The 144,179-nt window shown below is 46.3% G+C and overlaps 1 protein-coding gene across 2 annotated transcripts; it reads right to left on the bottom strand.

Moving 5' to 3' along the window:
- Positions 1–29,843: 29,843 nt before the first annotated feature.
- Positions 29,844–108,782, bottom strand: FRMD5 (FERM domain containing 5). 2 transcript variants are annotated; one of them, XM_066592980.1, is made up of 14 exons: positions 108,651–108,782; positions 71,143–71,247; positions 61,649–61,691; positions 60,012–60,090; positions 52,353–52,450; positions 48,574–48,697; positions 47,284–47,371; positions 47,088–47,176; positions 41,367–41,430; positions 38,702–38,793; positions 38,500–38,574; positions 38,009–38,077; positions 33,525–33,631; positions 29,844–30,523 (listed from the first exon to the last, which is right to left on the bottom strand). In XM_066592980.1, the coding sequence occupies exons 1-14, from the start codon at positions 108,753–108,755 to the stop codon at positions 29,976–29,978; spliced, it is 1,686 nt and encodes a 561-aa protein (XP_066449077.1). In that variant the 5' UTR covers positions 108,756–108,782; the 3' UTR covers positions 29,844–29,975. The 2 variants fall into 2 exon arrangements, with proteins under 2 accessions (XP_066449077.1, XP_066449078.1); XM_066592981.1 differs by lacking the exons at positions 41,367–41,430; positions 47,088–47,176.
- Positions 108,783–144,179: the final 35,397 nt, after the last annotated feature.

Genomic DNA, 144,179 nt, shown 5'->3' with positions numbered 1-144,179 from the left:
GGACTGCCTCGAAGGCCGCTACCATCAGCCCTAGCACCCTCATACAGTAACGGATAGTCACTGTGCGGCAGGCGCGCAAGGAGCGAACCTGCTTCTGAAGTAGGCGCTGCTTCGGAGCTGGAAGCAGCACCCGGTTCTTGACCGTGTTGAAGTGCTCTGAGCCGGTGATGGTGACGATTTCTGACGGTTGACGATCCACCCGAACCTGTTCAGCGTGTCCATCGTAATGCGGAGGCTCTCCATGTTGTCCCTCTATGACGGGGCCTTTATCATTATGTCGTCCAGATATGGAATCGCGACGATTCCCCTGGCATGGAGAAGAGATACCACTGCCGCCAAGATCTTTGTGAACACCCTGGGTGCCGTTGCCAGGCCGAATGGAAGCGCGGTGAATTGGAAATGTTCGGCTTGGACCGTGAACCGGAGGAATCTTTGATGAACCGGTCGGATGGGGATGTGGAAGTAGGCATCCTTTATGTCGATCGATGACAAGTACTCTCCCGGTTCCATGGACGCGATTACTGTTCGAATGGATTCCATGCGAAAGCGACGCACTTTCACATATTGGTTCAACCTCTTCAGGTCTAGGACCGGTCTCACGGATCCGTCTTTCTTCGGTACAACGAATAGGTTTGAATAAAAACCTGTGAATCGTTGGGAACTTGGTACCGGCACTATGACTCCTTGATCTAGAAGAACTTGGACTGCTTGAAGCAATGCAGCGTTCTTCCGTGAGGATCCCGGAGTCCTGGAGCTGAAGAAGCGGTCGGGAGGGTATTTGGCGAATTCTATTGTGTAGCCCTCCGTGACTACTTCCCGTACCCAGGCGTCCGATATCTGTGCCAGCCAGACCGCGGCGAATCGGGAAAGCCGTCCCCCCACCCTGGGTGGGGGCTGGTTTTCATGCGGATGACTTTGTACGAGGGCCATCCCTCCTGGTCTTTGGGGGCTGGACCTTGGTACGCCATGATGGCCTGGGCTTGAATGATGGTCCTCTCTTCTGGGCCTGGTCCTGGGTACTTCTTTTAGTTTCCGGTGCGCGCGGGCTACTCCGGCGAAAGGAACGGAATTGAAAACTGGAGCGTCGTGGGGGCGGTGGTTGTCTCCGCCGGTTTTGAGGAAGATGCGTGCTCTTGCCCCCCGTGGCTTCTGAGATGATCTCATCTAGCCTGGCTCCAAACAGTCGTAGTCCTACAAAGGGGATGTTCGTCAGGGATCCCTTGGAGGATGCGTCCGCGTCCCACGACTTCAGCCACAGGATGCGCCGTGTGGCCACCGACGTCGCTGATGCTCGAGCCATAAACCTTGCTGCATCTAAGGAAGCTTCACAGATGAATCTGCCCGCCTGCTCTATTTGGCGAGCAATGTCCGCCATTTCTTCTGGGGCAGACCCGTCTAGTATGCCTCTGCGCAGTTGTTTAGACCATTCGGCGATAGCCCTGCTAACCCAAGTGGAGGCGAAAGTAGGACTAAGAGCAGACCCCACTGCCTCAAAAGCCGATTTAGCTAGCGCGTCGATCTTCCTGTCACGTGTATCCCGTAGGGATGAAGCATCCGCCATGGGTAGGGTAGTGTGCTTCGCCAGGCGGGAGACTGGCGGGTCAACTGTAGGCGGCGTCGCCCACCTTTTAGTCAGATTCTCTGAGAAGGGATAGAGGACGTCCCTTTACGAAACGTCTGTCCGGGCACTTCCATTCCTTATCCAGCACCGCCTCAAAGTCGTCATGGGGCGGGAACGTCTTGGGCAAGCGCTTGGGTCGCCGGAAAGAAAGGGACGGCGCTGGCGCAGAGGAGGGTTGCTCCTGGAGCTGGAAAGTGTCCCGCACCGCCACTATCAGACTGTCTACCGTCTCGGAGAGGCTAGGCAACTGCTCATCCTCGACGTCGAGATCCAAGAGGTAGTCTGAGAATTCGGCCTCGGCTTCACTGTTCTCCCTAGAGGGCGGGAGAGAAGTCGCCCCGGGAGAGTCGGCACGGTTCGGTGATGCCGGAGATCCCGAGGAGTCCCGAGATCCTGGTCGTCTAATACGCTTCCGTGGTCTAGCGCGAGACGAGTCTCTTCTGACAGTGTCATCTTCGCCGCGCACGTCTGGCCCGGGGGGAACCGCGCGGTCCAGCCTATCCAATATTGCGGTAGACGCAAGCGTAAGGTTAGAGACTGCCTGCGCCAGGGAGCGGGCCCACTCAGGTTCTGCTGAGGGTGAGGGCTGCATGGTCAGGGGGCCTGTATTAGGTTGTACGGGCGCCTGCCTAGGAGCGATAGTCATTACAGTACGGCTCTACCTGCCCGCAAGGAAATTTAGCGTTACAGCGAGAGCAAGCGTAGTGCGTCGCTCTGGCTGTCCCCTGTCCGGACTCTTGGGTTCTGGAGTCGGACATAGTGCAGCGCGTGGTTTGCGCAACCTGACTCTGCTGAGAAAAAAATTGCAGGAGGAATAGTGCAGGGGAGATGTGCAGGAGAGCTGCCGCTAGGGCAGAGCCTACCCGCTCCAACAGGGGTTCTGGCTGTCCAGGCTGTGTCCACCCACGCTGCTGTGGCACCACAAGTCCCAGGAGAGAAGATGGCCGCTCTGGGTAGGGAAGTGGGGGCGGGGCTTGTCCTCTTGGCGCGCAGCTCGCTGATTGGGCGAGAGAGCCCGCGCTGATGAAGCTCCGCCCCCGGAGGCGTGCCTGTGTAGGCCTGAGCCGGGAGCTGGATTAATCGGCTCCCCCGGATCCACCGCCGATAGCCTTGCGGGGAACCCCACAGAGGGTGACAGGGAGCCCCAGGAGTCGCCACGGGCGTGCCGCGGGCCGCCGATGTGAGAGCGCGGCCCGCCGATGTGAGAGCGCGGCCCGCGCGAAGTAACTGCCGCACCGCCGGTAGTCTCCGCCCCGCGTCGTACCGCGGAGTAGTGCTGGGAGCCGCTAGAGGCAAGGGCCTTAGCTCCGGTGAGAAGCCGGGCCACGGCCCGGTGGAATGCAAGGCTGCGGCCGGAGGAACGCAAGACCGCGGGGCACGGCCGCGGACCGCGGGGCAGGCAAAGCAGCGGACCGCGGGGCAGGCCGGTGATCAAAGGGGTGCATGGTGGGGAGCCGCCAGCCTGCCGCGGGGCACGGAGGTGGCCTGCTAAGTTAGGAGGAGAGGAGAAGGGGTTGCCAGGGCCGGGATGCACGGGAGGGAAAAAAATAAGAAAACTGCATACTTACCTCCCGATGTGCGAGTGGTGGTAGCCTGGCTCCAGCAGAGCATCCTCCCCGCCATCGCCTTCCCTTTGTGGGGAGGGGATGTTGGACCGTGGATATCGGGGGGCTCTATGGCTGGCAAGTCACACTCAGTTTGGTGGCCGAGTGTGCCTCCTTGTCTTCTGAGGGGACCCGGCAGACAACAGAGGGTTGCATATCACCTCTGTTCGCCGCCCTTGGTGGGTTAACGGGGAGAGTCCTGCCTCCCCGTTATGCCCTGGTCATTCCGCGAGGAAAAAAATCAAAAAGAAAAAGTAAAAAGTTAAAAAAGAGAAGTCCGCAGACAAAGACGTCTGCCTCCTACGACACTAAGCTAAAAACTGATTAGCTTCAGGTCGGCAGGAGGGGGTATAGCCTGCAGGAGGAGTTAACACTTTTTTGTGCTTAGTGTCGCCTCCTAGTGGCAGTAGCTATACCCACGGTCTTGGTTGTGTCCCCCAATGCAACGAGCGAGAAAAAAACTACAGCTCAATACAATAACAAAAGTTCATGTGCAGCTCCATTAACAGAAAATAAAGTTATGGAGTTAGCTTTTCGAAGCTACGTTCTTCTTTTTTTTTTTTTCTCTTTTTACTTTTATATAAAGCAGTGAAACCTAATAAAAACTATGTAAATGGATTATTGCCATAATCATACTGACTTGCGGAATGAAGTTATCTTATCTTTACTATAACTTGCACACTACCCCACCCCCGCCAAAAAGGTCACTATTGCATTTTCTCCATTTCACCCCACTTAATTTTATTGAAAAAATGTCAAATACATTACATGGAACATTAAATAATAGTTTTGGGTTTTATTTTTTTTAATTATTTGCTGTCGCCGTCTTCTGCACGCTATAACTTTTTAATTTTTTTCCATAGACATAGTTGTGCAAGGGCCAACTTTTTGCGGGACAACCTGTTTTGCGTTGGTACCATTTTTGGAATACTTATGACTTTGGACTTTTATCTCTGCAGCCTTTTAAAGTTCCAAGTGTATTTGGGGGAAAAACATGCAATATGGACCACCTGAAACTACACATCCCATCACCTGCAGTTCTTTAGCGTGATCAAATGTTTAACTCTGTGCATTGGGCAGAATGGTGGATATATCAAATGCGTCATGTAAAGCACTTTGTTAAAACTTGGCCCTCACTTAATTCCTAAACAGGTAAAAATAACCCTTCCAATGTGTTTGAGTAAATTCTAGCCAAGACTGATATATCACATGACCAACTCTCATTTTAAAAACCTAAGCTTAATTCAATATGGCGGAGTTCAAAATGGCTGCCGAAAACATCTCATTCCTACAGCTGTCAATCAATAGGAAGCCTTATCAGGGAGTGGCAAAGAAACTAAACTTTAGTAAAGCAAAATTTGATGAGCTTAGAACTACTATCGGTAACATTAATTGGGACAACATCCTCAAAAATATCAGTACGGAGGAAAAATGGGAAAAGTTCAAAAGGATCCTAATCGCCTCATGTGAGCAGTTCATTCCCTTTAAAAATAAAAGAAACTCAGCTATAAGGAAACCAATGTGGCTCGACAAGACGGTACGAGGGGCAATAAACGAAAAGAAGAAAGCGTTCAAACTACTAAAGCAACAAGGCAGCGAAGAAGCGCTAAAATCATACAGGGGAAAAAAACAAAATATGCAAAGATACGATCAAAACTGCCAAGGAGGAAGCAGAAAGACGGATCGCAAAAGAGAGCAGAAACAACCCGAAGCTATTTTTCAACTACATAAACAGCAAAAGGATTTGCAGGGAGAGCGCTGGCCCTTTAAAAAACAATGCAGGAGAAATCATTGATGATGACGAAGGGAAAACAAATCTACTAAACAGTTTCTTCTCAAGTGTGTTCACCAAAGAAAAGGAAATGCCACACGAGATGCAGGGGAATAAAACGAACCCCTCACAAAATATCTCATACCTAACGCAGGAGGAGGTGCGGAAGCGTCTAAAGAAAACTAAAATTGATAAATCACCGGGCCCAGATGGATTACACCCAAGGATACTAAAGGAACTAAGTGACGAGATAGCTAGGCCGCTATACCTAATATTTCTAGACACTATCAAGACCGGAGTAGTACCATTGGACTGGCGCATTGCCAACGTGGTTCCAATTTACAAAAAAGGGAGCAAAAGTGAGCCTGGTAACTACAGGCCAGTAAGTCTCACTTCAGTAACGGGAAAAATTTTCGAGAGGATTCTGAGACTCCATCGATGAGCACCTCAAGGAGAACAAGGGAATAACTCCTCACCAGCATGGATTCATGAAGGGTCGCTCATGTCAGACAAATCTGATCAGTTTCTACGATGAAGTAAGCTCTGAGCTGGACCAGGGAGAATCTATTGATCTTGTATATCTGGACTTCTCTAAAGCCTTTGACACCGTGCCACATAATAGGCTAATATACAAAATGAGGCAGCTCGGACTGGGCGAAAACGTGTGTAAGTGGGTAAAAAATTGGCTCAACGATAGAAAGCAGAGGGTGGTAATAAATGGTTCGTACTCTGATTGAACCACAGTCGCTAGCGGGGTGCCACAAGGTTCAGTATTAGGCCCCACTCTGTTCAACATATTTATCAATGACCTGATAGAGGGGCTGCACAGCAAAATATCAATATTTGCAGATGACACAAAATTATACAATATAATTAATGCAACGGAGGACAATGTATGGCTACAAACGGACCTGGATAAGATGGGGGCTTGGGCAGAAAAATGGCAAATGAAGTTCAATGTTGAAAAATGTAAGACCATGCACATGGGCAGGAGGAACGGATGTCACAAATATTCACTTAATGGGGTACCACTAGGGAAAAGTGATATGGAAAAGGATCTGGGGGTATTAGTGGATAATAGACTAAACTGGAGTAACCAGTGCCAGTCCGCTGCTGCAAAGGCAAATAAAGTCTTGGGGTGCATCAAAAGAGGTATAGGGGCGAAGGACGAGAACATTATCCTTCCATTATATAAGGCACTTGTCAGACCTCACATGGAATACTGCGTACAATTCTGGACACCGGTGCTCAGGAAAGATGTCACAGTGCTTGAGGGGGTTCAAAGAAGGGCAACTAAACTAATACATGGAATGACGGGACTGGAATACCCCGAGAGGTTATCAATATTGGGACTATTTACTCTAGAAAAAAGAAGGTTAAGAGGCGACCAAATAACCATGTATAAGTACATGAGGGGACAACACATGGATCTCTCCCGCGATCTGTTTACACCCAGGACCACGACGGTAACAAGAGGACATCCGCTACGATTAGAGGAAAGTAGGTTTCATCACCAACACAGAAAGGGGTTCTTTACTGTAAGAGCAGTTAGACTGTGGAACTCTCTACCGGAGGAAGTGGTGATGGCAAAATCCATAGAGGAGTTTAAAAGGGGACTTGATGTCTTTCTGGAGAAGGATATTACAGGATATAAATATTAGGTTAAGTGTCAATCCTGGTATATAGGCAGGTAGGAACTATTAGGGGTTGATCCAGGGAACAGTCTGATTGCCATTAGGGAGTCGGGAAGGAATTTTTCCCCCAAAAGGGCTAATTGGCTTCTGGCCTTGGGGTTTTTTGCCTTCCTCTGGATCAACACAGTAGGATAGACAGGCTGGACTAGATGGACAATGTCTTCATTCGGCCTTACATACTATGTTACTATGTTACCTGTTAAACACTATCGTCCTTTTGCTCACTCTGTATACTGGATAATGAATAAAGAAAATCACCAGCGCTATACAGACAGGCAACTCCCTACCTCAGTCTGCCATGAAAGTGTCGGCATACAGAGGATATCCACCTTTCCAGAAGCCAACCACAGTATGTAAACGGAGCTGCAATATCTGTCCAATGGTTAGTCTGGCAGCGCATACTAGTCTAGGCTGTCTAACTCGTTCTTTCAAGCCCCTCCCATTATGATTGATGGCTACAGCTCCATTCATAAGGGCAGGGGCTGTGAAGGAATCGGCAGCAAACGGCTAAGGCCCAATGTCCACGGCACACGTGGATTTTCAATCTCGATATCCGCAGCGGATGCACTGCTGATCATCTTAAAAATTACTTTTTAATGGCTTGTGGGTGATCAGGGATTGTGATTTCCCCCCCCCCCCCCCCCCTTCAATCTCCCATAGAGATGAATGGAGCCGCATCTGCGATAAAATGGAGCATGCAGCGATGTTAGATCTGCAAAGCACCTACAAATCAAATCCGCAGGGTTTGATTAAATTGCGGATGTCCCATTGTTTCCTATGGGCAGCTAGAGCTGCAGATTTAATAAATCAAATCCACACATGGACATTGTACCTAGGACCAGTATAAGCTGCAGGATTAGCTATTAGATGGATTGCAGCTACTTTAAATACAGCACTTGGCTTCTGCCCGTGTGGCGCACAGTGCTAAGACAGCAGAAATGCAGTCCTAAGCCTTCACTCACGACCTGAAGGTTGCGAGTTCACTCCCCATATGGGTCGGGTAGCCGGCTCAAGGTTGACCCAGCCTTCCATCCTTCTGAGTTCGGTAAAATTAGTACCCAGCTTGGTGGGGGGTAATAAATTAATTACTTGAAAGCGCTGCGGAATAAGTTGGTGTTGTACAAATAAGATTTTTGGGGCAGGAATCTTGGGGATACATGATATAATGGGTAGTGGCTGCCACTAGGAGGCGACATAAAGCTTTAACAAAGTTGGCTTCTCCTGTCAGCTATACCCCTTCCCGTCTGCTGGGGGAAGTCAGTTTTCGCTTTATGTACAAGGAGGTCAGACAAGGAATGTCTGCGAGAAGAATTTTTTATTTTACCAAGACAAACAGGATTTGTGGGTCTAGATCCTGCTATCATTCCCACAGGGGAGTGGTAACCAAGCAGCCTCGTAGCTCCCTTTTTCTTTTTTCCCACTCCTGAAGATGATTGCGGCACTGCTGTTCAGGCAAGCTGCCCTCCGGCCACCATGCAGGCTGCTGCTCCACACCCTGGTTCACAGAAGATGCACAGCCCCAAATGCCTCGTACAGTGGGACCTACACAGGAGTCCCAGGCTCCATTCGCCCGCTCAAAGTGGAAGCTGCAGGAGCCCATCAGGATATAGAGGCTACAGGGGCTCCAGCCAGGTTAGTGCAGGTTACTGCACCTCCCCAGCCCCCTTGGTCGCAGTTTCTCCCTGCTGGCTGCTCTTGCAGCAGCTTCAATCACAGCTCAGGACTCCCATCTGCCTTCTGTGACATGCCCTGTCTCCGCCTGCCCTCAGCCGCTTGGTTTTAACACGGGGGATGCTTGGAGGCCTCCAACCTCGCTTAAAATAGAGCCCCTCCCTTTCCCAGGTGGGAGGCGTGGCCTAGTGTGTTGGGAAAAGGTGAGGGCTGCTTGCTGCTCTTTCCTCTCACCTCGTGGTGCTGCTACTCTACCGGCCTAATTTTCAGGGGACTCCAGCTGATGGTCTGCAGTGGGTAAGTTAACCCCTTATTGTTCTCAGCCAGTGGTAGTTGTTTCTAGACTTCCTACTACCATCATGTCACTGAGGTCTGAGGGAGCCAAGCCTATGCCTGGTCTCCCCACTTATTATGCATGCGAATACTGTCAATAGCAGTTCTCCTGTGGTCATGTAACTCCACTCTGCAAAGTTTGCATCCCACCGTAACAGCCGCCCCCTGCGACCCCTCGCTCAGAATCAGATTCTGCCAGTGGAGTTTCTCATCCGCAATCCACCTCTGAACTGGAATGGCTAAGAGCACTAACACAGTCGGTTCTTTCCATGCTGGAAAGGTTATACCGTGGCATACCCTCTCGCCGTAGACCACGCAAACGCTCCAGGCATTTCACTTTCCAGTTGCCGCAATGTCTCTCCAGAGTCCACTTCACCGTCCTTCGCCTCCCTTAATCCAACGGCAGATCTGAAACTTTCAGAAAAAGAACTCTGAGGATCGTTCCGTACCGGAATTGGAGGCAGAGCGATCATCGATCAGTCGTTCGCATGATTGCAGCCGTAAAAGTTAACTGATATATCTGAGATGGGCTCCTCTGTCGATCAGGAGATGCATTCCTTCAGACTCCATAGGCAGGCTCCTAAGCTCTTTCTCAGGCATTAGGAGTTTGAGGAGGCGCTTTCCTTGGAATGGCAAAAGCTTGACAGACGTCCTGCTAATTTGATGTTTTATACCCTTTTCCGCAGGATTTGTTCCAGAAGTGGTCTGTTTCCCATACGGTGGTCCCACCATCTGCCCACTTATCCAAGCATACCGCCAGTCTGGTGGGAGAGGCATGTCATTCTCTGACCTGCGTAATAGGCATATGGAATCCCTCTACAAGGTGATTTTTGAATCCATGGTTTCTGATCTGCGACCAGTGTTCACAGCAACATGGGTATGTCATAACATTGTCAGGTAGGCCAAACAACTTAGAGGTCCTCCCTGCGGATGTCTCTCCACAAGCGGAAACTCTTCTCGCACAACTAGAGGGAAGTGGAATTTTTTGCCTGTGAGACCACCCTAGATGCCGCGCGGCTGTTAGGACTTCGCATCCTCTGGCTAAAGGCATGGGATGCAGACACCGCTTCTAAGAAAAAGTTAACTAATAGAGATGAGCGAGTATACTCGCTAAAGGCAATTGCTCGAGCGAGCATTGCCCTTAGCGAGTACCTGCCCACTCGAGACAAAAGGTTCAGGTGCCGGCGGCGGGCAGGGAGCTGCGGGGGAGAGCGGGGCGGAATGGAGATCTCTCTCTCCCTCTCTCCCCCCCGCTCCCTCCTGCTGACTGCCGCTACTCACCGCTCCCCTGCGCCGGCACCTGAACCTTTCGTCTCAAGCGGGCAGGTACTCGATAAAGGCAATGCTCGCTCAAGCAATTGCCTTTAGCGAGTATACTCGCTCATCTCTATTAACGAACCTTCCCTTCTTGGACTCCTGCTTGTTTGGGAACAATCTGGACAAGGTTATTTCAGAGGCCACGGGGGGAAGGGGGGGGGGGGCAAAAGCACTCTGTTACCTCAAAACAGGCCAACACGCACTAGCTCGCACCCAAAGGCAACACGTCTTTTCGTTCCTTTCGTCGCTCTAGCCTGTAATCGGCGGACTGAGCTATAGGGAGCTCAGGAGCGAAGGAAACATCCCTCCTACAAACCACACCCTGCATGGCAGTAGCAACCTCATCCCGCTTAGCCCTCTTCCTCCAAGCCCTTTGCATGAAGGTCGACCGCAGCTGATCCTCGCGGTAGAGGGTTGGTTGGAAAAGTTCCAGTAAGATCGTCGCCTCCGATTTATGCCATTGAGTTCATTAGCACTCCACCGCCTTTTTCGAATCCCCGGTTCCCAGATGTCCCACCAAGGCCAGAAAGCTCCTGGGCGCCATCGACCATCTATTGGCGTAGCAGGTCATAGTGACAGTCCCGCAAGGCCAGCGCTTTACGGTGTTTTACTGGAACCTGTTCATCGTGCCAAAAAAAAGGATGACTCAGTTTGTCCAGTACTGGACCTCAAGCGACTCAGGTACGGCATTTTCACATGGAGTCCATCCGCTCGGTCATAGCGTCCCTGGGCCGCGACGAATTCTTGTCGTATCCTGGATGTCAATGGACATATCTACCGGTCCCCCCCCTCAGGTGCATCAACGGTCCCTGCAGTTTGCTATTCAAGGCAGGCATTATCAGTTCCAGGCCTTCCCTTTCGATTGGCAACGGCTCCCAGGGTCTTCACAAAAGGTACTGGCAGTCATATTGGAACTCCTTCAATCCAAAGGAATCCTAGCCATTCCTTATCTGGACTATATCTTCATCAAGGGTCCATCGCGGATGGCCAGCCTGGAGAGTTTGCACATCTCCTTACTCTGGAATGATTCGGCTGGAAGGTGAATTATGCCAAGTCATCGCTCATTCCCTTACATCTGGAATTCCTGGGGATGACCCTGGATACTGTGCAAGCACGCGTGTTTCTACCAGTCGCAAAGCGTCAGGTGCTTCAGTGTCAGATTCTGGACTTTCATCAACGGTGCTCTGGCATGCGATGAGAGTCTTGGATTTCATGGTGGCATCCTTTCCAGCTATACCCTTCACTCAGTTCCACTCGCGGGACTTGCAACAAATCTTGTTTTCTCTTTGGAACAAGTACGCAATGAGCCTGGACTAGCGGATGCACATATCCCAATCAATGTCTTGGAGCTTTGGGCAATTTATCAGACAATTTTCAACTTTGTGCCTCAATTATGAGGCCACCCAGTCTGGGTCCAGACGGACAACGTAATGTCTGTCACATATATCAACCAACAAAGCGGAACCCGCAGCATTCTGTGGCCCTTATTCAAATATGGATGGAGGTCAATATGCCAGAGATAACAGCAGTATACATACCTGGAGTGGACGATTGAGCAGAACGCCGGTGGATCCAGGCGAGTAGGGACTTCATCCAGACATTTTTCAGCAACTTTTTCATAATTGTGGATGACCAGACATAGACTTCATGGCCTCCAGGCTCAACTGCAAGATCTCGTGGCTTGTATCAAGGTCCCAGGACCCTCAGGCCTTAGCAGTGGACGCCCTCGTTGTCCTGTAGTCTGGCTTCTAGTTCCCATACCTATTCACACTGTTACACAGGGTCATCAAGAAGATCTATAGGGAACGCATTCCGGTGCTGCTCATCACTCCAGATTGGCCGCATCGGGCATGGTATACTGAATTAATGGATCTGCTTGTCAAAGTGCTGTGGCGTCCTCCGCTCCTTGAAGATCTCCTCTTGCAGGGGCCCCTCTTCCACCAGCATTTACCAACGTTGAGTTTGACGGCGTGGAAGTTGAATCCGCGGTGTTGAGAGCTTGAGGATTTACAGATCCGGTTATCCGTACCATGATTAGGGCACGGAAACAGTCGTCTTTGAAGATTTACCATTGTATCTGGAGGTGTTTCTTCGCCTGGTGTGAATGTCAATTCGTGCATCCCATGCAGTTCTCCCTTCGAAGGATCCTCGCCTTCTTGCAGGATGGGTTACAGTTGGGACCCAATCTTAGCTCTCTTAAAGGAGATGTCTCGAGGAAGCAGTTAATTTTTTTTTTTGCCCAGTCCCCCCCATTAAACACACATTACTAAGCCCCCCTGTAAATGACATTTCTAGCTGGTTCGTACTTACCGTTCCAGCGTTTCAGCAAGTTATAAAAGTTTCCTCAAGATGGCCGCCGGCTCTTTCCCAGTCGCTCGCTGCAGCCCGACGTGCGCGCTCCCGAGACGCCGCCAGCTGTGTCTCCATGGCAACCGGACGCATCGCAGCCGCCGACCAGACGCCCCGCAGCCGCCGACCAGACAGCAGGTAACCGGCGCTAGCCCCCGGCTCCCCAGCGCTAGCTCCCCCGGCGCAGCGACAGCCCCCCCGGCCTAGCGCTAGCTCCCCCGGCCTAGCGACAGCCCCCCCGGCCTAGCGACAGCCCCCCCCATCGCAGCGACAGCCCCCCCGGCCTAGCGACAGCCCCCCCCATCGCAGCGACAGCCCCCCCGGCCTAGCGACAGCCCCCCCCATCGCAGCGACAGCCCCCCCGGCCTAGCGCTAGCTCCCCCGGCGCAGCGACAGCCCCCCCGGCCTAGCGACAGCCCCCCCCATCGCAGCGACAGCCCCCCCGGCCTAGCGCTAGCTCCCCCGGCCTAGCGCTAGCTCCCCCGGCCTAGCGACAGCCCCCCCATCGCAGCGACAGCCCCCCCGGCCTAGCGACAGCCCCCCCCATCGCAGCGACAGCCCCCCCGGCCTAGCGACAGCCCCCCCCCATCGCAGCGACAGCCCCCCCGGCCTAGCGACAGCCCCCCCCCATCGCAGCGACAGCCCCCCCGGCCTAGCGCTAGCTCCCCCGGCGCAGCGACAGCCCCCCCGGCCTAGCGACAGCCCCCCCGGCCTAGCGACAGCCCCCCCCATCGCAGCGACAGCCCCCCCGGCCTAGCGCTAGCTCCCCCGGCCTAGCGCTAGCTCCCCCGGCCTAGCGACAGCCCCCCCGGCCTAGCGACAGCCCCCCCCATCGCAGCGACAGCCCCCCCGGCCTAGCGACAGCCCCCCCCATCGCAGCGACAGCCCCCCCGGCCTAGCGCTAGCTCCCCCGGCGCAGCGACAGCCCCCCCGGCCTAGCGCTAGCTCCCCCGGCGCAGCGGCAGCCCCCCCGGCGCAGCCCGGCGCAGCGGCAGCCCCCCCCGACCCATCACTTACCTGGGAGGCTTCTCGGGGCGGCTGGGCTGGTCTTCTCCGCTGGGCAGCTCCAGTTTCTGCACCTTCCTCTAACAGAGGATGGTGCAGAATGGCCGCTTCAGCGCGCTCCCGAGCAGTGACAGCTCGTCTGCGCATGCGCAGAAGAGCTGTAGCGGGGAGCACACTGAAGCGGCTCGTGCTGAATGGAGAAGACCGGACTGCGCAAGCGCGTCTAAAAAAGCAAGCTGCCAGCGAATTTAGACGGAACCATGGAGACGAGGACGCTAGCAACGGAGCAGGTAAGTGAATAACTTCTGTATGGCTCATATTTAATGCACAATGTACATTACAAAGTGCATTAATATGGCCATACGGAAGTGTATAACCCAACTTGGTTTCGCGAGACCACCCCTTTAAGGGCCAAGCGTCGGCACTTACCATCTTGTTCAAGAGACGGCTGGCTTCTCTTCCATCAGTTTGCACCTTCATACAGGGGTGGCGCATATTGCTCCGCCATACCGTTCACCTCTTCCGACGTGGGATCTCAATTTGGTATTGGATGCTCGATAGCGACATCTCCTTGAACCTTTTGCAGAAGTATTGCCTTGCATGATTAACGTCAAGGTGGCCATCACCTCCATTCGGAGGGTGTCGGAAGTGGTGGTACTCTCAGCAGTACCACCGTTCATGGTTTTTCATCAAGACAAAGTGGTCCTGCGTCCCAATCCTTCTTTGCCAAAGGTGGTTTCGGCCTCCCACCTCAATAAGGACATTGTGTTGCACTCCTACTGTCTGCATGCAGTGCATCGCACAGAGAGGGCCCTTTTTACAAGCTTGATCTCATCCGAGCTCTGAGAATTTACTTGGTGCAGGCAGTCTTGTGCCGGTGTTCTGATGCCCTTTTTGTGCACCCTGAGGGACCACGTTGTGGTCAAGTCGCCTCTAAGGACACGTTTTTACTCTGGATTCTTTAGGCGGTGGCTGAGGCCAGTCGGACAAAAGGCCTGACTACTCCCTTACAGAGTGATGGCTCACTCAACCAGGGCTCTGTGAGCATCATGGGCAGTGTGCCATGGGGCATCTGCCGCACTAGTGTGTAATACCGCTCCATGGTTCTCTATGCACACCTTCAGCAAATTTTGCAGAGTCCATGTGACTGCATTGGTTGATGCCGTCATTGGCCCAAGGTTCTACAATCAGCTGTGGTCTGACAGCGGCCGCTTATTTTAATACCCACCCAAGGGGACTGCTCGTGTACATTCCACTGTATCCCCGATATTCTTGACAAGAAAACCGGATTTTTTTTCTTAACCGTAAAATTCTTTTCCCCAGTCGTCTCCACGACAGCACCACCGGAGATGGCCTCCTCCTGGTTGGACAGGAACACATCGAGAGGTTAAAAAGCTCCCCCCTCTCCCGCCTTCCTCAGTGTTTTCCTGTCCTGCCAGGAGGCAGGATCCCCGAGAGGTTCTGGTGGAGACGCCAGCATAAAAATACTTTACAGAGGATCGGAGGGCAGTGGGTCAGCCTGTCCTCCCTTCCAGACGAGTGGCTGCTGGGACGCCACATGGGGTGGTTCCCCCGGGCCAGGTTCCTCCCGCAATGGCCCATGGGGGGTGCAAAGCGGGGGCCTCAGCTCTCCTCCTCCATCGGCTGTACATAGGACCGAGCGCGTCACTCTCGGAGTCCCTTTGACACGCGTCGCAGGGGGCGTGTCGTGTGACTGACGCGATGACGTCATCGTGTAGGCGTCGCTGGGCGTGAGGGGGCGGGGCTTGGCGCGGAAGCGCCAAATTTGAAAAGATTTATAAAAGGAACCTGAGAGAAGATCATCTCGAACAGGTAAGCCATTGCTTTTAGGCTGACTTGTATTGCTCCAAGATGTCTGCAGCACTGGTTGATAGATAATTGCTCCAGCACTGGACATCGCTGAATCTTCAGCTACAGCAGGAGCCGTAAGTAGCCAGTAGGGCAAAAAAGTTTATGCAAAAATCCAATGTATAATGTTTGGAATGTTGCATCCTTATCCGCAAAAAACTCTGTTTGTCTGCCAGGGGGATAAAAAAAGACGCCCCTCCCATAACAAAACCCAAAAAGCGGGGGCATCCAGGGCTAAGCGTCAGAAAAGGGCGTATAGCCCGGAAGAATATTCAGACTCCGAAAGAAGCTTGATCGGGACGGAGCTGAAAGAACCAGCGCCCGAAGAGTCCTCAGATGAAGATTACAAGAAATATCTATTTCATCAGGAAGACTTAGCACAGCTCATTAAGTCGATCAGGGCTACACTCAAAATGGAGGAACCCAGAGAGCCGCGTACTATACAGGACGAGATTTTCTCTTCGGCCCAGATCTCGACAAAATTCTCGAGAAGGCGCCCGACAGGAAGAAGGGGTTCCCAGAGGAGAAGCAACAGAAGGGGAAGACCTTTTTCGGGCCCCAGTGCAACAGCCCGAATCATATAGGGGCAAGGGCAAGACAGGCCGCTGGAGTTACCCCAAGGGGGGTAGAGGGAGAAATTTCTGCTTCAACCCCCACCAGGGGGATCCAACAAAACAGAAACCCTGATGCCATCCCAGTGGGGGCGAGGCTGGGGAACTTTGTGGATCGGTGGGCCGCGATTTGCAAAGGCACATGGATCCCAGGGGTCCTACAGCAGGGATACTAAATAGAACTGGTGTCCTTCCCCAGAAGGAAATACGTTACCACAGGAGGCTCAGCACAACAACTACACCTACTCCAACAGAGCGTTCAGGACCTACTACATTCAAACGCAGTATCCTTTGTACCTCAGAACGAAGAGACCCGGGGCCACTACTTCAGACTCTTCCTGACAAGGAAACCATGTGGGAAGTCACGCATGATAATAAACTTAAAACCCCTGAACGCCTTTATCAGATATCGAAAATTCAAGATGGAGTCAATCTCCTCAACAGTGAAGCTGGTACCAAAGGGAGCCTATATGACGTCTATAGATCTAAAGGACGCGTACTTTCATGTGCCAATCCACAGGGATTCTCAGAAATACCTGAGATTTGCACTAGATATGGGCAGAAGAGCAAGTCATCTTCAATTTAGTTGCCTTCCCTTCGGGATTTCCTCAGCGCCCCAAATTTTTACAAAAATCATGGCAGAAGTAGCAGCCAACCTAAGGCAAAGATCAATCCTGATAATACCTTATCTGGACCGACATCCTAATTGTAGCAGGGTCCAGAGAGCTCTTAGCGGAACACCTGGCAACGGTGCTCAGTCTGCTCAAATTCCTAGGATGGATAATAAACTGGGAGAAATCCAGCTTAGATACCAGCAGAGAAAAGGTATTTCTGGGCATAACGCTCGACTCGGAGACTCAATGCTCCTTTCTTCCCGAGATAAAAATAGATAAGATCCGTCAGCTAGTCAAGACCTTTCTGCGGAGGCGGTCATGTACAGTCCGGGAGGCCATGTCCCTCCTAGGAAGCCTGACATCGTGCATATCTGGGGTAGCATGGGCCCAAGCGCATACCAGACCCCTTCAGATCGCAGTCCTTTCAGCCAGGGACAAAGGACAGTCCTCACTAGGAACAAAGATGTGCATCAAAAACTCAGTGAAAATATCTCTGCGTTGGTGGACATACCCAGCGAACCTGTGAAGGGGAGTCCACTGAATACAGAACCCAGCCACACAAGTCACGACAGATGCAAGTGCCTGTGGGTGAGGGGCGCACGTGGGAGACACACTTCTACAGGGTCCCTGGCCGCAGGAGATGAGATCAATCCTCAAACTACAGAGAACTCCAGGCGGTTTGGAACAGCTGGGGGACTAGGTAAGAAATCAGCACATAAAAATCCTGTCTGACAACACCATGGCGGTTGCCCACATTCGGCGCCAAGGGGGCACAAGGTCACCAGCCCTACAGAGCATCTCGCAAAAAATCTTCCGCTGGGCAGAGGGCCGACTCCTCTCAATTTCGGCAACACCTTTAAAAGGAGCGCTGAACTAGAGGGCAGATTTCCTTAGCAGAAGACGTATAGACCCAGGAGAGTGGTCTCTATCTCAGGAGGCGTTCAGAATCCTGACAGACAGGCGGGGACCCCCATAACTAGATCTATTTGCAACCAGGGAGAACGCCAAGGTGAAGAACTTCTTCTCCCTCAGACCAGGGGACCAGCCAACAGGGGTAGACGCCCTGAGCCAGGAAAAAATTGGGAAAAAAAGCTTGTGTATGCCTTTCCTCCAATACCGTTTATTCCAAGAGTGATGCAATACTTCAGATCACAGATATGCACACTGATTCTGGTGGCCCCCTTCTGGCCAAGGAGGAGCTGGTTTGGTCTTCTAAAAACTCTGAGCATCCAGGACCCAGTCATCTTCCCTGCCCAGGTGGATCTACTGATGCAGGGACCTCTGAGCTACCCGAATATAGACAAACTCCACCTAACAGCCTGGATCTTGAGGAATCCACACTGAGAGGAAGAGGGTTCTCTGAGAAAGTAATCGGGACCCTAATGTCCAGTAGGGAAAAAACAACCAACCTTATCTATCAAAAAGTCTGGAAGAGGTTTATCTCATGGAGGCAGGGAAGAGATTCCCCGGGCTCCTTTTCGGGCATCCCCTTAATCCTGGAGTTCTTGCAGGAGGGCCTGGATATGGGCCTCTCCCCAAGCACCCTAAGAGTTCTGGTCGCAGCCCTTCATGCTCTATTTGACACCAAGTTATCAGAGAGCAGGTGGATTAGCAGATTCCTGACAGCAGCAGATAGGTTACGAGTCGACCCAGGCCCACAAATATATTTCTGGACTGGAATCTAAATTGGGTCCTGAAGGCGATGTCAGCAGAACCCTTCGAACCGATCGAAGCACTATCAAAAAAATGCTCACTATTAAAACACTCTTCCTGGTGGCCATTACCTCAGCAAGACGGGTTAGTGAACTACAGGCTCTGTCTATCCACCACTCGTTCCTTAAAATCACCAACACAAAGTTAGTGTTCAAAACAGACCCACCCTTTATGCCAAAGATAGTGTCACCCTTCCATAGAGCTCAGAATGTAGTAATCCCCTCATTCTTCAATAAACCTGAGGACGAGGGAGAAAAAACCCTAAGCTGCCTGGATGTCAAGAGAGCGGTCCTGAGTTACATTAACACCACAAGTCACTGGAGACAAGATGACAACCTGTTCGTCCAGTTCTTTGGCCCAAACAAAGGGAACAAAGCGGCAAAAAGCTCCATAGCCAGGTGGATCCGCCTGGCCATTACAGAATCCTATAGGGCCCTGGTGAAAGAAGTCCCCTCGTTTCTTAAAGCCCACTCCACAAGGGCAGTAGCGTCTTCATGGGCTGAGCATAGTTCAGTGTCTGTTGAACAGATATGTAAGGCCACAGTTTGGAAGAAGCCGAACACTTTTGTTAAGCATTATAGGGTAAAGGTGCAGCAAGACAAGGACATGGCCTTTGGCCGCAAGGTCCTCTCGGCGGCAATCCCTCCCTAGATAATTTTTAGTTGGTACGTCTCAGGTGGTGCTGTCGTGGAGACGACTGGGGAAATAGGTGATTATACCTACCCCATAATCGGGTTTCCAGGAGTCTCCACGACAGCACCCCTACATTCCCCTCCCCCCCAAAAATAAAATAAAATAATAAAGAAGTACTAAGAAAAATTTACGGAATATAATTTTCCTTAGGAAAAATATAGGTTAAAATACCAGTTAGGTAAAGATTTAGGTTAAGCTCCTACCCCGAGAATTCGCTAGAAACCACTGAGGAAGGTGGGAGAGGGGGGAGCTTTTTAACCTCTCGATGTGTTCCTGTCCAACCAAGAGGAGGCTATCTCCGGTGGTGCTGTCGTGGAGACTCCTGGAAACCCGATTTATCGGGTAGGTATAATCACCTATTTCTTGACCAGGATATCAGGGATACAGCACCCTCCCTTTATTGTGATACCAGGTTATGTGGGTCCCTGTTGAGTGCTCGGTTCTCAGAATCCACATGATGTTACTAGTACTGTATCATGCTATTCTGTACTGTGTCATGTTTCACGTTTATGTGTTTTCACTGTTTTTGGCTGTGCTTCTCTGCTAGGACTTCTACCACTGCTTGCTGACAAACTGACTTCCCCCAGCAGGTAGGAAAGGGTATAGCTGACAGGAGGAGCCAACTTTGTTCAAGCTTTATGTCGCCTCCTAGTGGCAGATACTAACCACTGTATCCTTTAGCCCCGATATCCTGGTCAATAAAAGGATTTTACGGTAAATAAAAAATCCTGTTACTTGTATTCTGCAAATGCTGATATGCCCATATGCCTGCACTTTCAGGTCAAAACGAAGTAGAGTCTTGCCCATCTGCACAGCGCTTGCCTACTGTTAGCATATGTAGGCCATTGTTTTCTGGGACTGTATATAGTATTGGCCTAGTTTTAGGATAGACAGTCAGTTAGTGGAGCTGACTCTTGCCTTCCTGCTGATCACCTGATTGAAGGGTCTAGAGCTCCGTTAAGTGCCACATCCCATCCATTGTTAATCAGGAACAGTGCCATACACTTTGTAGTGGCTGTCCCTAGTATTGCAGCTCATAAGTGCTCAGTCCCATTCACGCAAACTAAAGTACTGTATGTTAAGTGGAAAGAGAACCTGTAACCACATTCTTCTTTGCTACCAGGTTAAATAATGCTTGAAGTTTACAGCAAAGTAGGACTTAAAAAAAAAACACACAGTCTGGGCAGCTTAAAATTTTTTTAATTTAAAAATACAGTCCCCCATCAGGACTATTATGCATGTCACTCCTCCATACCCCATTGGAGGCGCTGTGGAGAGCATGACTTGGTATTGGCACAAGGACATCATTTTTAGTTTATGAAGCCTAAAGATTCACAGTTGCAGTATGTTTCCTCGGCAAATACATCATGCGGTCTATCGACTCATGCTCGACCGCACTATATGTGCGCAGAACAGGAAACGGGCAAATATGAGGAAAACACATGATGATTTCTCTATGCCAAAAAAACAGCCATGAGAGATGCTGGGTATGGCAGCTTTTTATAATACTCGATACAGTCACAAAGCAACTCAGCACCAGAATCGTAATCAGATGTTTCTAGATCTTGTTCTAGAGGAAAACTGCATAGAAGAATAACAGACCACGGATGTGACTCGTCTACCACTAGAGAACTGGAGCTAGTAGTCATGTTTGTCAGCTGGTTCAGTAATGGCACAAGACCAAAACGGGATTGCTTGGTTTGGATAGTGCATAGAGACCAGCTATGCACGAGGAAGAGGACAGGCAATATGGAATGTTAAATAAGCACAAGGAATAGAAATGGCTCCTTTCATCGATGTGGCTTTATTTCCTAAGTCACGTAAAGGCCTCTTTTGAGAAAGTAATGTGCTGGTTTGTTACTAATGCTGTTTTTACTGTTCTTTAAAAGGGAACACACCAGGACAGGCACATTTCAATCGTGGTATCTGTATAATGTCCACTTAGACCAGTGGTACTTAACCTTGTTTGGGCCAAGTTATACTCAATAATTGTTTCCCCGAGTGGCAATCAGTGAGCCTACATGAATGAATTATTTTAATGTCTGCAATATGACGAAAAACCCCAAACAGACACCGCTGTGTAGTGATCCAAGTTTGGTTCCGCACAATATGAAGCCTCGAATGCCCTACAGTATGAAACCGAATGTAAGCCTAATGTTGTAGTCCTACCCAATCTCTAAATTGTTCAGACTTGTAAATCTCTACCCAGGGGCAAGTAGGGCATTACTGTACCTCCATTACCCTCTGATCTTATACATAGAATTTAGCTGTCAACTTCTGTATCAATATAATAGTAGGCTGAAGTGAGAAGTGAATGACCAGCTGTCAGAAGTGAGTGCTGCAACCTCTTTACTGCATACCAGGGACACAGTTGTAGATTTCATAGTGACTTTGCTCACTATATCAGCTTAATCCCATTCACTTAAATAGGACTGAGCTGTTCTTAGGCCATGTGACCAAGTACATAGCCTTACTGGTCTGAGAAGAGGCTACAGCTATCACCCCAGCGTCATGGCCTCTTCAACCAGCTAATCGACCTGAGCGGTGGACCCCCACTGATCTAATTTTTATGACCTATGCACACAGGCGGATTTGAAATGCGGAATCCGAAGTGGGCAACCGCCTTCGGATTCCACAGCAAATACCGCCGATAGCATGCTATGTAAAAGGGATTCCTCAAGCACACGCACGGAAACCAATTGCGGTTTCTGCTCGCGGATCAAAAACCGCAGCATGCTCCATTTTTCAATCAATAGAAGCCGTCCAACCCGCAGCCGGTCCACAACTGACAATGCGGACGGACTGCAGAGTTAAAAAAAAAAATCTGTACAGTGCATGTCCGACTGCGAGCTATGTGAACCATCTGCAGTACAGAGAAGCCAGCAAAGAAGACAACAGGTACGCAGGGTCACTCGCTGCTATTAGGGCTGGATTCCGTGTGGGAGTCCGAAGCCGGAATATGGACGTGCCATGTGAGTCCGGCCTTAGGATAAATAATCTATATGTTAGTGTTGGAAACCCCTTTAAACTATTTTCTGGCCCCTATGGTCAGCAAGAGATGCTTGACTTTGGCATTATAAGGAGATCCTAATATAAAGGTGCCTATCCTGGTGACAGATTCCATTTAAGGAACAGTTCCGAACCGCAGTACACACAGAACATCTGACTGCACCACAATTTCATCAGAACATGGCACATTAATTTGCTAAATTATCTGTGCAGCGGTGAAAGAACTGTGCGTGTTGCCTGCGGTCCTGACTTGTTTTGCATAGTCCAAGGTTGGCCACATCAGTGTGGAGGGCAGGAAACCTTGCAGCTTTACTGTATGAAACATGCAAAGATGCCTGCCGCTAGAGGAAATGGCTCAGGATGGCCTCTCACATTGGCTAAAGTCTGTTCGCTACAAAAGTCTACTATAGGGAACATTATTAGCCTATGCACTGTAATGGGAGGCTGGTTTTGTACATCTCAATCTGTGCCTTTCCACTGTGATCCTAAAGAAGAGCTCCAGTCACACGTTTCCACTAATCGCTCACCAGTGATAATATGGCTTGAAGTTGATAAAATGTAACATCAGCATAAAGCTTGCAGTTGACACGTGTACACTGATACATTAGTGCAGAGGAAAGTTTGGGCCATGGAGATAAAAAGCCACAAACTGCTACAGACATAGGACCTACACTAGTTGACCACTTTATTTAGAGGCCTATTCACAAGTGTAGCTTCCCTGTATGGATATTAGACCTGTGACCCCTAAAGTGCAGCATAACATTAAGTGAGCAAGTTTTCTGTGGATCGGTGTCAGTGGGAATCCGCATTAGAATGAGAAAATCGCAGGCCTGAGCGACTTTAAATGAAACCAGGTTATCAGTGCTAGACTAGCCGGGGCCAGAATTTCACTTCCAACCTTGTGGGGTTTTCTTGTACAACTGTGTTGACAATTCCAGAATGGTGTAAATGAGGAAAAACTTCCAGCGAAGGGGAAGCCCATGATCACTGACAAAAGGGGTCATAGGAGGATGTCAAGACTCAATCTGGTGAGTGAATACAAAGCTGGTACTCCAACTAATGTGTCCAAGCGCACAACTTGCCACCCTTACCATAGATGGGCTATGAGCAGTTCTTGTGTCATTGCTGGTTAATAGAAACAAAAAGACAAGACTCCAGTGGGCTAAAGAGCACAAAAATTGCATCACTGAGCAATGGAACAACATCAGCTGGTCAGATGAATCCAGATTACTACCTCCTCATGCTGATGGGAGGTCAGAATTTGGCACAAGCGGCATACATCGATGACCCCTTCCTGTCAGCTGAACAGAATATGTCAGTATCTCCTTCTAATTTGGAGCAACTGCAAGAAGCTTCCCGTCCGCATGGGCCGATATTCCTCAGAAACGTTTTCAACACCCAGTGGAATCTAAGTCCAAGGCGCTACTAGAGGGGGGGTCACTAGTAACGTGGTCAGTGTATGCTGGGAGTATCAACATTATGTGATGGTGATTTTTTAAAATATTGGACTGGAGATTTCCTTTCGTTCCACCGACTAGCAGGGAATATGAGCTCATCTCCTCCTCCTTTGTGCATTCCTTTAATCCGTAGCCCCCTACACCCCCCACCCCAGGGGTCTTGTCCTGCCTTGTGCATTTTAAGGTTCTTGTGTTTCTGGGCTGCCTGGACGTTTTGGGTTCCATCAAGTTGCTCTGTGACTATAACTTACTACAATTCTACTTTTCGGTTATTTTTACACATAGCACGCCAACAAAACAAAGTCTAAAAAGCAATTAAAAAAAGTAAAGGTAATTCTGATAACAAAATAATACTATTTTCTTAAAATATAACCTTGAAACAGTCTCTGCGATACAAAAGTAAGGTACAATAATATGTTTGGAGGCAAATCGATCCCCACGTCTGCAGGGAATGGGTAGAAGGTCCATTGATGACGATACAGGCATTTAGCTACAAAGCACAATGTAACAACTAGGAGGGGGGGGGGGGGGGGACACAACAGTCATTCCTTAATGGACAGACCCCAGGCGTGTGCACCTGTTAACACTAAATGGGTTAGTATGCAGCTATACACAATAGTTCTTCCAGCCCGGCCATATACACGACCACTGTACATTTCTATAGTCCTTGGTACCCTTTACCTTAGCATCTAATGCAGCACTTAGGGACATACTTCTTAGGGCCAGGGACGGAAATGATAAAACATGGGGCAGGGACAGACAGAGCATATACCCCACTCTTCCAATATGCAGCTGTCACTCTGCAAGTGCGTACAGTTAACCCGCTACTCAAAAGATATAAAGAATACACACACTATATATATAATATTCATACTCTCTGGAAGTCTGGAAACACACCATGGAGGTCTACTATTGAGAAAAGAAATATATACAGGGCTGATGGGGAATAAGCCGCACCAGATTACACACAGATAACAGCGGATTGTGATGTAGAATTGCCAGCAGGATTCTCCTATTTTCAATTCCGTTCCAAAAACCACAAGTTAGTAGTACAGATTTTGGGGCTGAATATTCCACAATAGGGCATATTCCATCACACTATTGCCTAATATTCCGCCCCGTGTGAAAGGTCCCTTCTGCTCTTCAGTGTCCACCTTTTTCCTGTATAACATTTAACATTCTTTCCAGATTCCAAGACTCAGTGTGTAGATGGAGTTGTTTGTGTTCTGCTTTTAGGCCAATATATACAATTCCAAAACATCAAGATTTCTGACTATTTCTTCCCAATTTTACATTTTTAATGGGCGTTTCCAAACTTCTAGAGGCTACGAATTTATATATGTAGTCCAACTGCCGCAGGTGTATGCGTCACGCTCTAAGGCACACGTGAACACGTTCCCATTCAAGTATCCAACATACAAGCTCACCAGAACAGTTCAGTGTGGCGTTTTCACCTCTTAATATGCTGAAATGAGGCCGCTGACCCGTCCGCTCCTCCAGGACACAGAGCTCTCACCTCCTGCTTCACTCGGCCGTAAGTGGATTTCTGCACGCACTTGCACTATGGATTTGCACGATGGCCGTTGCATCTTTGCATGAGTGTGCATTTTACTATATTTTTTGCATGCATGCTCCCATTGATTTCAATTGGCAATTAAGTTGAATTAGTTTAATATGTGATATTTTTTTGTGCAGTACAAAATGTGTGCGCAAAATGGGTTCTGCTTCTATTCACTGCGTATTGCGCACACATCATACACAGCGCAAATGTATTTGTGTGGTCAGATTCGCACGGACGTATTTGCACACAAAAAATGTTATTTCAATGGGTTCGTTCACATGCATGTACGTGGCGGGCAAAATTCGGTCACGTAAAAAAAAAATATCTGCAGCGTGCTCTATTTTTTTGCGAGGGGAAAGAACACATCTTGAACTCGTAAAGTGAGCGCAAAAACACACTGATGTAGTATACACTCACCGGTACGGAGCGTAGCTGCGCCTGAATGAAATGTCTTCTCCTTCGCCGGCTGTTCAAACTCCACACCAGAGTTTGAAAAAATCAGCGGGAAGATAGGAGCTGCCCGATCTTTCCCGTACGATGTGGTTACTACGTGCGGCGAAGGTAGGGCAAGTCCTATTCGCGGCCGAGAAATCTCCGCTGTGAAAACGAAACCACTGACATTCTATTGAGATCAGTGGTAATTATCGCACACACGTTCATGTGTTTTTGCCCTAATTGGTCATTGTAATGGCTGAGATAATCGGTGCATGTTTTTTTACGTGCCTTATTGCGCAAAACTTACGCACGCAAAAAGTGCATTAAGAAGCGCTGCTGCGCATGCAAATACACAAAGCCCCATGGGCAAAAACACGATGCCAATGCATCAGGAGATGGCGCTCTCGTCTCCTCATACACACAACTATTTCCATCTCATAATACACCGGTATCAAGTCACAGACGTCGCACTTGGTCATTGAGATATGATGACACGGAGCTTTCGCCACCTACTAATACCCCATAAAACATCTTACAAAGTGGAGCGATTTCTAGAACTGTCAGTTTAGATGTGAAATGTCCCTCCAGTCCAGTTTACATGTAGCTCGTTAATACAGTGCGCCATTTTTCAGCAGCGACCCCTGCTCACGCCAGTCCCCGTGTCCCAATAGAGTGCGCAGTATCTACTGGATGGGGATATGATCGCACGTTCTGCTAACTGGGTCTCACACTTGTAGTTCCGGGTTACTGGTGTCCATACCAGGGGGGCGGCAGTGTCTGCTGTAGGGCGCGGTCCTCCAACTCAAAGGGAGTAGAGTATTTTGGAAACTATCCCATCTTTTGTGAGAAGCGGCTCGCACACCGCGCCATAGTTTTACATCAAATGTACAGAATAACGGAAGTGGATTTTGGCAGTTTCTAATCTTCACTCGCATTCAGCACCTTTTATGGTTTGCAGCCGGCTGCTCACAGGCATTAGCGCGTGCGTTTGCACTGCATAACTGTGCAGTGGGCGTTGCGTTTTTGCGCATGCCTGTGCGTGTTTTATTGTATTTTTTGTGCCAGCATGTCGTGCATATTTGCGTGCGCAAAAGAACAAGCAAGCATGCTGCCATTAATTTCAATGGGCAATTAAGTTAGTTTAATATGTACCATGTTCATGCGCAGTACGCACAAAAACAGAACTTGCTGTGTATCTTTAGCGCAAACGAAATGTGCGAGCAAGATACACGTGAATGAGCCTATTGAAGTCAATGCGTTCTATTCACTGCGTATTGCGCACGCAAATTTTGAGTGCGCAAATGGGTCTGTGTGAATAAGCCCTTAGGCTGCATTTACATGGACCGACATCGCACTTGTAAACATGATTTTTCTGAAAATGCCAAGTGTTATGCAAGAAAAACGCATTGTATTGCCGTACATGCGAGTTTCACATGCGGTTTCCACAAGCGTCAGAGAGAAAAAAAAAAAAAATATCGCACGTTGCTTTAGTACTTATCATGATAAAAATCGCGCTCCCGTGCACATGGCGTAGCATGCAAGCGCAATGCAATTTTTTTTTTTGCCTCCTGTAGGATATAATGGGCGATATCACCCAAGAATAAGACATGCTGCAATCTTCCTATCCAATCCCACATGGTAATCCATTGACAATAATGGGTTCTATGTCCGTGTGTTACATTGCGATAAAATCGCCCGTGTAATGGCATTGGGGCTCCTTGACTTCATCCAGAGCAGGATATCAGCAGCCCTCAGCTGGAAGGATCTGTTGTATGATGGGACTGAATAGCGCTAATGAACCCCCACTGACTATAATGGGGGCTGTTCAGCTTCGGGGGTCCGGCCAGCATCTATAGGATGAAATAGGGCAGCATGTTGTGCTATTTCGTCCTGTATTTTAGGGGAAAGAAGTGACAGAGGTCCCAAACAGACCGACTGCGGGGGGTGTGAACAAGACCGAATCCGCTTTACCCACCGCTTCATGTGTGAAATCTGGGGCAAATCGTATTTGTGAAGAATTTCTACGGTTCTGCTAGGAGTTTATTCCACAGTCTTTAAGAATGTCCAGAAGTCGGGGTCATGTTGCGCCTTTTTTTGTGATTTTTTTTTTTCAAATTACAGAAAAATCGTGCTGCTTTCCCGTGATTTGTAAAAAAAAAAAAAAAAAAAAAAAAACTGCAACGTGACCCCGATTTCTGAATAAGCCATTAGAGAAATTATATACGTTTTTAAAAGCACCCTTCAAACTTAATGGTGTTATCCCAACAAAATCATTCATCACTTATCCACAGGGATCACAAGAATAGCGCAACCTAAGGCCCCGTTAGTAAATGGAGTATTCAGTCCCATTCACTTCTATGAGACTGAGGCTGGTTCCACACGGGCGAGAATATCGGGCGATTTTCGCCCACCGCAATAGTTAGTAAAAAAGCAGAATATGAAGCCAATGACTTACAATGGTTTCATTCCCATCTGCGATGTAGAGGGGATAAAATAAATCGTGGCTTCTTCTATCTTTCTGCCCTGTGCGATTTTTATCTCCCTTGTATTCCTATGGAGGCGTCTTTTTATCGCAACGCTACGAACGTGCATTGCGATGCGATTTTAACATTGCAAAGTCCCACTGACTTAGGCAATAAAAAAATCGTGTGAATTTGTCGCGCGATTTTATCGCGGGCGGCAGTGATGCAATGCGAGATTATTCACCAATCGCCCATGTGGAGCCGGCCTGACAGATGGCTGAGCGCATCTGCATAGATAGTAAATGAAGTAGTGATCTCACATGCACAGCGCCGCTCCATTCACTAAGGCTACCTACACACGGGTGAGCGAAATATTAGAGCGTGAAACTCGGCCCGATATTGCGCTCGTGAACGTGCGATGTGCCAGCAGATGCGAGGTGGTTTCCTGTCTGCATTGGAAACAATGGGCAATACGTTCCAAGGAACACGAAAAGTTAGAACATGCCGCGGGAAAAAGAAAGGAAGTCGCCCATAGATGTGGCTCCATTCAAAGTAATGGGGTTCATATTCGTCTGAGATTTGTGCGTTTCACAACATACAAATCTCACACGATAAGGGAGACTTGGGGTGCCACATTCTCGTGATCCCTCGGGGTCCCAACGGTCGTACTCCCAGTGTTCCTACATTGCTCACCTATCCTTCACACAATCATCTTTAATCAAGTCAGAAAACTGAGCACTTGGCACAATTTATAATGCATTTCGGGACTTTCTGGTATCCTCAGAAATAACTTTGACCTATTTTCTGTAGCAATTTAACTGCAGCCTTTATTGTTTTTGGGTGCAGTAGCTGCATTCAGCCTCCAGATGTCACTATAAAAACAAGTATTAAAAGCATGATCAGCGGTGAGAATGTTCCACATGCGGCAGTGGAAACTGTAACAGCTGCATGCTATTCCATGACTATTTATTGGACCCTTGATTTAAATAACGTTGACGAAGCTCTACGGCAGTCATGGTGTAAAGGGGTCGTAAATATGTGCCGTGACCCAATGACTACTGTACTAACCAGGCACCGGCTCTCACAGTGGATTATACGGATATTAAATGTACCTGGCTGCACAGAATGGAAGCGGATACTCTGATCTGGGAGCAATAAGCCAGTAATTCACACATTGGTCGTGGCTACCTGCTTGACTCAAGGACTACTTCATTTTAGGTTTTCATGTCTGCAATTACAGTCGAGACAAAGCCATGTAATCAAACTAACCGTAAACCACCTTTATGGTTGCCCTGGCCTGACAGTAAGTTATTAGATCTGTTGGTTCCCATTCCTAACATTTGACTGGTCTGAACAGAGACCCTCAGGAATCAGTGGGGTATATTGATTAACCCCGGCCCAACTGTTAGCATAAAACTAGAAAAGACAAAAGAAACTGCACCGAGTTTATAACTGAGGAGCACGCGGTGTTACAAATCTGGTGCATCTATATTAGACATTTTTCTCGTCCTTACACCACTTCTTGGCGGGCTTACTTTGTACCAAAGTAATGGAGCCCCCCATAAATAAACTGGCTCACTTTACAACTCCACTTAGTCATTCCCCTTTTACCCCATTTTTCAAAACAGCCTAGCAAGACATAAAAAGTGTCTAAAAACACATCATACAAGTACGTTAGTTTTGGTGCAATTTGAGCTATAAACTGGCGCGTTTTGCTTAGTAAATCCGCCAAGGTTCTTATTTGCGACCCCCTTGTATATAGAGAAGTTGCTCAGGTCAGGTTTTAAATTGTAATGCAACAGTAACAGCGTGCCGTATAGTTTTCAAGCGTCCATTCCTGGCCGGTGCCCGGGCTGTGTGCAGAGACAGGAGGCTTGAATGTGATGTAGAAACCCGAGTCTGCTTTCTGGCGTTGAGGACACATAATCCTGCCGGATCCATATATAGGATACATGGGTGTGACATTACAGAGCTTAAAGTGGCGACAGAACCCCCCATGCAATGTCTTGGTGTACCCTTCACCTCTCTCAGCTTCATCCACCCATTCACACTAGACAACCCTAATCAAAGGTTTATTCTGACAACCTTTGGACCATGAAGGGCTTGTGAGACAAGACAGGGGTGAGAAGGAGAGGACACTGGAAGACATCACTCCTCACAGTCAATGAGGGCCACTGCACACAACATCAGGAGTCAATGAGGCGAATGAGAGGGTGTAGTTTGCATGATACCCATCGGCGCAGAGGACAGAAGTATTGATAATGAAACTGCTGGAATTCAGGGGTCAACCGGATGTCCCTCAAAAATGCTAACTCCAGGTCAGACTCTGCCAATACAACCAGCAACAATAGCAATGCCAACAGAAGACACAAAGTGACCGCAAGCAGCCGCAGGACACTTTGTAGAAACTTATTTGCCTGTTCAGGTTCAGGTTCCCTCAGACTTGCTCGCTCTGGCCCGGGGAGAGCCGGTGGAGGTATCTCCAGGTCGGGAATGCTGGGAGCAGCAAGGTCACTCTCTTCATCCTGGGTGGTACAGGTTGCCCCATTCACCTGATGCCCAATGGATAACTCAAGATTGGATTCATACACAGGAGTAGGAAGTATGCTGGAGCAAGGGGTGTACGCCTCATCGCTGATCACCGTCTCCCGAGAGGAGCAAGAAGATAAAGCATCAATGTTGTCAGTAGACCGAACCGGAGTAGAGTGGGCGCTGTCACGTAGAGATTCCAGACCTGCGAGAACAGCAAACAATTAAAGAGACAGGACAAAAGGGTATACAAAGTAATGTAAGCGTGCACAATAGACTACACATGAGCAAGCATGGAGAGAATCTATGGCATCCGATGCAGCCATGCTTTGTGTTTTTATATTCACCTCTTAGTCCAATTTCTTTCCCAATTACAGCTGGTGTACTTGGTGGAGGAACGTCTCCTGGTATTCCCATTTCTCTAGGTGGTCTAGTAGACACAGGGATTGCGGCAGTAAGAGCTGGGAAGAGGGGCAATGCCCCCAGTGCCCGACCCAAAAGCCGAGGCCCCAGACTAAGCACCCGAATCTTCACATCGCGGTAACAGTGATTGATCATGCGCAAGTGAACATTCACTTTGGTTTTGATACGGATCAGACACTTCACCATGATGAACGGAGGACAGTCCTGATGTCTGTTGCGCTCGCTTCTTTACACTTTTCGCCCCGTTTCTTACTTGCTTGCCCCCTCTCTCTATAGACTCTTCTACTTCTCTCTCGGCATCTGACTCTCCTCATCTCCGGTCTGTATCTCTCCACCTCCCTTCTCGCTATGCTCTGACATACAAGGTGAAGCTTCTGGCTTCTATTTTGGGAGCCGGTATATTTACTACTGAGCAGAATCAGGAGAATCCTTGCACAGCTGCCATTTACCCCTCCCACATGGAAGACGACAGTTCTGTACAGACTCTGTCCCACTTCCCAGACAAATGTCCTCGACCACACACTCAATACCCAGATGAAGAGGATTTCTAAGGTCCTGTGGCTGTTCTACACTTTATAAGATGCCAGAGCTCCTCAAACTGCAGTATGTGCACACAGGGACGCTGCTGTTCCTGTTACAGTTGCAAATCACAATTATTCAGCCCCCATTGCAAAATTGATTTATTTACAAAATGTACGAACTTCAAACTGTTGTTTGCAAAAAAAAAAGCAAAAACAAACTACAATTTAAATATCTCAATGCAACTAATATAACAAGTGGTTTCTCCAACTTCAGTACAAAATGCCACTTTTAATGACTACTGCAGTCTCAGAATTATTCAACCCCCTGAATGGAATCCCTCACAAGAGCACACAATTGCAAGTGTTGTCCCAAGCACACCTGATGCAACTAATCAAGGGCTTCATTAGTTACATCAGGTGTGCTTGAGATAAAACATATCATATACCTGGACTAGCTAGGGCTGTGTTATTTGATTGCATGTTGGAAATATGGCTAACTGTAGAGAGTGAAATCAAAAATCTCAGCATGTGTTCAGATGGTGCCTGATAAGCATCAGACATGAGGCTACACTACATGGAAGTGACTGCAATATATAGAAGAGACATCCAGAGTATGACAGTTAATCAGGTGAGGGGGACAGATAGAAAAATCTGTTCCCACTAGAGTGGCAGAAAATGGAAGCCATCACCGGCGGCCACCACATTCCTGCAAAAGCAGGTGGTCAAAAACTCTTGGAGGACAGCAAAAAAGACCCATCGCATAATTTGGTGGCAACAGAGACTGAGATTTTCATTTGCGCAGTAAGGTGCATACTAAATGTAAAAGGTGTTCATGCCCAAACCTTAAGCCATACATCTCTACTGACAAAAAAACACAAAAAGGTTAGCGCCAAGGACTTCTGCCAATATGCTACCATATCAATAAGCAGCAGAAGTTTGGGGATTCTGTTCTGTAAAGCAAAGGATTCAATCAAGTATCATGAAATACTAGGAGAAAACATAATGTCTTTTGTGAGGAAGCCGACGCTTGAGTGGTACTGGATCTTCCAACAAGACAAGGATCCCAAGCCTACCTCAAAGTCCACCAAGGCTTGGTTACAGAAGAAGTCCTGGAAGATTCTGCAGTGGCCATCAAAGTGACTTGAACCCTATAGGCAATCTTTGTTGGGAGGTGAAGAAGGTGGTTGCAGCACCCATACCCAAGAATAGTAGTGAGCTGGAGACCATACCCATGAGGACTGGGCTAAGATTCCTCAAAGTCCACCAAGGCTTGGTTACAGAAGAAGTCCTGGAAGATTCTGCAGTGGCCATCAAAGTGACTTGAACCCTATAGGCAATCTTTGTTGGGAGGTGAAGAAGGTGGTTGCAGCACCCATACCCAAGAATAGTAGTGAGCTGGAGACCATACCCATGAGGACTGGGCTAAGATTCCTCAGGATCGCGGTCAGAAGCTGCTGCTGGCTAGGCATCACATTTGCAGCAGATAATAACAGCAGAAGGTGTCCTATTAAGTACTAAAGACAGTTATTATGAAGGGGCTGAATGATTCTAAGACTGCAGAAGACCTTAATAATGGCATCTTGTGTTGAATTTGGAGAAACTACTTGTGTTGAGTTTTTAAATTTTTTTTTTGGCAAACAGCTGAAAGTTTGCAAATTTGGCAAATGAATCTAATTAACAACGGGGTTCCAGAATTTTGATTGTAACTGTAAGTAAATAATGGTTTTAGATATTAGTATGAACAACACAATGTGCATTATGAATGGCAAGCATACATCTTGCAGATTAGGTCTTACTGCAAGTAACAGCTGTACTGATAGAAGGCTTCTAAGCCACACTGCAGTATTATGTGGAAGCTTTAGGGTGCGTTCACACGAGCGCATAAACGGCGCGTTTTTGCGCCCAATTGTATATACGTGACCATCTGAGGCGTTGGTTTCAAATGTATTCGTTCGCACGGGTGATTTTACGGCGCGTAAAAACGGCAACCCGAAAAAAAACATGGAACATACGCGACCGAAATACGCGCCAACGCAAATTCGATGGAGGAAAAGATAGTTTGCAAAGTAGGAACAAACGATAATACGCTTTCTAGCTCTGGTCATGATCGCCGAAAAACGTTCTTTCCGGCGATTATACGCTGCGCACGTGCGAACGTAAATACGCCTACGCTCGTGTGAATGCACCCTTAATGATACACTTTAACCAAGGTAAGAACAAATAATGGGGAGATATGTGCATGACAAACAAAGCAAGACCTACCCTCCATAATGGATATGTGAACGGCACGCCTCCGTGTCCTGGGAACGCTACTTAACCTCAGTCCATGGCTAATTGAGGGACAACTACGACTTGGCACCATTCCCGCTCTAAACCACAAAAAAAGAAGACATATAACTTACCTTGTAAAAAATGTGTAAGTTAAAATACATAGATATCAGTTCACAAAATGTGCCTGAGTCTCTGTTTGGCAATGATTACGTTATTAAACAGATCCGTTCATCCAGGGGATTCCAATTCCCTGCTCGCATAATGGAGCAGGAAAACAGAATCGCTAGATGTGAATTTAGCTTAAGACGATTTCTGCAGGAAGCAGATAGCTCCGTTCCCACTGCAGTGGCAAGACTTGGTATGAATGGGAACGTGACCTCTAATACCAAGCCTAGCCGCTGCAGTGGAATTGGAGCTGTCCACTTCCTGAAGAAATCAGCTCAATGCAATGTACACTGGTCCAGTGAACAGCTAATCAGCAGTTGTTCACAACTAGACAACCCTTTGAAAGGGGCTGTACGAAATAAGTAAAGATAGTCTCCTTTTTCCAGAAACAGCGCTACTCTCTTTGAAGGGCTGTGTCCTGAGTGATGGAGGGCAAGCCACACTACAAACAGTCAATGGACAAGAGTGACACTGTTTCATTAAATAAAGGAGATGGAACAATACCTCTGCAGCGCCACCTATTGGAAGGCAGCAATCCTGCAGGTCAATGTTAGACTGTTTATACAAGCCTTGTAACAATGACTGGGAATTGTAAGCCAAGCCAGAATCCAAAGCCTGTGACATGGGTTAGGAACGCTATCTTTTCTTCTTAGGGAGAGCACCTAGAAGGTGAGTGAGTGATGCTGCTTTTTCCTATTTGATCTTGGTATGTAATAATAATAATAACAATAAGAATAAATAATAATAATCTTTATTTGTATAGCGCCAACTTATTCTACAGAGCTTTCCAAGCATGGGGAACACAAACAATATGACAATTACATGTGGTAATCAAATGAATTGGGAACAAACAGGGTGTGCGTGATACATGGAGTACAGGGAAAGGTGATGTAGCACGGGGTAACACAAAACAGTACGATAATTACATGTGGTATTCAATTATTAGAAAACAAATGGGGTGGGGGGTGATACGGGAGGTACAGGGGCAGGAGGTGTTCATGATAGGCGAAGTGGGCAGGGGGCATGTTGTGGGGGTGTGGCATTAGATCAGGAGGTTTGGTATGCTTCTCTAAAGAGTTGCGTTTTTAAAGCGTGTCTGAAGTTCCGTGCATTGGGGATTGCCAGATGTTTTGGAGCAGTGTGTTCCATAGGAACAGTGCTGCTCTAGAGAAGTCCTGGAGGCGAGTGTAGGGTTTGTATTAGAGGGGCATTTAGTCTGAATGTGTTAGGGGATTGGAGTGTGCAGGCTTGGAGGGAGGCGATGTAGGGTGGCGCGGCGCCATGGAAAGCATTGTGGGTGAGGGTGATGAGTTTGAATTGGGTTCTATAGTGGATGGTTAGCCTGTGCAGTGACTGGCATAGCGCAGAGGCATCCGAGAAATGGTTGGATAAGAAGATGAGTCTAGCTGCCACATTAATATGGATTGGAGAGGCGTAGGGAAAGCCATTCAGCAGCAAGTTGCAGTAGTCAAGTCGGGAATGCAGGAGGGTGTCAACAAGTGTCTGTAGCGTGTCTGTGGTGAGAAACGACTGGATTTTTGCAATATTTCTGAGGTGCAGGTGGCATGTTCGGGCTAGAAATTGGATATGGGGGGGTAAAGGAGAGGTAAGAATTCAGTGTGACCCCAAGACAGCGGCATGCTGTCTGGGGGTTATGGTGGTGCCAGATACTGATATGGAGATGTTGGGTGGGGGTCAGCTGGTAGAAGGCAGAAAAACGAGAAGGTCAGTTATTGAGAGGTGATATTTTGGAGGAATGGTGCTGAGATGTTATGGGAAGAGGTCTATAGCTGGGTGTCGTCAGCGTAGAGATTATATTGGAGGCCAAATCTGCAGATGGTTTGTCTGATTGGGGCTGTGTAGATTCAGAGGGGGGCCGAGGCCCTGGGGAACCCCAACAGTGAGGGGGAGAGGAGAGGTAGAGCCAGCGAGAGGTAGGATGAGAACCAGGAGAGTCTCTATAGCTGCTCATTCAGCGTCTCCTTCGCTGGCTCTATCTCTCCTCTCCGCTTCCCCTCGCTGTTTGTGTCTCTAGGCTGATAGAGCGAAGAGGAGGTCATGGTCAACAGTGTCAAACGCAGCGGAGAGCTCAAGGAGGACTAGTAGGGAGTAGTCGCCCCGCGTCTTTGCCGTCATCAGGTCGTTTGAGACTTTTGTGAGGGCAGTTTCGGTTGAGTGTAGGGGCAGAAGCCGGACTGGAGGGGGTCAAGGAGAGAGTAATCAGAGAGAAAGGGTATGAGGCGGGAATAAACCAGGTGTTCTAGTAGTTTGGAGATGAAGGGGAGGTTTGAGATGGGTCGGTAGTTGGCAACGTCGGTTGGGTCAAGAGTTGGTTTCTTTAGCAGGGGGATATGATGGAGTGTTTGAATGATGAAGGAAAAATGCCAGAGGTCAGGGAGTGGTTGAAGATAGTGGTGAGGTGGGTAATAAAAGCCAGGAAAAGGGACTGGAGGAGGTGTGAGGGAGAGGGTAGCTAGCGAGAGTAGTGGGGCGAGCAGCGGAAAGCAGCCTAGAAACGTCTTCCTCTGTCTTTGGTTCTAGTATAGATAGTGAATGAGTGATGGGTGCAGTGCTGAAGAGACCGGGATCGGGGCTAGCCATGCAGTGTTTGGTGATTTCTATTCGTATATTTTCGATTTTTTTTCTTTGAAGCAGGCAGTTAGCTCTCCAGCACTGAGATCTGTCATGGGGGCCTGTTCTTTGGAGCTGAGTAGGGAGTGGAAGGTGTTGAAAAGTCATTGGGGGTTGTGGGATAGTGAGGAGAAGAGGGAGGTGAATCCAGGGCACGCGTCTAAGAGTGTTGGAGTAGTTTTCTGCGGCCAGATTCTGGCATGAGAGGAGAGAAATGGGGGACAGGGAAGACTGTAGGGTCTCAGAGCAAACTGTTGGGTGTGGAATATCTGGAGGTTCCTAGAAGTGCGATAGGTGGGAGGGTCTGGGGAGATGCTAGGGTGCCTAATGCAGAAGGAGAGGAGGTTGTGATCTGAGAGTGGTACGGAAGAGTTTGTGAAGTGAGACGCAGAGCAGAGGTGGAGGAAAATTAGATCGAGAGTGTTGCGGTCTCTGTGAGTGGGGAGTCTCAAAGTTGTGATAGGCCGAGGGAGAAGGTGAGCGTTAAAAGCTGGGAGGCAGATGGGGTCATTAGTGGGGAAGTTGAAGTCATCGAGGATGATGGTTGGGATTTAACAGGATAAGAAGTGGGTGAGCCAGGCGGCAAAGTGATCCAGGAACAGGCGGGGGGGACCCGGAGGCCGGTAGATGACAGCAACATGCAGGGACAGTAGACGGAAGAGTCACAGGCTGTGGTTTTTGAACGACGGTAAGGTGAATGAGGGAGCCGGGGGAATGACCCGGAAGGTGCAGTTCAGAGTGAGGAGAAAGCCTACTCTTCCGCCGCGTCTGTCATTTGATCTGAGGGTGTGGGAGAACTGCAGGCCATCATAGGACAATACAGCGGGGGAGGCAGAATCGGACTGCTGTATCCACATTTCGGTGAGGGCGAGCAGGTTGAGATGTTGGGTGGTGAAAAGGTCGTGGATGGTTGGAAGTTTCTTGCACGTGGACTGAGAGTTCCATAGGGTGAATTTGAAGGGAGACAGCAATTGGATGTGCATGAGCTAATGGTTAGAATAGGGGGTGTTATAGTATGGCTGGGGGGAGGTTCTGGTAGGGAGCAGTATGGGGTGGGCCAGGGTTGGGGGAGATGTCCCCTGCAGCTAGAAGTAGTAGCGTAGCGAGGGTGAGCAGATGATTGGGAGATTTGTGAGGGTGACTGTGGTACTTCTTGGTGGTGTGAGGGGGATGGAGGCATTTGAGGAAGGTGAGGAGTGCGTGTGAGCTGTGCATGGGTGAGGAGAGGAGGGAGGGGCTGATGTGGATGGAGTGTATTGGGGCGAGCTTCAGAGGTGAACGTTAACGCTAGCAGTGAGGTTTGCGATAGAGGCTTTATCAGAGATGAGGTTGTTGATGTGCAGGGTGTTAGCGAAGTCTAGCAGTCTCCTGCTCCGCCGAGCGGCCATGTCTGGACACGCGACTCGCTCGATTAAGCAGTTGGGTAGGGTAAGGCAGGGTGTATGTGGAGCAGGCTATTGTGAGTGATGAAGCGTAAAAGAAAGAGGAGAGGAGTGATCAATGCAGAAAATGGAGCAAAACATAAATATGAGTAAAACAATGGGGTGGAGATGAAGTCTTTGCAGATGATGATGAGGCATGTGCAAAATGGAGCAAGCATAAGCGTAGGCAAAAGCAGTTGAATGTTCATGCTTGTAGTTGCATGTAGTTAAGGGGAAGTTTGGGTCAATAGTAAGTACCTGTGAATTTCAGGAGGCTCCCTCTTGATTTTGGCACTTGATTCCATTACTTCTTTAGCAACTCGACCACTAGGAAAATAGGTAGGGTTTTCAGAAAAGTAAACATCTGAACAAGGTTTTGGGAGTATTAGGAGTAGAGAATAAAGTATAGGTGATAGAACCATGAAGGACAGAAGCCGGTCATACTTACTGGCCTATTGATGCAAAACACAAGGGCAGGGATTGAGGAGTGTGTGAGTGGTGGTTCATCAGTATTTTGCAGCTGTGCAGTGTTCTTCCATTTAGCAATTTGCCCATCTGCATGCTGGGGGATGTGGTTTTTATACCTGCCCTTGTATTTTGCGTCAGCATATCGGTAAGTATGGCCGCCTTCTGTGATTTTTGAATTGATATGTCCTTTTTCTGTGATGTGATACTTTCCAGCCAGAATAGCTGTTACTTGTACAGGCAGCTGTAGAAGAATCACAGACCATAACAAACTTTTTAATTACCTGTATCGAAATCGACTCCCTTTAAAGAACAAGTTACTGCTGGAAACCGTGCGGACCTGGTTGGAGTTCTCAAGTCTGTAGAGAGAAAACAATAAATGTAGTTAGACCTTCCTGTTTCCACATCTTCTTCCTCATAGGTTTCTGGTTCTGTAAAGAGCAAGTAATGTACAATGCATAAGGGATTAGAGGAGAGAATACTGACTTGTAGAATGATTGGTTCTCCACTCCACATTTCCACAGGTGTTTGCAGGCCTCTGGAGTGGGTGCCAAGAACGTCAGCACCAAGCGCTTTTCCTATAGAGAATGACAATTAAATGTATATTTTAACTACAATTTCATGGATCTGAAGAGAACAAATGAAGTGCTGTCAAATCATGTCACTCCTGACAAAAGGAAGGGCCTAACATTTGACAGCCTCGCTATCTGAAAGTTGGTTGCCCATGTACATTATATATATCCTGACTGACTGGTATATATAGAGCTTGTATGACTGATGAATACACACACTCACCAATAAATATTTAATTCACACATGACAACTGGTGCCTCACACATGACCCATAACAACTGGTGTGATTGGGGCTCAACTTTATTTTTTGCATGTCTTGTTTAGAGTCTCCTATAAAGTACGGAAATGACTAAAACATTGGCTATGTATAAATAAAGGGTGCTAATGACTGGACATATATGAAAACTAGAAAACATTACAACCCACTGTAACCGATCGCATTCAATCATTCTTCAGTCATGGTATTTGTTGCTACAAGTTAAGGATTAGTTGTAGCAGCAGCATTTAGGAATATACAACAGACTTCGCCCTGTGGAATCAGCTCCCATTGTCTTACAGTAGATTTGCCACTTTTCTGCTCCTGGCACAAATAAATTACCTGAAAGCACTGCAGAGTAAGTTGGCGCTATACAAATAACAAGATTTATTTTACTTAGCGGCCTTCATATTGGATACTTTCTGTGAGACACTTTATACCAACGTGTGATACACTACAGCTGATACACTACTGATTCTACTAACATGTGACACATTACACTCTGGTAGTTCCTTCAATTCATCCTGCAAATGTTTGGAGAGTTCTCTCAAAGATGCATTGGCTTGTCTACAATGGAGTCACAAGCTTCGTCATTGGTCAGTTGAACAATGGAAGAAAATTTTATGTAGTGACAAATCATACTACTCCATCCTTAAAATCAGATGGATGTACCTGGGTGTGCAGGATGCTAAGAAACACTTTTTGCCTAAGTATGTTGTGCCAAAATATGTACGGTGGAAGTTCTGTGATGCTTTGGAGATGTTTTATGTGGCATGTTCTCTGTTGGTTGTAGTGACAAGAACCATGAACTCAGAGGTGTACCTTGACATTCTAGATGATAATGTGCTACCAACAATGTAGCAATATTCTGGGAATGGTCAGCAATACTTCCTACAAGACAACTCGCTTTGTCACAAATCCAAGACTGTTTTACACTGGTTTGAGGATATGGATGTTCCTTGATTGGACTGACTGCACAGAGTCTCAACCTGAACCCAACTGAACATCTTTGGGATGAACTGGAACATCAAGTTAGGAAATATGAACAGCATTCATCTTTTTTGAGAGAACTCAACAGACGTTTGCAGGATGAATGGAGGGAAATACCAACTGAAGTGTATTAGACATTAGCATAAAGTATGCCACAGAGAATATCCAATGTCATTAGGGCCAAAGGAGCCCCACTAAGTATTAATCTATGTAACTAAATGCTACTTTTTATTTTTGCTCAGATGTCCAATTACTTTTGGAAGGATAGTGTAATCGCACAAAGTGACAATTATTATGTGTACTCCACATTATAGTGTTCACGATTATGCTAATCAATCTTCAAGTAACACCCTATTTATATCCAATATTCATTATAGCCATGACAAGCAATTACATTTAGTACAGACCTGTCAAATGTTTATAAATGATAACTCCGCTTAGGCAGTAATGGTGTCTGTCTATGCAGAACAGTTCAACCACAATAATGGTGCCAACTAGGATAACACAAAAGAGAAGTGAAGATATGGTCATCCCCAAGTACAGGCTAAGCCGATGGTTGCTGAGGCAGCAAGCAGTGCTTATATTGCTTTCTGCATAGTGCGGATCTGAATCAACTAAAGAATGGTTAAAAAAAATTGTGTTTTGGAATGGCCAAGTCAGATTCCTGACCATAACCCTATTGAGATGCTGTTGCCTGACCTGAAAAAGGCTGTGCACGCAAGGCATCCCAGAAATATTGATGAATTGAAACATTTGCAGGGACGAATGGACTAAAATTCTTTCTGAGCATTGTACAAATCTTATTTGCACCTACAGGAAATGCCCGGTGGAGAGGACTGCTGCTAAGGGGAGATCTACAAGGGTTCACTCGGTTTTTCTCCCTGCATTGTATATTTTCACTTTATGTGCTCAATAAAAGACATGAACGGTACAACTGTTTATGTATTGGTTAGATTGTTATCCAAGTCCTAATCATAGACAAACATAATTAGACCACATTTTATTAGCAATTAATACAGAAATCCATGCAATCCTAAAAGGTTCTCTCCCTTTTTCTTGCAACTGTGTATCCAAAGTGATGGACTGATGCAATACCAGTAATTCAAGTTAGTGTGTATGCCTCTCACATTCTGTATGTATACACATCAGTCATTCAGTAAAGGTATATATAGCTTCAGCTCACAGCCCCTAAGTTGTGTTAATCAGGCATAATAAACATTCCAGTCAGTTAGTGTATATATATATGTATATTTTCATAGAATCTAGTCACCCAGTATATATACCAGTCCATATGTATATACCAGTCTGTCAGGGTATATATTGACATTTTACCTCCTTCTCTCTCACATATAAATGAAAAGTTTTTCCTTCAAATTTCATTTTTGTGGCATCACTCCTGAAACAAAACAAACAAAAAGAAATAAAAATCACAAAGACTTCCACAAGAAAAACAGAACGACGGGACATACGACAAAAACAGTGCAAGCAGCTAGCATGACGCTACAAAGACGGAGGAGGCATGGTGGCGCTTCACTGGAGGGCTACATGGCGGAGACGTAAGAGCACAGGGAAGCTGAATGGGTGGATCGCTTGTGATTGTATTGGTAGAAAGCTTTCTCTAACCTCTCACTAAATATAGATAAACATTTGCATGAAAAAACACATCTGCAAGACCAATGTATCTCAGTGCATTATACCATTAACCTATCCATCCATTGGTGGTTGTAAATTTGTATTCAATTGTATATAAGCTCTATTAAAGTCAGGGTAAATACAGACCGTGGCCCACAATGTAGGACATGTCCATGAAATCTTTACCAGACCTGTCCATTGTGGCTAGATTGTAAAGACATTTAGCAGTATGATTTGCAAAAAGATAAACTACAGCCCAAAGTTGGCCATGCATGAGAGGAAGTTCAGCCAACCCCTCCGATGTTGTCGAGGTCAGCACTTGATGTCATGTGGATGGGGGCTGCTGACTCTCCTCCGATGAAGGTGTTGGGGCAAAAAGGAATCAGATATGCTGCATTTCAACATACCCAATCCTTTGGTCTTGCAAAAGATAAGATGTTGCCAGAGGGGCAAATGTATGAGTTTTGTCTTCATTAGAAACATGCATACTTCGGTTGTGTGTCTGGGACCTGTGGTTCTACAGGTTTCCATGACCACAGCGTCACAGGTGAGGGTTAATTGAGCAGGCTGGATGTGGCGTTTCTCCAGCCAATCCCCTCTGGTCTGCTGCACATAAATACCATCATCTCTTGATATTAGATGCTGGTCATTTTACGGTTTTACTCTGTTGTAAACCCACTGAGAGCTGGTGTTTGCATGCTTCTTTGAAGTGTCTCTCTCACTTTCCCTGAGGACAATCTGGACACCTGTTGTCCCTCCCCACCTTGCATCCTGGGGTGCGTGCATCGAGTAGTGTGTGGTACAGGTGCATACACCCGCAGGTTTCTCCCTATTCCTTTGCAGGTGCGGCCTTCAGACATCTGGAGTTTTATGTGTGTGTCAGATGGGTGATGCCTGACACTGCTCCCTATGTCAGCACAGTGGCTGACTCTCTATCCCCTTGGTGTGAGGACACTTGGACTAGCTATAGTTTGCTACCTTTACGCATGTAAGTTCTGGGTGGGGTTCCTGTTCTATGTGGTATGCATAACCCTGTGTGTTGGTGTGAACAGCAACGTGTTTTGTATGTCTGTGCAGGTGGCCAGACATGCTCTATGAGCAGTCCTGTTCTATGTGGTATGCATGACCTTGTGTGTTGGTGTGAACAGCAACGTGTTTTGTATGTCTGTGCAGTTGGCCAGGCATGAGGTGTGAACTGTCCTGTTCTGTGTCCAGTGTGTGTGTACAGTGTTGTGTATTGTGTTTTGTGCATCTCTCCAAGTTCCTAATCAGGGATAGCCAGGTCCCAGATGAAGACAGTGGGGCTGTCCTTATCGGGACAATCACCCCGCTTTTAGGCAGGGCTTCCCCACTTTCCCTGATTAGTAAGGGACAGGGGTCCTTCCATCTTTACCTAGAGAGGTGTAATTGGCCCCTGCATATGCTGTGAGAGTGTTGCAGTTTTATTAGGAGACCACCTTGCGTCCGTGCTGAGGCGTGGTGCTTTAGTGCATAACATTCATGCTCAAGATTTTATCTCAGCACATAAGGGCTTATTGATTAATGGTTGGACGCCAGAATTCTGGTGTCCAAAAGTTGCCGTTTTAGTGCTCACACCATGTACTCCGTGCCCTACCGGGTGGGACCCTGTGAAGGGGCATGGCAGCACACAATCTATGCCAACATCTGATATATATTATATCAAAATAACTACTGCTTGTGCCACTTCATATATTTGTTGCTGCTTAAAGGGGTTGTCTCGCGGCAAACATCAAAATTTTACTTTACCCCATTCCCCCTGTCACCCCCCTGGCATAAAATAGCAATTTAAAGCGGTTTTTAAGCCGCTTGCTACTCACTGATGTGCTGAAATGTGAAGTTTTAAAAATCTTCTGCCTAAGATGGCCGCCGGTTCTTTCCCAGGGATGAACTGCGGTTTTCTCCCATGGTGCACCCCGGGTCTTCTCCCATGGTGCACCATGGGCTCTGTGCGTTCCATTGCCGATTCCAGCCTCCTGATTGGCTGGAATCGGCACGCGTGGCGGAGCGGAGCTACGATGACGACGTGGTGACCAGCTCTCCGGCACGAGCGGCCCCATTCACCAGGCAGAAGACCGCACAGCGCAAGCGCGTCTAAAAAAGCAAGAAGCCAGCGAAATTAGACGGAGCCATGGAGACGGGGACGCCATCAACGGAGCAGGTAAGTGAATAACTTCTGTATGGCTCATATTTAATGCACGATGTACATTACAAAGTGCATTAATATGGCCATACAGAAGTGTATAACCCCACTTGCTTTCACGAGACAACCCCTTTAAGGCCGAATGCCGACGACCGGGTCGGATTCCGACTGCGAGATCCTCGTAGCTGAATGCGACCCTGTGCCCCTGCAGCGACCCCCACCTTACCTGTCTGCTCTGCTCTGCGGATGTGTCGGCTGGCGCACAGCCACACATACACAGTGCAGAGCCGTCAAGCCAGTGATGACGTGAATAGTGCGAGCCTTGCAAAGGCTCACACTAGAATAGGACATACTGCGATTTTCACCCCGCGAGCGGTATATCGCATTTGATTTGTGCTCGTGGGCATGGCAATGCATTTTAATGCATGTCCTATGGGCTGTATTTGCTGCGGGATCCGGAGCTCCGGATCCCACAGTGCAAATACGCCCGTGTGCATTGGGCCAAAGGGGTCCACAACTGACTTAAGCCCCATTTACATGGGACGAATGTCGGGCAAACAATGCCTGGCACTCGTCCCTGCATATACTTGCTCCCGTGCTGTTACACAGGAGCGAGTATTGTTGGTTCGCAGCGGGGAGGCTGGTGGGGATTTCACTCCTCGCTCTACCCCGCCTCTCCCTATTCACTTAACACAACAGCCATTCAGTACCGAACGCTCATCATTCAGGATTTTATGTAGCATAAATGATGGACGATGAGCTGATCGCTCGGTGTAAATAGCAGCCGTTCAGTACTGAATAGCCGCTGTGTTAAAGGGGTTGTCCCGCGAAAGCAAGTGGGGTTCAGCACTTCTGTATGGCCATATTAATTCACTTTGTAATATACATCGTGCATTAATTATGAGCCATACAGAAGTTATTCACTTACCTGCTCCGTTGCTAGCGTCCCCGTCGCCATGGTGCCGTCTAATTTCAGCGTCTAATCGCCCGATTAGACGCGCTTGCGCAGTCCGGTCTTCTCCCTGGTGAATGGGGCCGCTCGTGCCGGAGAGCTGGTCCTCGTAGCTCCGCCCCGTCACGTGTGCCGATTTCAGCCAATCAGGAGGCTGGAATCGGCAATGGACCGCACAGAGCCCACGGTGCACCATGGGAGAAGACCCGCAGTGCATCGTGGGTGAAGATCCCGGCGGCCATCTTGCTAAGGTAAGGAAGAAGTCGCCGCAGCACGGGGATTCGGGTAAGTACTAAACGCTTTTTTTTTTTTAACCCATGCATTGGGTTTGTCTCGCGCCGAACGGGGGGCCTATTGAATAAAAAAAAAACCCGTTTCGGCGCGGGACAACCCTTTTAAGTGAATGGAGAGGGGCGGGGGAGAGCGGGGAGACAACTCTCCTCCAGCCGCCCTGGCCCCCTGCTGGCCGCTCAATCAGAGAGCCAGCGATACTCGCTCCTGTACAACCGCATGGGAGCAAGTACATGTGTGGACGAGTGTTTGGCATAGTTTGCCAGACATTCGTCCCGTGTAAATGGAGCTTTAGACCGGCATATGAAACAAAGTGAAGCAGTCCCTATAGAACACCAGTCTCGTGTGTTGGAATAAATGCAAATCTAAAAATACAGCGAAGATGCCAACAGCAATCAAACGGAGGTCTGCACCAGAATAACAATATATACAGTACACTGATTGTCAGGATTCAACTAGGGAGAATCTTCTCCCTCTAGACTCTCTGTAATCAACAATCATCTGGCTTTAATCAGATACTTCATCAGTCATATATATATATATATATATATATATATATATATATATATATATATATATATATATATATATATATATATGCAGCAATTTGGAAATACACTTATTGCAATAAAAGTAATTCAGACTAAATGGAAATTGCCCCGCAGGTTTTTGCAGCCGACCAGAAATGCTGGCGAGACCTTTCTTGTTCTGAATCAATGACATCTAACATGGATGATGATGAATAGTTAAACGGAACATGACTAAGAATCATCCCTCACTATCAACACATCAGATCTAAAAATCCCTTTAACCCTATGTACTCAGCTGTACGTAAAAGTATAGGAATGTTATGAGAACAGATCTGAGCTGAAAACAGTAAAACCTGCAACAGGACTTTAGGAGGGAGCAGAGAACACAGACAACAGACGATGACGAGACACACTTGCAGAACAGGTTTACAAGACGAGACTCAAACTGTGTGCCTTCTGGATAAAGTCACCCGTCATTACGAAGACGCATGATAGCATCTGACCTAATTAGAAAATGTAACTGGTCTTAACGAAAACTCTGCCTATTCTATGGAGAAAACACACTGCTGAACTGGAAGCGTCGTAAAGGATACGGATGGCTTTGATCAGTAATAATCCTTTAAGCAAAATATATATATATATGTATATTAGGGAATTGCATTTACATTAATAAAAAAAAATGTAATTGCTTCTATAACAAGCATATGTGACTCTGCTGATAGGGGGAGCAGGCTAATAGCTAAATAAAATCCCTTGCGCCTGCCCTCCGCAGCGTCATCTCTACAAGTACGGTTTGCAAATCCTATATCCCGTTAATTGATGGAGGAGGAGGTTTTTGTGATCTGCTAAAGGCGTTCTGATGATAGTGGCAGGATGAAAAAATCAGCTACAGTAGCAGCAGCATGTTACAATATTGCCCTCCAGATAAGGGAAGCTGTCACCCCTAATAACGGGCAGTCCCTTGAATCAGCTACATGTCACCTAGTGATTATAGCACGTCTATAGAGAGAAGAGGAGGATGTGGTGTTCCCAAAGCTAGGAGGTAGGATAGCCATAGGGTATGTTAGAAAATCATACAGAAGGAATCCCCGGGGAAGAGGAATACTGCGGTGTTATATATAGAAGTACAGCAAATAGAAAAAAAACCACAATGATGGATGTTTTATCATCAACCGTACTAATATAGACGATTCTACAGGGCAACTCAACAGTTTGGTCAAAAAGGACATCTCACTTTGGTTTGCACATCATCCTGTCTGATGGCTGTCATCCCATAACCTTGTGTTCCCGCATACTCAATAACCACGCTTGACTGCTGTTGCGTGTCACACGGCGCAGCCATTGTGAATTATGTATCGTGCTCTTACGCTTTTCAATATGCATACGATTATATAACGGCATTATGAGGATAGCTCATCCTTCTGGAGTGAGAAAAGACAGAAAGCAAGAAATAAATACAGGTGGAGATAGCGCTCTTCTAGACTCACCATTTTATAAAGTGAACCCTCTTATTTCCCTGCAACACGATAAAACCGAAAGGAGTAAAGGCCAAGAATGCAGAGTTCCCAGAGACATCCTGAAAGATAGGGAGACAGAGAATAGAAAGGACAGGGAAAGAAAAGATGGAGGCCGGAGGGAGGAAGGTGGAGGCGGCACAGCGACAACAACTGGGGTATGAGGTACCTTACACGGATGAGGATCCACGCCGTACGTCTCCAGAGTCTGGGCTTTCCTCAGAAAACACAGCTCTGCTTGCGGAGGTAACAGGCCGCTGCAAGGGAAACCGGAGACAACGCTGAGATGATGTGTACTGATGGACTACGTCTTCACAGTGGCACAAGTATACTGGTATCTCATGTGTTAAAGGTGATCTCCCCATCAAGTCAAGGAACTGTTGTAAAGTGACCCTCCGGCCTTGGGACAAAATTTCTGACATGTGACAGAGGTTATATTACCTGCACTTCTTCTCTGCCGCCCCTCTGATCCACTGTCCAAAACAGCTGCAGCAATTTTTTAACTAATTAACTATGCACTACTCTCTGATTAGTCAGTGGTAATCAGCTGATAAACAGCTTTGGCCAATCCGAGAGCAGGTATAGTGGATTGGTAGTCTAACAATACTAACGCACTGTGGGGATCAGGTAGCCTGAAGATTGCATTGACTGAAAAGGAGACTTGGAACCAGTGAATCGGAGGGACAAGAGAGAAGACTACTTGCAGGTAATATAACCCCTCCACCACTGATCCCGGGGCAGAATTTTGTCCTGAAACTGAAGGGTTACTTTAATATTTTGTCTTAGTTGCAATAATTAGACATTTGCAAACCCCAATTCAAAGCCTGTGTTACAGGGTCCACACACATTAAATGTAAATTGGTTGAACTATAGTGGGTGCAGAGGATGCGGTTGCATCCGGGCCCAGGAGCCTTAGGGGCCCATAAGGCTTCTCTTCTCCATATAGGGAGCCCAGTACTATGAATAAAGCATTATAGTTGGGGGCCCTGTTACTGGTTTTGCATCGGGGTCCAGACGCTTCAAGTTACGCCTCTGCAGCCAATCTAAAGGTTTAGGACGGCCTCCTGATTCACATGTTGAAGGAGGTAAGGATCAGAAAGTTGGGTCCCAAATGCTCAATCCTTTCGTTTGCAGGAGATAAGCTGTCACCAGACGTGCCTTGCAGCGCCTTTCTCCCTTCATGACATATAAACCCATGCAGCTAAGTATGCCGCCATCATAAGAGATATTTGTGAGCTGAACCCTGCTCAGTCCACAGCTATCTAATGCTTATGGTTAGCCTCAGACCAGCTTGTGATGCCAATACTCCTTATTAGTCAGTGTTAGCATCAGTAAATTCTATAGCTTGTAATTAACCCTCCACATGTCACAATGGTTCTCCAGACGGTCACTGAACACTGTATACTTCACTGTGGGTTTTTGAGCGCCTTTTGCTCTCTCTGAAAAACACTTTCCTCACCTGAGTTCATTCCGGTGAATCTCAGCAATCCGTCGCTCCAACTTTTCTGAGTGTTTAGGGAGGAACTGGAACTTGGAACTATAACCCTCTGGATGTTTCCCAGGGTCATAATCCCCAATTTCAGCTGTTAGGAGGACAGAACATTAATGATAATAAGACCGATTTCCAGAGACAATGATGGCCTAAGGGCTCCTTCACACGGGGGTAGACGTTTTTGCGTTTTCTAATCAGCGGCGTAAAATCACGTTAAAGGACTTTTTTCCGCCAGTGTAATTAGCATTTTCTAGGTTTTTAGAAAAAAAATACGCTGCACCCCGGAAAACCCTCGCTCGGCTTAAATCCTCTGAACTGACTTCTAATTCCTACATAGAGGCACCTGTAAGCTTTTCATGGCGTTAGCTGCTGCAGAAATGCCTCCCCCTCCCTTTTTTCCCCTGCTCACATGGGAGTCTATGGGACCTGCTGGCGTATACTGGAACTATCTTTTTGCCCAACGTACACTACCGTTCAAAAGTTTGGGGTCACATTGAAATGTCCTTATTTTTGAAGGAAAAGCACTGTACTTTTTAATGAAGATAACTTTAAACTAGTCCTAACTTTAAACAAATGCACTCTATACATTGCTAATGTGGTAAATGACTATTCTAGCTGCAAATGCCTGTTTTTTTTGTGCAAAATCTACAAAGGTGAATAGAGGCCCATTTCCAGCAACTATCACTCCAGTGTTCTAATGGTACAATGTGTTTGCGCATTGGCTCAGAAGGCTAATTGATGATTAGAAAACCCTTGTGCAATCATGTTCACACATCTGAAAACAGTCTAGCTCGTTACAGAAGCTACAAAACTGACCTTCCTGTGAGCAGATTGAGTTTCTGGAGCATCACATTTGTGGGGTCAATTAAACGCTCAAAATGGCCAGAAAAAGAGAACTTTCATCTGAAACTCGACAGTCTATTCTTGTTCTTAGAAATGAAGGCTATTCCATGCGAGAAATTGCTAAGAAATTGAAGATTTCCTACAACGGTGTGTACTACTCCCTTCAGAGGACAGCACAAACAGGCTCTAACCAGAGTAGAAAAAGAAGTGGGAGGCCGCGTTGCACAACTAAGCAAGAAGATAAGCACATTAGAGTCTCTAGTTTGAGAAACAGACGCCTCACAGGTACCCAACTGGCATCTTCATTAAATAGTACCCGCAAAACACCAGTGTCAACATCTACAGTGAAGAGGCGGCTGCGGGATTTTGGGCTTCAGGGCAGAGTCGCAAAGAAAAAGCCATATCTGAGACTGGCCAATAAAAGAAAAAGATTAAGATGGGCAAAAGAACACAGACATTGGACAGAGGAAGACTGGAAAAAAGTGTTGTGGACGGATGAATCCAAGTTTGAGGTGTTTGGATCACAAAGAAGAACGTTTGTGAGACGCAGAACAAATGAAAAGATGCTGGAAGAATGCCTGACGCCATCTGTTAAGCATGGTGGAGGTAATGTGATGGTCTGGGGTTGCTTTGGTGCTGGTAAGGTGGGAGATTTGTACAGGGTAAAAGGGATTCTGAATAAGGAAGGCTATCACTCCATTTTGCAACGCCATGCCATACCCAGTGGACAGCGCTTGATTGGAACCAATTTCATCCTACAACAGGACAATGACCCTAAACACACCTCCAAATTGTGCAAGAACTATTTACAGCAGAAGCAGGCAGCTGGTATTCTATCGGTAATGGAGTGGCCAGCGCAGTCACCAGATCTGAACCCCATTGAGCTGTTGTGGGAGTAGCTTGACCGTATGGTACGCCAGAAGTGCCCATCCAACCAATCCAACTTGTGGGAGATGCTTCTAGAAGCGTGGGGTGCAATTTCACAAGCTTACCTCAAGAAATTAACAGCTAGAATGTCAAAGGTGTGCAATGCTGTAATTGCTGCAAAAGGAGGATTCTTTGACGAAAGCAAAATTTGATGTAAAAACAATGTTATTTCAAATACAAATCATTATTTCTAACCTTGTCAATGTCTTGACTCTATTTTCTATTCATTTCACAACGCATGGTGGCGAATAAGTGTGACTTTTCATGGAAAACACAAAATTGTTTGGGTGACCCCAAACTTTTGAACGGTAGTGTATATGCGTCGGCACGTATTTTGGTTGCGTATGTTCCATTCGCCAGTGTGAATGGATGCATTGGAAACCAATGCTTCAAATCGGTAGCGTGTATACAACTGGGCGTGAAAACGCGTTATATATGCGCCCGTGTGAAAGAGCCCTAACGCCGTATTTACACAGGTGAGAAACTCGTTCAAGTTTTATGCGCTGTGAGATACACAAAAGTCGCATGAAAATGCAACCGATTAGTTGCAATGGGTGTATGTACATAGGCAGTTTTTCTCGCAGCTACACTGTGAGATTGAAAAGTCCCAACATGTTCTGTTCTTCTTTGAGTTTGCAGAAATCAACAATTATTTCCAATGGGTGAGGAAAAAAATCTATGTCACACTCGCATGTACATATGAGTTTCATGCGTGTGCGATGCAATGCGATTTTTAATTTTTCCTAATGCAAATACATGCAATTTTCACAGGATAGGAAAACTTGTGTGAAAATCGCCTGTTCGGTGATGCGATGTGATTTTCTCGGATATCACATCGCGCTTGCATAGAAAAATCACAATTTTACAAGCACAATATTGGTCCGAGTTTCTTGAACTTACATCGCGCTCGTCTGTTTAGCTACAGCTTTCGGGTGGTTTCAGGCGCAGTTTTGTTTTTAAGCTTGTTTTTCATGCAAATTTTTTAACCAAAGGATGGAGAGGTATAAAGCTTTGTTCACACCTGCACCGTAAACCGTGGCCACTCAACTCCATCACAGGAGGCCGAGCAACTAAAATAATGTGTCGGTCCAAGTGCATGAGGGGCAAGAATGGCACACGGCACAGCTTGCAGCACTATTTTGTCTGAGATTTTGTATTGGATCTGCGATGAAGTTGTGAACGAAGTCTAAGACCATCCTCTATATCTGGCTTTGCCTAAAAAAAATAGCATTAAAAACCACTACAAACAAAAAAAAAAAAAGAAAGAAAGAAAACTGCGGGTGAAACTACCCTAACAGTCAAAAAGCTGCAGAAACAGAAAGCAAATTTAAGGCTGGGTTCACACGGGGCGGAAATCTTGCGGAATGTCAGCAGCGGGACCAATTGGAAATTCTGTAACGGAAATTGGGCGTGGATTTGAAGCAGCTTTATTCCACTGCGGAAATCTATCTCAACAGACAGAAACAAGACTGCAGCGGAAACGACGATACAATTGACATGTCGCGGATTTGAATTCCGTACCGCATGTCAGTTTCCACGCGGCTTGTCCGTAGCGTACTGTTGGCAGCGTGGGGATGAAATTTTTTCAAAATCTCTTCCACTTTGCTGGTTAGTCTCAGTTATAAAAATGCAGAAATTCCGCCCGGCCATTCCGCCCAGTGTGAACTCAGCCTTAGGCTCCAGTCACACTTGCATTAGTTTGTTTCTGTCTGGCTTCTTTGGTATTTGACAGAAGCGCAGCATGTTGTTGTATTGTATCCAGCAGAACAAATGATACCTGGCTGATCCATTACAAGTCAATGAAGAAGAAAAAGAATGGATCCATCAAATGGAGCATAACTAATCATGATGGAGACATCATATCTGTCATGGCTCCTATAAAAATGGAAGTCATTCAGCGAGAGTGAGCAGAGCCACACAGACATAGAACATCATCATAAATTACAATGCGGAGATAATCTGTCGACAGAACATACCCTGCAATATGTACGCTGCCAGCAGAGCAGCATCAGAGGTCTTACAAAGTAATCGGCCGTGGTATAAATCCCTCTTTACTTGCAGGAAAACCAGATACCTGTAAGAATCAATCACTCAGATCATTAGCACACCCAAATGGTGACGGCACGGCAAAGATGACAAATCATACCCAAGATATTTGACAGATCATAGGCAAACTACAATTTATACCGCTAGCTAGGAGCCCCTTTAACCCCTTGAGTGGCACGCCCGGAAATTTTCCGGGACGAGCTCCACTGCCGATAGTGATATAGCCCGGAAGATTTCCGGGCTATGTATCACTATGGGAGCTACAGAGCACAATGCCACAAGCTGTCACAGTGTGCTCTGCCTGCACAGACCCACAGAGAACAAAGCAAGGGCTTTGAAAAACCAGCAGAAGATATTGCCGATCTGCCAGTAATCTCCTGCTTCTAAGTCTCCTGCTTTGTTTATAGGTTGCCATAGAGACCATCGGCTTGTCAGAAGCAAGCCGATGGACTCTGTGGCAGGGAGAGCTGGTGCTTGGCTGTTAGAGGATAGCTAGGTACCAGCTCTTACAGCAGAGATCAGAGAAAACCTCCGATCTCTGCTGTGTTAACCCTTTACATGCTGCAGTCTATGTGACTGCAGCATGTAAAGGGCTGTCACTGCAGCATGTAAAGGGCTGTCACCATCGGACCCCCGGAATGTGATCAGGGGGTCCTGATGGGTCCCTGTGGAAGTCCCCTAAAGGGACAAAAAAAAAACAAAAGGAAAAAAATAAAAAATAAAAATTATAAAAACACTCGTCTCCCTTTACTTTGTAAAAAATCAAAAATACAATCACACATGTGGTATCAATGCGTCGTAATGACCCAGAAAAGGAAGTTAATACATTATTTAACCCCTTAATGATATGGCCCCTTTTTTTCTTTTTTCCCCATTTCTTTTTTTCCTCTCCCCTGTTTAAAAAATCACAACTTGTCCCGCAAAAAACAAGCCCTCATATGGCCATGTCAATGGAAAAATGAAAAAGTTATGGCTCTTGAGACGCAACTGTAAAATTAGTTGAAATTCAATGATTAGACCATTTTTAAAAACCTGCCCTGGTGGGTCTGACAGGGTGGTAGGAAACCCGCCACTCAAGGGGTTAAAGGTGATGACTAAAAGTGAAAACAATTAAACTAGGGGCAACAAAAGTAATAAAGTTAAAAGTAAAATACTCCTTAGTTCAACACATATTGCCAATAGGTGATATTGTATCCCTGGTGTTATATATATATTTCCCATTCACAGTATATGCCATAAATGGGAACTATAGAACTATGGAATCATCACCTATCAGGAGAACAGCAATGACCCCATCCACTAACTCTTGCCCACTGCAATCACGCGATGTGTCTTCATGTAAGCGAAGCCACCTTTCCATTAAAGTGTATGAAGAATGCAGCCACAAGAACTGGTGAATGGGAAATCAGTAGATCCCCATTCTCCTGGTATGTGAGGATCCTAAAGGGGAGACCAGCGCTCAGGCATTTATGCCATATCCTATTTATATGCCATAAATCACTGGGGTGGGAATACCCCTTTAACCACCAGTACACCTTTTTACCATATCCAAGTTAATTAAGACAGCTGTCCATTCATATGTCCAGAAATTACAACTCACACCATACCCATAACCACTTCCCGTTCTGTGACCTGCACTTATGGCGCCAACGGGAAGACATTAAAAGTGCATTCTGGGTATTTAACTTCTTGTAGTATTAGCGGGGGTTGCCCGATAGCAGTCCCTACACTCACTGCAGCGGGCCAGTTGTTGACAGCTCTGTCTGTATTGAGGGTCACAGCCAGAAGTGCTATAGAAGATATAGCTGTCATTGATTCCAATGGGAGCGAAGCCTTCCAGAGCACTTAAAGAGTTTCTGTCAGCTACTTTGGCCCTATAAGCTAAAAACCTATGGGCTCAAAAGTAGCTAACACACTCAACTTCCCTGCCATTCCCCCATTGTCAGTGCTCAAACCCGCTGCTGAATGCATTGCATGAACTACATGGCACATGTTAAGTAGTCCTCCCATTCTATGCATAGAAAGGGAGGACTACTTAGCACACACCTAAATGCACGGCAGCGGTGGGTTCGTGCGCTGACGAAGAGGAACAGAGGGAAGGAGAAGTATAAAACGTACATTCCCAGACTCAGCAGGTCAGCTACTTTGACCCCATAAGCTTAGCTCTCTTAGGCCTCCCTCACACAAATGTTTTTGTACAGCGTTTAGGGCTGCCTTTTCAGTGCTGTGATAAATGCTGTACAACGCTCCCATTCATTTCAATGGGGTTGTTCACACAAGCATCAAAACGCTGGGCTTCGACAGCGATGCATGTTCTATCTTTGGCCATTTTCAGCCATGCATTGTCCATTGAAATGAATGGGCAGTGGTTTCAGCACTGCTGAAACCGCAGCACAACTTGGGGCTGTGTTTTTGCAGTGTTAACCGCACACCGATTTTCAGGGGGGAGAGTTTGAAATATAAGCCCTACCCCGAAAATCAGCCCTAGCTATACTAAATGGAAAAAAAAAGAGCAATAGTCACCTAGCAGGTGCCGTCAGGGTCCCGACCGGTGATCTTTGGCGCTGCTACAGGCTTCCCCTGCAATGACAGATCATTTATTGCTGGTAGCGAGGTTTGAGAACCCCGCCTTCAGCAAGAAATTGCTATGATTGGTTTTCAGCGCTGGTTCGATGCACTAACCACAGTCATTCAAGCTCTGAATAGCTGTGATTGGTGCATCGAGTGAGCGCCGAGAACCAATCACAGCAATCTCTTGCTAGAGGCGGGGTTCTGAAACCTCTCTACCAGCAATAGATAAGCTCAGTGCAAGGGAAGCCTGGAGCAGCACCAGAAAACACTGGCATGACGAATAACAGCGCTGCTGAAACTGCACTTGAAAAACGCTCCATTTCTGCAAACGCCTGTGTGAGGGAGACCTTGGTCTCTTTAAGGCTCCGACTTTAATGCAGACACCCGGCCCCGCTGCAGTGAGCGCTGGCTGAGTGCAAGCTGAGATCAGGTGATCGCCCGGGATGAATCATCAGCACTGTTAGAGGTTAAGTTCCCAGAATACCCCTTTAATGCAAATTGCTACATATTGATGGTACGGTGATGACTCAGATGGGTGCTTTCAAATGCCAGGACTGAATTTCAGTCCCAGTCCGGCCTTGACAGTAAGTGACAAAGTTCTCTGCTATTGCTTGTTCCACCTCGCTCACACAACAAAGGGCTATGGCATTCTGATATAAAACTCACCTTTACAAAATATCTGTAATATGAACCCTTCATAGGCTATATTAGGGAATAGTATAAAAAGCGATTCCATAAACTTGCCAAATAAGAAGCAATATAATGCTAAGGATAATGGGCTGCTGGAATTTAAATTGGGTTTTACGGCAGCTGCTGTGATTCGCGAATGACCAGCGATTTTCCCACAGCCCTGCAGGACTATTATAGGAATGTTCTCACTTATAAAGGGCACGACTCCAACAATAACATTGTATCAAGATTTGTTAGCTATACAGTTTCCTAATATAACCACACCAGTATATCCAAAGAGGAGATTCATTTCTAATTTATGACTTCGACATCGTTGAACAATTCTCTGGCACTTGCTACAAGTCAGCAGATAAAGTAACGTTTGTAGAACAATTCCTGCCGTACAGTTTACACGCAGAGAACACCTTTTAGAGATTACATCACTTTTACATGTTTGGCAGACTGCTAGAAACATCCCAGAGGGTAATGAGACACCGTCGTAATGAGGAAAGGATTTGTTGGTTAGTGAGATACAAGAAGGAAAGATTAAGGCACAAGTGAAATGATACGTGGCAGAGGCTCAAGTCTAAGGAAGCCGCAGATGCAGTCGGATTCGGTAGTAGGACTTCTTAGGAGACGGCATAATTCAGCAAAGTCCAGCAGCATTATCCCAGAGATAAGGCAGTTCTGAAATAACTCGCAGAATGGCTCCCAGCTACCGCCAGCTGGCGATTGTGTAATCCCCTCTCACATGCAAATGGCCTTACGAAAATGTTTGCCTTTTTCTTGGCCAGTGTCCCATATAACTGATCATATACAGTTTAAGCATCTCATGGGAAGTCATGAGTAGATCCAATTTCCTCATTCTATGCTAGGGATCTGGGGGTGTATAATCATAGGATTACATAACTTAAATGTTTCCTAAGGACATGGTCAGATTTTTAAACATAATTTGCAAGGACACTTTTTTTCTATAAGGAAATTGAGTAACTACAATTTTTACAAACTTTTGATACAACATGTCAAAAGTTTTGATCAGTGGGGTCCAGTTGCTGAGACCCCTGCTGGTCGCTCAAATAAAAGGGCTGCAGCACTCACCCATGCACTGTGCCCCTTCGGGTCTCTCCATTCGCCTCACCAGTTGAAGACAGACACATAGACTTCTATACACATCTAAGTAATGTTATTCTCCCCGCTGACATCTCTCTGCTCGGCTTTGAATTCCCTCGCCGTCAGCAAGTAAGTGCTGTGATTGGATCGAGCGCCAGCCAATCACAGCACTTGCTTGCCGACGGCAGGGAAATTCAAAGCAGAGCAGAGAGATGACAGCGGGGAGAATTACATAACAGCTTGCCGTACCACTGCGGAGACCATTGCAACAGGGACACAGACGCCAGCTGGGAGGTGAATATCGCGTTTTTTTGTCTTTTTTTTAACATAGTCTAAGAATGCTTATACTCGAGGCACCTAGTTTTCCCAGTTTTTTGTGGTACAATTAAGTGCCTTGGCTTATACACATAGTTCAACTTTGAGATGTCAGGTATCCAATGCCTCTAGCAATCTGCCGTTGGCACTTAAAACAGGCTTTCTACAACTAAAAAAACCCAATTATGGGCAGGGAATGGGCTAAAATAAAACCGATTATCACCATTCACTTATTGGATACCCCACAAAGTCCAGTGCGGCCACTCTAGTCTTCGAAGATCCTGCAGTAGCCATTTGCAGTGATCGCTCAGCCAATCACTGGCTTCAGCGGTAATAAATGCCATGAATGGCACATGACCAGTTAAGTTATTGATTGGCTGTAGCTGCGACATGAACAATGAATGGCACATGACCACTATAGGAGCTTCTGGGACTAGAGCAGAAGGGACTGGGGCAGTTGTACTGGACCAGGGGGACATCTATTGGGTGACTAGTGCTTATTTTTTATTTTAGTCAGTTCCCTAGGTATATATTTTTAAGTCTAGCAAAACTCTTTCAACCTTTTTGGGTTATTTCTAGTTATGTGTATGGAAGGTCTTCTTGAGAAACCCAATAGGTTTCTAAACTCTACAGAACCGTGTCCCTCCTTGGTCTGGATAGAGATGTCAGCTTTTTCTATTCTTTACAGTTGGGTGGAGCGCTCAGTGTAAGGCGGGCCTCACACAATTAGATTTTTACTGCGAAATCTGTGGTTGACTCTAGCTAGATAGAAAATCACTGATGACTGTTATCAGTGCTCGGCGCTGATAGTATTCTTTCAGCTGGTATCCCGCTGGCAATTCTCAGCAGGATACCAGCTGAAATCTCCAAGAACAATGCAGTTGTTTGCATATACAAAACAGCTGCTTTGTTCTTGGAGCTATCGCAATGGTCTCCCGTTCCACCTCCATTAACTCTTAGGTAGCTAATTAGCTACTTAAAGTTATGCAAAGACGATTGCTTAAAACTGTCACTCAAACTGTAATTTGAGCAATTTTTGAGCGATTATCTTTCAGTGTAAATGGGCCTTACGAATGGACATCCTGCTGGCCAATCCTGAAAGAGGTGAAAAAGAACTCAAAGGTAACAGCAGACTACCTACAGCAGTGCTGACCATAACTTAAGGAGGGCTGTGCATGCAAGGCATCCTAGAAATATTGATGAACTGAAACATATTTGCAGGGAAGAATGGTCCAAAACTCCAGCTCAACATTTTGCAAATCCTATTTGCAGTGGCAGGAAACATTCGCTGGAGGTGACTGATGCTAAAGGAGGAGCTACAGATTATTCAATTAAAGAGTTCACTAGCTTTTCATCCCTGCACTGTTGATGTTTACTTAATGCGTTCCATAAAAGACATGAATGGTACAACTGTTTGTGTTAAAAAGTGCTATTACAGGCAGCATTTCTTCCCTGCAAAGAGCAGGCTGCAAAACGCTGATTGCAGCCAACACCCGGACTTGACTATTCAACAATATGACAAGTCCAAGTTCTGCCCGCAATCAGCAGAACTCCGTGTACCACATCTGTCTTGCAGTAGTCACTGCAGAAATGTTCAGTCATTCATATTGTTCCCTGACCGTAAAAAGGGCTTTTCCTACTGGACCTTTGCCAGCAACTCGTCGCTTACAGAATGTTCCCAGATGAGACAAACCCTGTCCTGTGAGTTCTGCAGCGCGTTCCCTGGTACTTCACATCTTAAAAATGTCATTGTGCTTTTCGATATCTATTATGCTATGGATTTGTGGTGCAGAAACACAAGGGTTAAACTGAACAACAGATAAGCAATTAAAACTGCATCTAAATCCACACCATTTAGGTTCAGAATTGGTGTGGATTTTCTGCGGGTTGTCCTCATTGGAAAGACCACAGCGAATACACCACGTGTGAAGGCGGCTTTAAAGGTGACATTCTCTCCAGATACAGCTAAATTGTTTGCTTTGATGTCCAGTTCACACTGACTCTATGATCACTATGTCATCTACATATTGTATCTTCAGTCTAGAGACCATCGATAAAACATCTCCATATATACTGTATGTGACTGATGTCAGAGATTGCCTTTATAGCTCCTCACTTTAGTTTTAGTGCCTAGTAAAGAGAGAAAGGTCAAGTGCATCTAGCTTTACAGCCACGGAATACTAGGACGGCAGCAGCCTGTAGTTGGAGACCCGTTAGGAGCCTACAGGTCGCCATAAATCGTTCTCACAGAGGGAGGAATTTTGTATTCCAGCAGTCACCAGCGCAGTCTGTAATAAAGCATGTCTCCTGATACAAGTACATTAGTAAGATGGAACAATACTTCTGCAGAGCCGCCAATTGGAAGGCAGCAATGACTGGGAATTAAAACCAAAAGCCGAAAATTGTTTTTCAATTCCCAGTCATTGTTATAAAGACTTGTATAAAGAGTATGACATTGATTTGCAGGAATGTTGCCTTCCAATAGGTGGCGCTGCAGAGGTATTGTTCCATCTTTCTTATTTGCATATTTCCCAGAGGAGCATGCATGGCCTTATAAGTCTCCTCACTCAACTTATAGGTGCTCTCCTTAAGGAGAGACGATACCCTTCCCAACTCCGGATACAAGTATATAAGGAGACTGCTAGAAAAATATTTTTCTACTGGGTGCAGCTATGTTTTAAAGTGTGCATATTTTCAATAACATAGCAGTATGAATGACCATAAGAGGGGTTTGACTATACCTAATGGTTCTTCACAGGAGTCTGATGCCACCGCTATACAGGTGTGCAGCTTATATTCAGAAAGAACAACTTTGGACGGCAGGAAAGAACCCGTATCAGACATCCAAGAAGGTCACGGACTGGAAAGAGTTAAGACCTTGCACTGGCATCTGAGTCTATGATAAAAATAAGCATGTCACTCACCTGGTAATTTCTTCCTTCAGAGCTGCTGGATCTGGAGGATAGAACTTCACCCGAAAGCAAAGGATAAAGGGAGGGCGAGCTGGAGATGGCCATGAAATTAACATAAGGAGGTTAGTAATACCATCTGACTACGTCGTCCAACAATATAGTTACCATCTGCTGCATTTATATACAAATACATGTTCAAGCTAAAACATCAACACATGCATAAGTGAGGCCATCTGCGTGCAGATCAATGAACGGCTGCGAATCGGCTTCTCAATGTGAGCAACATTTAACAACACTTAAATCAAATTATGGCATCATCTAATGCATTGCCAATGATTGAGCGTGCAGCTTAGATCTCTCTAATACTACATATGTATATAAATTGTATATACAAACACATAGTTCAACTTTGAGATGTCAGGTATCCAATGCCTCTAGCAATCTGCCGTTGGCACTTAAAACAGGTTTTCTAAAACTAAAAAAAAAACAAAAAAAAACAAACTTATGGGCAGGGAATGGGCTAAAATCAAAAAGATTATCAGTACTCACTTACTGTATGCCCCACAAAGTCCAGTGCGGCCACTCCAGTCTTGGAAGATCCTGCAGTAGTCATGTGCAGTGACCGCTCAGCCAATCCCTGGCTTCAGCGGTAATAAATGCCATGAATGGCACATGACCAGTTAAGTTATTGATTGGCTGTAGCTGCGACATGAACAATGAATGGCACGTGACCACTATAGGAGCTTCTGGGACTAGAGCAGCAGGGACTGGGGCAGTTGTACTGGACCAGGGGGACATCTATTGGGTGACTAGTGCTTATTTTTTTATTTTAGTCAGTTCCCTAGGTATATATTTTTTTAAGTCTAGGAAAACTCTTTCAACTTTTTGGGTTATTTCTAGTTATGTGTATGGAAGGTCTTCTTGAGAAACCCAATTGGTTTCTAAACTGTACAGAACTTTGTCCCTTCTTGGTCTGGATAGAGATGTCAGCTTTTTCTATTCTTTACAGTTGGGTGGAGCGCTCAGTGTAAGGCGGGCCTCACACAACTAGATTTTTACTGCGGAATCTGTGGTTGCCGTCCGCACAGGATCCGCAGCATGCATTGAAAGGTATGTAAACTCACTTTTTCCTTCACACTCGCGGAAACAAATTGGGTATTCCATGAACGGAGGAAAAATCGCAGCATGCTCTATTTTGCTGCAGACTCCATGCGGACGGCCACCACTACAGTCAATAGAAGCCATCTGATCCGCACCATCGCCCATTGATGATGCAGGAAAAACAAATATTAAAGAAAAGAAAATCTGTACTGCGTATGACCAACAGCGAGCCAACGCAGTCATCCGTAGTACAGAAAAAGCAGGTACGTGGGGTCAGCGACTGGGGTAAGAGCCAGATTCCGCTGTGGGCTCCCGCATACGGAATCCGGCTCTGCCGCGTGCAGCCAAGCCTAAAGGAGCTTTACTGTCAGGGCTAACCTGGGGAAGGCAATACATCCTATGCAGCTGCACTCTTCTGTCGCTCCAAACTTCAGAGAAACATTACTTCAGTACAAGGCCAAACGAGATCTTAGGGTTCAGCAACTAACGTGTTCTACAAGGGATATATCTGCACCTTATGACACATAAGAACACATAGGCTACGTTACCTCTCATTTGTTTGGCAATCCCTTTCGTAAACTCCAGCCAATGCTAAAAAAAAAAGAAGAAGAATATAGTCACATATAGATCACACCTGTCTTGTTGCACTGCAACATCTAGGATTCGGACTCAGCTATGCCTAGACCAGTACTAGGTGATGACCATAGCAATACATTCTCCAGGTGCAGTGACATTAGTGCATTTCAAGTCAAGCAACATTTCTCACCTATATAAGTCGCACTACAGAAGTTAAGGGGAAAAGTTGGTGATAGCTATGTGACTGCCTTTGTTCCCCTTCAATCTATTGGAGTGCAACTGTTGCAAAACTGCTTCAATTACTTGTAAGAGATGCAACTGTACAGTGACTGCTGCACCACAGCAACAATAAGCCACACATAGTGCAACTCAATGAATACCCCATGTGGCAGCTCCAGAGGCAAATTATGCCTGACAGGAGTTATCGGCAGCTCAAGTCTTAAAGGGATTGTCTGACGGGTACATTTTATTTTCCAAAAAACACAGAGGTTGTTTAAAAAATAACAAACCAAGGTATGGTTACCTGTTGTCTTCCCTGCCACTCCGGTCCCTCCAGTCTTCACACTAGCGGTAACATGCCTGTGACTTCTGTGGCCAATCATGGTATCCTCAGAGATACCATGTGGAGTCCAGTTATTGACCGCAAGGGTCATGCGCTTAGATTGTTCACATGAACAATCAACCAAGAAGTGAGCAGAGACTGGGGGGTCGGACTGACAGTGACCACACTGACGGGGACACACAACAGGCGAGTATACAAAAAAAAAATGTACCTGTGGGACAACTAATTTAACACAAACCTATGACAAGAAGAGGAAAATTCAAGTTAGGTTCAATTTTCCATTGGTCTCAAAAAGCAGAGATGCCTTCCGGTCATGGTCTAAGTAGTGAAACAACTCTTCCTTTGTAGAAATACATTTTTAGGATCTAGCAAAGGCAATGTCATATAGGTTCAAGCACTAAGTCATGATTGACTCCTAGGGTGACATTGTGACGTTTTCTTGGCAGACTGTTTAGCCATTGCCCTCCCAAATCATCTTGTTATTTCCTCCCCCAGCAAGCTGGCTACGCATTTTACCGACCTTGGAAGGCTGAGTTAACCTTAAACCAGCTACTAGAACCACATAGGGATTGAACCCGCAACCTTCAGGTCGTGAGCGAGAGCTTAGGACTTCCTTTCTGCTGCATTAACACTCTGTGTCATACAGGGCTCATATAGAGGAGGGTTCAAAATGTAATTAGATTAATGGCAGACTGTTAAATCGTCATTGTTCATCTACAGATGGGAAATTGACAGTTAAAAGGAGTACGTCGGGGGGCAGATTATATAAATTACTGGAAACTAACTAAAGATTCATGAAAATATCTAGAAGGTATAAAATGCACTGTGTACTCATATATATGCTATGCTGCTAAATATATTATAGTTTTACAATGGCCACTAAAACTGTAGTGACACCTTGTGGCCAAAACATCTAAGTCTTAGTATGGCGTAATTGCCAAATCTGTAAGCCAAATAAGTCATGTGGAAGAAATGTCACATTTTTAGCCTTTGGCACAAGTCAATGTAAAGATATTTTGTAAGATGCTATTTTTGTAAGATAGCCACTATAACACTATTATAAAGGAGCTGCATTTCTCCATCACCTTTCTATCTCCAGTGCAGACAGAGATGTATCTGCATAGATCCGAGGGAGATACAATCGTTTACTGCGGCTTTGGGATGAGTAGCTGCCCAATAGTAGAGCTGCAATATTGGTGGCAATCTACTAAGTTAAAGATCTTCTCCACTTTGTACAATCCCTACTTGTTAGAATTATCCACTGACAATAAGCAGATCACAAAGTTACCAGGTATGTGGAGAACCAGGCAGGAAGAGATCAATTTTCCTAACAGGTCCACCACATGGGAAATGGTGCATTGCACTCTTCCCGTACAAATCAAAAGGTTGGCTGAGTACTACAGGACAGGGGGAGACCAAGCGGTCAAAAATAACTATACTAGATCTCTGTCCTGAGAGTAGTCCCCTTCTAGATCAGGACAGTGTGCGCAGTTTTGTTTACTTAAGGTGGCTTTACACAAGATAGCCATCATCCGAATAGTCACTCGATAGAGAAAATGTGACAGCTGTTCAGTGTCAACCATGTGACAAGTGAGAATAGGATTTTGGTTTCTGCTTCTAACCATGTGACAACTGAGATTTTATTCCATAGTCACTTCGTTTCAGCGCACCTAAAACTAGAATACGGTTAGACGGAATGATTATGCCACAGAAACTAGGAATGGGACAGCGGAGTAGCCTACACTACTCCATACATCAGTATCCAGTGTATGGCGTCCATCAGAGGTATACGGCAGGAGTGCTTCCCAGTGAACACGTCACACAAAGGCCATTAACATGACGTGAACAGAGCCTTACAGGTCAGAACACATATGGAATATTGTGTATAACTTTGGGCTTCAGTGTATAAGGAAGACATAGTAGAGCTGGAGAAGGTTTAGATGAAGATCACCAAAGTATTAAGGGTATGTATGGATTTCAGTGCAAAGTAAGATTAGTACCATTGTGATTATTTAGAAAAGGCGGATTATGGGGTGACCTAATTACCATGTATAAATAGATCAAAGGTCAATACAGAGATCTCTCTAATGACCATTTAACCCGGCCTGTAACTAACCAACCAACATGTTACAGTATATAAGGCTGCTATTACACGAGCACTAGCAGTGCAGCTCAGCAATTGGCGCGGTTACACCAGCAATAATAGCACCCATGTGATATCAGCCAAAGGCCGGCTTCACATGAGCGTAAGCGTATTTGCGTGCCTACGCACTGTGTTTTTTGCAGAATAAATGATGATTCCTAGCTGCGCATTGCTAGCGCTTGTGTAATAACACCTTAAAGTGACCCTCTGGAGGGGGTGGATGGTAGATTACCTTCAGTTTTTCTTCTCTGCCGCACCTCCAATCCGCTGGCTTCAGGCTCGGTTTTTGCCTGTCCAAGAAACTTAGAAAGTTGCTGCAACCATCCGTTCTGGCCAATCATAGAGCAGGTAGAGTGCATTAGTAGTCTAACTACCAATGTACTGTGCTGATAAGGTAGTTGAAAGTTTGCATCGACCAGCCTGAATGGCTAAAAGCAGTACCTGGTACCGGCAGATTTGAGGGACGGTGGAGAAATACAAATACAGGTGATATATTTCTTGCCCCCTCCGGTTCCCGAACAGAATTTTGCCCCAAAACCGGAGAGTGACTTTAAGTCTATGGGACACAATATTGCAATTGCTATTTTTTTAACTAGTTGCCTACCAGCACACACCCTATATACATGGCAGCATCAGGCCGATAACTGTGAGCCGCCTTGTATATACAGCAGCTGCTTAAACTATCTGCAGAGTAGCATTACAGATTCCTGTAATCACAATGTTACCAGACAGCAGCGATCACAGAGGAGATAACATTACTGTATGTTAGCAAATAGCTACCTAATCCCAATGTGACCTCCTCAAAGTGAGCGTACAGTTGACAACAGTGATCAATTTACATCCCAATTGGCGCTGTGAGGTTGTACAAGTGTTTACAAATATGTCCGCTGCATTTCTAGTGTTCTCGGAACCTTAGCAAGGACAGACGAGTGTTTGAGAACAAGGAATCAAGGTAATTATCGTTATTATTGATGTCCTGTGGTCATTAGGTACCATGTGTGAACAAAGAATTTTCAGTTGATGAATTGCAGGAGATGGTTTCCTGGCTGTCAGCAAATTGGACCAAGAGACGAGGGCTGTAATCAATGCATACTACAACAAAAATTGGCTTTCCATTTGTGACATTGCATCAAAACTGAAGATCCCCACTGGTCTATATACAATATATCCTTTTTTTGCAACTGGGACCAACGAGATCAACCTAGAAGTGGGAGTCACAGGTGAAAGCAGAAGATGAGTCCATCAAGCTGTTCTCCAAACAAGATAGATGGCGAACTTCTCCTGAAATTCAAGCGAATTTCATCTAAGGCCAGAACAATCAGGTATATGTGGAGACTATGAAGAGGGGACTTAGATCAGCTGACCTCTTCGGTAGAGTTGGTGTGCGGAAACCTCTTCTTTAAGGTACCTTTACAAGGGCTGATAGTTGCCAGAATAATTGCTGAAACAAGCAGTTATGGTGACTATCGACCCGTGTACACACGACTCCAGACAGGAACTGAGCAAGGAATCACTCCGTAGTTGCTAGTCATTCTGCTTCAGCTCACTGAAACGGGACAACTACTGAGCGGCTTCTTGCACAATGTAAACAGAAGTTGCTCAATCTCTGAGCGACTCCCTGTTTGCAGTGAATAGAGCCGGTGGGGGGGGGTCAGGAAAAAATTTCGCCGCCCTTCCTCCATTCTCTGACAGACTATCACTCCTGTATAAAAGCACAGGAGTGATAATCGCTGGGACGGGTCGTCCCGTGTAAAGGTACCTTTAGGCAGTAAATAACAAGAAAAAACATGGATACAAGAACTGGACCATAGAAGATTTTTTAAAAAGTGTTATGGACTTTTTGAGGTGTTGAGTAAAATATTTGTATAACGTTGGCAACTAAAAGAAAAGATCCAACTGAGTTACACCAACTGTCAAACAAGGTGGAGGGTCCGTAATGGTTTGTACAGCATTTACCTATGTGAATACACTGTATAGAATCAATGGAATTCTTGAACACAAAATCCTTGTTCAAGATGCAGTCCCAGCAGGAAAAAAACCCAACTTGCTGCATAATGAATCCTCAGCCAGGCAATGACCCAAGGCACACCTCAAAGCATGAGGGTACCCTGAAAACAATTGTTTATTCTAAACTCAAGAGAACATCTGCAGGAGAAACTCGATGGTGAAGTTAGGAAACAGTGTCCAACCTCTCAATAAAGCCTCAGAAGAATATACTTTTTGTCAAAAAAAAAATCAAGCACCAAGAAGGAGTTGTTTAGTTTCAAAACCCGGCATGCAGTTGCATCTTAGACAAATATGCGTATGATTAGAGTTGTGGTGTGATTAGATGAACGGTCTGTCCACCTGAGGCCCTAAAAGTGGTTCCCCCCTTGGCCTATGAAAGTCTCTCGGAGGCTCCTTGTGTGTAGTGACCTCTTCTTCCGCTTGTGTAGAGCTTGTTGACCACTAGACGCCTCTATGATGCAGAGAAGGGATTTTACCCAGTTAACAGAGTTTGAAAGGGGGCGCATTATTGGAATGCGAGAATCTGATATTCACGAAAAAGCCAAAAATACAATACCTGCAGCTCTGCAAAGCAGACACGGTCGCCATAGGCACGATCGCCATAAGGCAGGCACAATCGCCACCGGCACAATCAATCAGCCAGTGTGGCCCACTTTAGAGATACAGGGCAACCCGCTGTTAAGTCAGTTAGGGTTGATATCCTGTATGGTGGGTCACGATCCAGGCTATGATTATATGCAGTCACTCCTCCCCAATCTGGGCTGGGTTAAGTGGGTGACTGCATATTAGCCTGCCATGAACAAGTTGCTCCTCCACAATATTGTCTGGCTGACTGCATATCTTTAGGGCTTACGGCCATTGCACCTGCCCTACGGCGATTGTGCCTGCCTTATGGCGATCGTACCTATGGCGACCGTGTCTGCTTTGCGGACCTTCAGGTATTGTATTTTTGGCTTTTTCAGTGAATAACGTCTTTGTTGTTTTCCTGACCTCTGTGATTTTGCGAGAATCTGATAGGTCAAATTGGCAAATGGTCCGCCATAGGGGCCGTACTGACCAGACTGTTAGGAGGTGTTGGGACCAGTGGATGTGTGAAGGCACACAAGGTGACGGGGCTCAGGAAGGCCTCGACAGACCACCAGTAGAGAGGAGCGTCTGACAAACACGAGCAGTTTAGTTGTTAGCAGTTTAGTTGTCTGCCGTCCAGAGACAGGTGGCACCATCGTTACAGACCCTGTACCTGTCAGAACCATTTCCAGGCGCTTGGCTGAAGGACATTTAGTCTTATGCTGCCCATTATGTGTACTGCCTTTGAGATTTGCCGTAGCTTCCATTTACCATAGTGTCGTGAACAGCGAAACTGGACTGCTACGGAGTGGAACTGGGTTGTCTTCAGTAACGAATCCAGGTTTTGTTTGGGCACTGACGGCCGTGTTCATGTCTGGAGACCTAGGGGTGAGCGCCTCAATCCTACCTTTGCTGTGTAGCAGCTACGGTTGCCACCAGGCCGGTAACTCGCCGGCCTGGCCGGTATTTTTCTGGCCAAGACAATGCCAGTATTTTTTATTTTACCGACCCTATTAAAGGCCAGTATTTTTTAACGCTCTCTAGAAGCGGGATTGAATTCCCTGCCTCCAGCAAAGATAATGCTGTGATTGGCTAGCCGGCGCTGGGTTAATCAATCACAGCCATTCAATGACGTCATTGAATGGCTGTGATTGGTTAACCCAGCGGCAGCTTATATTGGCCGGCGCTGGGTAGCCAAACATCCGTGCGGGAGGCGGTGACGTCACTTCCAGCGTGTGATCTTGGCCCTGCATGTGTGCATTAGGAATCCTCCTCTTAATGGTTCCACAGCCGAGGACTCCTAGGTAAGTTGCTGACAGCCGCTGCTGCCATCATCCCTGTGTAACTGCCATTAGCAAATGGGAGGGAAGGGGGCTTAGGGGGGGGGGGGGAATCTAAGTATTTGAACTACTACTGCGGAGACCGTCGGGGACGGGTGACAGTGGGTGAGGGGCTGCTCTGTGGGGGGCAGCTGGTGGGAAGCCCTGCCTTAGTAACTTTGTCAGGTATAAGAGAGAGTCAGTCAGTGTGGCTCTCAGTTAGTCAGTTCCATAGTTTGTCCGTTCCATAGTCCATTGACAGTCTGTCCCTTAGTTAGGCCTTTTGCACACGGCCGTGACGGGCTCCGCAAGCGGAATACCGCAGTGGAGTCTGTCACGGCGCCGGCCCAAAGACCCCATACTCCCCTCCAGATCTGCTGCGCGAAGTCCCGCATGACGCTCCAGCGCACATGCGCAGTACAGCGCATGACGCGCCGGCAGTGTCGCATTACCCGCCGGTAGCGTGACATGACGCGGCCGGCGGGGCGCGTATTCACGCTATACTTCCGCTGTCCTACAGCGAAAGTATAGCGTGACGGGCGACTTCCACTGACTACAATGGAAGCTGTCTGCACGTATATCCGCGGCAAATAAGACATGCTGCGGGTAACTTCATGCTGCAGAATTCCGCGGTGGAATTCCGCAGCATGTACACTGAGTTTTACGTGGCGAAAATCCGGCCATGGGAATTAGGCCTTAGTCAGTCAGTCCTGTAGTCCGTCTGCCTGTTAGTCAGTCCTTTAGTCTGTCCGTCCCTCAGTTAGTCAGTCAGTCCTATAGTCTGTCTCTCAGTCAATCTAATAGTCTGTCTGTCTCTTAGTCATTCAGTCCTTTAGTCCGTCAGTCCCTCAGTCAGTCCTTTAGTCCGTTTGTCCCTTAGTTAGTCCTTTAGTCGCGCCTGCCAATATGTGATCCTTTATGGCCCCCTATCAATGACCGTCGCGCATGCGCAGATCGAAATGTTTGCCCTGTGATAAGCCACGCCCCAAGCCACCCCCTCTTTTAACCATAGCCGGTATTTTTTCATGATGAAGATGGCAACCTTAGTAGGAGCACAACTGCCCCACTGCTGGTGTGATGGTGTGGGGGGCCATAGCATACGACAGTCCTGCAGCCACATGTTTTGCCTCACATGGCGGTTTCCAAGAGCCATTTTCCAGCAGGATATTATTCGGGGGGGGGAAAGGCATCTAAGTTAGAAGTGATACAACAGGGTACTAGAACCTCCCTTTAAGTGTTCAATATTTTCAATAAAGTATCCTTTTGCTCTGATATTGCAATCCTCTACTTACTTTACAATCAAACACATAAAGCTTCAAAATCGATTCTGAAAACTCCTTCTAGGTGCTTGATTTTTTTTTAAAAATGAGTGTATTACAAGCGTCATGGAAGCAATTACCACCAAACATTTTACAAAAGCGAGTCAATAGGATACTAAGAGTAGTTAATAGCATTTTAAAGGCTTATGGTACTATCTTAGATTTTTTTCAAATCAGAAAGATCTTGAATGGCAATGTATTTACTCGCCCTTAAACTGTGTTTCTGGTATCCAAAGACTTTTGGCTGGCAGTGTATCTGCAGTCGTAGTCAGCCATATAATAAAGATAACGCTCTCAGGGTATGTTCACACGTCAGGCTTCACCTCCAAAAAAACCTGTCAGTGGGCAAAATCTGCATGTGAAGTTCCGACGTAGAAATGAGCGAGTTACTTGTATCAATGGGATTTTCCGCGTTGCAATTCCACGAGCACAAAAAAATTCTGCAAGATTCAGCATTTTTTTTTTTTTTACACGGATTCCGTGTGAACCTACCCTCAGAATCTGTTGACACAAAAGCGAAATTTACTTTTTTCTTTTAGAAGAGGGGGTTTTATCATGCAAAAGTAGAAAGACATACAAAACTATACCTATTTGGTTTCACTACAATTGTGTCCACCCACAGAATAAAGATAGCATGTTAGTTAAACTGAACAGTGAATGGTGCCTCCCACCCCAGCGGTATTTTTCAGATAATGGTGCTACCGAAAAATACAGCTCATTCCACATAAAAACGAGCCCTAATGCAACAACATCGACAAAAAAGGCCAAAAAAAAAGTTACGGTAATCCAAATATTGTTTCACAAGAAAAATCTCCCAAAATGGTTGGGTAATAAGGAGGTATTAACCATCCAGTACTGAAGTGGTTGTTGCGGTCTCCCTGTTTTTAAGTAAGGGCCCATTCACAGGGACAGAAAAGTTTTTTGGACTGCCGTTCAGATGTGTGTTTTTAACGCAGAGCAATGCTGCATGTAAAATTTTTAAAAAGTTGCAGTATTTCCAATTATGGTCTGTATTCATAGAAAGTCTATGGGAGCATAAAAAAGCAAGGATGTTGCACATGTGTGTGCGGCATTTTGTATGTATCTGGCCAGGAGACAGTGAATTAAAAAGTGACATCAAAAAAGTGACACCACCTTCCGTTTTTTTTTTTTTTTCACATTTAAAAAACATATGGCACACGGATGTAAAGAAAGGACATATACAACAAAAACACATGCAGTGAAACCGGTCATTGTATCTTGGACCGAAATTGCATACGCCTGTGTCAATGAGCCTTAAAATAATCAGAGCTGAAGTCAGAGTATTGTCCCCAGCAGGGAATAAGCCTGGGCTAGGCTGATGAAAGCGAAGATGATTGTGGCTGCCATGTACACAATGTGGCTGCTATGTGAGCATTGTGGCTGTCAACTAACTAGATTAACTCTTTTCTGCCTATGCGTCTATGATCATTTGGATTGTCTCTGAAAAGCAAGTAATCGGCGTGACAATGTAGTTTACAGTATCATTTGTATTGTACAGCGCTACATGAACACATGATCTCTCACGTACCCTCTGCTTGTCGGGATCTACATATCGGATTCCAAAGTAATCTTTCTCCAGCAGATTTAAGTGGTGGCAGAGGAGGTCAAACAGCTGCTGGCCCTTCGCATCTCTCTGCAAGACAAGATAAGAAGAAGACAGAACTGTAAAACAGCATTTTCAATGCAGAGCGGGAGTCAAGGCGACACTAACAACAACCCATGCTGAGGTCTGGTTGTAGCCCTGCTTATCTGGGGAGCACAGAACACAAATCAATGGGTGTTCAGGAAAAGTGCCGAGGAATGGTTAATGTCAATGCAGTCGGCTCCCATGATCAATACTTTATGACCTATATACTGCTGCTACCTATATGTGTGTATGAGTGCATGTGTATAGAACGCTGCTATGTCAAAAAAAAAAGAAATCCATTAGAGATGAGCGAACGCGTTCGTCCGAGCTTGATATTCGTGCGAATATTAGGGTGTTCGGGATGTTCGTTATTCGTAACGAACACCATGCGGTGTTCTGGTTACTTTCACTTACTTCCCTGAGACGTTTGCGCGCTTTTCTGGCCAATTGAAAGACAGGGAAGGCATTACAACTTCCCCCTGTGACGTTCAAGCCCTATACCACCCCCCTGCTGTGAGTGGCTGGGAAGATCAGGTGTTCGCCTAATATAAAAGTCGGCCCCTCCCGCGGCTCGCCTCAGATGCCTGGTGAGTTAGATGAGGGACAGTGCTGTTTGTACCGGAGCTGCTGTAGGGAAAGAATTGGTAGTTAGTGTAGGCTTCAAGACCCCCCAAAGGTCCTTATTAGGGCCACTGATAGCTGTGTGTTGGCTGCTGTTAGCAGTGCCATTTTTTTTTCTTCTCAAAATCGGCTCTGCAGAGCGTTGCACCTGGCATTAGGGACAGAAGTGCTGCATAGGCAGGGAGAGTGTTAGGAGTGAGTGTAGTCTTCAAGAACCTCAACGGTCCTTTCTAGGGCCATATTTATCCGTGTGCAGTACTGTCCAGGCTGCTGTTAGCTGTGCTGCATTTTTTTTGGGCTTCTCAAAATCGCCTCTGCAGAGCATTCCACCCTCCATTGATACTGCAGGGAAAGAATTGTATAGGCAGGGCCACAACACAGTTATTATTCATTGAATATACGCAGTGCTGCCTTTTGCTTGTAAAACAAGTGAAAATAATTCTATTTGTCCTGCCTCTGTCCGTCCTAACGCCGGTGGACACGTGTGAGCTGCGTGAACAACATTGCTAAATCATACGCACCCAGCTACGCTTTACTGCTGGCTTCGCCATTTGCTTTCCTTAATTGGGAAAAAAATACCTGCTCTGCCAGAGTTATAATAACTCTGCTACCCTCACGTTCTGTGACACATAAGCAGGGACACAGCACAGTTATTAAACTTCTCATGTTCATTGAATATACGCAGTGCTGCCTTTTGGTGGAAAAAAACTGAAAACAAATCTATTTGTCCAGCCTCTGTCCGTCCTAAGGGCGGTGGACACGTGTGAGCTGCGTGAACAACATTGCTAAATCAGACGCACCCAGCTACGCTTTACTGCTGGCTTCGCCATTTGCTTTCCTTAATTGGGAAAAAAAATACCTGCTCTGCCACAGTTAATAACTCTGCTACCCTCACGTTCTGTGACACATTAGCAGGAAAACAGCACAGTTATTAAACTTCTCATGTTCATAGAATATACGCAGTGCTGCCTTTTGGTGGAAAAAAACTGAAAACAAATCTATTTGTCCAGCCTCTGTCCGTCCTAACGCCGGTGGACACGTGTGAGCTGCGTGAACATTGCTAAATCATACGCACCCAGCTACGCTTTACTGCTGGCTTCGCCATTTGCTTTCCTTAATTGGGAAAAAAAATACCTGCTCTGCCACAGTTAATAACTCTGCTACCCTCACGTTCAGTGACACATTAGCAGGGACACAGCACAGTTATTAAACTTAGATTATTCATTCACTAGAGGCAGTGGGGCCTTTCGTTTTCCAAAAAGTGCAAAAATTATATTTGGCCTGCAGTCTTGCGCCAATTTATTTCCTGCCTGTGAAATCGAATCACTGGTAATACAGCATGCTGAGGGGTAGGGGTAGGCCTAGAGGACGTGGACGCGGCCGAGGACGCGGAGGGCCAAGTCAGGGTGTGGGCACAGGCCGAGCTCCTGATCCCGGTGTGTCGCAGCCGACTGCTGCGCGATTAGGAGAGAGGCACGTTTCTGGCGTCCCCACATTCATCGCCCAATTAATGGGTCCACGCGGGAGACGGTTATTAGAAAATGAGCAGTGTGAGCAGGTCCTGTCCTGGATGGCAGAAAGTGCTTCGAGCAACCTATCGTCAACACGCAGTTCTGCGCCGTCCACTGCTGCAAATCCGAATCCTCTGTCTGCTGCTCCTCCTTCCTCCCAGCCTCCTCACTCCACTACAATGACACCTGCTCAGGAGCGGGAACACTCCCAGGAACTGTTCTCGGGCCCCTGCTCAGATTGGGCAGCAGCGGTTCCTCTCCCACCAGAGGAGTTTATAGTCACTGATGCCCAACCATTCGAAAGTTCCCGGGGTCCGGGGGATGAGGCTGGGGACTTCCGCCAACTGTCTCAACAACTTTCTGTGGGTGAGGAGGACGATGACGATCAGACACAGTTGTCTTGCAGTGAGGTAGTAGTAAGGGCAGTAAGTCCGAGGGAGCAGGGCACAGAGGATTCGGAGGAAGAGCAGCAGGACGATGAGGTGACTGACCCCACCTGGTGTGCAACGCTTACTCAGGAGGACAGGTCTTCAGAGGGGGAGTCAAGGGCATCAGCAGGGCAGGTTGCAAGAGGCAGTGCGGTGGCCAGGGCCAGGGGTAGAGGCAGGGCCAGACCGAATAATCCACCAAGTGTTTCCCAAAGCGCCCCCTCGCGCCATGCCACCCTGCAGAGGCCGAGGTGCTCTAAGGTCTGGCAGTTTTTCACAGAGACGCCTGACGACCGACGAACAGTGGTGTGCAACCTTTGTTGCGCAAAGCTCAGCCGGGGAGCCAACACCAACAGCCTCACCACCACCACCATGCGCAGACATATGATGGCCAAGCACCCCACAAGGTGGGACGAAGGCCGTTCACCGCCTCCGGTTTGCACCCCTGCCTCTCCCCCTGTGCCCCAACCTGCCACTGAGATGCAACCCCCCTCTCAGGACACAGGCACTACCGCCTCATGGCCTGCACCCACACCCTCATCTCCGCTGTCCTCGGCCCCATCCAGCAGTGTAGTTCAGCGCACCGTCCAGCCGTCGCTTGCGCAAGTGTTCGAGCGCAAGCGCAAGTACGCCGCCACGCACCCGCACGCTCAAACGTTAACCGTCCGCATCGCAAAATTCATCAGCCTTGAGATGCTGCCGTATAGGGTTGTGGAAACGGAGTCCTTCAAAAGTATCATGGAGGCGGCGGCCCCGCGCTACTCAGTTCCCAGTCGCCACTACTTTTCCCGATGTGCCGTCCCAGCCCTGCACGACCACGTCTCCCGCAACATTGTACGCGCCCTCACCAACGCGGTTACTGCCACGGTCCACTTAACTACGGACACGTGGACAAGCACAGGCGGGCAGGGCCACTACATCTCCCTGACGGCACATTGGGTGAATTTAGTGGAGGCTGGGACAGAGTCAGAGCCTGGGACCGCTCACGTCCTACCCACCCCCAGAATTGCGGGCCCCAGCTCGGTGCTGGTATCTGCGGAGGTGTATGCTTCCTCCACTAAAGCACCCTCCTCCTCCTCCTCCTCCTCTGTCTCGCAATCAAGATGTGTTAGCAGCAGCATGTCGCCAGCAGTCGGTGTCGCGCGGTGTGGCAGCACAGCGGTAGGCAAGCGTCAGCAGGCCGTGCTGAAACTACTCAGCTTAGGCGATAAGAGGCACACGGCCCACGAACTGCTGCAGGGTCTGACACAGCAGACCAACCGCTGGCTTGCGCCGCTGAGCCTCCAACCGGGCATGGTCGTGTGTGACAACGGCCGTAACCTGGTGGCGGCTCTGCAGCTCGGCAGCCTCACGCACGTGCCATGCCTGGCCCACGTCTTTAATTTGGTGGTTCAGCGCTTTCTGAAAAGCTACCCACGCTTGTCAGACCTGCTCGTAAAGGCGCGCCGGTTCTGCGCACATTTCCGCAAGTCCCACACGGACGCTGCCACCCTGCGCACCCTGCAACATCACTTTAAGCTGCCAGTGCACCGACTGCTGTGCGACGTGCCCACACGGTGGAACTCTACGCTCCACATGTTGGCCAGGCTCTATGAACAACGTAGAGCTATAGTCGAATACCAACTCCAACATGGGCGGCGCAGTGGGAGTCAGCCTCCTCAATTCCTTTCAGAAGAGTGGGCCTGGTTGGCAGACATCTGCCATGTCCTTGGTAATTTTGAGGAGTCTACCCAGGTGGTGAGCGGCGATGCTACAATCATTAGCGTCACCATTCCTCTGCTATGCATCTTGAGAAATTCCCTGCAAACCATAAAGGCAGCTGCTTTGCGCTCGGAAACGGGGGCGGGGGAAGACAGTATGCCGCTGGATAGTCAGGGCACCCTCCTGTCTATTTCTCAGCGCGTACAGGAGGAGGAGGAGGAGCATGAGGAGGATGAGGAGGAGGGGGAAGAGACAGCTTGGGCCGCTGCTGACGGTACACCGGCTGATTGCCTGTCATCCTTTCAGCGTGTATGGCCTGAGGAGGAGGAGGAGGAGGAGGAGGAGGATCCTGAAAGTGATCTTCCTAGTGAGGACAGCCATGTGTTGCGTACTGGTACCCTGGCACACATGGCTGACTTCATGTTAGGATGCCTTTCTCGTGACCCTCGCGTTGCACGCATTCTGGCCACGACGGATTACTGGGTGTACACACTGCTCGATCCACGCTATAAGGAGAACCTGCCCACTCTGATTCCCGAAGAGGAAAGGGGTTCGAGAGTGTTGCTATACCACAGGACCCTTGCGGACAAGCTGATGGTAAAATTCCCAGCCGACAGCGCTAGTGGCAGAAGGCGCAGTACCGAGGGCAAGGTAGCAGGGGAGGTGCGTAGATCGAGCAGCATGTACATCCCAGGCAGTGCAACAGTCTTTAAGGGCCTGGCCAGCTTTATGGCTCCCCACCAAGACTGTGTCACCGCTCCCCAGTCACGGCTGAGTCGGCGGGAGCACTGTAAAAGGATGGTGAGGGAGTACGTAGCGGATCGCACGACCATCCTTGGTGACGCCTCTGCCCCCTACAACTACTGGGTGTCGAAGCTGGACACGTGGCCTGAACTAGCCCTGTATGCCCTTGAGGTGCTTGCTTGTCCTGCGGCTAGCGTCTTGTCGGAAAGGGTGTTTAGTGCGGCTGGGGGAATCATCACAGATAAGCGTAGCCGCTTGTCAACCGACAGTGCCGACAGGCTAACACTCATCAAGATGAACAAAGGCTGGATTTCCCCAGACTTCTGTTCTCCACCAGCGGACAGCAGCGATACGTAAGCAATACGTAGGCTGCACCCGCGGATGGAAGCTACGTTCTCTCTCACCATCCAAAACGGGGACATTTCTGCTTCATCAATCTGTGTCTAATATTCCTCCTCCTCCTCCTCCTGCTCCTCCTCCTGAAACCTCACGTAATCACGCTGAACGGGCAATTTTTCTTAGGGCCACAAGGCTCACTCAAATAATTTTTCTGAACAATTTTTATGTTTCAATGCGCTTAAAAGCGTTGGAACTTTAACTTGAACCAATTTTTCGTTACACTGGGCTGCCTCCAGGCCTAGTTACCACTTAAGCCACATTAACCAAAGCGATTCACCTGCCATCTTGGTTGGGCATGGCCAATTTTTACTGAGGTACATTAGTACTGTTGGTACACCAATTTTTTGGGGCCCTCACCTACAGTGTAATCATAGTAATTTCTATGTTCTTCGCCTGCACTCATGGTACAGAAAGGTGTGTGGGGTTGGCCTACACTTTAGCTACATAAATGTAACTTGTGCCTTGGCTATACTAAGGCTACTGAAATGGAACTAAGACTGCGCTCCCGCTATACTGCTGCTTCGGAATTGTTACTGGGGCCTGTCTTGAGTGCTACTATTGCTTACATGGAACGAAGACTGCGCTCCCGCTATACTGCTGCTTCAGAATTGTTACTGGGGCCTGTCTTGAGTGCTACTATTGCTTACATGGAACGAAGACTGCGCTCCCGCTATACTGCTGCTTCAGAATTGTTAATGGGGCCTGTCCTGAGTGCTACTATTGCTTACATGGAACGAAGACTGCGCTCCCGCTATACTGCTGCTTCAGAATTGTTACTGGGGCCTGTCTTGAGTGCTACTATTGCTGACATGGAACGGACACGTGGAGAGGACACGTAGTGCCTCAAAAACATCCCCCTCCTCCTCCAACAGGGAAAACATTGTTGGCAAATGCCTTTGCATTGGTTCGTCTGGTGGCAGTCCAAGAATTTCACCTTTACCGACACTACAAGAGAGCCCCCCCACCATCCCCCCGCCACGGCCTACTTAATCCTGGCCACATTCCGAAAACCAACAAAATACAACCGTGCTACTAGGTCCGCAGTCACCACCACATTACCACCAACGCGGTTACTGTTAAGGTGCATATAACCACGGACACGTGGAGAGGACACGTAGTGCCTCAAAAACATCCCCCTCCTCCTCCAACAGGGAAAACATTGTTGGCAAATGCCTTTGCATTGGTTCGTCTGGTGGCAGTCCAAGAATTTCACCTTTACCGACACTACAAGAGAGCCCCCCCACCATCCCCCCGCCACGGCCCACTTAATCCTGGCCACATTCCGAAAACCAACAAAATACAACCGTGCTACTAGGTCCGCAGTCACCACCACATTACCACCAACGCGGTTACTGTTAAGGTGCATATTACCAGTCTGACTGGGGCATGCAGACACCTTGACAGAATGAATAGTGTGTGGCACATAGGTTCCCCATTGCTATGCCCACGTGTGCAGCTCCTGATGGCGGTGGCACAGGATTATATTTCTCATTGCTTCTGTACAGCATTGTGGGCTATCGCCCCGCCCCTATTAAAGAGGGTCGCTGCCTAGCCGTGCCAACCCTGTGCAGTGTGTGCCTGCGGTTCCTCCTCATGGCAGACGCACTTCTAAATAGACATGAGTGTGGCGTGGCATGAGGGCAGCTGAAGGCTGCGCAGGGACACTTTGGTGTGCGCTGTGGGGGGGAGGGGGGGGCGGTTGGGCAGCATGTAACCCAGGAGAAGTGGCAGCGGAGTGTCATGCAGGCAGTGATTGTGCTTTGTTGGAGGTAGTGTGGTGCTTAGCAAAGGTATGCCATGCTAATGAGGGCTTTTCAGAAGTAAAAGTTGTTGGGAGGGGGGGGGGGCCCACTCTTGCCGGTATTGTGGCTTAATAGTGGGACCTGTGAACTTGAGATGCAGCCCAACATGTAGCCCCTCGCCTGCCCTATCCGTCACTGTGTCATTCCCATCACTTTCCTGAATTGCCCAGATTTTCACACATGAAAACCTTAGCGAGCATCGGCGAAATACAAAAATGTTCTGGTCGCCCATTGACTTCAATGGGGTTCGTTGTTCGAAACGAACCCTCGAGCATCACGGGAAGTTCGTTCCGAATAACGAACACCCGAACATTTTGGTGTTCGCTCATCTCTAAAATCCATCAACAAGAAGTTGTTGGAATGGAATGAAACTTCCCATATGTGATTGTAATGTTGATAGAATAACTGTAAGTGATGACAATATCAGAGCTTAAACCGATGGGTGTGTTTTAGTCTCGTTATGTGGCCATGAAAATAACAGCGGCATAATGGGACAAAACGAAACTATCAATGGTTTCGTTTCCACTATTGAGACTCTTGTGCGTTAATAGCACGTGAGAAAAGATAGGACGGGGTCTATCTCCTGTTTTGTTCTTTTTTTCAAACTCACGTGCAATAGTGCAGAGTTTGAATAGTCCGGAAATAACCCCAAACAGTTTATGCACTAATACATTCCGTAGCAGCAGGTGTATCAGCACATGTTGGAACAGGTTGCCACGGGAGGTGGTGAGTTCTCCTTCAATGGAAATGTTCAAATAAAGGCTGGACAAATATCTGTCTGGGATGATTTAGTGATCCTGCACTGAGCAGGGGGTTGGACCAGATGACCCTGGAGGTCCCTTCCAACTCTACTATTCTATGACTCTATAACATGTGTTTTTACCCTCAGGGCACAAGGATAATTTATTGCGGAAGCGTGAACAGTTAAAGAAAGGCTCTAGTACCATGTTGTACCGCCTCTAGCTTGGCTACAAGATGTGATATGGGCAGGCATAGATGCTCCATAACCTGTTGTACCGCCTCTAGCTTGGATGCAAGATGTGATACAGGCAGGCATGAAGGGTCTAGTACCCTGTTGTACCACCTCTAGCTTGGATACAAGATGTGATACAGGCGGGCATGGAGGCTGTAGTTGTCTGTCGTACCACCTCTAGCTTGGATACAAAATGTGATACAGGCAGGCATGGAGGCTCTAGTAGCCTGTTGTACCGCTTCTAGCTTGCATGCAAGATGTCATACGGGCGGGCATGGAGGCTCTAGTACCCTGTTGTACCACCTCAAGCTTGGATGCAAGATATGATACAGGCAGGCATGGAGGCATACAGGTTATGTACGGTATCCTGAGGCATATCCGTCCACCTTTGCTATAATTCAGACTCTAGCAAACTCGTAGGCCATTGAAGTTGGTTTCCCAGATGGTCCCATACATGTCCTAATGGTGATAGATGATACTATGAATTCCCCCCTATGTATTTGCACATCCATACTGATACTATCTTTGCATATACTGCTATGTGTATGTATGCATATACTCATTTTGCGTTGGTATATTTTGCTATGTCTATGTATGAATGTACTGATACTATGTTTGTATATACTGTTACATGTATGCACGGTATGTATATACTGATACTATGTTGGTATATACGGCTGTGTGTATGTTTGTATATACTGATACTATTGGTATACAATGCTATGTATATACTATGCATAAACTACTGTCTATGTATGCATACACAGATTCTATGTTTGTATACACTGTTACATGTATGCACGATATGTATATACTAATACTATGTTGGTATATACTGCTGTGTGTAAGTTTGCATATACTGATACTATTGGTATACAATGCTATGCATATACTACTGTGTATGTATGCATATATAGATCCTATGTTTGTATATACTGCTATGTGTATGTCTGTATATACTGATACTATTGGCACATACTGCTCTGCATATCCTCATACAGTGTGTGTATATTTCGCTATGAACATGCCGATAATGTCTGTATATACGGCTAGCTGTCACCTCCTCGCACACGTTTGTCAGCTGATTTTTCTCATGCAATATTTTGTTTTTTGAAGAAAAACAGAAGAGAAGCCTCCATCCTGACAAACGTTGTGTGCAGGGAAGCCTTTATCTCCCCCAGGCAAAGCCCTACCGTGCCTAATGCTAAGTACACTCCAGCTAAAACATGTCTTGTAAAGCTCTAGGGGATTACGCCAGTAATGAAAAATAATGCACAAGGAAAATATGAGGCAGGGCAGCGGCGTCTCACCCCGCGAGAGACACCATTACCGGAGATCACTCACATACGGCGGGCTCTTCATTTACTGCTTATTACTGTATGAGTAAACTGCGAGTTATAATTTATCTTGCAGCCTTTTATATACAGTATACTCAGGAGCCACGGCTAATGAATTGCTTCAAGAAATACAAGAATGCTAAGTACTTCTGCAAACTGGCTGAGGACAAGCCAAGCTAATAGCGGGATTGCAAAACTGGCACTGCCCAGGATGAGCTGCGGAGCCCCTCGCATACCGTAAGGGGGCACTCAGAAAGCAAGGTAATCCCTACAAATAGGCCACCAATGGGCAACCTTATAGCGCCATAAGGATTGTCACTAAGCTTGTCATAAGGTGCAGTAGGACATATAATATGCAGAGTGGCTTCCCCACCGCATACCCAGTCCATTTATCCTATCAGACTGGATATGTGTCCATTGAAGTTCTGGCTATATACACCAAATGGCCACTTTATTACGAGACCCCGTCCCTTTCACGATTGGAGCTTCCCTGTATGGAAATTAGGCAGGTGACCCCAGAGTGCAGTATAAAATCATGTGACACGTTTTCTATTCACATTTCAGTGGGAATTCACATTAGAATGGAAAATCGAGTGATCTGAGTGACTTCCAACGAGGCCTGGTCGGTGGTGCTAGGCAAGCTGGGGCCAGGATTTCACAAACTGCCAACCATGTGGGGTTTTCTCATGCCAGGGTGTCAACAGTATACCAAGAATAGTGTGATTGATGAGAACATCTAGTGAAAGGGGATCCTGTGGTGGTAAACAATTCGTCAATGAAAGGAGTCAGAGGAGGATGTCAAGAATTGTTCTGACAAACAGGCATTGCAAAGTCAAGCAAACTGCAGGCAAATACACACGGGTGTATTTGATGACGCGAGTACCCGCAGCCCATACGCAATGTTAATAGCGTATGGGCTGCCGGTCGGATGGCCTCCAATGACTTCAATTGAGGAGTATGCACGAAATCCATGGCAAAATAAAACATGCTGTGATTTTTCCTCCACTCGCGCAATATGCAATTCGTATCCACGAGTGTGGGAGAAAAAGTGATTTTACATGCCTTTCAATGCCCGCATCTTGGCGTTGATCCTCCGGGCCGATGCCGATCGCGGATTCCGCGATTGGAATCCGCCCATGTTAGCCCAGCCTAAGCCGCTACAAGACACTTCTAGCAGCAGCAAAGGATTAGGCAAGGTGAATTCCAACATTTCCAGCTCTTCTTTCCCCCCCAAGGGAAGTCATTAGGGGGCATTAAAACACCAAGCGATCCTGCTGAGACGGGTACTGTTGGCTTGGCCAACTTCAACCTAATGTGTATGGCTGCTTTTAGGCGAACAGCTTACAGAATCGATGCATTATTATGTACAGTCACTATGAAGCGCTGATGGTTCACAGCTGATTACACAACTTCTACTAGTAAGCCAATTTCTAGAAATAAAATGTATGACTGGGAAAAACAGAGAGAAAAAAAAAATCATTTCTCGCTTGGCCTTCCCTTCCTCTCCCTATCAATTCCAGACATGGGGCTCGCAGGCCCTGGGTGAAATTGAGCGGCTCTGATCTTATTGTGTGCTTGAGTGGACTATAATCTCTTAGCAGGGAGAAGGGAGCATGGAGTGAGCTGATGTGCTGTGTGCGGCTCTGCATTATTCACCTCACCTACTGCATACGCTACCAAGGCTTCTAGGTCAGGGCCTCGCCGTCCCATAGGCACCGCACACACTATAGTTGTCTCGTGGCTCTGCTGTTCTCCTGAAGCTGTCAGATGCACAATCTTAATAAATTGAAATTCATGAAATTTCTCCTCACGTATTGAGATTTTATGCTGACGTTTTTCTTTCCCCTTTTAACACCGGAACGTTTTGGACGTATTTACTCAATCATTTTAATGATAAATTTAATTACAGACAATATATATGTATGTGTGTATATATATATATATATATATATATATATATACACAAATTATATATTAAAATACTGACTCCCATCTGTGATGAGTGACTGTGCGAGTTCCATGTGATGATGTCACCGTCCTGTGATCAGTCACTGGAGCTCTGAGCTCCACCCCTGATCATAAGTCGGTGACGTCATCACAGGTCCTTCATTCCTGTGCATTGGATGAGGAATTACAGGCGGACTACATCCCCCACAAACCCCGGTGGGCTCCGTTGCTATGGATACAGCAGTACTCAGTCTGGCAGTTTGTAGCTGGTTGTTAGACAGCTGCACACCTGTGTGGAGACTCCAATAAATGACAGCTCAAAAATGTCCACATACATAGCTGGCGGTGCATATTGACCAACAACATTGAAGCATAGTCCATCACTATCTTCACATCTCCTGAACGTGATATCATGTCATCTCAAGTGCTAATGCTGCCAACACCAGTCCAGCCTTCAGCTAATCGTCAACCATTGTCCAGTGTTAGAACAAACAGTCGCTGTCGTGCAAACCTGTCACCACAGAGGGTCAACGCCGCTGTAAAGCTAATGCAGCTTACATGACACAGCGACAAGCCAAGATTTCACCTCAGCGAGCAGCTGAAGTTTGTAAATCTTGTGCAGCTGATATGCAAAAGCAACGAGCGAACATGTCTCCTCAGCTAGCTGCTGAAGTTCGTACATCTTGCATGGAAATATTTTGACCAACTCCAATCCCTTTCACTATATTATATTAGTAAGTGGCTTACCATTTTTCCCCCGTTACCAGAGTCGTTCTGACCAGATTGTTAGGAGATGTTGGGACTAGTGGATGCGTGAGGGCACACAAGGCGACCAGGTCCTTGATAGACCACCAGTAGAGAGGATCGTCTGACAAGCACGAGCAGCACCAACTGTTTAGTTGTCCGCCATCCAGGTGGCACAATCTTTACAGGCTCCTGTGTCTGTCAGAACTACTTCTAAACACTTAAATGAAGGACATTTTGTCACACGGCGCACATTATATGTACGGCCTTTGATACCCACAAAACTGTACTGCTATTAACCCTTTGCAATCTAATTTGGAATTCAGGGTTTCCTAGCGGGCTTTCTCTTTCTGCCATTATACTATGGCGCCCTCTGCTGGCTAGAACCATTACTGCGGTATGGGACATGCTGGAGAGGCCCCCCCGACAACAGAGTGGCCAGTAATATACAGTAAGAATACCCTGCCGGACGTCTTCCGACGTCGGAGCTGTACAGCCTTCAATCAGAATGTCTTTAGACGTCAGACAGTGGATTGCAAAAGGGTTAAGTAGAACCAGATTGCCTTCAGCGAAGAATCCAGGTTTCGTTTGGGCACTGAAGATCTGGGGGTGATCACGTACTTATATCAACATTACAATCAGGCATATAAAGATCTAGTCGATAGGTATTTTAAGGGTTAATTGGTAAAGAAGAAAAATCTGTTAGCTTTTATTACAAAAAAACACAGTAAAAGGTCTTGTTCACACCTCCCTATGTTCTCCATTTAATGGTCTCATCAGGGTTTCTGTTTATTTTTCTGAAAACAGCACTCACGGACGAGCCCTGAGTGGAACTTGTCTTGGCTATTAATGAAAACTGCTGAAATAGAGACCAATAGGTCTCCTTTTTGGCAGGTTTCCGTCCTTTTTATGGCATCGTGCCAGAAAGAATAGTGCAGTCCACCATGTTATTCTTTTGGACATAAAATGCTGAGATTGAACAGAATCCTGCCAAAATGAAGACCTAGTGGTTCCCATGTCAGCAGTTTTCATTATTGGCCAAGATACATTCCGCTCAGGTCCCGCCCATCAGTGCCATTTTTGGGATTTTAAATGGAAACTCTGACAAGACTCCTGGACGGAGCCAATAATAAGGTCTGAATAGAGCCTAAAGGGCTCCCTTTGTGTTTCCATTTTTTTGCTTCAATATGAGAGCAGGAAAAAAAAAATCAATCCATGCCCAAAGTGATCTGTTCTATGATGGAACCAGACGGCGCCAAATGGATCCCATTGACTTTGTGAGGGCCGTCTGTGGACCATTATGCTATACGGAAGTTTTCCAGACAAAACAGCTCGGCATGCTGTGATTTTTTTGTTTGAGATTTTTGGAAAATCTGCACTGGAGGCTGGGGTCTTTATTGTAGAATTACAGTACATTACTGTTCCTTTTTAATGGAGGTACCTTGAGAGCATAAAAAGCAAAGGTATCTATTAGGGTGGCTACCCACCAGGAATATTTTTTTTTTGCACTGCCAGAGCGAGTTCCTCGCAGCGCAGAGAAAACTCTGCGATATCGCACAACGTTTTCAGTGGAGCCAGCGGCAGCAGTGTTAGCCCCTTTGAAAACACAGGGAATACATTGCGGACTTCTGCCACAGCTGTGACAGAAGATTCCTTCATACCCACAGGGATGTCTGTGATGCTATTCCATTGCTTTCAATAGGGTCGGCACTGCTGCAGCCCAATTGAAAGCAGTGGGTTGCCGGCAATCCCCGAAATAATGATTTGCGGGGAAGGGCTTGAAATATAAGCCCCTCCCTGAAAATTATCCCTAGTTGTAAAAAAAAAAAAAAATTATGCTCACATCTTCTCTCTGGCTACGTCAGTCTTCTTCCGGCTTCAAGAGCCTGCGATTGAAAAATCCCCGCCCACAGAAAGCACTAGTGTCATTGGCTAAGAGCTCAGCCAATCACAGGCAGCACTTAGCTATTAAATGACAGCTGAGCGCTGCCTGTGATTGGTCACAGCGCTCAGCCAATCACAGGCAGCGCTCAGCCATTCATTCATTGAATTCAATTAATTGAATTCAAAATCTGCATGTTCTGTATGCAGATTTGATAGAGATTTACCAGCTCACACAAAACGATGAAATCCACTTTGGAAATCCACATCATAAATTGACATGCAGCGGATTGAAAATCCACACTGGCATTTATGCCGTGGATTCTTCCACAGTGTGCAGATTTGTTGAAATCTCCTCCACTTTTCTGGTATTGTAACATTCTCCACACACAAATCCACAACAAAAAATACGTAGAGCATACGCACGCCATACCCTTAAAGGGGTTGTCCCGCGCCGAAACGGGTTTTTTTTTTTTTCAACAGCCCCCCTGTTCGGCGCGAGACAAAGCCCATGCACTGGTTAAAAAAGAAAACCGGACAGTGCTTACCTGAATCCCCGCGCTCCGGTGACTTCTTACTTACCTGGTGAAGATGGCGCCGGGATCTTCTCCCTCGGTGGACCGCAGGGCTTCTGTGCGGTCCATTGCCGATTCCAGCCTCCTGATTGGCTGGAATCGGCACGTGACGGGGCGGAGCTACACGGAGCCGCTCTCCGGCACGAGCGGCCCCATTCAGAAGAGAAGAAGACCGGACTGCGCAAGCGCGTCTAATCCGGCGATTAGACGCTGAAAATTAGACGGCACCATGGAGACGGGGACGCTAGCAACGGAACAGGTAAGTGAATAACTTCTGATAACTTCTGTATGGCTCATAATTAATGCACAATGTACATTACAAAGTGCATTAATATGGCCATACAGAAGTGTATAGACCCACTTGCTTTCGCGGGACAACCCCTTTAAGGCTTCTTTACGTGGGCGTATGCGAACAAGCATTGGAGAACACAAACGCCCGTCTGTATGGGGTCCAGTCTGTGTGGACCATGCACATTGCATGCCTTATTCTTGTCCATAAAACGATTTTTTTTTCTAATGTACAGTTTTTCTTTATTTTTAACCAAAAACTTGAATCAAATACAAAAAAAAAAAAGAGAAGATTGTGTAGAATATTGCATTACAGGCACATTACAGCGTCCTTTATACGAGTGGCTCAGACCGACTGTGGCTATCCTGACCTGAATTCCTATAAAGTTCTGATTTCAGGTCAGGAGACTTGCGGTCAGGCTGCGACACCCGCAACATGCTCATGTGAAATCAGTCCAACTGTGAATACTTTCTGCGTGTCCTGGAACTTCGTGCCCTATTATATGTAATATAATATTTGCTAATACTTGTAATAAGATGATAGGGATCGGAGCGGCTCTGAGCCTCTGCAGCAGTATGCCGGCTATATCTTCATTTTGCGAGTATATTTACCCTTTAAAATACCATTTGCTTTAGCACATACCCCAGAGACGTCGCACAAAAAGAAAGTGTCTGATGAAAGAACACAGATTTCTCATCAAGCCATTTAATTTCCTTATTCCCTGAGCTCCGGTTTACTAGAGTCTTTCTGCCTGTTCCAGCTATAGATTCTCCTCCTCCCCTCGCACGGCTCTTAATAGAATTCACCCTGACTAATTCCTGTGATAACGCTCCAGCACATGCCAGCCTCTCCTTATTATCACTGCATACCTACTCTATCCACACCTTCACACTCGCCTGCTACGTGTTTCCCCCTCCACTTCAGAAAGGAAAACTCTATGGTCCTGTAAGGGAGAATCTGCACTTGTTTGGGTCCCTTCAATAAAGCATCTGGCAGATACCCTAATAACTGCAAAGCAAAATCCTACCAACTAAGAAGATTCATGATGTGCAGTCGGAGACCTATAAAAATAAAATTAAAAAAAAACTAGACACTCCCTGCTGTGACCCCTCTCAAAAGCAGCGGATTAAGGCGACCAAGGTCCATACTGAAACTAAAAAAAAAACAAAAAAAACCCACCACTATGTTACGTCCAATATTACCACCATATAATGGCAGATATAATCTATACACAGGCACACTGCAGACCATATTGATAATTACAGTACCATTAACTTTAATGATAACAGGTGACATCCTATCTGACTAAAGTCGCTCACTTTCCCTTTTCTTCTCCATCCGGCCCCGTTCGCCATGATGACTTTGCTGATTTCAAATAGTGTCCCCTCTGTGGCCCTGCTTCTTAATAGTGTCCTCTCTGTGGCCTCACTACCTAATAGCACCTCCTCTGTAGCTGCGATTCCTAGGATTTCTAGTTGTGTCGCTATTTCCTAACAGTGCCCCATCTGTGGCCCAGATTCCTAACAGTGGCCTCTTTCACTTTGCTTACTAATAAGTCCCAGCAGTCCCGTGCATCCTGTGCTCTACGGCCCCGTTTTCCCATAATACAAGCTCCACAGCAGGACTGTCTATAACCGGATTCTGACCGCTCTGTATAGAGCTTAACCTGTCTCCTCCCTTCAGGCTCTGGCGCTAAGTACACTGTGTTGGAGCGCAGGAAACAGGGGGAGGAGAGAGGTTATGCTCTTTACAGAGCGATCCTCGCTCCATGATAGACAGTGTTGTGTGAGTGAGATTGTTCTGAATTCTGTATTATGAGAAAATGGGGCCTTGGAGTTCAGAGGACAGCTGGGGCACTTTACTGAGTGGAGGCTTGGGAGGGTTGCCACATGGCAATGGTGACTTCATAAATTCTTACTGGCAGTTAATACAGCTGATAAAAATGATTACCAGCCAAGTGGCCGATTAATAATAATTAGAGATGAGCGAACCTACTCGGCCACGCCCCTTTTTCGCCCGAGTACCGCGATTTTCGAGTACTTCCATACTCGGGCGAAAAGATTCGGGGGGCGCCGTGGGTGAGTGGGGGGTTGCAGCAGGGAGTGGGGGGGGGGGGGGGAGAGGGAGAGAGAGAGGGGGCTCCCCCCTGTTCCCCGCTGCTACCCCCCGCTCCGCCACGCCTCCCCCCGCCCCCCGAATCTTTTCACCCGAGTACGGAAGTACTCGAAAATCACGGTACTCGATCGAGTAATTACTCGAAACGAGTACGTTCGCTCATCTCTAATAATACTCTTTACTTGTATAGCGCCAACTTATTCCGCAGCGCATTCGAGTGCACGGGGGGGCTCAATCGGGACAGGGAGGGAAAGTATGCAGGCAGGAAATTAACATGATGGGCGTAATTTGAGGGCAGGGACTAAATCAGGGGAATTGGTATGCTTCTTTGAAGAACTGAAATTCCATGCATCAGGGACTGTCCGGATGTCTTGGGGTAGAGCATTCCATTGGGTCGGTGCTGCTCTGGTGAAATCCTGGATGTGAGCATGTGAGGTTCGTATTGGGGGGATGTCTAGTCTGACTGTGTTGGCAGAGCGCAGCGTGCAGGCTAGGTGATGTACGGACAGGAAGGAGGCGATGTATGGTGGCGCGGCACCATGGAGAGCTCTGTGGGTGAGGAGTTTAAATTGAGTTCTGTAAAGTATGGGCAGCCAGTACAGTGACTGGCATAATGCCGAGGCATCTGAGAAGCGTCTGGATAGGAAGAGGAGTCTAGCTGCCGTGCTTAATATAGGTTGGAGTGAGAAGAGTCTGTTGCGGGGAAGGCCAGTAAGCAGTGAGTTAATGTAGTCGAGTCAGGAATGGATGAGGGCGACGAGTGTCTTTAGCATCTCCGTGGTCAGGAACAGCTGGATTTTTGCGATGTTTTTGAGGTGCAGGTGGCATGTTCGGGCCAGAGATTGGATGTGGGTGGTGAAGGAGAGGTCCAGTATGACCCCAAGGCAGCAGGCCTGCTGTCTGTGGGATATGGTGGTGCCAGCTACTGATATGGTGATGTTGGGGGAAAGTCGGCTGGTAGAGGGTGAAAAAACGGGAAGGTCAGTTTTTGAGAAGTTAAGTTTGAGACAGAGGGAGGACATAGTGTTAGAGACAGAGGACAGAGAGTCGGAGATGTTCTAGAGGAAAGGTGTAGAGATTTCATGGGAGGAGGTATATAGCTGGGTGTCGTCAGCATAGAGGTGGTATTTGAGACCAAATCTGCGAATGGTTAGCCCGATTGGGGCTGTATAGATAGAGAAGAGAAGGGGGCCAAAGACCAAGCCCTGGGGAAAGTTAGTTAGGTGGGAATAGGCAAGGCGTTCAAGTAGTTTAGAGATGAAGAGGAGGTTAGAGATAGGTCGGCAATTGATGGCATCAGTTGGGTCGAAGGTCGGTTTCTTTAGAAGAAGGAATATAATGGAATGTTTGAAAGAGGAGGGGAAGATGCCAGAGGATAGGGAGAGGTTGAAGATGGTAGTGAGGTGGGTAATGACAGCAGGGAAGAGGGGTCGGAGAAGGGGTAAGGGTAGCTAGCGCAGGTGGTGGGGAGAATTCTTCCTCTGTTAAATGTTCGGGTACAGATAGTGAATGAGTGGTGGATGCCGTGCTGAAAATATCAGGGTCAGGGTTAGATGCGCATTGTTTAGGGAATAATTTAAGGATATTTTCAATTTTTTCTCTGAAGCGTGTGGCTAGCTCTCCAGCGCTGGGGTCAGTCACGGGGGCCTGTTTTTTGGAGTTAAGGAGGGAGTGGAAGGTGTTGAAGAGTCATTTGGGGTTGTCATATAATGAGGAGATGAGGGAGGTGTCGAAGACTTGTTTGGCGTGGTGGAGCACGAGGTTATAGGTTTTGAGCAAAAATGTGAATTTGAAGTGGAGAAAGTCTGCTGGCTGTTTGGATTTACGCCACAGCCGTTCAGCACATCTGGAGCACCGTCGGATATAATGCGTTTGGGGCGTGAGTCAGGGTTGTCGTGGTCTGCGGTTGACAGCTCTGGTCATGGGAGTGCCTCTTCTTCTGGGGCGTGTCTGAGGGTGGTGGAGTAATGTTCGGCAGCCAGGTTGGGGCATGAGCGGAGAGAGATGGGGACAGAGAGGACCGTAGGGTCTTAGCGAACTGTTGGGTACGGACGGTCTGGGGTTTCCTGGAGGTGCAGTAGATGGGTGGGTCCGGGGAGATGTTAGGGTGCCTAATAGAGTTAGTAAAGTGGGAGGCAGAGCAGAGCCGGATGAAGATTAAGTTGAGTGTGTTTCAGTCTCTGTGAGTAGCGGACTTGGGGTGTTGTGATAGGCCGAGGGAGGAGGTGAACGTTAAAAGTTGAGGGGCAAATGGGGAGTTGGGATTGTTAATGGGGATGTTGAAATCACTAAGTATGAGGGTTGGGAGTTCGCAGGACAGGAAGTAGGGTTGTTTGGATAGTCATGGGCCTCCCTGGATTCTTGGGACCAAGGTGGCCGCTCCTACCGCACCTATTATAATCCGGCATTGGCTCTCAACCATTGAGAAAAGCAACGCCTTCAAATGACATGGAAACTACTACATATAAAGTTTAGGAGACCTGCTCCACAAAACACATATACGCCACACATATTTTGTCAGGAAGAGGACCACTTTAAATAAGTATGATATAATTTACACCCTATTTGCCCATTTGTAAATTCAGGTATACTACTACAACATTGCTGATAAAGCTCCCTAATTATCCTTAAAAGGGAACCTGTCACCTGGTTCATGCTGCCCAAACCTCGGACGTCACAAACCCGGGACAGGTATGCACATGGGGGGCATGTTTGCCTTATTCCGAAATGCTGCAGTGTTTGAGAAGGAACCTATTTTGAAGATCCACTCTGAACGGAGCTCAGAGTTATGGGGTCGGCACCGCATCAGGTTTTTCCTGCCCACATCATCTAGACTAGAGTGACAACCCAAAGACGAAACTCGTGCAGAACCACACTACCGTGTCTGCACACATGACCCAAGAACTCACTAGCCCACTGCGCCCACTTGTGCCTTCACAACAAGCCCACCTGTGCCTTGACAACAAGCCCACCTGTGCCTTCACAACAAGCCCACCTGTGCCTTCACAACAACTTTTAAAGGCAAAGTACCTGCCAATATAGGTTTGTTAAACGAATGCTGAACATAAAACAAATGTCCAGTTGGTGTCACCAGTGCATCAATCAGCTGAAGGGCACAGCAACAAGGGAGCAGCCCGAGTCCACTACTGTGTAAGGTGTGCTGCTTAATGCTCCCGTCAGTTTGTGCTGGAGTGCCCCTTAAATGCACATTTGTATTAACATAGCAGTCATTCCTGTATCCTACATTATGCCATGTTATGTTACACTGGTGTTACTTAGGGGCTTTAAAAATAAATAAATAAGGATAACAGATTAAAACCCATCTGTTTACTAATGAGATCCATCAACCGACCCACTTTTTAGGTTCTGCTGCATTTTAAAACAAGTTTTCCTTGCAGTCTATATTAGGGAGCTGTAGATACTCCTAGATGACAATTGACATATTTGACATGCTGAATACAACCAGGTGCATGAGGGTATACAGCATACAGCACATCATTCAGGGGAAAAAAAACAAACAATAACAGTCCGAAAGTACAATAAAGCTAGTTTTCCACGGGACGGAACTGCCGAGGAGATCTCGCGGCTTTGCCACACCGTAAAAACCACGAGACTTCCGCGGGAGAGCCGCAGGTTCAAAACCTGCAGCATTTCGCAGTGGGTTTTGGAGCAGCTCAGCCGCCAGTATTCCATTGCGGCTTTCTCTCCGCATAGAGAGGAGTGAGGCCGCAAAGGAAAAAAAAAAAAAAGCACCACATCGCGGGTTCCGCCCGGATTTTGCCACGACAGATTGGCCGCCCCGTGTGGACGAGATTTTTGTAAAATCTCGTCCACATAGCTGGCTAATCCCGAAATAGGAGTAGCGGGCAGATTTGCAGCACAGAAATTCTGCACGGAATTTCCACGGCAAATCCTTTCCGTGTGAACCCAGCCTATGGTCTTCAAGAGACGAACTTTTGCGCAAATGCGCTTGCCGCAACGCAGCATATTTGTGCATGATCAAGGTTTGAAGAGGGCTACAACCAGGCTGATACGCGCGTGTGTGCGCATAGTATTGCGATTTTTGCGCTCGCAAGGCCAGTTCACTCACGCGCATGATATTCCCTTTCCATGAAATAGAATGGCTATTTAAAGCCTGATGAGGGCCATCAGTCTTCTTTTCCCTACGTTGCCCGCAGGGTCACACCCTTCACCTTGCTTTTTTGATCCTGCCATAGACTTCTATGGCAGCTTGCTGTGTAAAACGCAAAAAGATAGGGCAGGGCCTATCTTTTTTTGTGCGCGAGAAACACGCTCATGAGAACAAACTCACTGAAATCAATGGGTTCCATTCGTCACGTTTTGCGGGTGTGATTTTCTGCTTAAGCCCTAGAACTAAGAGCAGTTTACTGCACAATGGCTCATACAGAAGCCATACAATCTATGTTAGTAAGAAATTAATTAGCCCTTCATCAGAAGGAAAAATTCATTATCTTAGTGCAGGTAACCTGTAGCTCACAAATGTTTGATGTCTTCCCAGTCCCAGGTGTGCAGTCCTTCATTTATTTGGAGCAGACATCCCAAAAAACAGAATCCTCCAGGGCCGTATATTGCATTGTTAGTTAATGTGACCCACTTCACCAATCTATAAATATGCACTGGGTCACCTCCCATAAATAGCCATTGTAATGTACAGATGTGAAACCCATGCTGAGACTGAAGGGTAAAATGCTGCCCATGTGGCAAAAAAAAAATCTTACTATTCGTTACATGTAGGTCCATAGACAAAAATCAAAGCGCTCGCTCTGACTCAGTCTAGCCTTCTTCTGCACATACGCTGCCTACATAAGATCAGAAGCCGAGTACCGGCTATGGCATGGACAGAGGATTCAACAGTAGCAAAGTGTTTAAGGAAGGGGAAGGGGGTGGGGGTAGCAAGAAGTGGGCATAGAGCTATGCAAAAACTTTTAAAAACTTCCGTAACACTGGATCCGCTGCAGCAGCATGTGCAGTATTGGGGGCAGTATGGTGGGAAGATTTTTAAGGGTGCCATATGAGGGATATTATTGATGGAATTCCCAAATGTGGCCCTGTTAACAAAGTCCTTAGGCCCCTTTCACACGGGCGACAGCGATATAGCAGCAAGAAAATAGCGGCGATATTGGAGGTGCGTTCCCACAATTTTATGCAACATCACGGCATTTTCTCACGAAAACATCATGGCCACTCACGACTTTCTAGCGTGATTTTGCCGCGATGCTTTCGCGAGAAAGAGAATAGGACTAAGTCGCATCACACAAAAAACGCGATAAGTCGCATCGCAACAAAGACAAAGGCTCCATAGGGAAATATGGGCTACAAAACATTGCGCCAATATACAGCATGCTGCAATTTGGTAACCGCAAGCGGAAAATCGCTATGATTTTCTGCTTGTGGACAGGGGACTGCGCTTTCCATAGCAACGCTATGGAAAGCATTAACTACGTTCCCCACGGACGGATTATCTAACAGAATAACTCCATAAAAGTTTTGCATATCCAAGTGATTCTGACATTGTGTTTTCGCCACAAGTTGTACATCATTTAGGTGGTAAAAATAGAGTAATAGAATTTGTGTATATTTATTAAAAGTGCCAAAATTGAGAAAACGTTGCAAAAAGTGTTATTTTTTTCACATTTTCAACTACAATATCTCAAATATATGCAAACATACTGTACACATTTTTGATGAAGTATACTGTATATTTCCATCTGTTTACTTTATTCTGGACGCACATTTGAAAAATTTTCATTTATTTATTTTTTTTAACCATTTAGGAGATGTACAAACTTAACATTAATTATTAACATTTTGAGGAACATTTTATTTTCCTACACCAAGCCAAGATTGCAAAGGCTCATAGGCATCAGAATAGATACCCCCACAAATGACCCCATTTAAAAAAATACACATCTTAATATATTCACTGTGGGGGGGTCGTGTTATTTTCACCGCACAGTTTCTTTTCAGGAATTAATGCAATTTCATATTTTTTCCTATAGTGCACATGAAAATGAGGATTTGCACCCAAAACAGATACCCCCTATTTGTCCTGTGTTCAGAAACATACCCATTGTGGCCCTAATCTTATGTCCGTAGGCACAACGGTGGCTTTCAGAACATACATTTTGCTTGAAGGGGATTTAGGCCCCATTAAACACTTGTAGCGTTCTTGAGCAGCCAAAAGGATGGAAAACCTGACAAATGACCCCATTTTGAAAACGAGACCCCTAAACGAATTCATCTAGGGGTGTACTGTGTATTCTGACCCCACTGTTTTTGAATGAATCTAAGCAAAGCAGAAGAAAAAAATTACGATTTTCGTTTTTTTGGGCAATTGTGTCATTTTAAAAACAGTTGTTTTTGTACAGCACATGTATGAATGAAGACTTTCATCCCAAAATAGATCCCCCTGTTTGTCCTGTGTTCAGAGACATACCTGTTGTGGCCCTAATCTTATGACCGTATGCACAACGGGGCCCAAAGCAAACAGAGCATCAAACTTTACTTATCTGTTAATTTTTACGTGATCGCCATTATTCATTGGATAACAGCGATCACGTGATCAAGGACCACGTACCGTGGCCCCCCGTGAAATCTCCAGGCTGTTGGCTATGCTTGGTAGCCAAATGCGCAGAGATTTTAAATTGCCCCGGCAATCTGCGGCTTTTGCGCATATGTAAACCATTCTGGCGACGGGCGCAAGCGCAGAAGCTGGGGTAAGGTCCGCGAGTAAATCCGGGGGTCTTAAGTACGTAATTTTGAATCCGCTTACGGATACGATTCGTGAGGGGAAATGAAACTAACTTTTTTTCTTTGTTTTTTACATTTTTTAAAACTTTTACATACAGTGCCCAGTGTCATCATCCCGCTCTTGGCTATTCATACTAGCTAGGAGAAGGGAGTTCTTAAATATCCAGGGCCTCCCAGCACTCTGTGCGTGTGACGTAATGACGTCTGGCGTGCATGCACATATGCCGGCGTCAGGTCCTGAAGGGCCAAAACGCCGGGGGATGGGGAGGACGGGGGCGAGTACTCTCAGCTTCCCTCACGAATCCAATCCATGAGGGGAGTTGAAACTTTAACTTTTTTTTAACTCTGTATTCCTTTTAATGCAATCGCGTGACTGGGGAAGGGGCTTCCAGCGGCCCCCCATGACAGCTCCAGGATGTCGCCTACCTCCAGTAACTGTCAGCATGCAGGGTTTTAATTCCCAAATTCGAGTGTTTTTGCGGCCCTGGGGATTAAACTCCAGCAAATCAGGACATAAAATGTCTATGGGGTGGTCATTAAGGGGTTAAAAGACATCTCATTGTACCTGCGTATCATGTGATGTGCATGTGAGCGCAATGCAATGTTTCCCATTGAAGTCAGTGACTACAAAGATGTTGAGCGTGGCGGATAGGATGGCATGTAGCATCTCTGGGGTCCACACTGCACAAGCCCCTTGTATGCATAATATCTGGGGGTCTGCTGTTGCCCACGTATAGACGCTGCTTCACGGACTCTCGCATGCGGATATACAGGGAAGTACGCCAATACGTCACGTCTTTAAGACAAGGATGAGTTGGTCTGTGACCCCTTCTGTGCTGCGGTAGGCTCATCGAATGCGTTAGCCCACATGCACTACATGCTGCATCTTGTGTGTTTCATCCCTTTTCCTCGAAAAGAATTAGCATTTTGCGGAATCGCTCTTTAGTATATGACACTGCGGCTGTATTCTACGTATCACCCAGCAGGTTGTATCATCTTGTCTCCTGCAGCATCGTGGGTCGCAATAGGATTTGCCTCTCGGCCCGAAATTAGAAAAATGTATGTTTTGCTACTAATTAACTGTGCGCTTGTCACCAGACCCGGTCATTGACTGATTTATTGGATTTCGCCGATTGCAAAAAAAAAGATATTTGTGACATTTTTTAATAGCCACTAACTAATAAACACAATGCTGTATTAATGTATCTTAAATGGTCTTCCTTTGATTATTTTAGCACTGGCACAAGCGGCTCCACACACGTACCCGCCTGCAATATTGGCAAGATTTCTCTTGCCCATGGATAGGTATTTGTATGGCAGTACATTGTAGCATTGTAAGGCTCCATTCACATCCGCGGAAGAAGTCCCATTCAGAGCCTTAGGCCTCATGTCCACGGGGAAAATCAGGCCCGCTACAGATTCTCCATGGAGAATCCGTAGCGGGTCCCTCCTGCCCCGCGGACATGAGGGCTGAAAATAAGAATAAACTTACCCGCAGTGGACCGTGCAGGTCTTATCTTCTTCGCAGACGGATCTTCTTTCTTCGGTCGGCGGATGGGCTCGGCACGCCGGCTGAGTGCTGCGCCGGGCACATCCGCCGGACCGAAGAAAGAAGATCCTGCCGCGAAGGAAGGAAGATCTGCATCGCCCGGAGCAGGTGAGTTTAATTCAGGCGCGGGTCTCCTGCGGATCCGCATGGCTTCCATAGGCCTCAATAGAAGCCTGCTGGAGCCATCCCCTCGGGAGACCCGCACTAAAATGGAGCATGTCCCTTTTTTTTCATGCTCCAGGAGTTTTTAAATTCACTTTTATTGACCATCCGCGGGTATTTATCTACCCGCGGGTGGTCAATGCATCCCTATGGGGTGCGGATCCACTGCGGATTTAAAATCTTCTTTTCCCCGTGGACATGAGGTCTTAGACACAGATCCAGTACATGTGAGTGCAAATGCACCCAGTCATGCGATTTTTTTTTCTACACGCGTTGTGCAAATTTGTGAAAAATTTGCTTGTCTGACTGAGCACTCAGCCTAGCTCATACAGGCGATCGCGATTTTGCCAAGAGAAAATCGTGGCAAAAATCGCATCTTTTTTCTCACAAAATCGTAGCTGCCGCTCGCAATTATTTTTCGCGCGTTCTTAATCGTACAATTCTGCCACAAATTTTTTTTTTGAGAAGGTCAATAGGACTTTCTAATATTAAAGTCGCATTGCAACGCAAGTTTGTTGCGATGCGATAAAAAGGAGGCTCCATAAGATAACACATCGCAGAAAGATAGAGCATGCCGTGATTGTTTGCTCTCACAACACTGCATCAGTGAAGACATCACTAGTGGGAAGGTAACCATTGTAAATCATTGGTTTCATAATCTGCCTTTTACTGACTCTTGCATCACGCGAAAATTGTATGATTTTCTCGCCCGTGTGAGACCACCCTCATTGTCAAAAAAATCCTTCCTCAAAAAGTAGTTGTCGGGATCAAATGAAACTTTCTATATGTGATTGTAACATTGATATAAGTAAGTGATTACAATATCAGCTAAAGGAGAATTGATTGTGGGGAACTGACCCCTTGAAGGTAGGCTCTATTACCCTATTATACCGCCTCTAGCTTGGATACAAGATGTGATACGAGCAGGCATGGAGGCTCTAGTACCCTGTTGTACCACCTCTAGCTTGTATACAAGATGTGATACGGGGAGGCATGGAGGCTCTAGTACCCTGTTGTACTGCCTCTAGCTTGGATACAAGATGTAAAATAGGCAGTCATGAAGGGTCTAGTACCCTGTTGTACCGCCTCCAGCTTGGATACAAGATGTGAAACGGGTAGGCATGGAGGCTCTAGTATCCTGCTGTACCGCCTCCAGCTTGGATACAAGATGTGAAACGGATAGGCATGGAGGTTCCAGTACCGTTATACCGCCTCTAGCTTGGATACAAGATGTGATACGGGCAGGCATGGAGGCTCTAGTACCCTGTTGTACCGCCTCCAGCTTGGATACAAGATGTGAAATGGATAGGCATGGAGGCTCTAGTACCCTGTTGTACCGCCTCTAGCTTGGATACAAGATGTGATACCAGCAGGCATGAAGGCTCTAGTACCCTGTTATACCGCCTCTAGCTTGGATACAAGATGTGAAACAGGCAGGCATGGAGGCTCTAGTACCCTGTTGTACCGCCTCTAGCTTGGATACAAGATGTGATACAGGCAGGCATGGAGGCTCTAGTACCCTGTTGTACTGCCTCTAGCTTGGATACAAGATGTAATACCAGCAGGCATGAAGGCTCTAGTACCCTGTTATACCGCCTCTAGCTTGAATACAAAATGTGATACGGGCAGGCATGGAGGCTCTAGTACCCTGTTGTACCGCCTCTAGCTTGGATACAAGATGTGAAACAGGCAGGCATGGAGGCTCTAGTACCCTGTTGTACCGCCTCTAGCTTGGATACAAGATGTGAAACAGGCAGGCATGGAGGCTCTAGTACCCTGTTGTACCGTCTCTAGCTTGGATACAAGATGTAATACCAGCAGGCAAGAAGGCTCTAGTACCCTGTTGTACCGCCTCTAGCTTGGATACAAGATGTAAAACAGGTAGGCATGCAGGCTCTAGTACCCTGATATACCGCCTCCAGCTTGGATACAAGATGTGAAACGGGCAGGCATGGAGGCTCTAGTACCCTGTTATACCGCCTCTAGCTTGGATACAAGATGTGATACCAGCAGGCATGAAGGGTCTAGTACCCTGTTATACCGCCTCTAGCTTGAATACAAGATGTGATACAGGCAGGCATGGAGGTTCTAGTACCCTGTTGTACCGCCTCTAGCTTGGATACAAGATGTGATACGGGCAGGCATGGAGGCTCTAGTACCCTGTTGTACCGCCTCTAGCTTGGATGCAAGATGTGATACCGGCAGGCATGAAGGCTCTAGTACCCTGTTGTACCGCCTCTAGCTTGGATACAAGATGTGATACGGATGGGCATGGAGACATACAGGTTCCATATGTTATCCTGAGGCATATCGGTCAAGATTTGCTGTAACCAAGCCTTTAGATCATGCAAACTTGTAGACTGTCAAACTTGGTGTCCCAGATGGTCTTATACGTGTTCTATTGGCGATAAATCTGGTGATCGGGCAGTCACAGAAGTGTGACAATGTTGTGCAGACATTCCTGTGGCCCCCTTGTGTGTGCGGCTGAGCATTACCCGGGTGCCTCTTGGAAGCCGCCATGAGAAGAACACGTGACTGCAGGATGTCCTGAACATATCGCTGAGCTGTCATTGTCCCTCTTACCACTACTAGGGGTGACCGACTGTCGTATGCAATGTGCCCCCCAGACAATCACACCAGCAGGGGGCAGTGTGCTGCTTCACAGCAAAGGCAGGATTGAGGCGTTCATCCCAAGGTCTCCAGGCACAAACATGGCAGTCATCAGTGCCCAAACTAAACCTGGATCCATCCCTGAAAACAACCCGGATACACTCCGTAGCAGTCCAGTTTCATTAGTAATAACACCACTGCAAACGGAGGAGACGGCGGGGGATTGTCAAAAGCAGTATACAAAATGGGTGCCATAAAACCAAATATCATTCAGCCAAGCAACTAGAAATGGTTCCGACAGACACAGGGGTGTAATGACGTTGCCACTTGTCTCTGGATGGCAGACCACAAAACAGTTGGAGCTGCTTGTACTTGTTGGGACAATCCTCTCGGCTTGTGGTCTGTCGGGGGCGTCCTGATTCCGATCAACTTGTGTGCCCCCAATCCACTGGTCCCAACACCTCTTAACAGTCTAGTCAGAACAGCCCAGTGGAGGACAATTCTGTGATATGACCATCCAGCTTCTCATGTTCCAATAATGCGCCCCTCTCAGACTCTGGTAACTGGGTGAAATCTCTTCTCTGCGCCGTAGAGGCGTTTAGTGGTCAACAAGCTCTACACAAGCGGAAGAAGAGGTCACTACACACAAGGAGCCTCTGAGAGCCTTTTTTATAGGTCAAGGGGGAACCACTTTTAGGACTTCAAGTGGCAAGACCGTTCATCCAATCACCCCATTACTCTAATCATTTGCATATCTGCCTGAGATGTAACTGCATGCCGAGTTTAGCAGCAAAACGACAACTCCTTTAAGGTGCGCAATTTTTTTTTTACAAAAAGTATATAATATAAAATTTTGGGCCACCATCTGTTTTTTTTTAACACACAGAAACAACAGATAACACTCGTGCACAAAATAAGCAAAAACACATGAAAAACTCAGGAAAATCCACTTGCCCCATAGTCAATGGGGTCCTTCTAGCTTTGTTTGTTTCCGTCATAGGACGGCTCCGGAATTAGTTTTTTCTGCTCCTGTGAAATAGTGGAAAAATAAAATGCAGAACCCTGGTGTGAACCGAGCCTGAAGAAAATCACCGAGAAAACTGCTATATCAGCCCAACAATATAAGATTTCTAAGAGGACTTATTACGCTCTGGTCACAATTGCACTAAAGTAATGTACGAATCAGTTATCATTATTGCATTTCCGCTGCACTTAAACAATGAAAGCTATAAGAAGAGGTTAAAAAAGAAATCAGGCTGCATTCACATTTTGCAGTGCAGCTGCATTCGGGCCGCAGTGATTATTTACCAGATGCCAAGTTATACTGGAATGAACACAGCTTGAAGATCCTTCTACAGACAAAATGCAGCAGAGAAGTATACAGTTTTAGGGGGTGCTGGGCTTCTTCCAACTACAGAATATGCTTTTATTCTAAATGTTGTAACTTACCGTCTATTTTCCCTTCATGGAGGAAGAACACATGATTGGAAAACTAGAACTAAGAAACGTCGAGGACCATCAGTGCAAAAGCTGCAGGCATTTCTGGTCTCTTCACACTAGTGTCACGGCTTGTTACTGAGTCATTACGGTTGTAGTTCTCAAACAGATAACAGCCAAACCTGACAGACCCCATTGATTTGAACGGGGGCTCTCGTGATTCCTTTATTATAAAGCCCCAGAATAGTTCGCAGACTGCTCTATTTCTGCTGTCAACAGTACCAGACTGGCAATGAAAACCCTTATGTGAACCCCTTAAAGGGTCATCTGAGACTTAAATATTCATGACTTATCCTTAACCCAAATGCATTGTGACAACTGTGAAGATTAGCGAGGGAGAAATAATGTTCGGGGACTGCTTTTCACAATCTGGGATGTGCCTGTTAGGACCCATGAATTTGGCAGGAATTGTTTGCTTTGAACTGTATGTGAACATTGTACAAAGTGACGGGCATAAAAATGGTCCTACAAAAAGCACTGGCCTGAAGCTGGCCTAGCTGTCAACATCCCATTGGCAATCTCAGGAAAGTTCTTGTGACTCAATTACTACCAATCACGCAGCAATGTTCTGAAGCTACAGGTACTTTTACGCAGACCGATAGGCACCTGAGTGATCAATCAAAAGAGCGATCACTGGTTGCAGAACCTGACAAGGGAGCGAGAATCACTCACTTGTTGAAGTGGCTTGGTTTTCAGCTCACCCAAAACTCAAGCGACTGTCGACCCGTTTAGAATACTTTTACACAGGACGACTATTGGACGCTTTGGCTTTCACATCGGAATGATGATCGCTCACTAAATGGAGGCGTAGCGCACCGGAGATCTCTTCTGGCCACCCGCTTTCATTCAGAGCAAACAGGCAGTCGTGCATAGATGCACGACTGCCTGTTTAAAGAGCCAACGGTCGCTTGCTTTCTAGGTGAGCTGAGCAATTCTGACTAGTGAGGGATTCTCATTCCCTTGCCCTGTCAGGTCCCATTTTTACACAGGATGATAGTCACCTCTAATCACCGTTTTGAGCGATTACTCGGCTACTGTTGGCACAGGAGCGATGGGACGGATATTGGGAGCTTAAGCGCCCGACAGTCACCCCCGTGTATTGGTACCCTTAGGGAAATGCCTTTATAAAAGAGTAAGGGTGTTCCTGCAAAAAAAAAAAAATGGTGTCCATACTTTTACCCCATGAATGAGGCCCCGCACCTTGGGAAGCTCAAGGGCATATACGTTTAATGAACTGTGCAACACACCGATTAATCCGAACACTATAGTCTTGTGTTATAAAGCTTCTCCTAGAGCTCATTGTCCTCATGTTCCACCAGACAGAATACAGAGCATTCACCAGTCACAAAGCGTCATTCAGTCACTGGAGATGCCACAAGGAGAAAAGCGTTTTGTGCAGCAGACAAAGTGATCCCAGTCAAGAGCCGTCAATGAGAGACTGCAGTAATTCTGAATTGTAGACGTCTGTAGAGATATGGAGCTCAGTCATGTTTAGCTAAATTAGTTAATAAATATATAAAGCTAAGGCCGCCTGCGTACAAGAGCCTGCAACGAAATCCAGCTCTGACCGCGGCCCGCGAACCTTCGCTTCCTGTATTGTGAATGACCGCGGACACTTGCCAATGGTAATGCGCAGTACAGCTTGGGTTTTTTATTTGCCTCTCCCGCGCTGCCGCTAGGCGATGACACGGGCACCTGCAGCCTATTCGCAATGTCAATTGCGGATGGGCTGCGGGTCGTACGGGTTCCATTGCCTTCAGGAAGAACTTTTTTTTTTTTTTTAAATCTGTACTGCGCAAGATCGATGGCAAGCGTCCATGGTCATCCGCAGTACTGCAAAAGAGAAGGTACAAGGGGTCACTGGCTGCAGTCAGAGCTGGGTTTCCGTTGTGGGCTCTCATATGCGGAATCTGACTCGTTCGTGTGAGATCAGCCTATGAGAAAAACGTATTATCTACCATTTCTCGTGTTCAAAAAAGGTAAGTGCTCCCAGAAAAGAAGCTGTCTATGTTCCCTTCTTCTAGGATTGGGTGTCATTTCTGGTGACCAAAATGGAAAGAGTGACGGGATCTGTTAGGTAGTAGGACCTGGGCCTGAACATCCCTTTATACATGCAGATAATATGTGCTAATGACCACTGACCAACAATAAGCATGTTGGCCAGCACCCGTTCCCTCCGTGTATAGATTATATGCTCTATAGGAACAACTAATCATTAAAAGAGGGTTAAACAGCTGTTAAATAACAAAATAGGCAATACTCACCTCTACTTGGTAAACAGCAGAGCAGCTTTGGGGGCGATTTCAGTCTGTGCACTCCTGGCATCAGAACTCACATCCTGGGTGCCATGATGCCAGGAGTTTGGATCGGTGACATTGCGGCCTTTGATTGGCTGCAGCATCTGACTTCCTTTGTCACCACAGACTGGGAGGACCTGATTGCCAGGACTGAAGACTGTTAACTACAGTTTTCTTTCTTGTTTTAACTCATTTAGATCTAATGTTAAAAAAGTTAATTTGTAACCAGACAACCCCTTTAACAGGACCCAGGGGCGTAACTATAGGGGTGCAGGGGATGTGGTTGCACCCGGGCCCGGGAGCCTTAGGGGGCCCATAAGGCCTCTCTTCTCCATATGGGGAGCCCAGTACTATGAATAAAGCATTAAAGTTGGGGGCCCTGTTACAGGTTTTGCATTAGGGCCCAGAAGCTTCAAGTTACGCCTCTGACAGGACCATTCACCCCCATACACCTGTCATTGATCGGCTGGCAGATCTCCCTATTTATACGCAAGTGTGTATGTGTATTAAAAACAGGTCTATGGGGGAGGTAAGCAATTCAAGGTTGGACGGATCGCAGGAGTCAGGTATCCAATGCACCTAGAAAATTGCTACTGAAGATTTATGTGTATTTTCCTTCCAGCATGACTATAATCCACACAAAGCCCCGCGCAATATGTTGGCTCTGTGCAAACAATGGGGAATAAATAATGTTCTAAAAAGACGGTTATCACAGAAACTTGCTGTGACTTGCAGCAACCATAATAGTCACATAATTATAGTCAATAAGCACCAAATTATCACTGTCACAAAAGGTTACCGCTCGTGCCAGTCAATGCAATAAACAGAGGAGCAGAACCGGGCAAAAAAAATCAGGAAAATGAAGCTTTCTAACCCGCAGCAACTAATCAATCTATTCTCCAGTCAAGTTCAGAACATGAAAGCCCAACTCGGATTGCCACGGGTCACCGGGCCAGTTATTCTAGACATTTCTGACGCATGCATCCTTATGTGACTAATCTACAGATAGCATATCCCTCCGTTCCTACAAAGGAAACGGCAAATATTACTGAAGGGCTTCAAGGGGTTTTTAGACATTAAGAAGGTGCCCCACGGAAGGGAATGGTATAAAAAACAGCTATTACTTACCTTCGAAGTGCGTGATTTTGTCCCGTTTTGCAACTGTGAAAATTACGGCGGGACGAAGTGAAACTAGCGGGATTCTTGCCCGTTAATACTACCCGTAAGAAAAGATAGGTCTTGCCCCATCTTCCCGTTAAAAAAAAACAAACTCATGCATTTTGAATAGTCAAAAAAACCTGGTTCATGCGCCAATTCGCTCCGTGGTGGTGCGTGTATAAGCACATGTGCCCATCATTGCAATGGGTGATGAGGAGCATTTAAAAAAAGTATTAATTAATAAATCACTGAAACACACTAAAATAGAGAAGATAGCATTCAAAAAGTGCTCGAACACTCCATTGTAGTCAATGGATGCTCAGTACAGCATTTTTAGCGGGTGCTTGAAAAACCCACTAAAACACTATAAAAACCGCCTGTGTGAGAGCAGCCGACGCGGCCATGTGTCCATGATCAGCTCATGACTGCTGAGGTCAGCGATCGGCTGCAGTAATCATGAGAGTGATGAACATGAAGTCATCACTTCCCGTATAAGCAGGTCTTGAAGAGGAAGGGACCTGACGGGGGCGCTGGACTGGAGCCAGCCATAGAATGTAATTGCTATTTTAATTCATTACATAGATATATACCATTTTTTATTTATTTTTTTAACCATTCCCTACCCTAAGGCACTTCTTAACCTTGGAGAACCCCTTTAAAAATTAGGCAGGATCTGCCAGCACCTTTAAGATGCCCTAACAGCAATATGTTTGCTCTGAAGACAGTAAGCGGCAGGTGGAGAGTTTGATGAGGGCGCTGCATCCATCACCCCATAATGCAAGGGACCTCAGGGAGGTCAGAAACCACCCACTGAGTAGCTAAGTGATAGTGAAGATAATCTGAATACCTGCAATATGTATGGACCCCCATCCAACCACTTGTTGGGGCTTCAAGGGTCATTCCGTGGTGCAGATACACCCACTAACACAGCATACTTTATGGCATCTTATAGATGCCCTCATTTGAAGGCATTCTCTAGATTGTTACTGGTGAGGATCTGACCACCAGGGCACACTTCATTGTTTATACAGTTTCTCCTTATGGTTGGCTTTATCTGGTATTGCAGCTCACCCCCTTACCCCCTTCCGTGGCAGGTTTATTATTACCATGTCATGCCTCACAGGGCAGGTTTTTTAAATGAGTCAACAATGCATTTAAAACCCTGGTAAATTTCAGATGACAGCTCAGCACTCTGCACATTTCAGCACTAGAGCTGTCCACAGAAATCTTCTGGGTTTTAACTGCATAGTCAGATTGATTTATAGCTTTATAGGGAAAGATTCAGTCTAACTTGGGTTTTAGTCATTTAAACGTTTGCTCACTCCGAGCTAAAGAGTCCAATGGGTGGTCCTATCAGTGATAGCTGACAAACACTGATAGCTCCGCCCACTGGACTCTTCAGAAAGAGCAGATATAAGTTAATAAATTACAAGTTCTACTGAATCTTTCCCCATAAACTATACATCAATCTGCTCGGCTCCTCCTGCCCTATAACATCCTGCCAGCAGCTTGGATAGCATGTTGGAGCCGACGGGGGGGAGCTGCAGATACAGCCAACATATAGCGATAGATTTACATAAACTCTATAGTACGGTCTGCAAAACACGGAGCAAATATGGAGTTAAAATATGCTCATCTGAAAGTGGCCAAAAGAACATAAAGTCCCCTGGAGTCGTCATCCACCACCATGTCTTCTGTAAGTAAGTAACTGCTTGAAACAATTCGGAATGGTTAGAATGGAAACTTCCATTTCTTCTCTGAATTTCCTTTTAAGACACTCTGTAACTAGGTACAATGGCCGCACCGCTAGCTACACACATGGCTGCACAATACACGCTATTCCATTGGATTACATATAATCTTGTCATGGCAAATCTAATGTGGCCTCCTGGTGAGGACGATGATCACGTCTACAGGACAATCTCAGTCTTCCAGAAATCACATCTAGCTGACCAGACAATGGATCTGACAATCTTAAGAATTGTCCTCGGTCACCAGACAGAATCAGAGTCTAGCAAAGATGGTAAGAAGATTTCTTCTGTGAGTCAACATCAGATGCAACTTAAGGGGCATTCCCACATATTGATCGGACATGTGATAAAGCACTGATCGGACCCATTAGTGCCGTCCTGGGCTACCGGCCGCCATCGGGCCATGCATGTACAATCACCAAATGAATGAGCAAGGCTACATTCACATGTATGATATACCGCTTAGCAACATGCGTATTTCACGCTGACAGGCGTCAAAGTGTTGCACGTTTTTCCCATTGATTTCATTGGAAATATCACATGGCAAATACATCGCACGATATGCCAGTGCCAAGCGATGCCCTTTATGGTCCCACTGAAAACAGCGGGTGAGGCGTTCTATGGAAACGCCAGAAGATAGAACATGCTGCGATTTTTTTTCTTCCTTGCAGCATTGCTGTGAGGAAAAATTAACTAACGTGAGTAAATCCATTCAAAAGAATGTTTTTTATCGCATTGCACAAAACTCGCACACTGACCATCTTGCCTGCAATTGTCATGTGCGCAAGATACGTTTTTGACATAAGAACGTGTGATTTACATCCAATTAAGGCCAGCCGCATATTATGTATATTACATGGGCGCTGTACACCCGTGTGATAAAAGGTAGCACGCAGGCCATACATAGTTCCGATTACACTAGCATGTCGGAACTGCGTAATACATGAGTATGTTTTATCTTGCAGTGTATATACGCGAGATACAGCTCATTGTTCTCTATGGGCGCATATACATGAATGTCCATAAGCAACTACATTGCATTTCGTGCACGCAAAAAAAAAAAAAAAGAAGCATGCTCTCCTTCCTCCGGGAGCGGGGGGAAAAAAAAACGCAATTAATTTCCAACATTTAGAGGTTTTCAATAGCATGTTTATATGCAGGGTTTGCAACGGAATCCAGAGGCGGACACCCGCTTCGGATCCCGCAATTCAAATCCGCTGGTGTGCAGACGGCTTTAGTATCACGGACCTGACCGTATGTCACATAAAGATATAATAATCTCTATCTGTATAGCGCCAACTTATTCCGCAGCGCTCGTACAGCTGATACATACCTGCAAGCAGAGTGTATTAGTTAACGTCCCGCTACGCTTCCATGATAACTGTAGGCGACGCGAGCGAACGAGCGAGTGACGTCACCGCTATCATGTGGAGACAAGCAGATTCAGCGTTGGCTCGCTCAGTCTATCACACTAGCAAAAGTGAAAAACCGAACAAGCGCCGTTTAAACGGAACGATAAGCGAATGAGCCAACGCCAATTTTTATGCCTACATAAAACAAATGACGAGCGAGAAACTAACGATCCCCATCAGCCGTTGGCGCACGTTTAGACTTATTTGAATAAACAGCGCACTAATTACCCCGGAGCCCCCCCTGCCCTCCCCCCCCCACTTACGAATGATACACATGCAAACGACTAATGAACAATAAGCGCTCGGTGTAAGAGCCAATCAGTGACTGTCATTCGTACGCTCCGGCGATTTTCCTGGATGCTAGTTGCTCTGCGTAAAGGCATCTTTATCCCTGTTCCCACCACCCACGGTACGGGGGTCCATTCTGCCTATGTGCCCTATAGTCCGGTTGTATATAGAGTGACCCCCTCCCTATTAGTAGCAGCGTTTTTAGGGCAACCAGTGACTGGACGAAGAGCGCCAACCATTAACATAGTATATAACGTGAAGAAGACGGCATAGAAAGTGCGCCATAAAACCTGCCGCTATCCTCCTATCCATGAATGTCGCACGGACGTGACTATTAGCGGCACACAGTTGCTTGTATGTGAACCGTTATTTTCTATTGCACCTGCAATAAGCAAGGCAGCTCTGATTTTATGCTACCTTGGAATAGCGCCCCCTGCTGCAATTTTCCGGTAACTTTGAATGAAGGGTATATCTGCGCAAATGATGCCCCCTGCAGTCAGGGTGGGCCCTGGCACCTCATGCATGGTGACATCCCTGGGCAAGAGGGGCACAAAGCACCCCATAAAAGCAGAGAAGAGAGGAGTACAATATTAGCAGAACAAGTAAGCAGACAGGCAGGGATGTAATGCAGGCAGCATGGCACAGCAGTGCGTGGCACGGGGAAGTGCATTGTGTGCCAGCTGCTGCCCACCACAGTGTCACCCCCAGCTGCACAAGGTGACTGTGTATGAGCGGCACGTAACGCACTGTGTGCCAGCCTGCATGCCATCTCACAGGCCCGCCCGTGCCCTGCCTGTCCTTCGTGTCCCCCTCGCCACCATCCAGTCCCCCTGCTCCCTCCTGTCACCTGCACATTACACGTATACTCCGAGTCGTCCAGCAGCCGCACGGTGCACACACACGGGAGGTCCAGACTGCGGTTGCTTCCGCTCATTAAGCGACTTAACATCATCCCGAAACCGGGCAGACAACGGGCACACACCCGCTCCGGGTCACAGTGCGCCCGCCGGGCTGTGCTGCAGACACAGCCCGCCTCTACAATCTGGACCAACCAATCAAAGTAGCAGAAAAGGTGAATGATGGCTAGGCGGCCAATGGGAGAGCAGAATTGGGAAAGAAAGGAGCGCTCTCCGCTAATTGGTGAAAGGGGCGGTCAGGGGGCGGGGCTTGTTCTCCCCATCATCACTACAATAATTGTTGGTACCCAGAGAGGAAGGTGACACTGAGGAGAGGAGACGTGCGGGCGGTGCGGGACACTGGGGGGACTGGGCAGACGGCTGCAGTCATGTTAGAAGGGGATATATGGGGACCGCATTTGGTGACCTTCCACTATGGAGGAGCCTTCACCATGCAGGGGCTTCCTTACACTTCCTAGATGCATTTTTTCCTGCCGAGGTAAAAAGTGAAATGGTGCCCTTAGATAGGAACTCACCTGGAGATGGGAGGAGCCTGGACTGGAGGGTGCTTCTGTCAAAATGCTGCTCAATGGGTGCTTAACTCCCAGTCTGCAGAAATGGAATAGGCATGTAGGGAATGGAATGGGCAGGTAGTGAATGGAATGGGTAGGTAAGGAATGGAATGGGCATGTCCCAGGGAATGGAATGGGCAGGTAGCGAATGGAATGGGCAGCTAGCGAATGGGATGGGCATGCAGTAAATGGAATGGGCAGGTAGGGAATGGAATGGGCATGTAGGGAATAGAATGGGCAGGTAGCAAATGGAACAGCTATGTAGAGAATGGAACGGCTATGTAGCGAATGGTATGGGCATGTAGGGAATGGAATGGGCAGGTAGCGAATGGAATGAAAAGGTAGGGAATGGAATGGACATGCAGGGAATAGAATGGGCAGGTAGCAAATGGAATGGGCTGGTAGCAAATGGAACAGCCATGTAGCAAATAGAATGGGCATGTAGGGAATGGAATCGGCAGGTAGCGAATGGAATCGGCAGGTAGCAAATGGAATGGGCAGATAGCGAATGGAATGGGCAGGTAGCGAATGAAATGGGCATGTAGCGAATGGAATGGGCATGTAGCGAATGGAATGGGCAGGTAGCGAATGAAATGGGCATGTAGCAAATGGAATGGTTATGTAAGGAATGAAAAAGCCATGTAGGGAATGGAACGGCCATGAAGGGAATGAAATGGGCATGTAGTAAATGGAATGGGCATGTAGCGAATAGAATGGGCATGTAGCGAATGGAATGGGCATGTAGTGAATGGAACAGCCATGCAGGGAATGGAACGGCCATGTAGGGAATGGAACGGGCATGTAGGGAATGAAACAGGCATGCAGCGAATGGAACGGGCATGTAGGGAATGGAACGGGCATGTAGGGAATGAAACAGGCATGCAGCAAATGGAACGGGCATGTAGGGAATGGAACAGGCATGCAACGAATGGAATGGGCAAGTAGTGCAAAACGTTTCTTACAAAGTCACACAGACACTGTCTCTAAAAATAATAGCGACAAACAGATATAGAGCCCCCTTTGTGGCCATACAGTAATAGCGTCCGCTTTGTACCCGATACTCTTTCATAGTGCCTGCTTGCGTGGCACACAATAACAGTGCCTCACAGAAATGATGCCCCCTAGTGACCACTTAGTATGCAGATATAGTGTATGATTACTCAAGCATGTGTTTGTCACTGCCCCCTAGTGACCAGTCATAGAAGTGATGCACTCTTAGGACTTCTACCTACTGCCGTTTTTTTTAGCGCTGCGATATCGCTGCGTTTTTTTCAATGGGACTTTCTAATGTTAAAATCACATCGCATAAAAATCGCAAGTTTGTGCTTTTGCGATTTTTGTGCGATGCAATTTTAACATTAGAAAGTCCCATTGAAAAAAACGCAGCTATATCGCAGCGCTAAAAAAAAAAACGCTAGTGGGTAGAAGGCCTTAGGGCTTAAACAGATAGACATGATTTTGTCCCGATATGCAGTCGTGAAAATCATAACGAAATGAAGCCATTAATATCAATGATTTTGTCTTCACTAGCCGGATTCTCTCGTGTTAATACTACGTGCAAGAAAACATAGGACTCGCCCCATCTTTCTCACACATAGTTTTTACACAATAGTGCAGAGTTTGAATAGTCCGGAAAAAAAAAACAGTTCATGGGCTAATACGCTCCGTAGCGGTGAGTGCATTAGCACATGCGCCCGTGTGTTTTTGCCCTTAGGCCTCTCTGACACAGGCGCTTTTTACCACGATTAATGTGGCGTTTTGAACGCTGCGTTAGTGGCGGTATAACGCTCCCATTCAAACCAATAGAGCCTTGCCGACATATGCTTGATTGCAACACTGGATGGCGCTTTACAGCGCCGCGATTTCCGAACAGAGTCTGTCCTATATTTGTCCGTTTAGCGCACCTTATCACCCATCACAATGGTGGGGTTCGCTAAAACATGCTGTCAGCCGCAGGGAGCTGCATGCGAAAGCGAAACTAAAATCGGGACAAAGCTCCGCATTTGAAATCGTGGCGCTTTGCCGTGTTCATGTGTGAGAGCAGACTTAGGCTGGGTCCACATGGGGCTGAATTCCAGTAGAGTGTCCGCAGCAAGCATTCCGCTGTAGATCAGCAGCAGATAGCCTGCCTCCAATCCCACACCATTTGGTGTGAATTTTGAAGCGTTTTTTTGTGTATTCTTGTGCAGGCTCCACCCCCTCATTGAGAAGAGATGAATTCCGCAGTGGAAACGGTGATAAAATTGCCACGGAAAGTCTGTGCAGAGGGTCAGCATGGAAATTCTACGGCAAATCCACCTCGCCTGGAACCTCCCTTAGGGTGGTCTTACACAGGACGCCTGTCATCCCATAGATTATCGCTCCTGTGCTCACTGAACAGGGGTGGAGCGCACCAGAGATCTCTTCCTGCCACCCGCCTCAACTCAAGTGTAAACAGGCAGTCTTCATAAATGAATGACTGCCTGTTTACACAGGCCAACTTGGTCTGCTTTAGATGAGCGTGTGTTTGCAATCTGGAAAAAAAGGAAAGGGGATCATTATTTTTCTTGTATTGCTCAATAATTATCAATGAAAAACTGACATTTCTATGTTTTCTTTGCCTTCTTGACTTCAATGGGTGACTTTAGAGCTTAAACAGATGAACGTGTTTGCAGAGGTTTTTGTGCGCATGAAAATCACGCTCGCAAAACGTGTCAGAGTGAACCCCTTGATTTCAATAGTTTCATTCTCACGAGCCTTGCCCTATCTTTCTTCCACGTATTTCTCAAAACCGTGCGTAAAATCGGCCGTGTGAAGGAGCCCTTAGTCATACTGCGCCTGATGGACTGCATTGACTTATAATGGAGTCATTCAGATTCCGCTGTACTTCTTGCACTCAGCCTTCACAGTGTAGTTATGTGCTAATTATATGCCATTGTAACGTGTTCCATCTTGGTTTCCATTGTGTTAAGAGTAATTATAGTGCTGCACGCCATCAAATCTGACAAATCCAAGGACATTGTGAACTGCGGCTCTACCTACACAAGTCATACATGACCTGCTGCAGCCTCCCCATAGCATACCGCTACCACCTCTGGACTTCCTGCTGGGTAGTATGATTTTACTGATGTTCAATCTTACATTTATACCGAAAATATAGTAAGTCATACCTCTACTTTTGTTGCCTTCTTCTTTCGCCAGTTTCCAGTTTTGCCAATTTTTCCAGGCAGAATTTTGCCTCTACTTTCGCCAGCTGCTTCTATTTTGGCCACCAACCGATGTGACCTTGCTATCCAATCACAGCCATTCATGGATTGCTCCAATCACAGCCATTCATGGATGAATGGCTGTGATTGGAGCATCCAGCGCTGGCTGTGATTGGCTGAGCGGGCTGTCAAGCAGCTGACAATGCCCGTCACTAGTAACATACTCTGCAGGCTTGACAAGTGCCCAGCAGCCTGCACGGAGGTCCGGAGAGCGGCTCCCGGGACACCTACGGCACCTGCAAGGTGAGAATATTGATTTTTTTTTTCCTCTCAGGCAGTGTAGCTAGGGCGCTTAGCACTGCCAAAAATGTGGTACCAAGTTGTGCCACATTTTCAGCAGCGCTGAAACCGCTGCCCACTCATTTCAATGGGCGACGCAGAGCCGGAACCGCTTGTGTGAACAGAAATGAATGGTAGCGTTGTACGACATTTAGCGCTGCGCTGAAAAAGCAGTGCTAAATGCTGTACAAAGATGCGGTTTGATGTGTTTTTTGGAAAGTCTAGAACGAATTAATTGGATTTACATTGATTCCTATGGAAATAATTGCCTCGTTTCATTGGTTTCTAGTTTAGCCAATTGCTTTTACCAACGAAACTAGAGGTTTGACTGTATGTGTTTCAGGAACTTTTTGCACCTCAATAGTTCATGGGGTGTGACTTAGATAGAAAGGGAGAAAAGAAGAACCAGCAGCAGCTTCCTCATGTTGTTCTAATAAAGAAGAGGATTTTAATGAATGCTGCCTGGTTCTTCTTTTCTGCATTGATGACCAACGCTGGACCCAGGGAGTCGGGACCCTAACTGGGCTACTGCATAGTACCTTGCACCAGCGGTGTGACTGAACCCTTGGAGTGCTGCTGTAACTCTTTTTCTTCTTGTTAGATAGAAAGGGAGCGTGGTATAACATGATTTGGCTTCAAATATGATACTACGCATTCAAATTTTGGAGCGCATATTTACGCGCAATGGCTATCGCTCAAAAGCTGACATTTGGACAACTTTTGAGCGATAAACGTTGCGTATAAATGGGCCTTAAGACAACCACATCTTTTTGCACTTGATTTCAGAGTCTTTAATACCACCATCAAGATGCTATGAGCATTTTTCTTTGCACAACTTCCCATAAAGCTGTCACTCCAATAGAACTCTGTCCCAATGGACGTCATTGTAGAGGGGCATGTAATAGGGGATTAGGTGTGGTTCACATCCCGAATAGATGGGGTCCCTAGTGAAATCTTTTGTCCAGGGGTCCTCAGCAATGCTAATCTGCTTTGTTTACAATATAATACAACAAATTTATCAATATATAAATTCTATTGTATAATAAGTGCATCCTGGCATTGAAAAGTACTCGTTCTACAGAAATGGGCAGTGTTACATATGTACACATGTATCTCTCCCTGTAGAATCGAAGAATGGTAGAGTTGGAAGGGACCTCCAGGGTCATCGGGTCCAACCCCCTGCTCAGTGCAGGATTCACTAAATCATCCCAGACAGATATTTGTCCAGCCTTTGTTTAAAGACTTCCATTGAAGAAGAACTCACCACCTCCCGTGGTAACCTGTTCCACTCATTGATTACCCTCACTGTCAGAAAGTTTTTTCTAATATCTAATCTGTGTCTCCTCCCTTTCAGTTTCATCCCATTGCTTCTGGTCTTTCCTTGTGCAAATCAGAATAGGGCTGATCCCTCTGCACTCTGACAGCCCTTCAGATATTTGAAGACAGCTATTAAGTCACCTCTCAGCCTTCTTTTTTCCCAGATCCTTGAACCGTTCCTCATAGGACATGGTTTGCAACCGCTCACCATCTTGGTAACTCTTCTCTGAACTTGCTCCAGTTTGTCTATGTCTTTTTTTAAAGTGGGGTGTCCAGAACTGGACACAGTATTATAGATGAGGTCTGACTAAGAAAGAATAGAGGGGAATAATTACCTCATGTGATCTAGACTCTATGCTTCTCTTAATACATCCCAGAATTGCGTTTGCCTTTTTGGCTGCATCACATTGTTGACTCATGTTCAGTCTATGATCTATTAGTATACCCAAGTCTTTTTCACATGTGCTGCTGCTTAGCCCAATTCGTCCCATTCTGTATGTGCTTTTTTTATTTTTCATTTTTGCATTTCTGCTTGTTAAATACCATTCTGTTAGTCGCTGCCCACTGTTCAAGTTTTTCTAGATCTTTTTGAACACTCTTTTTCTCTTCCCTGGTGTTAGGTATCCCTCCTAGCTTTGTGTCGTCAGCAAATTTGATCAGTTTCCCATCAATTCCGCCCTCCAGATCATTTATAAAAATGTTGAACACTGGGCCTAGGACAGAGCCTTGTGGTGCCCCCCTTGACACATTCTTCCACTTGGATGTGCAGCCATTTATGACGACTCTTTGAGAACGATCACTCAGCCAGTTGTGAATCCACCTAACAGTTGCCTTGTCGATCCCATATTTGGTCATTTTTTCAATAAGTATGGTATGAAATACTTTGTCAAATGCTTTACTAAAGTCAAGATATACTGCAGATAGTCCCCTACTTGCGAACAGGTTCTGTTCCAGGAGCCTGTTCGCAAGTCCGAACAAATGGTTGTATGGAGCGGTATCGCAGGTGGATCCCGCTCCATACAACATCGGGTGCCGGTTGTTCTTACAGCGGGCACCCGGCGGCAGCAGTTCCGATGAGCCGCGCCGCTTGTCGGAACTGTTAACACTTTAAATACCGCTCTGACAGCGGTATTTAAAGTGTTAACAGTTCTGACGAGCGGCGCGGCTCGTTGGAACTGCTGCCGCCGGGTGCCCGCTGTAAGAAACAGCCTGCACCCGACGTTCAGGGGGCCAGTACAGCGTCCCACGATGAGATCACGGGATGCTGTGCGGTTGCTAGGCTTGATAGGCGCTCTGCATAGACAGCCCTAGGGCCTTTCAGAAGGCCCCCGACTGCCTAGCAAACGCACAGCGTCCCGCGATCTGACCGGACAGGCTTCTATCAGGCTTGATAGAAGCCTGCCCGGTCCCTGCACAGTATGATGTAATGCCATAGCATTACATCATACTGTGCAGAACAGATTGTTCGCATCTTGCGAAATTCGTAAATCGAATGTTCTCAAGTAGAGGACTATCTGTATATCCACTGCATTTCCCTGATCAACCCAGTCGAAGATACTGTCATAGAAGAAAATTAGATTAGTCTGGCATGACTTGTTTGTTACAAACAGGTTAATTACTCCATTCAAGTACTTGCATATATGCTGTTTAATAATTTGTTCAAGAATCTTTCCTGGTATAGAAGTCAGGCTCACAGGCCTGTAGTTTTCTTGATCCACCTTCTTCCATTTTTTGAAGATAGGGACAACATTTGCCCTTTTCCAGTCTTCTGGGACTTCTACTGTTCTCCAGGAATTTTCAAAGATTATAGCGAGTGGTTCAGCAATTACCTCCGCTGCTTCCTTTAGTATCCTAGGATATAATTCATCTGGACCTTGGAACTTGAATTTATTTAGGTTAGCTAAGTGTTCCCTCACAATCTCTCTGCTTACAGATAGCTTGCATTTCTTTATTCCCCCAATAGCACAGGGAAGATCAGTTGATGTTCCATCTACTTTCAGAGAGAAAACAGATACAAAATAGGAATTGAAAAGAAACATTATTTTTGACCAATTCACCATTTTCATCTTGTAAGCATCCAATAGCATCTTTCACTTTTCTTTTGCTTTTGACATACCACGCAAATCCTTTTTTGTTGCTTTTGGCCTCTGTTGCAAGCCTCAATTCATTATTAGCTTTAGCTATTCTGACACTTGCCCTACACTTTCTGTAGACTGCATTATATTCTTGTTTAGATATTCCACCCTTTTTCCATTTGATAAACATATTTTTCTTCGTTTTTAACATGTGTGCAAGTTCTGTGTTCATCCATCCTGGTCTCTTTAAATGCTTCCTTCTTTTAGGGATTATTAACGAATCGTGCTTTGAGAATCTCATTTTACAATATTTCCCAACCTTCTTGGACATTTCTGTCCTTAAGAACATCCAGCCATTGGATTCTTCCTACCCTCTTTATGTTTAATGTTTAATCTCTTTTTATTAAGTTTTCAGAATATTTTACAAACATTAGGAAATATCAGCAAAAAGGAAAAAGGAAAAACAATAAAAGGGAAAATGGAAATAGGCCTCGCAGGGCCTATGGTTCATATTGTACAACAATTGGGCACATCTTCTTGTAAACAACAAATAAAACAGTCAATTCGTCTAGCCCATAGATGATCCCCGGACCCCCTTGCCCCCAATCCACTGTCATTTTACTATATCAACGCATATTTAACTGACGGTAAAGGTGGGGTCTATGTCGTGATGAATATTATGGTTTATGTGGTGGGAATCCTTTTCATTTGAGGAAAAAAAAAAGGGGGGGGGGGAAGATATAGAAACGATCTGAGCAAGTTAATTAGATAGCGCAGAAAGACAAGGTCCTACCCTCTTTATTAGTTCATTAAAATCTGAAATCCAACCTTGAGGTCTGTGTTTTCTCAGGTCTTCCTCCCCTTTTTATCAAAAATGATAAATCCAGAATAGCGTGATCACTGCCTCCTAGGGTCCCAGCCACCCTTACTCCCTCAACCATTCCCTCCCTGTTGGTAAGAATTAGGTCCAAGATAGCAGATCCCCTTGTTTTCTCTTCTACGTTTTGGAAGATAAAGTTGTCAGCAAGAGCGGATAAGAATTTGTTGGATCCATTACTTTTACCTGAGGGAGATTCCCAACAAATGTCTGGATAGTTAAAATCTCCCATAATCACTATGTCATGCTTTTTTGATAACTTGGCCATCAAATGTAGAAAGAGTTCAGCCATATCTTCTGCTTGTCCAGGAGGCCTATAGTAAATGCCTGCAATGGTGTCCTTTCTATTGTTCTTGCCTTGTATTCTTACCCAAACAGTTTCTACAGAACTCCCAGCTCTGAAGCTTGAATCTCTGTGGAGAGGAATGTTTTCCTAACATACAATGCAATACCTCCTCTTCTTTTGTTTGTTCTGTTTCTTATAAATAAGTTGTAACCATCAAGCCTTGTATTGCAATCATGTGTATCATTCCACCAAGTTTCCGTGATGCCTATGACATCATATTTCTCTTCCTGTGTTAGGAGCTCCAATTTTCCTTGTTTGTTTCCCATGCTTTGTGCATTTATGTAGAAACATTTTAGTTTGTGATCGTTGTCTCTTCTTCCTCTACTTGCCTTCTGAATTTTTTGTATGTGTAGAAATAATCTACTACAGATAATACCTGCTGAAAGTACGTCCTGTCTTCCAGGTTACATGGGAACAGCTATCTATAAAAGGAAAGGGGCCGAAGAAGTAAGTGCAGTATACTGCACCTGCTGTTTGTTGCCACTAGCTAATATTCTATGGGTGTTAATATGGCTTACATAGGAGGACATTTGTGGATGGTACTGTATAAGGGGGCACTCTGGCTGGTGTTTGAGGCTCTGATCCTAACTCCTTAAAGGGGTTATCCAGCCTATTAATATTTGATTGCCTATCCTCAGCATAGGCCATCAATATCTGATTGGTGGGAGTCCGCCGCTTTGGATCTCTGCCAATAAGCGGGATTAAAGGGGCATGCAACTTGTTGATGGCTGCAGTCTCTTCGCTGTTTACATATGTGCATGATCCTATTTGTACGCAGGAAGCCTTATTATTTATAACGGCTTGTCATATTCACTTCAATGCAACAGGCCTGCAGTACTCAGAACGGTCGCTATAAATATTACAGTGTTCTGAGTGCTGCTGGGATCTGGCTTACATGTAGATATTGCAGGAGCTGTAGCGCTCACATGAGCACCATGGCCTCTTCAGGACTTCGACAGACAAGCATGTACACTCGCCACAATGGAGCATATTTGCGCATGAGGCCTTCTGCAGACGAGCGGGATTGCAACATTGGGGTATGGATTAGGAGAGATCGCGATCTCTTTTCATACAGTGCGGGTGCCGGCTGTTTATGACAGCCTGCGGCAACAGCTCCGATCGGCCGAGTGGCTTATCAGAGCTGTTAACCCATTAAATGCTGCTGTCACTTTTAACAACAGCATTTAAATCCCTCATTTAAATGCGATGAAAATGAAGGGAGCCCTGTGGGTGTCATGGCACCCAAGGGCCTTCTGAAAAGCCCCCAGGCTTTAAAATTTTTAAAAATGTCTTTGAAAAAAAAATAGAAGTAGTACAGCAAAAAAAAAAAAAACTGTATACGATTGGTATCATAGTGATCTCATGACCAATAGAATAAAGTTATCATGTCATTTTTGTTGCAGTTTGTGCGCCATAAAAACAGGATGCACCGAAAAATGATGGGATTTTTTTTTTTAAAGTTTTTTTTAGTAAAAACAAGCCCCCGTACATCTACGCCAATAGATAAATAAAGTAGTTGGGATTTTTTAATTTTTTTTTTTAATGAAAAGAGTAAAAACGAAAATGGGAAAAAAAGGGCCACGTCATTAAGGGGTTAATGCTTACAGTTTCCGCGGCCGATTTTCTGCATGTACAACTGCGCACAAAATCACCCATGGGCAGAAAGCCTGAACAAGGTTTGGAGATGGCAGTAATCAGGCTGATACGCTCGTGTCAGCGCATAGTAATGTAATTTTTGCACTCAAAATGCCAGTTCACTCGCGCGCTACTCACTCTCCATGGAAAAGAATGGCTATTTAAAGCCTAATAAAGGCCAACTGTTCTCTTTGCCCTCCGTTCTCCGCGGGGTCAAACCTTTCACCTTGATTATTTTAACCTGGCATAGACTTCCATGGCAGCTTACTACGTAACACGCAGACCTCTCTTTTCTTGTGTGCAGGAGAACGAACTCGTTAAAATTAAGGAGTCTTCTGTGTCACGTTTTGCAGGCGTGAGTTTCACACGGGCAAAAGCGTGCGTAAATGCATTAGTCTGTTTAAGCCCTCAGTTTGCTGATTGACAGGGATCCCCAGCGGGGAACCCACAACGATCACGTATTGATGGCCTATCCTGAGGAGAGTCCTTCAATTTTTAAAGGCTGGTTAACCCCTTTAAGGACACCGTCAGGCCCTAGTTAAGGGTGTTGACTGGCACTTCTTGGGGGGCACTTTGGCCGGATGGGTGTAATTTTACACATGGCCCAGATGTTCATGGGGTTGCACAGATTGTTCTTGCAGATAAAATGCCCATGCATGGAAATTTGTCCAGATCTGAGCTAAGCAGAAGGCGGCCGGCTCATCGTGCAGTCCAGTTTTTTTTAATTTTTTTGGGCCATAATCAATAGTGGAGGATGAGTCTAATTAAAAGCTGTATGCTGTATGTCTCTCCTCTTTTTGGATCCATTCCCAGTTTGTACTAATATACACTGGCTGATAATGAATGTGCCCTGTGAAGCTACACCTGCGCTCAGTAAACAAGGAATATCTATTAAAAGGATGGATAAATTTAGAAATAAAGGACTGCCTTTTTTCCAGAAGCGCTGACACTTTCCCATGGCTGTTTTGTATTGTACAAATCTAGTTTCATACAACCGCCTTCTGGGATTATACGTTTGATGACCTATCCTTAGAATAGTCATCGATATCAGATTGGCGGGAGTCCACTGCCCGGGATGCCCGCTGATCAGCCGTTTGCCACAGCCAATGCCAGACTGAATCAGCATAGTCCTGAAGGTGCTGTATGTTCTCAGCGCAACGTATGTACGCAGTGAACGAGCTTGATTTGCACGCATGTTTTTGGGCTTGGGGAATTGTAGCCTTCACTATCATCTTAAGGGACTTCTTGTTCCATATGGTATTCATTCTGATTCACCTGGTGCCTTATCACATTGGGCTAGTACCTTATGCCGCTCTGATGCGGGACTAGGATATGATCTTCTACAATTTTCTACAAGCATTTATTGCTTATAGTTCTAAAGTTCAGTATTATCATTAGAATTCGGTTCCTGATGAACTGTAGTATACAGGGAAACACGTTGAACCATCTATTTATCTAGATGAGAACTATTATCAAGTTCAAAGAACCATCAACTTATCCATAGCAGAATAATTTTTTAAGACCAAAACATGAATATTTAGAACAAGTAATATCTAGTGAGAATTATCAATTTATCTAGATTAGAACTATTATCAATTTATCTATCGAGAGTAGAACTAGTATTAAGATCTGAACAAGTATCAGAGTTTTTCAGTAGTCTTCTCGGATATTACTGAGAGGCTATTTACTTTGTAGAGGGAGGTGTGCTTGGAGCTGGCTTGCCACATATGGTTCTTCTGGGGCTGGCTATATGTAAACCCTGGTCATATCTCTAGGACTGTTATAGCTACCCTATCAGTCCAGTTTTGGTCTATTGGCTTATTGTATGTGGGGATCTTTAAATCAGGATTAATCCCTCAAACGTTTTTCTCTCGTTTTGGAGACATCCACTTTATGTTTGTCTGTCCTTGGCCCTGGTTTTTAAACAATTACAATAAAAGTTAATTTTTAGGGTTCTATACTCTGTGAAGGTATTTAGGTTTTGCTAATTGCGTATGGGCTACGAGTATATCCATGATCATAGAGCACAATGGACTCTATAGTCACGGATTCCGCTGTAAAACAGAGCATGTTGCGATTTTCCTTCCGCTTGTGGAATACGCAATTCGTACCCACAGGAGTGAGGAAAACTTCGAAAATACATGCCTTTCGATGCCAGCCTATTACCGCAGATCGTCCGCGTAGACGGCGATCGCAGAATCCACAATTCAAATCCGGTCGTGTGAGACCAGCCTTACGCAATAACTTCAATCTATTTATAAATAAAAATCACAGAAAAGGGAAATATAAACAAAAAAATCTCAGAGAAAGGCCACATACTTACTGATTAGAGATGAGCGAGTATACTTGCTAAAGGCAATTGCTCGAGCAAGCATTGCCTTTAGCGAGTACCTGCCCGCTCGAGACTGAAGGTTCGGGTGCCGGCGCTGGGGAGCGGTGAGTAGTGGCAGTCAGCAGGAAGGAGCGGGGGGAGAGAGGGAGAGAGAGATCTCCCCTCCGTTCCTCCCCGCTCTCCCCCGCAGCTCCGTGCCCGCTGCCGGCACCCGAACCTGCAGTCTCGAGCGGGGGAGATACTCGCTAAAGGCAATGCTCGCTCGAGCAATTGCCTTTAGCGAGTATACTCGCTCATCTATATTACTGATATACTGATACACTAAAACACCACATCCCTCTACATGCAGACAGCCAGACTGCCAAATGGAGGAGCAATTGCACAGGTGAAGGTACTGATGAATGACCACTCACAAGCCTTTCTTATATTGAGGGGGCGAAAGCTTAGTACTATTCTCAATATAACGAAGGTGTGTGAGTGGTTGTTCATCAGTACCCTCACCTGTGCGGTGGCTCCCCCATATAGCAGTTTGGCTGTTTGCATGTTGAGGGCTGTGTTGTTCCTACCTACACTCTTGTATCAGTTTATCAGCAAATATAAGGCCACTTAGGCTGCATTCAGACGAACGTATATCGGCTCGGTTTTCACGCCAAGCCGATATACGTTGTCCTAGTGTGCAGGGGGGGGGGGGGAGGATGGAAGAGCCAGGAGCAGGAACTAAGCTCCCGCCCCCTCTCCACCCCTCTGCATTATTTGCAATGGGGAGAGGCGGGCCGGGGCAGGGCTAAGTTACCCAAATTAGCCCCGCCCCCGGTCCGCCTCTCCCCATTGCAAATAGTGCAGAGGGGCGGAGAGGAGGCAGAGAGGGGGCGGGAGCTCAGTTCCTGCTCCTGGCTCTTCCATCCTCCCCCCCTGCACACGAGGACAACGTATATCGGCTCGGCGTGAAAACCGAGCCGATATACGGTCGTGTGAATCCACCTTTACTATGATATCAATAAGGACTAAAGACACAATTTACTGACTGAAAATCCAATAATGAAACATGGAATATCTCACATCTATAAGGTAGTTCCTGGAGCACATGTAAATGCATGCCACAAATGGCAACAAGATTGTGGTTAGAGATAAGCGAGCGTACTAGTTAAGGCAAATTACTCAAGCGAGTATCAAAAAGATTTTCCGAAAAGATTCAGGGGCCGGCGGGAGTGAGTGGTGAGTTGCGGGACTGAGCAGGAGGGAGCGGGGGGAGAGAGAGATCTTTCCTCCGTTTCCCCCCGCTCTCCCCCGCTGCCCGCCAGCCCCCGAATTTTTTGGGCAAGCAGGTATGTACTCGAAAATGTCGATACTCGCTCGAGTAATTTGCCTTAACGAGTACACTCGCTCATCTCTAATTGTGGTCCCATTCCAGATATTGTTTGGATCGAGATTGTTAAATCAGTACTGTGATCGTCTCCCTCTATTTCATATAGGACTTTCCAATATTTATTGATACACAGGGCCTTTTATATTCCTGTTCTTCTGTATAGAGATTATTCAAAATGTCCCAAATGTCTTTCTGTACTTTAATTCATATGTTGAGGAATTACCCTAAACTGATATTTTAGTGGCTGGGGGTGACTGATTAGACTACTCACTTATTTGAGTGTGATATTGCTCTTGGTGGGAATTAATCCCCCTGATCACAACTATCATAACAATGTGGGTATTTTGAGATCTTTATACATCACTCATAAAGTCTTATGTCTTTGGATCCCAAAAAATAGACTTTCAATTGATAATCTGATCAATATACTTTTGATCTTATCAATGTTGTTATCTGTGAAAGGATCTACTATTTGTCTATAAACAAGTTGGAGATTTTTGTATAAATTTGGGGTTTGTGTCAGGGGCGTAACTATAGGGAAGGCAGAGGATGCGGTTGCACCCGTGCCCAGGACCCTTGAGGGGCCCATAAGGCCTCTCTTCTCCATATAGGGTGCCTGGTAGTATGAAAAAAGCATTATAGTTGGGAGAACCGTTACAGATTTTGCATTGGGGCCCAGAATCTTCAAGTTACACCTCTGGGTAAGTACAGATGGACGAGGAAGGGATGGGGGGCATCTGAACTTTTGCACCTGGGCCCCTAAGCTTTAGTTACTCCCCTGGTTTGTGTATAACAAAAATAAAAATGGCTTGTTGAGAATAATCAATCTGTTTCCCTTTGTTTCCCTTTCTTTTCTCTTGCAGCTCAGGGTTGGAGGGTTGAGACATATGTAGATTTTTCTTTCCTTGTGTCTCTATATGTATTTTGTAAAATAATAAAAAGTGTCATTTGAAGCCAAATAACTTTGGCCATTAAGGGGTTATAACCCCTTCCGTGGCAGGTTTATTATTACCATGTCATGTCTCACAGAGCAGGTTTTTTAAATAAGAGTCAACAATGCAATTTAATCTCCCAAGTATTCATTAGGGAATGCAACAATCACATCGCAACATTTTTTGTAATGAAAAAATACATTATAACAATTTTGGAAAATAATTTCCAAATTTTGGAGGAAGGAGATTTTCCGGGCGTGCCACTAAAGGGGTTAATGGCACATGTTTAATAATAAATATGATTAGAAGTACTCTATTTAAAAGAGGGGCATTCTAGGACCTAGTGGAGTTCAAGTTCCCTGCTAATACCACTAGAATAAGGCATTCTTTTCCGAAATGACCAAGGATTGGTTTCTGGAAACGGCAGCCCTTTAACCCAACGTTCTGAATTCCCTGTGCTGGTATGTTATTAAAACTTGTCCTCTCATTTCTACAGTCATATCCAGCGTAGCAGCAAAAGCTTCAAGGACAAGGTGACATCAAGAACTCCACCAGTCACATCAATGAGTATAAACATCATAAGAAAGGGACAGCAAGCTCCATAGACAACCAGAGCACACAGAACATTTCTGTCGACAGCGTGACATAAAAGAAATCTTCTGCTTATAACTTGCCCAAAGGGAATACACTGTACAGTTCTCAGACCAAAGACGCACACCCCTTTCAAATGTTCAGCTCTTAAAGTGCACCTACCTCCTTCTCTTACTCCTTCTCATCCTTGTGTCGACTTCATACAGTTAAATTATAAATGTATAAGGTGATTATTATTTTTACTTGAATTTATGCTTTGATCTGATCGGACTCCCACAGATCAGATATTGATGACCTGTCCTAAGGACAGGTCATCAATATTTGGAGTCCCAGAAAGCCCCTTTAATGATGCCATCAGCAACATTTCCCTTTCTAGTGGCATAAATGGTGTTACGGTTAGTACCACGCGACCATGCTTCTGTACTGAGTGCTGCCACTATAATCTGTAGGGCAGTTCCCTCCAGCTCTATCAACTGCGGGTTAGTCCACTCCTATGCTATGATCTTCACGACAATCCTCTCCAGTGCTGTTCTTTACAGGACAGTCTTCTCTGGCATTATCATCTACAGGGCAGTCCTGCCCTACACTGTTATCTTCGAGGCAGTCCTCTCCAGTTCTGTCATCTAAAGGACAGTCCTCTCCAGCCCTATCATCTACAGGGCAGTCCTGTCCAGGTCTATCATCTACAGGGTAGTCCTTTCCAGTGCTGTCATTGCAACGACCCAAACGGGAGGCCCACCGCAAAGGGGAAGACCACGGGGAAACCAAGATGGATGTCACGGGTGGCTCTGCAATCTCTCCCGTCAGTGGCGTCAGCTTGGCCTAGCTCAGCCGCTCACAGTACATAAATGTAGCAGTAAAAAATATAAATGTCACGTGACGCCAGCACCTCTTCAAGGCTGCTATTCACACGGCGTGAGATAAAGAGTCCACAGTCCAATATAATGCATTTTGTAGAATACCAGCTGTAGGTGCTCGGTTGTACTTTACTCACAAGTTTGCAGCTTTTGATTCTTCATCAAGTGATCAATTATGCGGAAACAACAATCTTCTTCACAGATTCTCTCTTCTCGTCCACATTTTCAACTTTACACTCTTTACACTCCTCCACCCGAACTCTAAACATCTTCATTTCCAGTTATCTGATAGATTGTCCGTGGGGTATGCACTCCCAACTCGTCAGCAGCATTCACTTAAGCTTCTTATTTTGCTTCTTAAGTCGCTTCCCTTTTCTTTCCGTGGCAGGAGAACCGTTACTCCACGCTTAGCTTAGCACAGGAATGTCCACCTCCTCCGACTACATTTTCTCAACTCTCTACTCTAGATTCCGCCCCCTCAACTACCCAGATCTGTCAACTATGTCACTCACGCAGTTAAAGGGATACACACACAAGACTGACAACAGTCATCCACATACATACACCCTACAACTTCGGGCCATTACATCATCTACAGGGCAGTCCTCTCCAGTTTTATTATTGACAGAGCAGTCCTTTTCAGCCCTATCATCTACAGGATAGTCATTTCCAGTGTTAGCATGTACAGGCTAGTCCTCTCCACTGTTATCATTTACAGAACAGTCCTATGCAGTGCTGTCATTTAAAGGACAGTCTTCTCCTGCGCTATGGACACTCTTTCCCAGCCCTGTCATCTAGAGGATAGTCCTCTCCAGCGTTAGCATCTTCGGCACAGTCCTCTCCAGGTCTATCATCTATAGGACTGTCCTCTATTGCCCTATCATCTACAGGACAGCCCTCTCTAGTGTTATCATCTACTGGACAGTCCTCCCTAGTGTTGTCATCTACAGGACAGTCCTCTCTAGCATTGTCATCTACAGGACAGTCCTCTCTAGTGTTATCATCTACTGGACAGTTCTCTCTAGTGTTGTCATCTACAGCAGTGGTCCCCAACCTTTTTGGCACCAGGGACCGGCTTCAAGCAAGAACATTTTTACAAGGCTCGGCAGGGTTAGGTGGGACATTGGTGGGGCTTTGGTTATATGGGGCGGGGTTATGAAGGAGGTTGGAGTTTAATGCATACTTATTCAATTATGACATTTAGAATGTCCTGGCAGTATACACATAGGGCAGTATAATATCCCCCCCCCCCCCCGCCGCCTGGCAGCACACACATAGGGCAGTATATAATCTATTTCCTCCCCCCCAGCACACACATAGGGCAGCATATAATCTATTCCCCCCCCCAGCACACACATAGGGCAGCATATAATTTATTCCCCCCCCCCAGCACACACATAGGGCAGCATATAATTTATTCCCCCCCCAGCACACACATATGGCAGCATATAATTTATCTCCTCCCCTAGTAATAGGCAGCCCCCCACCAGTAGTAGACAGCCCCCCCAGTAATAGACAGCCCCCCAGTAATAAGTAGCCCCCACCCCGAGTAATAAGCAGCCCCCCCCAGTAATATGCAGGCCCCCCACCAGTAATAAGCAGCCCCACCAGTAATAGGCATCCTCCCCCAATAATAGGCAGCCCCCCCCAGTAATAAGCAGGCCCCCCACCAGTAATAAGCAGCCCCACCAGTAATAGGCATCCTCCCCCAGTAATAGGCAGCCCCCCCCCAGTAGTAAGCAGCCCCCCCCCAGTAATAAGCAGCCCCTCCTAGTAATAAGCAGCTCCCCCCAGTAGTAAGCAGCCCCCCCTAAACCTAACCCTAAACCCTATCCCCAAACCCTAAACCTAACCACAAACCCTAACCCTAAACCCTAAACCTAATCCTAACCCCCCGCTGGTCTCGTGAAGTAGCACTCGTGTACATCTCCAAAGGGGGGGGTGTACCCAACAACCAATCAGGTCGCTGGAATCGCTGACTGCTGCTAAAGTGCGGCTGAAATATCAAATATGCCGCTGGGATCAGCACGATTACCAGCGGGGAGCTGCGGCGCCCCCGCTGGTAATCACTTCAGTGGTGAGCGGCGTCGGCACGCCGCGGGCCACATAACACAAGGCAGCGGGCCGGATTCGGCCCGCGGGCCTTGTGTTTAGAAGAAAGGTTCCGGCGGTGCTGCGGACCGGCGCTAACCACCTAACGGCCCGGTGGTTGGGGACCCCTGATCTACAGGACAGTCCTCTCTAGTGTTATCATCTAATGGACAGTCCTCTTTAGTGTTGTCATCTATAGGACAGTCCTCTCTAGTGTTATCATCTACTGGACAGTCCTCTTTAGTGTTGTCATCTACAGGACAGTCCTCTCTAGTGTTGTCATCTACAAGACAGTCCTCTCTAGTGTTGCCATCTACTGGACAGTCCTCTTTAGTGTTGCCATCTACAGGATAGTCCTCTCTAGTGTTGTCATCTACAGGACAGTCCTCTCTAGTGTTGTCATCTACAGGACAGTGCTCTCTAGTGTTGTCATCTACAGGACAGTCCTCTTTAGTGTTGTCATCTACAGGACTTTCCTCTCTAGTGTTGTCATCTACAGGACAGTCCTCTCTAGCATTGTCATCTACAGGGCAGTTCTCTCTAGTGTTGTCATCTACAGGACTTTCCTCTCTAGTGTTGTCATCTACAGGACTTTCCTCTCTAGTGTTGTCATCTACATTACTGTCCTCTCTAGTGTTGTCATCTACAGGGCAGTCCTCTCTAGTGTTGTCATCTACAGGACAGTCCTCTCTAGCATTGTCATCTACAGGACAGTCCTCTCTAGTGTTGTCATCTACAGGACAGTCTTCTCTAGTGTTGTCATCTACAGGGCAGTCCTCTCTAGTGTTGTCATCTACAGGACAGTCCTCTCTAGCGTTGTCATCTACAGGACTGTCCTCTCTACTGTTGTCATCTACAGGACTTTCCTCTCTGGTGTTGTCATCTACAGGACTGTCTTCTCTACTGTTGTCATCTACAGGACTTTCCTCTCTGGTGTTGTCATCTACAGGACTGTCCTCTCCAGTAATTTCATCTGCAGGGCAGCCTTCTCAGTGCTATTATCTGCGGAGCAGTCCTTTCTGTGTTCTGATTTACAGCTCGTTAAGCTGAGCGGTGAAGAGAGCAGCAGGCGGCCAGTCTGCAGCCACAAACAACATATGCACTTTGTTGAACCTCTCGAGATTCAGGAACTCGGACCCATAACAGAAGAAAGGGTTACCACAAACAGCAGACAACCCGTTTTAACGACACAGCTGTCTAACAGAAACAGAAAAGCAAAACTACACGGGAAAAGAGTGCAAAAGCTGGATCACTGTGCAGAGCAAAAACATTGCCTGATCTGATGAATCCAGATTTCTGTTGCACCATGCTTATGGGAGAGTCAGAATTTGGCACAAGCAGCATGCCATGTATTCTCCTCTGTGGATGTGGGCAGGCACGCCGCAAAATAGAGCATGCTGCGATTTGTCTTTCAGACCAGAAGGTCCGCAAAACAAAAAATGGATGCTTTAATTAAGCTGCGGATGCCCATGTCTCCTTATGGGCGGCCTGAACCGCGGATTCCACAATTCAAACCCATCCGTGGACATGAGCCCTAACAGTACTTGCATAGTAAACAGAAAAGTAGATCCCAGCATTCAGGAGTATAAAAAAGTAAAAATCAAGTTTATTGCAACATGATTAAACTCAAGTACAAATGCTGAATACCTATGCGTTTCTGGCCAATTATACAACTTCGAATCGGAATCTATAAAGTTTTTTTCTTGCTAATTAACAGTAGACGGATAGGCCATCAATATCTGATCAGTAAGGGTTTGATTTTCGGCACACTCAGCAATTAGCTATTTAAAAGGGCTGTGGCACTCACAAGACCTCTGTAGCCTCTTCAATGTTTACTCATGATTATTATCCTTCTCAGAACGCCATACTTCTCATAGCGGATATTCTGAGTACTCCACTATCATGTCATCCACGTCACTGTGCACACAGGATCATAATCACATTGAGGAGGCCACAGCTCTCACAAGAAAACCATGGCCTCTTCAAACAGCTGATTGGCAGGGGTATCAGGAGTCAGACCCCAGCAATCAGATATTTATGGCCTATCCTGATAGGTCCTACATTTCTACAGTTTGAAAAACCCTTTTAACACGTTAACATCACAGGGCGTAACTGTATTTCCTGGCTGCGGGGTACTTAACGCAGCAGGACGTACAGTGATGCCCTGAGGATAGCACAAGATCAGAAGAGAAACGACTGTCACCAATAGCTGGCCTCTCGCTGTTGCAAAGGGTTCACAGAGGGAGCGCCATCTCTCTGTGACGTCATCGGACTCTTGTGATGTAATCGCAGGGGGGGGGGGAGGCGACGGGTTGCCATGGCATTGCCAATGCCTATGATTGCTATAACAAGTGATAAGGCATTGCAGGACAGAAGTGCTTTTGTGCTTTTTCCCCTATTAGTATAAAAAAAAATGTAAAAATAAAAATCCCACGTATTTGTTATCGTTGTATCTGTAACCACTTGTACAACAAATTGAACACACTTTTTAACCTGCACGGCAAATAGCGTTAAAAAAACTAAAAGAATGAGGCAAAATGCTTATTTGTTTCAGTTTGCCTCCCAAGAAAAGCAATAAAAGTGATCAAAAAAGTCGTATGTTCCCCTAAAATGGTACCCATAAAAACTACAGCTCGTTACACAAAAAAATACAAGCTCCGTCCATGGAAAAGTAAAAAAGTTATAGGACTTTGAATGCAGCGATTTAGGAAAAATAAATAATTTCCAAAAAAAGGGTTTTTATTGCGGAAAAGTGAAAAAACCTTAAAAAAAACCCAACATTTTGGTATTGTTCTATTCGTAGCGACCCGCAGAAAAATGTATTGCGTCATTTATGCTGCATGATTAAGGGCTTATTTACACGTGCATATATAGGCCGGTCGGCCGATATACCCTAACATCTGAGCAGCCGGAGAAGGGAGATGGGAGGAAGTTTAGCAGAGTGACTGCTAAACTCCCTCCCCCTTCTCTCTTCCTCTATCCTCCCCTTTGGCTGTTTGCAATGGGTGGCGGCAGAGCTAAGCTCCCTCCCCTGAAATGGAAGGGGCTTAGCTATGGCCCTGCCCTCTCCCATTGCAAACAGCTGGATGGGAGGAGAGAGGCAGAGAGCCAGTGAGGGGCAGGGAAGGGGGAAGACAGCTCAGATGGTAGTTATTTCGGCCAGCCGTGTAAATGGCGGCTAATATTCGCTCCTGTGAATAAGCCCTAACACTGTAAAAAAAATGGCAGAATTGATGCGTTTTCTCTCCCTGTGATCATAAAAAAAATCATAAAAGTTTTACAATATAGTCTATGTACCCAGAAATGCTAACAATAAAAACTACAGTTCACCACGCAAAAAACAAGCAAAAAACAGTGGAGGTGAAAATACCCAAAAAATCGGTGCGTCCTCAATGCCAAAATAGGCCATGTCCTTAAGGGGTTAAGGATCTCCCAAGAGGACACAAGGTGAACCACTCCACAGCATTTCCACAGGCCCCTTGTTACTTACTATGGCCTCCAGCCTATCAACTCTTCCCATATGAACAAGCTATACTTACTTCCAGTCCACCAACACACCACCAATGGACAAGACTAAGCCTACAATTTACATACAGCTGCAAGCATAAGTAAGTGAACACTTTAGAATTAGCTGGATTTCTGTATTGATTACTAATAAAATGTGGTCTAATTCTCATCTAAGTCACTACTAGGGCGGCTTCAGATAAGCATATGTGCAATTGTGCATGCTTCAGCATATTTGCACATATTTGCGCGTGCATTGGCGCATAATACTGTACTTTTGGTGCATGCAGGGCCAGTTCACATGCGCGTGTGTCACACCCCTTCTCTAACAGGGTATTTAGCCTAATGAGGTCCAGTTGTGGATTTTTTGGTTCCTCGTCCAAAGTGTTAAGGCAGCAGATTGCAGTGCTAAACTCTCACTTACGACCTGAAGATTGCCAATTCAATCCCCGTATGGTTCAGGTAGCTGGCTCATGGTTGACTCAGCCTTCGATCCTTCTGAGGTTGGTAAAATGAGTACCCAGCTTGCTTGGGGGGGGGGGGGGGTAATAAACAAATTACCTGTTAGCGCTGCAGAATAAGTTGGCGCTATACAAATAACAAGTCCCTTCCCTTTTTGCCACTGAACTGCGCAGCGTATTGTGTGCATTTGGGCACATTTTGATTGCGTATTTGCACACCTCACATAGACTTCTATGCGGCCCTTAGTGCACAAATACACAGGACCTATTTTTTTGTGTGCGCACAAAACACGATCATGAGAACGAACCCATTATCATCAATGGATTCTATTTTCTGCACATTGCGGGTATTTTTTACGCACACAAAACACGTGCAAATACGGTCACCAGGAGAAGCCCTTATAGACAAACTCAATCCAACTAAACTAATAGTACAAAAACATTTGTACCGTTCACGTCTCCCATTGAGCACATTGAGTAAACACCCACAGCGCAGGAGAAAAAGTCTGTGAATGCTTGAACTGAAGAAGAATCTATCAGCACTTTTATCCTGTCCTCTCTGAGGGCAGCACGGGGTACTGATGGGCACCCTGATTACTGCTATATGTCTGTTTTATGCATCTCTGAAGTCGTTTGTCAGAAGCTGATGAATATCGAGGGCTGCTTCCTCGCAGCACGATGCGACCGCTGCTGCTGCTAATAAAATGTAAGCTTTTGACAAACTACTTCACAGATACATAAAGCAGACATATAGCAGTAATCAGGGTGCCCATCACTACCTTGTGCTGCCCTCAGAGAAGACAGTATGCCTGTTACTAGCTTATGCTGTCCTTAGACATGGGAATATAAAGGTGGTGACAGATTGCCTTTAACCCTTTAAGGGTGCAGACTTATTTTTTTTTTCATTTTCGTTTTTTCCTCTTCACATTTAAAAAATCATAACTCTTATATTTATCCATTTGTGCACGTGTCTGAAGGCTTGTTTTTTGTGGGATGAGTATTTTTCAATGGTTCTATGTAATGTACCATATAATGTACTGAAAAACATTTTAAAAATTCTAAGTGGAGTGAAATGGGAAAAAAAAATCTTTTGACACATCTTAGAATTCAGACAGGCTTCCAGGCATTGAGGAAAAAAAGAATTGCCAAACCAAGATGTTTATTGCCTTGCGTCTGTTTGCCATGGCAACCCATCAGCCCGCTGCGATTACATTGTGGAGGGATAATGACATAACATAGGGAACACCCTACTTCTGTGAACCCTTTACATGCTGCAATCAACATTGAGGAGTTAATAGTGAGGATTGGTGTTGTCACTGATCCCTGCTGTTGCAGCGGGAGGCCAGCTGTCATTTGCATGCTGTCATTTACATAGCTTCTGAGCCTGTGCCATTCATAGTATGAGGGTTAAAATTCTAAGTACAGCACCAATCGGCCCCACCCCACTTGTTCCGTTGCCGGCCGTAAGAAGAGACACCACACACAGGAGTCTGGTCTAGCTCCTCACACGGGAGAAAAAACTGCGCACTTTATTACAGATTACATGAGATCTTATACCCTCTGCCCTCTCACCACTAGGGGGTGATGGGCTCATAACCATATATGGGCAGTCCGGATTTGCGGACTGAGACAGTGAGGCGCCTCTGGCTTATACAGAAAATCACGTATTCAATTAACTCCAGTACAAAGAATAGCCCACTCAATTCTAAGAAGTCCGGCCTAACATCCATATATGGGAAGTCCGGATTTCTGGCCTAAGACAGTCAAAATTATGTACATTTGAACATCTTGATATCTTGTTCCAGCGCTTCTGGGAAATCGGCCAAGTACATGCGTCCTTGCGTCTGGTTCGGTATCTTCTCTGAACTTCTAGAACATCTTCTTGCAAAACCTTGGCATATCTGATTAAGGCGACATTTAAGTTTTTTCTCATTTGGAATTGAATAAAACTTGCATATAGGTATAAAAGCATAAAAAACACATATGGCAATATATATATATACCCTCACAAACCCCCCTAAAAAACTTAATATGGAGATCAAGCATCAGACCTTGCACTCTTCCTCGGTCGTCTCTCCCTTGCGTCAGGGTTTCTCCACTGCCCGTAAGTCCCTACTCCTAAAAGGGAGGGATCCCTACCTAACCTCAGAAGGAGGCCATGGATTCCCTGGGCTTATTTCCGGGCCTCCATACCCTCTATCTGTACAAGTTAACACCCCACAGGGTGTGCCCTCGCCGGAACCTAAGGTCTTCTGCACTTTCCCTAGGCAAATGGGAAGTCCACTGACAGTCCATCTTATGAGACTGAGGCAGACACAGTACTAGTCCATCTCTCCATTCTTCTGGTAACATACCTGGTTGGCACTATCGGAACTGGCTCTTCATCTTTTTCAAAGAAGGGAAATTTTGGTCACATTATCCAGTCCCTTACTCATACTCTTTTTGATCAAAGGGAAAATACACATACAAGAAATTACATACCCAACCTCTTTCTGCTAAAATCATATCCAGGGCTACTCTATTTTGGAACGCCATGGATGCAGTGGGCCCTAACTGGTCAGCTAACCCTTGTAAAACATCTCTGGTGTAGTTTACAAACCTCTGCTGATTGTAATAGATAAAATTCATCCAATCTACATTATTATTAACAGTGACGATAGCAAATAAGGACTCAAAACCTGCTTTCTAGAATTAAATTAGTCTGGCACCCCCCTTGGCACTCCTATTGTATCTATGTGTACATGTGGATCAAAGTTACCACCTGGAGTGTCAACTTCTCTCTTAGCACGATGCGGTGTTGGATTCTCACCCTCAGTGTAGTCTTCATATTGCACATTTCATTGTATTAATTTGTTCTGAAACAGGGGGCTAGTGTACAGTAGTCAAAGGGGTGTGTTAGAGGAATTGTACCACATTATAGCATGTAAAGGATATACAGGATCATTAGTTTTTTCAGTGCGAAGTGTGGATCCAAGTGGGTTTTCCTTCGAGCTTGACTGCAGTTGGGGTGGTGAACAACATCTGGTAAGGACATTCAAACCGGGTTTGTCTCTCAAACTTTTTCACATAGACCCTGTCACCTGGTTTTAGATAGTGACACTCATCTGTAGGACCTGGGATAAAAGCAGAGACTACAGAATGCATTATTGACAATTCCTTGGAGAAACCTAGGACAAAATTAACAAGAAAATCATTCCCCAAACTCTGATACTGTGGCATGTATCCTCCGGAGAAAAAGAAAAACTAATGAAAGACACTCAATTCAAAATTTACCCATTTTCTCTATTGTCTTTTGTATCTACTTTCCCCCTACTCCGCGGATGGTAGGGTGTGTGAAAAGCCTGGAATGTACCCAAAGCAGACATGGTGTGTTGCATTATTTCACCTGTGAAGTGTGTACCTTTGTTGACTCAATCACTTCCGGTGCCCCATATCTGCGGATTACCTCATTCATGAGCTTCTGTGAGATTACCTGGTTATTTACTTTGGTAACAGAGTAGGTCTCCAACCTGAAAAACATTAACAACAACAAGCACATATTCATGCTTCCCACCAAGTAGGAGCTGAGTGTAGCCAATTTGCAATCCCTGAAATGGGTAGAGTGGTCTAGGCAAGTGTGATGTGGCAAATTTACTTCTGCCCTGTTGCTTACGGCAAAGATCATGCAAAATTGGACAAATGATGCAGCAGCTACAGAAAACCAAGGAGCCACCCGTCCTTGTTCAAGCGTCGTCATCATTGTTGCTTTGAGAGGTGCGTCTTTTCGTGCGTCAGCTGGGCCATCATTGGGCACAGGGACTATGGTGGGCAAGTTCTGTTGACTGTTCACCATACGCCGTCCCTTTTTAGTCCATTTGTAGTTATAATCAAAGTCCAAGTTCATATCAAAGTCCAAGATTTTTATCAAAGTCCAAGATTTTTATCAAAGTCCAAGTGTAGTCAAAGTCCAAAGTTATTATTAAATTCTTCTTTTCTTCTTTCTTCCACGGCTTGAGGGCCGCTGCTTTTGCTGTGTGGTCTGTGATGGCGTTGCCTCTTGTTTCTCCGGTGTAGGAATTGGTGTGAGCTTTCCACTTTGTCAGGTAGAAATAGGGCCTCCATGAGACTCTGCACCATTGCATCATTCTTAATTGGCTGTCCTGCTGAGGTAAAAAACTGTCTGGCCTTCCATGTTGGGCCGTAATCATGAGCTATGCCAAATGCATACCGGGAGTCAGTGTAAATGTTTGCCGTCTTACCTTCCTCCACTCTACACGCCTCCGTGAGTGCTTTTAATTCCGCTTCTTGTACTGCGACATGCGGAGACATTCTGCTTTTTAGGACATCTTGTTGTGTAACCACCGTATATCCAGTGTGGAGTCGTCAATCACCCTGGGTACCATCTATAAAAAACAACTCAAAATATGCATTATTAACAAGGGCTTTCAGTAACTTTTTAAAACTTAAATTTTCTTGTTGCATCACTGCTAGACAATCAGGCTGATATTCTATTTCAAAAAGATCAGAATCTTGTTGCAAAAAATTTAAAAATTTAAAAATGGCTTGCAAAAAATTTAAAAATGGCTGATTTGCAATACCTAGATCACCTATGCCTTCTCCTCCCCCCCTTTAAACCAGGGTACGCAATTGGAACAATAGTAGCCGGGTTTAAGTTAGTACCACATTGTAAAAAGATTTGATGGATGCAGATAAGGCCTGTAAAATGTTAGCACCAATAGCAGAAACATGAGTTACATCGGGGCAGAATAATCTACAAAACCTCTACTAATATTTGAAATGTGATATCCCTTTAAGTGAATTCATTATTAGTCTGTTCCTGCCTGCAGTCTTATCAAATCTCAGACAGGAGGAAAAAAAACAAAAAAAAAAAACAAAAAAAAAAACTAGCTGCTCACCCCCTCCCTCGTCGAGAGGAGGGATGAAACATTACTACGTACTATTACATCATCTAGCTCCACCCCTTCGATATTGGCTCCGTGCGTCCGTCTTCTCAGAACCATTTCAGCGTAACAGTCCAAGCATCCACATCTTAACCAAGCAAAGTCCCATGCATGGGGTAGGACTTTTACCCCCAGTCAATTTCCACATCACACATTCCACCACAGCTTGAACACGGGTCACTAACTCTCATCCATCCATGCGCTCAAGTCTGCTCCGTCGCCCCCCTTTAAAGGTGTACCAGTACACACAGATGCACGGACAAAAAAAAAAGTTTGACAAACATACATACATCAGCTAAAAAACATTTGAGGTGAGTGCTATAATTTTTATAAAGTACATAATTCTATTGAGATGAGATTGTGAATGAGCGCTGTCTTTGACAAATTATGTGAAAAAAGTTTTGCTGAGTGACTGAAATATTCTATATTTCTTATCTACTGAAGCTATTATATGCTGTATTAAACGCTAAAATGTTTTAGAATCTCTGGGTATTTTTCAACCCCCCTTGTGACCCTGACTGTTATCTCTCCGCGAATATGAAACACAGTTTTAGCTCAAACTATTGAAAAAACATTTTGAAATCATAATTAACACATATGCTGGGACCTTGCAACATTCATTTTCAACCCCTGTATAAGTAAGAATATACATTAGAAATTACTATATTTCCCTGCCTACTAAGACAGTATAACTAATTAAATTCATTTCAATTCATTGCAAGCAAGCAAAGATATTATCCAAGGATGTTATTGTATTTTCTCTCTCGCTGTTATCTTCCTGACCTTGGAAGGCTACACAGACTTTGCAGCTACTTGTCAACAACCTCTTCTCCCCTAAGAGCAAGCTGTTAACTATTTGCACATACAGTATATATATATATACACACATATATCCACCTAGTATGGATTATACATATTATCTATTATCTATCTTGTATTATACACATTTCCATCTCTCTTTACCAACAAATCACGTGCATTGTACTTCTCTCCCCTACCTAACTGCCAATATAACCTTCAATAGACACTCTCCTGACGCCCTCTTGATCACTTACTGTACTTTTCAACATTTCACTTACGGATACTTTCTTAAACAAATAATGTGTATATACGTAACTTACTCTGACTATCTATCTTTCTCTAGCAAACCTTGGTCTTCCAAGGCACCTCTCGGTCCTAAAGACCTCCTCCCAGACACCATTTTGTAATCTGCCATGCGGTCGGTGTCACACATTTTCATTAGAGTTTTCTTACATTCTACAGATTCATCCACACGGCGGCAGCCCTTGAGGGGCTCTGTCTTCTTTAATAAGGTCTTACGCATATTACAACAAAAACAACAAAAAATAACACGCTCCATAGAATGCATCCCTCTTAATTTTCAAATTGTCAGCCCCTTATATACCGGCAGAACAACCGAGGGTCCCTTCTCCTTATGGAACCAGCCCCATAAAAATGCATCTCTCTGAAATCAAATCGCTAGCCCCATATATAAGGCAAACCGACCGAGAGTCCCTTCTTTCTATGAGACATCTCACAAAATGCATCCCTCTCTGCTAAACCATTAACAACTAACTAAACTAACCTGAGGGTCCCTTCTCTTGTGAGATCAAATGAAAAGTAAGAGAAAAAAAAATTCTGCAAATACAACAAACAATCAAACAATCTCCACTATCGCTAAAACGCTACGGACTTCAACAACAAATAAACTACAGACTAATTTCTGGGTGAGCCATTGGTGCGCATATCACGGTCAGTGGTCCATGACGGCAAACCCGGAGCCCACACGAGTTACCGTGTAGAACTCTTAACCCAACCCGTCCGGTCACAAACCACAGATAGTCCATCCTGCTGCAAGACTTCGCAGTGTAAAACACAACATAAATATATGTTTGTCTTACCTGGAGTTCTTGTGAGTTGATCAGGCTCGATTTGCAGCAGGATGCTTTCTCCGTGACGTGGATCCGGGTGAATTGCGCTGTAAGCTCCTGGTTTTACCGCCCCACGTTGGGCGCCATTTATGAGGGTTAAAATTCTAAGTACAGCACCAATCGGCCCCACCCCACTTGCCCCGTTGCCGGCCGTAAGAAGAGACACCACACACAGGAGTCTGGTCTAGCTCCTCACACGGGAGAAAAAACTGCGCACTTTATTACAGATTACATGAGATCTTATACCCTCTGCCCTCTCACCACTAGGGGGTGATGGGCTCATAACCATATATGGGCAGTCCGGATTTGCGGACTGAGACAGTGAGGCGCCTCTGGCTTATACAGAAAATCACGTATTCAATTAACTCCAGTACAAAGAATAGCCCACTCAATTCTAAGAAGTCCGGCCTAACATCCATATATGGGAAGTCCGGATTTCTGGCCTAAGACAGTCAAAATTATGTACATTTGAACATCTTGATATCTTGTTCCAGCGCTTCTGGGAAATCGGCCAAGTACATGCGTCCTTGCGTCTGGTTCGGTATCTTCTCTGAACTTCTAGAACATCTTCTTGCAAAACCTTGGCATATCTGATTAAGGCGACATTTAAGTTTTTTCTCATTTGGAATTGAATAAAACTTGCATATAGGTATAAAAGCATAAAAAACACATATGGCAATATATATATATACCCTCACAATAGGACGTAAACTTACATCTTGGGTAGAGCACTACTTTCCAGCCAGAACGTAAGTTTATGTCCTGTAGTATTAAGCGGTTAAAGTCTGTAATGTCGAATGAGGTTTAATCCTCCAACTGCACGGTAATGAATTTCAAACTGTCCAATAAGTGGATCCGAACTATGTCTGCTGCTATCGGTGCTTTCTGATATCATTCTTTGACTGATGGGTGATGTGGATGAATGACATCACCTAAATCATTCACAGACCCGTCCAAATCTTGCACCTACTGAACCATTCTGGATTCATTACTGTACAGGACAGGAAGGATTAAACCTTACAATGTATCTGGACATCACACTCTCCAATGCACTGTTCCATATATGCTATTGGTGTCACCAGCTCCAAACTGCAAATAAGGAAAATGGAACTATACCTCTGCAGCGCCACCTACTGGATGGCAGCATTCCTGCAAACCAATGTCAAACCCTTTATAAAGGTCCTTAGAACAATGATTGTGAATTGAAAACCATACACCTTCAGCTGTTTGGGGTTTTTTGCCCCTCAGTGTACTGTAGGTTTCTGGTTTGGCCAGTGAGAGGCCTATGATGTAGGTGGGGAGTGGTAGTATCTCTCCTTAAGGCCGCGTGCAGACGGGCGGGTCGGATCCGGCGGCGAGGATTCTCACCGCGGGACCCGACCCGAGTGCCTGCAGGGACGAGCGCGTACTCACCCGCGCCCAGCGGCCCCGCCTCTTTCATGTGCGGGCAGCCGGCGCATGCGCAGACCGGAGCCTGCGGCCGGGTGAGTGACGTTTCTGTGTGGGGCTCTGCGAAATAGGACATGACGCGGTTTGTTTGCCGCGCAATATTTCGCTCAACCAAACCGCGGCCGTCTGCATAGGATTGGGTTTGTTAACGCAATCCTATGCAGGCTTTGAGCGGCGGAAATCCCGCGGGATTTCCGCCCGTGTGCAGGCGGCCTAAGGAGAACATCGGTTGTGCTGCAGAGTTGTTCCATCTTCCAGATTTGCATATTTCCCAGAGGATCAACATAGGCTTCCTCACTCCTGGTCTCCTGGTATTATTTTTTCTTGACGCCACCGGAAATAGTGGTGAAGTCAAGATACAGGAGCTTTGACAGTGCGGTTACGCCCCCTTTTTCTGATTGGCTCTACGCCATTCTCCCTTTGTTCGGCCTCACAGGTCCTGCCTTTGGCCCCACTCTGACTGTAGCCGGCGTGCCAGAAGCGCTGAAGGTGGCCTTCAGCTGATGCCCTCCGCTACCTTGGGGTCGCTGTCACTCTCCCTGCCGCCCATTGCTAATGCTTACAGCGGCTGTCTGCTCGGATTGCTTGTTGGCCCGCCGCTGTTACTGTCCCTGCCGGAGCTCCCTCCTCCTTACAGCTCCTGCCGGTGGCTGGCCAGCTCCTGCCACCGACGTCAGCTCCGATTGCTAGTAGGGGGGCCGCGGTCAGTCTCCCTGCCGGCCCTTCCTCCTGCTTACAGCTGCAGCTTCTGGGCGCTGAGACCTCCTGCTCCTGGCCCCGGTGTAACAGTAGGCGCGCTGGTGGACGCGTTGCTAAGAGCTCCTGCTCGTGGCCCCGCTGTAGGAGTAGCCACGCTGCTGACACCTCCTGCTTCTGGCCCCGCTGTAAGAGTAGGCACCGGCGTTCTCCCAGCAGCGCTGAAGTTCAGCGCCTACACTCACACCGGGACAAGAAGAAGGACCTGTCTGAACGAGGAAGCCATGAACGCCAGCGAAATTTCGCCACGGGGAGGAGGGGTGAGCACTGACAGGTCTCAGCGGTGAGCCTATCTAACAGATACGCTCATTGCGGCAAATCGCGGTGAGCCTATCTAACAGATAGGCTCATTGCGGCAAATCGCGGAATGCCGGGATATAGATCCAGCAAGCGAAGAATTGCTATGATCCTCTGCTCATGGACCCTGGCGCTGCGCTTTCCATAGCAACGCTATGAAAAGCTTCACACAGCGTGATCCGCCGGCGAATCATCGCCCATGGACATGCAGCCTAAGGAGAGATGGTACCCTTCCCGACCCAGCTCCAAACTGGTGACAGGTTACCTTTAAAGTACCTTTTAAAAGGGCTGATGCAAACTGTAGGGGGTTGAATGATCGTTAATACAATCGTTCAAACTCCATGCAGTTTGCATATTATTACCGGCACATTCCCTGTTTACACAGGGGAGATGGGCTGCTGATAAATTATTTTTTGGTCCATGTAAAAGATGCAATCAGCTGACAAATGATCACTGCCGTGTTTACAAGGGGGAATAATCGGGATGAAATATTCTTACAAGTATTCATTTTGCTGATTAAGACCTGTAAAAAGGCTCTTACAGAAAATATAAGCTTCCATAGATTTCGTACAGACAGGAGTGTTGGCTTATTGTAATGAGATAGTAGGATAGAGGTGGTGTTGGATAGGCAGTTCTAAAAATTATTTGAAGGGATGAGCCTAAAAGGGCAAAAATGGCAATGTAAAGAGTTCCCGGAGATAGCACCAACATAAGAGAGGTACTACAGTCTGGAAATGGAAGATGTTATGAGAGAGGAGGGGAAAAGTAGACCAGAGAAGGAATGATGTACACTCTTTGTAAAACAAAATATAAAATTGAGCACCTAGAAGGAGTTGTCATTTTGCTGCAAATCTCAGCATGAAGTTACATCTCAGACAGATATACAAATGCTTAGAGTTGTGGTGTGATTAGATGAACGGTCTTGTCACCTGAGGCCCTAAACGTTGGTCCCCCCTTGGCCTATAAAACGCTCTCAGAGTCTCCTTGTATGTAGTGACCTCTTTTTCCGCTTGTGTAGAGCTTGTTGGCCACTAGATGCCTCTAAGACACAAAGAGATATTGCCAGTTAACAGAAATTGAGAGGGGCGCATTATTGGAATACAAGAAGCTGGATGGTCGTATAGATGACTTGCCCGTCACCTGGGCTGTACTGACCAGACTTTTAGGAGGTGTTGGGACCAGAGGATGCATGAGGGCATGCAAGTTGACCGGGCTCAGAACGCCCTCAACAGACCACCAGTAGAGAGGATCGCCTGACAAGCACAAGCAGCAACAACTGTTTCATTGTCCACCATCCATAGTCAGGTGTCACGATCATCACAGGGCACCATTTAGTCTCATGGGGGAGAAAAAACAGCAGCAGTATCGCGATCGCAAGTGTGAAGGCACCCTTAAGGAGGATTACAGGTGATATAACTCTCCCTCTGGTTCCTGGGATTGGAGGGTCACTTTTAGACACACAGCCTGCGTCATTAAGAATTGTATAAGACATCTTGAGCCATATTCCAGTGAAATACTATTAATGACCTATCAGGATTGGTCATCGATAGTTGATCAACCGGGGTCTACTGCACGAGAACCAGACCGATCAGCTGAGCGGGCGCATAATACAAATGAATAAATAATAAAATGATAAAATAAAACAATTACATAAAAAAAGGTTCTTAAACAATGGTTACATCAATACTCACATCACCAGGAGCCTTAGGTATACTTATCTGCTTTGTGCATCAACCGGAGAAGAAGCGGTGAAAAGTCAGAGAACAGAGGGCCTCTTGGGAACCACACTGTGAGGGCTTATTCAGATCTACGTATATCGGCTGGGTTTTCACACCCGGCCGGTATACGCTGTCCCTCTCTGCAGAGGGACGGGCCAGGAGCAGTGCACTGAGCTCCCGCCCTATCTCCGCCCCTTGCCACAATTTCCAATGGAAGGGGGCAGGGCGGGGAGGCACTTAGCTCTGCCCCCGTTCCGCCCCTCCCATTGCAAAGAGTGGTGGGGGCAGAGAGGGGGCGGGAGCTCAGTGCACTGCTCCTGGCCCGCCTCCTCCCCTTGCAGAAAGGGACAGCGTATATCGGCTGGGCGTGAAAACCTGGCCGATATACACACGTCTGAATAAGCCCTGAGAGGGCATTCCCCATCACAGATCCAAAATGCTTCTAAAGGCCCATTTAGACACAATAATTATGGCTCAAAATTCGCTCAAAAGCCATCTTTTGAGGAATAATTGTTGTGTCTAAATGGGCGGCCATTGTGCGCTGTTCATGCACTATTCGTTCACTGTTAACTTTTGGCAATCTAGAAATAACCGATGACTCTTATCAGCGCCGCATGCTGAGTTCTCAGCGGGATACTGCTGATAATATTGTTTCAGCTGGTATCCAGCACAGAGCTCTCAATGATAGCAAAGCAGTTCCTATTGTTCTCAGCACTATCAGCTCAGCAGGATACCAGCTGACAGTTCTGAGAACAAAGCAGCTGTTTGCATATACAATTCAGCTGCTGTTCTCAGCGTTATCAGTGGTGTCCAGCTCTGCCTGCATTTAACTTTTTAGTATCTAATTAGCTACTTAATAGTTCATGCAAAAGATGATCGCTCAAAGCTGTCACTCAAACTGTCGATTAAGCGATTTTTGAGTGATCATCTTTCAGTGTAAATGGGGTCCCAATCTGAAGCCATCATTCCTCAAATAGAACCAGATCATACAAGCAAAGTTGATTCTTAAAACAATGGCAGCACTAAGCTTCAAATATACATAAGGCCCCAGTTCAGTTTTAAGACAATGATAATAGATTTGCATGATTAATTAGACAATAGATTCACAAGACTCTATACATAATGGTGGTAGAATTACAAGACACGTGTGATACCATGTCCAGATATTAACATGGTCTCCAGCAAGTCTATAAAACTCGGTTATACAATCCTTATAATTTATACATTGAACATTCATGGCTGTTCGAATACAAGATGGACGGTTAGAAATAGTCAAACATATCTACACCACAGGCCGGCGATTGTGACTGCAGGCACAGCTCTCATTGAAATCAATGGGAGCTGTGCAGGCAGTTACAAGCGCCGGCCACTATAAGGAGGTTGGCGCGGGGGCTTCCGCTCTGACCTCTTTGTATTTGCAGCTGAAGTCTCTGCGCCGACCTGCCATATAGGGGCTGATGCTTGTAACTGCAGGCATGGCTCGCGTTGATTTCAAAGAGAGCCGTGCCTGAAGTTACAAGCGCCGACCACTACACGGAGGTCGGCACTGAGGCTTCTGCACCGACCTCTGTATATTTGCGGCGCTGCCAGCATGCGCCCACTCAGCTGATCGGTTGGGGTCCCGAGTGGTGGAACCCGGATAATCAACTACTGATGACCTATGCTGAGGATAGGTCATCAATACTAGCGCTTATTCATATGGTAGTTTTCAGCGTAAAAAAAATCTGACATGGATTTTTCACCTGTGGCAGATATCCTTGGAGATTTGGATCTCTATGTACGCAGGTGAGACCATTCGATAAGGATCCACATGCGGTAATCCTGATGCAGAATCCGTATCAAGAAACGATGTTCCTTTTTTTTATTAGCAACCTGGATTACAAATCTATGTATGAAAAAATTCCACTAT

This window comes from Eleutherodactylus coqui, chromosome 2 (assembly GCF_035609145.1).
Source record: "Eleutherodactylus coqui strain aEleCoq1 chromosome 2, aEleCoq1.hap1, whole genome shotgun sequence".
Taxonomy (NCBI): Eukaryota; Metazoa; Chordata; class Amphibia; order Anura; family Eleutherodactylidae; genus Eleutherodactylus; species Eleutherodactylus coqui.
The sequence above is the reverse complement of the archived record's forward strand: the minus strand, read 5'-3'. Positions and strand labels throughout refer to the sequence as shown.

What these genes read in the sequence shown, in the direction of transcription:
- FRMD5 (XM_066592980.1), bottom strand. Translation starts at nt 108,755, where the DNA reads ATGATGTTAAGTCGCTTAATGAGCGGAAGCAACCGCAGTCTGGACCTC. An exon ending in TGGATCCTCATCCGTGTAAG is followed by an intron (nt 47,177 to 47,283) that starts GTACCTCATACC and finishes CCTATCTTTCAG; the next exon opens with GATGTCTCTGGGAACTCTGC. An exon ending in AGGGTTCACTTTATAAAATG is followed by an intron (nt 41,431 to 47,087) that starts GTGAGTCTAGAA and finishes GTTTTGTTTCAG; the next exon opens with GAGTGATGCCACAAAAATGA.